A 144,179-nucleotide genomic window follows, 5' to 3' on the forward strand; every position below is an offset into this window, starting at 1 on the left:
TTTGTCCCCCAAAATGTTAAATAAAAACAATATGCACATGGAAAGGTAGAAATGACATGGAAAGGTAGAAATGATTTGTTTAAGACTAAACTAATAAATTATTCACATGAAATGATTTATCTGGTATCTCAGCAATATACTTACACAATTAAAATATATATGAACTAAAAATTAATTCTCTACATCTTAATTCTCTTAATTAATAAACTTAATTCTCTAAGCTAAAGGGTATTTTTATGTTTCAGACATTCAAGTTTTAAAACTTTCATTCTCGCTCCTCATGAATATTAGACAAAATCTCCGATAAGAACATGCAAATAAATTATTTAAAAACGACAGGATACAGTCCTTTTACAATTAATTTGTTTTTTCATCTAAATTTGTTCGACTTGTCCTTTCTTTGATACATGATACAGACATGATACATGATATTGACTGATGAAATGTTATTAAAAAGACTGCTTTCAGAACCAATGCAAAATGGATCAAATTCACATTACATATCTATGAAGGGAAAAAAGTGATTCCCCTCTATTCTCACAATTATTTTTTTAATAAAATATCATTTTATGACCAGTTTTTCACAAAAATTTATTTTACAACAGACATGCATACCTTTACCCAAACTAAACCATTTTAAAAAACTTGGATAAAATTATTTTTAAGCATTATTTTCCCCCATCTCCTGCAGTGAAAATTGCACTTCAACAATTTTATTGTATGAATCATGCTGACTTTTAAAAAAACACATGAAAGATGTTTAGGAACGAAGGAAGAAAATTACTTCATGTCTCCCTTTCACCAGGTGCATTATCCTCTGAAGAGAGTTTAATGCACTTGCATACTACTCCTCAAAGATTATCTTTGCCTCCTTACAAAATACTCATTTATAATTAAAATAATATATTTTTATTATTTAATATATAAAATTATATATTATTTAATATATAAAATAATATATATTTATTATTTAATATATTATTAATATTAAAACATATATTTTATTACAATTAAAAAGTATATGCAGAATGTTTCAAAGCATAATATGTTTTACAGCTAAACGTTAAGGTATGTAAGAATAAAAAATTATATTTTTCCTTAACACTTGGCTGTGAACTCTACAGATTTCACAGCTAAATGAAGTATTTCAGAATGAATGACAACAGAAAAGTTTTAAAAAATTCAACATGGCCTTATATTTTAAAGAAAAAATGAAAAAAGGGGGGTTCTTTACAGTTGTGCCTGTGCTTTGATTTATCCTGCATAAAAATTCATGGGTTTTAACAGAAAACAATTAATTATAGGTTGAAACACTATTATTAAAATCCTCTTAAAAATTTATTTTTTAGCCTAAGATGCTTTTTTTTTTTTTTTTTAAATACAAGACCTCAAATACTTCTTGAATGCTAAAAATTAGTCCAGCTATAATATAAAATGCAAAACTGTCATTTCTCATTTGAAATTTTCAGAGAAATGTAGCATTTAATGCTATGTAAATTTAAGTTTCACAAATATATAATTAAAACAAAAAATATCAAATATATTTCGTATGAAATATGAAATAGATGCAAAGTTTTTCTACATAAAAAGATGCTACGTAATTCTTAGGTAATACATGCATTTCCATAGTAACACATGGTACCACGGTTTGGTTTACATAATAACAGACAATTTTGCCAGCCTCCTTAATTTTTTTTCCAAAACATGTAAAATTTATTTCTGAAGCAATATTTTGTCATAATGATTTTTAGATATATAAAATAAAATGTTGAGGTAATAAATTGAATTTATATTAACAGTTACTGAATATTAGATATTAATGACAAATTTTCAAGACAGAAGCAATTCTATGAATAGGAAAAAAATAATCTATTGAGAAGAATGTTCCCACCCTTCCTGCTTTTTTTTAATAAAATTCTTGGAAATATGAAAAACACTTTATTTTGTTAAATAATGTTTACAGATTTAGAAAATAAAAACATATTAATAACTTCTGATTAATAATAGGAATTAACGTTTCTCAAAAGAGAAATTTATAATTACAAATCTTTTTTTTTCCACAAGAAATGCTTCTTCTTCTTTTTTTTTTTTTTTTTTTTTTTAATAACAGTAGGTATAGCAATAGTAGTAAGACTGTTTGTCTATACTGTTTGTCTATGAGTCTATACATTATAGTTTTGACAATATACTATGACTGTATAAACAGTAGGTATGACTGTTTAATGCAAGATATCTTGCATTAAATATATTGAACAACATAAAGCAATTAATAAAATTCAGAATAAATCTAATAATAGCTCTTCGAAAACTGACTGTAATTGTCAAAAACAATCAATTTTAAAATCTTAAAAAATACGTCTTCTGACATACTTTTTTTTTTTTTTTTTTTTGACACAAATAACAAAAAAATTCAGATATCAAATTCAAAAATGTCTTCTTTTAACAACTAATTAACATTAGATATTAATTGGAAAATTTCAAGGAGGAGGCAAAAAATATAAACGTAAGAAATATAAAGTATTGAAAAAATTTTTCTCCTTTTTCAAATTATTTGTAAAATAATGTTTCCAAATTAAATGACAAATTTCATCTTTACTTCCCTGATTTCTTAGTTTTCTAAATTAAAATAATTATATAAATAAAAGAACTATACATAATACCATATAATATAAATTTTAAAAAAGGGTAAAAGATTTAAAAAATAGAAAGTTATTTTAAATATGAATGTTCAGAGCATTAAATGTTTATCAACAGCAGAAAAATTTAATAAAAATTAATTTCAATATTTAAATTGAAAATTATACAAGATAAATAAATTTTAAAAAATTAATTATTTCTTTATTTAAATAAAATATATACAAAATTATTTGCCTTGTTTAACATATTCATATATTCATATTTCTTTTTTTAATTCATTTACACAAATTTTCTGTACATGTTTAAATACTACAGATCACTGGGGAGTGATGAATTTGTCACAAGCGTCAGTTATTTAACACAATACAAAAAGATAATAGATGCAAAAACTCATTGCCATCATGTATATGTATCAATAAGTATTAAACAAATACTATGGGAGCTCGAAATACATACAGTTTCTCCCACTTAAATACTACAGAATCTTGAAGTACAGTTTCTCCTGCTTAAGTAATGTTAGAAATACATTGTGAGTATTTCTGTCAGCAGGAGCAAGGAAACATACATTTGAACAATGCAGACTGCAAGTCCTGAGTTAAATAACAAATAAGTGTTCTCTTTCATAATAAGTGTCCTTGCCTTTCAGGTAGTTAACTTGGAAAGGAACTCCTACGAAAACACACAGTGAACTTACAAACATAGGCAAATCACAGCTACAGTGATACTTCGCAGACATTCAGAGTGTTCCGTATGGAGTCTGGGAGTAAAAAGTACCTGATTTGCTACCTCTGTTGGGGGGGGTAAGAAAAATTAATACAGATAGGCACTTCTTCCCTGTTTCCTCAGGAACTGTCCAGGCGAATCATTATTATGGAAATTGTCGACACCTTTACAGTTTTTTCTCGAAACAATTTGCAAGTGAACACAATTTTACAGTCTCTAAATTTTTGCACAGAAAGTCCTAAATCATGGAGGACCTTAAAACAAAAATTTTGGTCAAATTCCCTGTTTTCAAATTGTTTGACATGGCTCGATTTTCGGGAGTCGTTTCGTAAAGTCCAAAACTCTAGGCTTTCAGTTGAAGCTGGAATTTTCCCGGCTATGGCTGTGATGGAAAGGACATTTTGTAAAAGTCACCAAATTTGTCTGAGTTACATTTTATGCAGGTATTCTGCATTTCCTGGGAACTTGCAGGTATATGATAAGCAGTAAAGACATCCAGAATGGTTAGGGCATCCAGTTTGCATATGCCCAAAGTGCTGACACCTGAAACAGCTGCTGGTTTGTTGCTTCCCTGATCTGTATTTTGCTTCTGGTGGAGTCAGAGTTTTTATCCACTGATTAAGCCATATACGACAACCTTAAGTGGAAGTTGTTCTTTTGCACTGAAAGGCACTGACAGCCCGTTCTCTGCTGTGCCAGTCATGGAACATTCAGAATACATTCTCCTAAACATTTACGATTTTGTACAGTCTCACCTTCTTTGGGAACATATAAAGGTGACACTGCAGAGGAATGGCGGCATCGATATTATTTTTGCCGAAAAGATTTCTTTCCACATGACTTGAGGTCGCAGGCACATTACGGGAAGCAGACAACATTTCTTTTCCATGGGAGGTGGGACGCTGTATCCAATAAATCCATCTGCTCTAGGCAATAAAAGGAGTTCAGAGAAATGTTGAAAGCTCTCATGTTGGAATTGATGCAGTCAAGAAAGAATGCATGATGAAGGCAACGGATTTTACTGTGGTTAAGAAGTTCATTTTTGATTTCCAAAAGATCTCTTTTGGAAAGAGAAGCTTTAAAATCATATCACACAGTGTTGGCGCTCAATAACTCTCATCCAGTTTTTCAGACGATAATGAAATAGCAAATTCAGTCATAATTAGTAAACTGCTGGTTCTAACATCAGAAAAAAAAGTCAAAGAGAGATAAGAATTGGTGACTTAATTTTAATGCACCAGTAATATCTCTCATTTCTGGCTGAGCATAAATTTTTTTTTTTCTCCTTGCGGTCCAAACTTGTGTATCACAGCTCAGCTGATGAGTGTCTAATGCATATATGTGACGGCATGAGCAGTGTGCCCTATTCAGTGCCCCCCCCACCTACTGGAGATGCAGTAGTGAAGTAATGTTTTTCAAAAATGGTAGCAAATTTATTTAAAAATATGAATAACATTTCAAGTGCATAGAGGATCATTTAAAAGCAAAATGCTTAGATTTTATCATCAAAATATAACAGAAGATGAAACTACAGAATTAAGCAGAATTTAATGTGTCAAACAAATACACAGAAATATAACCTAACATGATGAAAGTTATAACAGATTATGCCAGAATGGGTCAACATAGCCAAGAACTGTGTATAAATTTATTCTAAATTACAAACTTTTATGGAAAGTTAGCATTTCTGATAAAATATTTTTAGTTGTAAGACACACACACACACACACACAAAAAAAAAAAAAAAAAAAAAAAAAAAAAAAAGATGGACATAATTATCTCAATAAAAAGTAAATTGGCTTTTTTATATAAATATAATACAAATTCATGTTAAAATTTCATTCAAAAATTGTATTTATGCATCTTCATAATACAATAATTTCGCTAATTATTTCAAACAATAAAATCTGTTATATTCACAAATTTTTTATAAAACAACAGATTTCCTTAAACTGTCATGTTTCAACTAAGTGCAGTCATGTTTTTATATTTTACAGAATTAGTACATACTGCACATAAAAATAAGAAAATAAGAAAAGTATACAATTTTATTAGTTTCCCTCCTCATAATAAAATGACATTTTTTTTCAACAAATACTGATATTATTAAATTGATTAAAATTTCTCCAGAAAAGATTTACACGTTTCTATATATTGTGCTACGCAAATTTTCTTCCTCTAATAACCTAATAACTGACTTTTCATGAACTACTTTGCATCTATTTAATAATTTTTTAAACATGAAGATTATTAAAACAAAAATATTCACTTAGAAATTATATGCATAAAGGAAAAGATTTTTACTAAAAAATTATTGTATAGATTTTTAATAGCCTTAACACAATAAACTTTTTCTTTAAAAAATTTTCTATGATGAATTGTATTTAAACATAGTATCAAAAATTATAATAGTGTGCTTTGACAACTGTTTTAATGCACACACAAATTTAAAATGCCTAAAATGTATAAATTACATAATTACAGTTTAAGCTTTACACAAAAGACATGCTAAAATTTAAAATTTAGATTAATTAAGGATAAAAGGATTACATTTATAAGTGACTGAATAGCATAAGAGGCTTTCAAATTAAAGTATTAGCTCAATACTCTGAGGTCAGCAAGACCATAGAGAAGGTAGTTTAATAATGTCATGAATAATATGAAATTTTTGTTCCACTTCATGTTTATAAAAGTGAAATAAACAGTTTGAAATAAAAATATATTATCAACCTTCATAAAATTTGTAATTTAATTCTCATAAAATTTGTAATAAATTCTCAGATAAATACTTTATTGGAGTAGAACTCAGACAGTCTTGCATATTATTACTATATTATTATATTAGTTCTTATGATATTAAAAAATATATAAGAATGCAATTTTACATGCATAATAAATTACTTAAACCAGACTTGAAAAATTTGACAGAAAGGTATTTTTTTATAAATTTTGTCAGTGTTTTAAAACAAAGATTTTGGAGAAGGCAAAGATTTCCTACACAAAATTAAAAGCGTTCTGTTGCAAAGAAACCAGAACTTAGTATTAGTTCTGGTGAATGGGGGGGGGGAGGGGAGTTTAAACATAATTTTGTCTGTTTTTTGAATGACAATAATTTTGTCCCAGTCTTTTAGATGGTTTAGTGAAGCATGTGAATCTGATATAAAATATTTTTTATGAAAAACAAGTTACACAATCATAATATTTTATTACAAAAAATAATAGTAGGACTGGAAGGGGATTAACTTTTTTCCCTCGTAGGTATGTGGTGTGAATATGATCTGATTTGCATAATATATTTAGGCACTGAATGAATAAATTCCTACTAGTGCCAGCCCTGGTCATAAGACATGTTGCATTACTGCATTCATTGCATTGGTTTTTAATGATTTGTTTATTTTCTTTACAACAACTATGTAATTCTGCAAAATTCAGAAATCATGCAAACATGTGCCACAGAAAGTGCCCTAAAATGCTTGGTATGGGGATGAAGTAACTTCTTTTAGATATTTCACTTGTCACACAGAGAAAGAAAACTCAAAATAATTTTCAAATTTTTTTTCTCTTACATTTATCCATTTGCCTTATAAAATAAAAATATTTAATTAAACTAAATTTTAAAATTTACAGTTCCATGTGCATATTATGAAGATTATTATTATTTTTTATATTTATACTGTATATATAAAATATGTAGAGCCAGATTAAGACTAAGCCTCATATACATTTACTTCTGTCCCCCCCCCCCATTTCTTTTCTCTTGGTTCATTTCACAGTAAAACTGGCATAAAATTTTTTTGTGGTGCATCCATTCCTCGAGTTTCTAATGACCTTTTGTTCCTAATGACCATTTCCTTGTTGCCCTAAAAACATGCTTATTTTGCTTATTTAATCCAGTTCTAACTGTTTGTATATATATCATATAATAATAGAGCTGTTACAGACCCATATACTTGTGTTAAAATATTTTGTTCTTGATGTGAAATGCCATTCGTGTTACAACACTGAGGATAATAATAAAATTTACATGTCTTTTTATTCTATGCTTGCCTACCTACTGAATTTAATTTTATATTATCATTTTTATTTTTCAAAATTGTATTTTAGAATGCCCCTCTCATTCTTTAACTTCATTTTTCTTTACTTTGAAATTCTTCTTTGAGACATATATACGAGGGCTATCCAGAAAGTAGATTACATTTTGGAATAAAAAAATAAACAAAGTATAGGAAACAAATTTTATTATATACAGATGAAAGCCACACTCAAATACTACTTTTCTACATAGTCACCATACAAATTAAGGCATTTATCGTAGCGATGTACGAGCTTGGAAATTCCTTCGTCGAAAAATTCGGCCGCCTGCGCCTTCAACCACTTCGTTACCTCTTCTTGCCTTCCATCTTGCACAAAACTTGTGGTAACCAAGCTTTTCGCTGATGATTTCGTGCAACAAACTTCGCGAAATTTGTGGAAAACTCAAAGAAAGTTCCGTTATTGTGAAATTTCGATTTTCACGGACTTTAGCATTGACTTTTTCGAGAAGTTCGGCGGTCACTATGCTGGGTCTCCCACTTCGATCTTCGTCGTGAACATTGGTTCGGCCATTTTGAAATCTTATGACCCACTGACGCACTCCACCTTCAGTGATAATGTTGTCCCCATACACTTCACGAAGCTGCCGATAGATTTCTATCGGTTTACAGTTTTTTGCAGTCAGAAACCTTATTACTGAGCGCACCTCGCAGCTCGCGGGATTTTCAATTAACGCAGACATTTCAAACCGTCACAGTATCTGAACGGAGCACAGCACGAACCTCTCACTAGCACGGCTAGATGCAGACTGAGCTGCGCAACGCTCTGACCCTAAGATGGCCGCGCTAGCCCCGCCCCTAGCGGACACAGACGGAAACGTAATCTACTTCCTGGATGGCCCTCGTAATTTCCTCCAATTTTAGTACAAAATTGAGAAAAAACAAAAGTACCTGGAAAATCTCAGTAACAATGGCGAGGTCCAGATTAAGTTAGAAATTAAACAATTCATTTCACAGCTGCATTTTCAGCAGCGAAATTTCTTTTAAGAGAAACTCATAATTCACTTCTTTAAATTAACAGCTGACCTTCTATGTATAACATCACGAATAAATAAATAAAATTAACTGTTATGTTTGCTTTAGTGAATAAGCTATTTTACTTTAGTGTATGTTTCTAGTTCCCAGCTTAGATGAAAATAATTTAAAGGACATTAAAGTTACTCATATCAGGTTCTAATTATTGTAATATTAAATCTGAGAAGTCTCATTTCACAAAAATTTCACAGAAAGCATAAAGGAAATAAATAAAATATAAAAACAAAGTCTATAATGGTAGCAGACATTTTTGCAAAATAATAATGTAGCTAAGCACAATGTTACTGCGATCATTACACTGCTCCTCTTTCTCATCACTCCATGAAAAATGGACTTGGTACATTCCATACATAGATTTTCACACACTGTTCTAAGATCTGGGATTCTAAGCCTCCTTGCATGCACATCACCTCCTAATATCACTAAACTCAGTTCAAAGTATGATACCGACTTCGAAATTCATCGTCTCGCTAAAAATTCTCATAATTTTTTAAATTTATCGTCTCACTAAAAATCCTCATACTTTTTGTGTATAACTCTACCACCACCATAAAATTTGATTAAAGGAATCACCTGCATAAAAACTTCAATTGCACCTGGGATCCTTATGCGAAAACCGAAAATCTAAAGTTGGTTTTTCCAGCTAACAACCCTATGAATCACGAATATAGGAACTTCATGACTGATGGGATTTCCTCCCCAAAGAATATCACAATTTACCTCTCCACCTGAAGACCTTATGCAGCTCATTAAGTTAGATAAATTAATTACTAATATATTTCCACATGTTTGCTTTAATTCCCACTTTTAATGACGAACTTGCAGTGAGAAATTAATTTTCTCATAGCATGGACCTGCTGACAAAATTCGTGTGACTTCAACCTTCCTGATTCGCCACTATAATGCTTCTGATTCATCAGCTGAACATATCAACATTGTTCTGGCCCCTTCTGCCCCATGATTATCTTCTTTCCGATCAGCAGATGAAGCCACATGTGCCACCTGCTTCGAGTTCTCACTGTTGTTTTCTATGTAGTGGATGGCTTTTGTGTTGTGGACGTTGATGGATAAAGTGTCCTCGCTTCCTACCTTATTTCTGTGATCTTTCCTGGGAAATTCTGTTAGCGAACTATCACTTTTGTCATGGCCTTTGGCGACTCTCTAAAGAGCTTGTAAGAGGTATTTTATAACAGTTGTGTGGCAGCATAAGAACTAGTTCCAAGTTTCAGTTGTACTGCTGATGTTAATGGAAATTGCTTTCCATTGGCATTACTTTCCATTAACTTGCATTACTTTCTGTTCATTACTTTCCAATTTGAATTTTACAAATTTCATTCCCCCACTTTTAGAGGATTTCAGAATGATTTTCCCTTTTATTTCAACTTAACTGACTTTTTTTCTTATTATATATATTAAATTTTTCGTATTTAAATTTCATTTGATCTGAATAGTCTCATTCTACAGTAGCTATTTATAGACTTTTATATGAAGATTCAAGCACTGTTTAATGTGTTAATATTCGCACTTTAATTTGTTTTGCTCCAATATAATGCACTTCAAAGAAGTTTACCTTATCCACATTTGCGCTGTGTACATTCATTATTCATTTTATATTCCTCACTTTCTAATTCCTTCATAAATTAATGCTTTCCTACCCTACTCACAACTTCCTCTGTATAAAAGTGCAAGAAATTGTATCCTTAGTGATAACTCAACAATATTTTTTAAAATATAGAATTTAATCATCATTCCTATTTTTATTAACTTTGAATACTTGTACATATATTTAGCTACTTATCCATTTTTAATCTTGTATTAATCCTTTTAGGTGCATTCTTATCAAAAATCAAAGATTATAAATACCTGAGTAAACTGGTTCACAAAATGCATGAATAAAATAATAATGCTTAATTAAGCATGAACAAAAGTAAGAAATTATCACCGATGGCAGTATATTGGTGAAGATCAGCTCAATTTTACTGTTGTTACAGTAAGCACCACACATGCTAATAGGTGTTTTACATGAAAATTGGGAATCCTTGGATGAAAAGGAGCCCACAGAAGAAGTTTCTCCACTATTCAACAGGAATGGACTGGGAGCTGCGTCATTAGTTCTGAGAAAAATTTTGGAAGTTAATGTGAAATCCAGACTGAGGAGAAAATTAATACAGACAATAATTCCACCCTCTAAAAATTTAGCTTTGCCATTTTTACCCAATAAAGGATGTAGTACTGAGGATTTTCTCCCCTTAATTCTACTCCAAATGCTGGTTATACATTCATTGATTTATCCTGAATCTTAGAGACCAGCCTGTCTGTCCTGTGTATGATTACGTGCAAAGTTTCAAAGATATCTTTAAATAACTAGACCAGATAATTCTCGTTCACATGCAGGGAATGGGGGGGGGAACACAAATCATGAACTTTATGACATGTATTTATTATAATAAAATGCATAAGAATGCATATAAAATAAGAATATCATATTTCATGAGTCATGAAACTGCAGTCACAGTGCATGCAGTTGCATATTTATATTTACTTTTTTTTTTGGCTAAAAAGCCCTGCAAAATGTTAAAGATATAAATGATTCATTTTTTACACATACAGTACACTCCCGGTTATCCGCGGAATTGGGTGGCGTGGACGTCACGGATAACAAAAATGGCGGATGATCCGCAAAAAGATAAACGGGTATAGCAAAAGAGCAAAAGGTCATTCCAAATTTGAAAAATCATTTTATGTACAATAAAAACGTAAAATAAACAGCAGGAAATGTTTAACTAACGCTTAATATTTTAGTATATCACTCAAAACCAACCTAAAATGCATTTTGTTAATGAAAATAGAAAAGTGCTTTGTATACTTACGAGAGGAGTCAAGGATACACAGAAAATTTAATACAAAGCATAACTGTAAAATTACATCTTTTTGAAGAAATCAGTCATTTGTGTTTGCTTCTTGCTTTGGAAGGGTTTCTCTTGATCCGAGATTGCATTTTTCGTAGCATAAGTTTCTCGGCCAACTTTGCGTCGTTCTGTTCTTCCAAATAGCTCAGCAGTCCATCGACTTGTTGCAAAGCCGCATCGTGATTCTTCCGCATCTGCACAGTGGGCTCTTCTTCGCCTTCACTTCGCTGTCCTTCATTATCGGTCTCTCTCCTTGCTTTCTTCACAATTTCGTCATCTGTCAAGCGTTCGAAGCCAGGTTCGTTGACTTCACACTCCAACCACTCATTAATGTTTTCAGCATCGAAGTTCTCACCACTTGGAACTCTTTTCATCATATCCGCAAGAGTTGGCGTGGGCATGTTTACATCCCATGAAGTCCAATTTCTCGAATTCCACGTCGCTGCTTAAAACGAGTCAACCAGCCAGAAGACGCATAAAAATTTCCTTTCAGGCCTAACACCTCAAAAAAGTTTTTGCCTTTACTTCAATGATAGGACCATTTACAGGAGTACCCTCTTTTCGAACATGAGCTAACCACTATGTCAATGCCGTGTCTAGCTCATCAAAGGCACAACTCTTCATAGTTTTTCGCGTTTTCACTGCGGAAGCACTGTCCGACATTGATACAAAGTTCACCAGATTGTCTTTTTGCTTTAGAATGTCACATACTGCTGTTTCTACGATTCCGTAATCCAATTCCATCTTTACGCTTGTAAAAAATAAATAAATAAATAAATAAAAACTTTGTGCAGCAAGCGAGTATAATTGGGAGTCAACTGTATAACACACCTTATTTCTTTCACATTCTGCTTATTGTTATTAATAAGTAAAATATTTTAAAGTTGAGCAATTTATTCAAAATATAATGGAAATGAAGCAACATAAGTTTTTGGACACTAAAAGATGTCATTTGCATTTAAGAAAACTCAAAAAAGAAAAACACAGCCAGAATTTCTCACAATGCCTTCAAACGTTATTCATTCTTTTATCATGATCAAATTCCCACGTTCCAATTTTGCTTTTATCAGTTTCAGCAATCACACCAGAAGCTCCAATCATATTCTCATACACATACTTTTCCACAAAAGCTCTTCCAATCCATGAAAAACATCACCAAGACATCTCAAAAGAAATTAAATCACAAATGTCCAGATCTTTGCTGAGCTCTTTCAATGGAACTCCACAAATTCTCAACCAACTTTATGTGAGCCCCAGAAATAGGGTCTTTAAATGCCACACTATGACTGACTGAAAGACAATTACATGCTTTTCAGCAATATCAGACAATTATAGCAACCTGCTTTATGTTCCTGTTCATAAATTCAAAGAAGGGGGGAGGAACATCACACTCCCTTTTACTGCCAACAAACATCCAGGCTCCATTCACTCATTTATCACACTGAAATTTCCACTTTTCATACTTGCTTTCATGAATTTCAACAATCACACCTGCACCTAAAATCATACTTTGATTTACACACAGTATGACTCCTACTTCTCTGCTAAAACTTCTCCACTGTGTGATATATTTTGCGATGCTTTTGCCTGAAAACAAATAAAATCACACGAGGTAAGTTCCATGCACGATCTGACTGACTGAAAGACAATTACATGCCTTCCAGCAATGCCAGACAATTACAGGAACCTGCCTTATGTTCCTCTTCATAACTTTAAAGAAGAGAGGAAAAAATCACCCTCCCTTTTAAGTGCCAACAAACATCCATTCACTCTTATCACTATGAAATTTCCACCGCTTTCAAACTTCCTTTCATGAATTTCAACAATCAAAACAGCACCTTCAATCACATTATTTTCACTCACATATATTTCTATTTTCACTTCTCTCCTAAATCTCTTGCACCTGTGTCACATATCGCCAAAGCTTCAATATGAAATTAAATCATGCTGCCCAGTTCTATGCAAAAAACTTTAATGAAGATCCACAAGCCTTCTGTGAATTTTGTGTGAACCCCAAGAACAGAACCTTACATATCACATTATCACACCTTACATGTGACACAGACAATGAATAATGTCTTCTTTCCTTGTAAGAATCTGAGACATTTACAGGACCTTGCCTTATATTTTTCTGTATAACTTGAAAAACAGTTTTCTTCAATTCTTTCCAGAACCTCAAAAAATATTTTTTTTTTTAAATTGTCAGACATTTACGGTTTACATCTTGTTATGGTTAAATTTTAGCTTTTTAAACTTGCTTTCGTCAGTCTTAAAAATCCCACTACAACCTCCAATCATGCTGTTTTTCATCATCACACACACATTCCTACGCATAACTCTTTGGAAAATGTCATCCAGTCTGTGACAAAATTTTCAAAGTAATCTACATCAAAACAAATTAAACCATCGATGACTTTTATACCCATGTATGGCATTACCAACTGCACTCTCTCCAAACCAGGCATATTTAATCATGGACATTCTAACATGATGCCCATTCATTTTGCTATAATGAAACTTCCCACAAGAACCATTATTCATTTCTTTTTTTTCCCTACTAAGTACATCTCATTCTTCTATACATAATATTAAGCTTTATTTGGAATGAAATACATTGCCGTACATGGCAATTAAATAAAGGTAACACACAAAACATTTTTAAATGCTTTTTGGGGCATAATGTAAAATCTTTTGGGGCATAATGTTTTTTTTTTTTTTTTTAATATATTTCCTTTCATTATGTTTTTTTTATTTTATTTTGTTATGAATGTTTTGTATTTTTATGCAAAACACGCATAAAAATTTTAATTTAATAAAGCATCTTTTTGTGCTCTTAAGGTCATATTGTTACTTTTTTTTATTCTTCCGACACCAGTTGTTGCTTTATTTTCTTCCTTCATGTTCGTACGTGGTTCATGAGGATTTGGAGTGAATAATGGAGACACTTTATTTGCCAATAATGTCAGGACAGCTCCAAAACACGTTTTACAGTCGTCGATGAACTACTATAAACACGATTATTCATCTTATGGTCATAAATTTTTAGATTATTTCATATTTTGAGTTTTATAATTCCTACATGTCATCATATCAGATTTAAAATGATGATGTAATATCGAGAAAAATCTCAAATCTAGAATGCCTGAAGTTATGACAAATGCAGGTCTTGAACTTTCTAATGTACCAGAACCTGTATGATGCTGCAGCAAAACAAATTCAAAATGGTATGCATTATGCAATATCTACAAATTCCTCAATATTTAACACATTCAGATTCAACAAAGATACTTTTGCTACCGAATGGTGGAGGCATAATAGTTTGGGTATCTTTTACTGCCTCCAAATTAAAAAACTTAAAATTTTCCTAACAAACACTATGGATATACAAAATACAAAGTTTCCTAAATCAATATACAACATATATGAACATACAAATATGAATAAGAATATGAAAATACAAAAGTTTCCTAATGACCTAAGACCTAAAAATAACTGCACATTAACTCAAATAAAAAAATTCTTCCAGGTTAAATATCCAAATAAAAGTTCTATGTGCTCATTTATAGAATTGCATATATAGAAGAACTGCACACATGTTGGCAAAATTTTTCCATATTCTGTGCACTTAAATGAGTTGCCCAACATGTAAAATGAGTTGCAAAACAGAATAACGAAAGAATATAACTCTTGAAAAGTAATTTTCAATGGGTACAAAAATTGAACCTCATGCCAGAGCATACATTAAAGTGCAATTTTAGCTAAAATATATTCAATTATAATTAGTCGTTTATTTGTACATTTTTCTTAAATGTAAAATGCAGCCTCCAATGCCCAAACATTTAAGTTATACCTTTAATAAATTAGACAACTTAAAAAATTCTTTTATTATTTATAACAATAAGCAGTATCTGACAGAAATAAGCAATATTATATGTGTTGAAAAATGAATCATTTATTTCTTTTAACATTTTCTAGGGCTGTGTAGCAACAAAAAAAAGTAAACCTAAATATTTAAAAACAAGCCACTGCATGAATTCACTCTGGTTGCAGTTTCATTAACAATGAAATACAATATTCTTATGAAACATTTTATTCTTATTAATACATACCATAAAGTTCATGATTTGTGTTTTCCCCCCTCCTGTATGTGAACGAGAATTATCTGTTCTAGTTATTGAAAGAGATCTTTGAAACATCACATAATCATACACAGGACAAACAGACAAATCTCTAAAATTCACGATAAATTAATGAATGTAACAAGCATTTGGAATAGAATTGGAAGGGGATCCTCAATACCAATATCTTTTATTGTATAAAAATAGCAAAAGATTAATTTTTAGAGGGCAGAATTATTGTCTGTATTTTCTCCTCAGTCTGGATTTCATAGGAACATCCAAAATTTTCCTCAATAATAATGCTAATGATTGCAGATTCTAGTCCATTCCTGTTGGATAGTGGAGAAATGTCTTCTGTGGGCCAAAAAGAATTCCAAACTTCCATGTAAAATACTTGTTAACATCTGTGGTGCTTACTGTAACAACAGTAAAACTGAGCTGAGCTTCACCAATTTATTGCCATCAGGTGATAATTTCTTACTTTTGTTCATGCTTAATTAAGCATTATTATTTTATTTTATTCATGCATTTCATGAACCAATTTACTCAGGTATTTATAATCTTTGATTTTTGATCAGAATGCACCTAAAAGGATTAAAAATGGATTAGTAGCTAAATATATGTACAAATGTTCAATGTTAATAAAAACCAAATGAATAAATTCTACATTTTGAAAACTATCGTTACCATTATGGTTGTCTATTTTCACAAATAGCATTTTTGTTCATAAAAAAATTTGCTTCATTTGGTGTACGGAAATCAATAATTAAGCAGAGTTCAATGCACTTTTCAGAATACAATCACTTGCAATTTTATAATAGGAAAATATTTTCCTTGATAAAAAATTAAAAAATAAGACATCTGTTGTTTACCAAATCACCAAGTTTACCAAATCTGCAATGCTTACACCAATACCGGTGTCAATGATGGCCAAGGTTCTATCCTCCTCGTTCGGAATGATTTTAACTCTCAGATCTTTACAGGTCCAGTTGGCTAGGATCTGTGAGACATTCACACCTGGTTTTGTCAAGTGCCTAAATAAAAAATTGATATCTTTAATTCAGATGCTAGTTTTTACATCACATTATATTTACTTATGTCATCCAAATGAACTAATTTTAAGCCATAAACTTGGTAGTTAAGATGTACTATATTACTCTAGCAGCAGTCATGCTAACAAAATTATTGAGGCCCTCGGTAAAACTGAAACAATCTATGACCAATAAAAATTTTTGCAACAAAATCAAAGGATGGTCACAAGGGTCCTCCATTATTTCTTGACTTTGTATAGTACCTCATTTAGTTTGCAATCTTAACATGTTACAACACGTTAAATATACAACAGAATTACTTACATTCAATGAGTTTGAAATCAGTTCTCGAAGAAAGATTTCTTTATTGGAATAGAAGGTGTTGATGATGATGCTCAATGAGTAGCCTATCTCAGCTTGGAATGCAAACGTTTCCGCATCATTGTCCTCCTCCTGCATACGAACTTTGTTCTTGTCTTGGCATCTAAAATAAAAATTCAAAATGCAATTTTCTGATCATGTATCAGTTATTAAATACTGATCAACATTCATCCTCTAATTTATAAACTTTGTTGTACTTTTATCAGTGTACATTTATCAGTGTATAGAAATAATTTTCTCGATATAATTGTTTTCACATTTATCTAAAAGCATTTGTTTGCTGATCATTAAAAATAAGTTAATACGTTTCAACTACAAGCAGTAAAAGAACAAAAACGAACATGACGTGAAAGAATTATTTTCATCAACTTCACATATTGTGTTAACAGAAAAAGAAAGCCAACGCTTTAAACTATGACAAATTTGGAATATTTGAAAAAATATTGCAAATTTATGTTCTTCAAACAGCCTCTGTTAGTAACATTAAGGGTAATATCAAACTTCCCACCAAACAACTGAATTCCTCAGTATCTTGAGATTTTGTACCTCAACTGATATTAACGCTCTTGCGTCATGCTTGTGTGCTCAATCGCTGTTGCATCATGCGTGTTTGCTGGTCACTCATAATCAGCTTGAGCTTTGAAAAGCTTCGCTCAGCAGACGCGACAGTTACTGGAAATGTCAAAGCTATAAGGAACGCAACAGACGTTTGGGAAAGAATTTAATGAACAGCAGATTTTTAAAAGCAGCAGTACTTTGTTAAACTAAACCTGTTAAGTTGCCCAATTCAGCACATAAATCATGAGCATCAACATCCGACCCAGTAATTTTATCTGTTAAGATAACGCTCAGAACATCACAGGTCAGTTTCGCTCATTCCCGTAATGCATCGGAAATTGAGCAAGAAACCAAACCTGTCATAATGGGATTCATATAGTCTGCAATCTGAGCTGTTGAAAACATTATTTCGCCCTCGTCCATCTCAAGTTCTGTAGCTAACTCTTTAGCTGCATCTTTGGCCAAATTAAAACCTGTTTCTTTGAAGGATTTTAGGAAGTTGATTGTGTTCTGAATACAATTCAAAGTAACATTAAATCACATAGCCTTACTTTGCTACATTTTGCTCACAATATTAACTTTCTCCAAGAGATCGTACCCTATTACTAACAATACCCAGAAAGGGTAGCGTTTAATTTGGTTTGCCAAACTGGCAGCCTTCACTGTTACCTTTGGGTAGTTTCTCTCAGAGACCTCAATTAATAATGCACCATAAAATCAATTCTATCTGAAACCTCACAGATTTAACAAAATCTCTTCGACATTCGCACCATGTTTCTGAGGTTGGCTTCACTGTAAACAATTTAACATATCGCTTGAGCAAATACCATAACTGAGTTGTTGCAGCAAACAGCAAAAAATCCAAAAAAAGGTCGATAGTAGTAGTCGAAGATTTCACCACATCTCCGAACATTAACCCGTGAGAACCGCATGGAAGGATTTAGCTCAAGTATGCGTTTTTGTGCCCCACTGTTCTGTCCTCTCGTATTGGATCCATTATCAAATCCTTGCCTTCTGCAGTTTTGTATTTTCTGCAGCAAATTTAGTTCATCAAGCTTTTTCAAGCATGCTTCTGTCGAACCTGTGCTACTACCTACTGCCAAAAAGCCTACAAATCACAATTTTTGTCACATAAACATTGGCAATTCATATTATCATAGTCATTTGCTCCTGATGGCTTGCATCAGGAATATAATCTACCATGATGGACACATATTTGATAGTGTGAGCATCTGCAATTATTTTCTTGAGAACCACTTTGCCCATCAGATGGAGGTGTTCATTTTGGATGTGATTCCCTAGATAATGGTCATGTATCTCAGTGTTTTTGATATGTTCTGTCAGCATTTTTGATAAGACAAATCCAGCAAAATTCCTTCCCTGGCCTTTACCTGCACAACTGTTTGTCTGTTTATCACAGATATACATACTTCCAGTTACAAAAATGTTTTAATTGACCCAAATACTTTTATTTTGGTATTTTTATATTTAAGAGATTATAAATTACAATATCTAACATTTCATACATTTCTTTGCATTACATTCACTTACATTTTCTTCCTCCCAAAAATTAAGTACAAAAAGTCCAAAGCTGCCCATATCATTATGAACGAAGTGCCACATATGAGACTGACCACTGATACCCACTGAATGAAATGCTGCTTCCAAAATTTTCTTAACTTTCCGAAACTATAAATATTTCATAGGAAAATCAACTAACAATAAGCGTATTCGTAACATTAATGACATTCCTACTAACAAGGGGACTCAGCCCCTGCCACTCTTCCAGCCCTACCACCTTCAATGGATTTAAATAAGCAATCTTGCTGATTTTTCCATCTGGCTGAGGATTTGTAGTGTAACGTTAATAGGAACAGAATTTTAAAAAATCATTCTTTGGAGAATTCCTAAAATACTTAGCTTTGGAATTTAGTTGCCTAGTAAGCCTAAGAATTGCCAAGACTGGGGCAGGTTCACACTATTGGAGAAAACCTTACATTACCAGCAGCTGAAGATATCGTTTTAACATTATTAAACGAAAAAGGAGCTAATGAACTTAATAATATCACGTTATCAAATGATCTAGTAAGTTGATGAATTCATGAAATGGCAAATTCATACCAAAGACACTTGTTCGGAAAATAAAACACAGCAAGTATTTTGCATTAAAGTTAGATGAAAATACTGATATAACGTACTCTATTCAATTATTAGTTTAAATAAGATAAATGAATTGCCGAAGAGTATTTATTTTAAGAATGTATTCATTACAGAGCAACTGTAAATGATATTTTCAAAATACAGTACAAAGTCTTTAATTCAGACATCCATAATCCAGAATGATCTTAATACTCAAAGCTGCAAACTTCCTGTGCATGCGTAAATGCATGTACAGAAATTATGCGTAAACGCATAATGCATTTACAAATGCACTTAATACATTTACGCATGCACGTTTAATGTATAACGGATGGTATAAGCTAGGCTAAAATTATCTAATTATCTATTTCAGGTAATGTTGCAGATTGTGTTATTCCTTAATCTTCAAATTGATCCAGCTTATTATTTTTTTGCAGACTGTTAGAGCAATTTTATAAAAGTAAGCTCGAACTTTCGATTATCTCAAAAAGAGTTTCCGATTCTGGAGCTGCCAAAGGATCTACAAAGTGAAAGCCTGTTTCGATGTCCATCAAACAAAAATTGGAATTGCTGCAAAACATGGATAAAGGCATATACTTTGTTTTCTCTAACCATTCCGAAATCTGTTCATCAATTTCACGCTGCTCTGCAGGGATGAAACGTCGCTGCGCACAATGAACTGGAAGTTGATCTGTCAGCACTATCCTCATCTTCAGGGCAGATTTTTTATTTTATTCGGCCTATAAGTTCTTACTAAATGTAGTATTTCATCTCTATGTACTTCGTCTTTGATTGATTTAAATCAAATTCCTTGTCAATATCAAGGAATATAAATTATAAATATCACGAATATATATAATATTATATTATCATTATAAATATCACAAATTGACATCAAATAGTTTTCTGGTTGCAATTTTCTAATTTTGACTATGCATAATGTATGCTTTACGCATGCGCGCATTGAAAGAAATGTGTAATAAAGTAAATATATATTAAACTTTTTTTTTGTAAATTTTGATACCCTTTAGATCATAATTGCTCTTTATTTCATAAATTACAGTTTCATATTTTTAATTTTACAATTTCTGCATGCCATCTTACCAGATTTAAACTGATGATCTATAATCCAGAAAAAACCCTAATTCGAAATCGCCGAAGTCCCGACGAGTCCAGATTAAAGACTTTGTACTATAATTTGTTGTAATTGTCCTATATATGTTTATGTGCTATAAAGATCCCTTTAAATAATTAGGTCAGGTGATGCTTCTTTACACGTGTGTGGAGGGGGGGGATATCAAATCATGTATTTTATATGGAATACATTAATGACAATAAATTATAATAAAAGTGCTATATTTAATTATTCATGAAACTGCATTCAGGAGGAATTCATTTAGTGTCTTACATTTGTTTCTGAATATTCATATTTACAAAATTTATTTGCAAAGCAGCCTTACAAAATGTTAAAAGAATCGAATTCATTTTTATACACACATGTTGCTGCTTATTTCTTTAAAAACCCTGTTTTAAGTAAAAAACAATTTCTTAAAATATATAATGGAAATTCTGTCATTTTAAGTTTTTGGACACAGGAACATGCCATTTATACTTATGAAAATGTACAAATAACAGACTAGTTAATCAAATGTGTTTTAGCTCAACATCCACCTCAGTTTATGCCAATAAATTCTAAAGAAGAAAAAAGTGTTGCAGCTTCTTTCAGTGCCTCTAAACGTAGATTCTATTCAATCTTTTATCATGATTAAATTTCCACTTTCTGATTGTGCTTCCACTAATTTCAACAGTTACACGAATAACTCTATAATCATATTATTTTTATGCATATACATTTCTACATACACTTATCTGCGAAAGTTTTTCCTACCCATGACATATTTCTCCTAGAAGCATTCCACATTCTCAACGGAGTAGTGAGAGTCCTAGAAATAGGCACACTATACGAAGTGTCACCTTAAATGACACACTATAAGAACACAATGTGCCTTCTAGCACAGGCAATTATAGGGCCCATCTTTAAATTTCACATCATAACTTCAATAAGGGTGTGGAAGTCATTCTCTCTTTCAGTGTCTCTAAATACCAAGCTCCATTCATCATTTGGAAATTTTTGCTTTCAACAATCACACCAACACCTAATGTCATATCTCACCTGCATTTCTACATATATTTCCCTGCAAAAATTTCTCAAATCTGTGACATATTTGTCAGACATGTTGGTCTTAAAAGAAATGAAATCACATAAAGCCTAGCCATGCATAGATCTCTCAATGGAACTCCCCAGATTCTCAACTGAATTTGTGTGAGCCATAGAAACAGAATCCTTAAATGTCACACTGTGACTCACTGGAAGACAATAACATGCTCTCCAGCAGTGTCAGACAATTATAGATTCTGCTTTATGTTCTTCTTCATAATTTCATCAGATGGAGAACAAAAATCACATGATGTTTCATTACCTCCAAACACCCAGACTCCATTCACTCTTTAATCATTCAGAAATTTTTGATTTACAAGCTTATTTCCATCAATTTCAACAACCACACCAGCATCTAATATCATATTTTCATTCACACACATTTCTATTTGTATTTATCTGCTAAAATATCTCAAATCTGTGAGAGATTTATCAGACATTTTGGTCTTAAATGAAATCACATGAAGCCTAGCCATGCATAGATCTTTCAATGGAACTCCCCAGATTCTCAACTGAATTTGTGTGAGCCATAGTGTTGTGAAATGAACTAAAGTAATAACTGGCGCGAGGCGCTGTTCGTGACGTACGTCAGCCTGCGTGCCGAGTGTTTCGAATGTTTTGCTTGTAGAAGGAACGAAAGCTGACCTCGGAAGAGAAAGACTGTTTTGATGAAAATAAAGAATGGCTTATTAAGAATTTTTTGTCTTTATTCATAACACACCCAGCCTCGGGTAGAGGAAGCCCGCAACTGAATGAACTGTTTTGAATATATTTGATTGATATATTTTTTGTGTTCTTCGCAACATAGTGGTACCCTCGGCAGGACCGGGTGCAATGAATTGGAATTTTCCGATTGAACTTTTGATTTTGAATATACTTTGAAGATGGATTTGATCGCTTTAAAGGCTCAAAGAAGAGGACTTAGAATAGCATTTTCTCAAACCTCAAGGAAAACCAAAAGTGAATTAACTAAGGAAGTAAAAGATTTAAAAATACTTTCGATTTTGAAGTGTCAACTTTGTGATAAATTCCAGAGACTTGACGTATGGCAGAGTGCTATTTCGCAGCAGATTTTGCACACTGAAGATGGAGAAAAATTATTTAGTGATGATTTTCAAGAAGCGGAGGATTACCAAGATAAGTTTCTAGAACAAAGTGCTCAAATAGGTGTGTATTTAATTATGGCAAAGCACACTAGGGCTATCTGCCTAAGAGGACGGATGCCTTCGTGGAGGACTTTCTAACTGGCTCGTATACACGTTACACATGGGGAAAACCACGAAAACACACATGCAGCCAGCCCGTTCGCGGGATTCGAACCTCGGACCGAACTACCAGTGTTCAGCGACTTTACCACTCGGCCGCTGGTTGGCCGTGCTCAAATAGATGCTGAAATACAAGCCCCCTCTTTTCCAAGTAAATTCAAATCTAGGAAATTTAAATTCTCTAAAATTGAGCTTAAGAAATTCAGTGGTGAAGCTAAAGATTACCTGACTTTTTGGAGTCAGTTCCAGAAAATCCACGACGACAAAAGTATCGCTGATGAAGATAAAATGCAGTATCTGTTGCAGGCCATGGAACCCAAATCAAAGGCAGGACGTCTAGTCCTTAGCTTCCCGGCAACGGCAGCTAATTATTCTAAAGCCATCAAACAACTAAGAGAGCACTTTAGACGCGAAGATTTACTTGTGCAAATCTATGTGAGAGACTTGTTAAGCCTAGTGATGAAGAACGCTGTAACCGGAAGAGCAAAAACTGATCTACCATCTCTCTATGATGAACCAGAAGAAAAATTACGAGCGTTGGAAAGTTTGGGGAGAACCCAAGAAAAATATGGGGATTTTTTGACCCCCTTAGTGGAAAGTTGCTTACCAGAAGAAGTATTGATGGCATGGGAAATAAGCAGAAATCACGATTACAATGAAACTAAAGGGACTCGATCCTTGCAACATTTAATGAATTTCTTAAAACACGAAGTTAAGGGGGAAGAGATGGTTCTACTTGCAAGAACTGGTTTCACTTACCAACAGAACAATCGGAAGAAAGACTTTAATCATGCACAGGTACAGCAAAATGAACCCGTAACAGCGTCAGCTCTAGTAAGTCTTGAGAATTCAGGTAGGAGTGTTCCGAACTGTAATTTTTGTGAAAACAAACATTTTAGTGAAAAATGTTACTCTGCAAAAAAAATGACATTAGCTGAAAAACAACAATTGTTATTGAAAAAAGGTGCTTGTTTCTCTTGTCTGAAAAGAGTGAGTCACATTAGTAAATTTTGTCTTTTGAACAAAGTTAAGTTGTTCTATTTGCAAAAGTTGTAATCATTTTGATGTAATGTGTAATCAAAAGTTAAAAAATAATGATCAGATACATGTTTCAAAAGAGAGTTCTCTTTCTAACTGTGGCGGAAGTTAAACTGTATTTTTGCAAGTGCTGTGTGTTCGAGTTCGGTGTCAAGGTCGTGAGAAAATTATTCGCTGCATAATTGATAGTGGAAGCCAAAGTAGCAACGTTAGTGAAAGTATGATAAGGAAAGTTTGCATGTAGTTTTGAAGCACTTTCTGAGAAAGATTTGCGGTTTTATTCCTAAGGTTAAAGTTGTTTTAGTCTAAGAAATAAATAACTAACTAAAAGCAGATCACATACTATATGATTACCGGAACCTTTACATTCTCGCAAGTATACTTCCAACCTAGCTTTCTGTCCCAATTTTGAGAGGGATCTGCAGGAATTAGTCCCTCTGAAACCCGCCATGTTTCTTATCGAGAACAGAAATTCCAATGTTGAAGATCTTCATGAATTAAATTCGTCAAGTCTTAATAAGAGATTAAAGTATAGAAGTAAATTGTTAAATGATCTGAGACAACGATTTAGAAAAGAATACCTTAGTCAACTGGTTCAAAAGCATAATGAAAAAGGATCTCGGGAACCTGCAGTAGGAGAAATAGTACTGATGGAGGATGATAACAGAAAATGTTTATTTTGGTCCTTAGCCCGAATTACAAAATTGATCCCTGGACGTGATGGAAAGATTTGTACGGTTAAACTTAAGACCCGGCATGGAACAGTTGTACGACCAATACAATGCATCTTTCCTCTGGAGATACAGGCCAATGATAGAAACATAATTCCTGATAAGAAACTGGGTGCAGAGGAATCTAATTCTAGTGCTGTATGTATGTTAAAAAGGGGAATTGCACCTGATAAAATGGTGATGCAACAATATTCCTCCTCTGGTTGTGAAAGCTCCAAAAAAAAAATCTTGATCTTTTAAATAATGTTTGTTATGAGCTTGAGACTCAACCTGAGTCTCAAAGGGGGGGAAGGATGTTGTGAAATGAACTGAAGTAATAAACTGGTGTGAGGCACTGCTGTTTGTGTCAGCCTGCGTGCTGAGTTTTTCGAATGTTTTGCTTGTAGACAGAACGAAAGCTGATCTCGGAAGAGTGAGAATGTTGTGATGAAAAAAAAGAATGGCTTATTAAGACTTTTTTGTCTTTATTCATAATGCACCCAGCCTCGGGTAGAGGCAGCCCGCAACTGAACAAACTGTTTTAAATATATTTGATTTATATTTTTTCTGTGTTCTTCGTTAACAGTAGCTCTAAATGGCACTTCAAACTAATTTGGTGTCCATCCTTGACAATCAAGTACATTCATGCAAGCTGAGAATTATCTATGTAATCTTTCCACAAGATAACACAGCCACAATCGAAGATATGATTTTTGCCATCCCATGTCTCCTAAAATGCTACTGGTATAGCTGCATTGGCTCTGGCCTTGAATACAGCATGTCATACAATCAGAATTGCTTTCAAATAGTCCCACTGCAAGAATACTACTTCCAGGTAAGTCCTCACACTAAGTGTGAAAACTTTTGAGATTACTACAAGTTCAATAACCGGATTCTCTAAAAGAAACACCAAATGTCATGTTGCACAAAATGTGAGCAATTTTCACACTGCCAAAGATATCTGGAGAATACATCACTCCAGAGACTTTATCAGACATTCAATATCTGAATCACTTCCACAGCATCTGCCATTCATGCTGCCAGAGGCATTTACTTTGGACATCACTGGGTGGTCTTAACTACATAAAATACAGTATTGAATCAAGTTATCATATATCTTTTCTCCATTTATATTTTGTGATTAAAATTAACTTTAAAAAATTTCTATCACAATAATTTGCAAATATTTTTAATGGGAAATATAATGACAAAAATCCAAGAAATGACTAACCATACACAGAATAATTAAAGAACATATATATAAATAATTCATTTCTCTTTTTCTTTAAATTCAGAAATTTCAAAAATTTAGAAAATTACTCATTTGAATGATGCGAATATTAATAGCATGTTTGATTAAAGGTAAATTAATATTTTTATTCTTTGAAAAGCAAAAACTGCTTTCATAAATAAATTTTACTTTTATAATTATAGAGCATCTTACCAAGAATTGTTACTTACTTTTTCTTTTCCTTCTCTAAATCTATTGAGAATGGCTATTCAACTAACCAAGATGCAGTCTTCCTGGTATGGCAAAATATAATAACCTGTCCTGTTGACACAGTACCATATATGTTACACAAAGCTTGAAATTTCTCTTCTTTATCTCTGCATACTATGCAATACTGATCTATAATATCCAAACTGTCTTCTTCCCTTTTCAGTTTAATTATAATAGGATCAGAAACAATCAATTCTGCAAATTGCATGACTCCTTCAGAATAAGTAGCTGAGAACAGCATCATCTGACAATCTTTCGGTAGCTGCTTATGGATGCGAATAGACTGGTCTTGATATCCTTGAGTCGAGATCATAACATCTGCTTCATCTAAAACAAATACTTTTATTTTCCTGAGATCAAAAAACTTATAGCGCAATGCCCAATCATAAACTTTATCAGGAGTTCCAATCATAAAATGAGGAGTAATTTTTTCTCCTCTTTGCAAAACCTCACCTCTAACATCAAAACAAAATTCAATGTTAGGACAAAATTTTGCCATTTGTTTTGCCACTTTTCCTGTCTGCATGGCTAACTCATATGTTGGGGATAAAATAAGCACGTGAGGATATTTCAAATTTGTGTCCACTCTGCTCAAATTTGCCAAAAGAAAAGCAGCAGTTTTAAGCGTACCACTCTGAGACTGAGCAATCATATTTTGTGGAGGATCTGCAATAAGAGTAGGAAGAGCAGTTTCTTGTATTTTTGAGGATGAATTAAATCCCATACCATACACACCTTGAAGAAGTTCAGGTCGCAGATTCAATTCTTCAAAAGATTTCACAGAATAAAGAGATGAATTAGGATTTCTCTGGATATCTATATCATGAGAAACTTCAATTAAATGAGATCTTATAGGTTTTCATCAGAGATATCTCAGCAGGATTTAATTCAGATTCATCATCTTTTCCATCATCGTCTTTTGATGCTTCATCAGGAATCTTTGGAGGAGGTATTGGAGGTGGCACAGGTGGTGGAATAGGATCGTCCAAATTGTCAACTAATTTCGAAATTCCTTTCCCTTGTATATCAGCAGAAAGACTCCAATCATCAACATCTGCCATGATAAAGCCTATCGAAAATGTAAATGTCAAAATTTAGATTTCTGTAAATTCTAACATATGCAAAGACAAAGACATACTTAGAAAAACTGAAATTGTAACAAATATAATGCATGTGTCCCAAATAATTAAAATGTATGAAGATCATAAAAAGCAGTTATTTTACTTATGTCACATTACTTTAAAGTGATAACTCTATTGCTGCAACAAAAAAAAAAATCTGATTATTATGCCTTTCATTATATGGTATTCAAGAGGCAGGTGGAGTCGTGTCCGCCTTTGAAAAAAATTGCAGAAAAGGCAGGGTGGGGAGAGGATGGGTCCTGGAAAATTCATCGAATAGCAGAGAAGAGAGACTATTCAAACTGATGAGAATGTTGATTTGAAAGGGGGAAGAATGTTATTGTTCTGAGATCTCGTTTAGGGTGAATAAGGCATGTAGGTCCGTTCAAGGGAAAGAATGTAAACAAAATAACATTCGCAAAAAGCAACTGAGTGGTCTTTTGTGTGGCAATAGCACCAGTCTATGCACAATGAAAAGGCCATCCTAACTATGTACAATGATCATCGTAGGAAATATTTTATTTTTAGTGCACCTAAACGCCGCATGGGTAGAAACGCCGCACCCGCTGAAAATTTAAGTTTTAAACACGTAAACGCCGCAGCGTTTCTTCCGGAAATTATGGTATTTATTTTTAGAGGGTGATCCTAAAATTTGCTGTCTTCTCACCTTTATTTTATTGCATGCTCAAATTTAAAAACAGTGTTTTAGTCTAAGAAATAAATAACTAACTAAAAGCAGTAGATCACACACTATATAATTACCGGAACCTGTACATTCTCGCAAGTATACTTCCAACCTGGCTTTCTGTCCCAATTTTGAGAGGGATCTGCAGGAATTAGTCCCTCTGAAACCCGCCATGTTTCTTATCGAGAACAGAAATTCCAATGTTGAAGATCTTCATGAATTAAATTCGTCAAGTCTTAATAAGAGATTAAAGTATAGAACTAAATTGTTAAATGATCTGAGACAACGATTTAGAAAAGAATACCTTAGTCAACTGGTTCAAAAGCATAATGAAAAAGGATTTCGGGAACCTGCAGTAGGAGAAATAGTACTGATGGAGGATGATAACAGAAAATGTTTATTTTGGTCCTTAGCCCGATTTACAGAATTGATCCCTGGACGTGATGGAAAGATTTGTAGGGTTAAACATAAGACCCGGCATGGAACAGTTGTACGACCAATACAATGCATCTTTCCTCTGGAGATACAGGCCAATGATAGAAACATAATTCCTGATAAGAAACTGGGTGCAGAGGAATCTAATTCTAGTGCTGGATATATGTTAAAAAGGGGAATTGCACCTGATAAAATGGTGATGCAACAATATTCCTCCTCTGGACGACTTGTGAAAGCTCCAAAAAAAAATCTTGATCTTTTAAATAATGTTTTAATGAGCTTGAGACTCAACCTGAGTCTCAAAGGGGGGAAGGATGTTGTGAAATGAACTGAAGTAATAACTGGCATGAGGCGCTGCTGTTTGTGTCAGCCTGCGTGCTGAGTTTTTCTAATGTTTTGCTTGTAGACAGAACGAAAGCTGATCTCGGAAGAGTGAGAATGTTGTGATGAAAAAAAAGAATGGCTTATTAAGACTTTTTTGTCTTTATTCATAATGCACCCAGCCTCGGGTAGAGGCAGCTGGCAACTGAACAAATTGTTTTGAATATATTTGATTTATATTTTTTCTGTGTTCTTCGTTAACAGTAGCCCTAAATGGCACTTTAAACTAATTTGGTGTCCATCCTTGACAATCAAGTACATTCATGCAAGCTGACAATTATCTATGTAATCTTTCCACAAGATAACACAGCCACAATCAAAGATATGATTTTTGCCATCCCATGTCTCCTAAAATGCTACTGGTATAGCTGCATTGGCTCTGGCCATGAATACAGGTTTCGCTTCCCAACAGAACCATCGGAATAAAGACTTTAAGAACGAACAGGTAAAGCAAAATGAACCCGTAACAGCGTCAGCTCTAGTAAGTCTTGAGAATTCAGGTAGGAGTGTTCCGAACTGTAATTTTTGTGAAAAGAAACATTTTAGTGAAAAATGTTACTCTGCAAAAAAAAAAATGACTTTAGCTGTAAAACAACAATTGTTATTGAAAAAAGGTGCTTGTTTCTCTTGTCTGAAAAGAGCGAGTCACATTAGTAAATTTTGTCCTTTGAAAGGTAAGTTAAGTTGTTCTATTTGCAAAAGTTGTAATCATTTTGATGTAATGTGTAATCAAAAGCTAAAAAATAACAATCAGATACATGTTTCAAAAGAGAGTTCTCTTTCTAACTGTGGCAGAAGCGAAACTGTATTTTTGCAAACGCTTTGCGTTCGGGTGAAAATAATTATATTTTGAAAACATTTTCAATGCATGTCAGGAGAATTCCTCTGAATGAGTTATGGGAACTTGAAAATATAGGAATATGCGCTCGAATGGAAACTGTTAACATGAAAGAAAGTTTTAATTTATCTGAATTTGAGAATAAAATGAAAATTCTTCCAGATGGAAGATATGAAGTTGAACTTCCTTGGAAATGTGATACGACACATTTAACCCATAATAAAGAATTATCCTGGAAAAGGTATCAAAAGATGATCTATAAACTCAAATGTAGTAAATTTTTCAATGATTATCAAAATGTGTTCAAGGAATGAGAAAGGTTGAATATTATTGAAAGTGTACCAGAAACTGAACTGAATAATGAATGTCATTATTTGCCGCATAAGCCTGTAATCAAATTAGGAAGTGAAACCACGAAAATTCGTCCTGTTTTTGACGCTTCTGCATCTGCGAAAGGAAAACTCTCTTTGAACGAATGTTTGTGTAAAGGAATAAATCTTATTGAATTAATACCTGATATTATAGATCTTTTAGAATGTATCTGATAGGTATTAGTGCCGATATTGAAAAAGCTTTTTTAATGTTATCTGTCGAATCTAAAGATAGAGATTTTCTCAGATTTTTTTTCCCATGCAATAAAGGGCAATGAATTTATAGGCATTGCAGAGTTGTGTTTGGAGTTTCTTCGATCCCCTACTTGATGAACACATCTATAATACATCTATTAGAAAACTGTCCACGTCAATATAGTGAAGTTGCTCAAAAATTGAAATCATCCTTTTATGTGGATAATTGTTTATCTAGTGTTTTTAGTATTGATGAACAGTATACGTTTATTGAACATTCCAAATTAATCATGTCAAATAGATGTTTTAACTTGCACGGTTTTGAAAGCAATGTGGCTGGTACAAATGTTGACAAACATTCAGGGGATACTTTCGTTTTACGGGTAATTTAGAATTTGGATAATGATACGCTGAGGTGCTGCACAGATACAGATACATTGACCTGTGATACAAAAATCACAAAGAGGTCAATTTTGGCAATTGTGCAGACAATTTTTGATCCAATTGGTTTATTAACGCCAACTACATTGCTTCTGAAACTGTTGTTGCAAAAATTGTGGAAAGTGAAAATTGCATGGGATGCTGAATTGTCTCCGAATGATGTAAATATATTTTTGAACTTGATGTTTTGAAAGATGTTACTTTGCCTCGATACTTGTTTATCAATGACACGTCTGAACTGCATGTATTTGTGGATGCTTGCAAGGGGGCGTATGCAGCGTGTATCTTTGTTCGATCAGTATTTAATTCTGAAGTAAAAATAAATCTCGTACGGGCGAAGTCTAGAGTATCGCCTTTGAAATGTTTAATCATTCCTCGCTTAGAATTAATGGCCTGTTGTATAGGTTCTAGACTTGCAAATTATATTATCAAGGCTCTCAGTTTGCCCGATTTAAAAGTTACCTTCTGGTCTGATTCAACCACTGCCCTTTGGTGGATAACAGAGCAAGGAAATTGGTCTGTTTTCGTTGAAAATCGGGTTAAAGAGATTCGAGAGTTGACACGAGGTCATTCATGGAGACATGTCCAAGGGAAACTGAATACTGCCAACTTGTTATCGCGCGGATGTTTTGCGAAGCAAATGCTTCGGTCTAGATGGTGGGAAGGCCCCTTGTGGTTGCGAGAAGGCCCTGAAAACTGGCCCACTGGTGAGATTATTTGTTTGCATGAAGAAGTAGAATTGGAGAGGAAAAAGATAAAAATAGTGAGAATTGATCTATCATAAGACGCACCCCCTTGGCATCGAATCAGTGTATCCACTTATGATAAAATGATTAGAATATTTGCATGGATATTTAGATTTGTAAATAATTGTAAAGATGGTTCTGAAAAGAATAGAAACATTGAACTTTCACAGTATGAAATTGAAAATTCTGAGAAAATTTTAATTAGGTTGGTTCATGCAGTAAAAGAATTGCTGAAATGTACTTTAGGTAAATCAGTGTTATCATATGAAGACCTTTATACTATTATTTGTGATTGTGAAACTATAATTAATTGTAGACCCTTAACTTATGTTTCTGAAGATCTGCAAGAATTAGTACCTCTGACACCCGCCATGTTTCTTATCGAGAACAGAAATTCCAATGTTGAAGATCTTGATGAATTAAATTCGTCAAGTCTTAATAAGAGATTAAAGTATAGAACTAAATTGTTAAATTATCTGAGACAACGATTTAGAAAAGAATACCTTAGTCAACTGGTTCAAAAGCATAATGAAAAACTGAAGTAATAACTGGCGCGAGGCGCTGTTGTTCGTGACGTCAGCCTGCGCGCTGAGTGTTTCGAATGGAATGCTTGTAGACGGTACGAAAGCTGATCTCGGAAGAGTGAGACAGTTTTGATGAAAATAAAGAATGGTTTATTAAGAATTTTTTGTCTTTATTTATAATGCACTGAGCCTTGGGTTAGAGGCAGTCCGCAACTGAACGAACTGTTTTGAATATATTTGATTTATATATTTTCTGTGTTCTTCGCAACAAGTGTCTTGAATTTAATGTTTCGAATTGAAAATAACCAAACTTATTAAAACAATTTTAGAAAGGTTATTTGTAACTTACCTCTCAGGAATTGGGGGAGGAATTAAAGTCGATGACATTTGACCTTTTGATTGCAAGGCTGAAATTTCCTCCACTGTGTCCTCGAATGTATTAGTGATTTTCAAGAATGGATTTTTACAATCTGTGCCACCCTTGAATGGATTCGTTTCACTCATTCTGAAAGGGTTAGTACCAGAAATTTCTTTCGAAACCACCTTAAGTGGAGTGGAATCAACCAGTGAATTTTCGAAGACAGGCATTGCATTGTTGAATACTTCCACTTTCGAAATATTGGAAGCGTCAGACTCACAGCGAACAAAAACCTCATAGCAGTTACAACTATTGCTATCCATGGATGGTACTTCCTTCACATTCCCATTGTTGGTAGGTGTTACAATCTCTTTTGAATTTTTGTCAAAAATATTTTTAATTGGGCACGTTCCCTCATTCTGTTCGAGCTCGGTTTCAGAACGCAGGTTCTGGAGCATCTTGGATTTCGATGCAAGTAGAATGCTTGTTACTGTTCGATTTAGAATTTTCACAACCTTTGATTTCTTAGCTACATTTATCTTTGGGCTCCGAGAGCCTTTTGGACTGGATTTAGTGATGGTAGGCGAAACGGACGAACGACTGCCAGTAAATATGCGCCTCGGAATGTGAGAGGGTTGATCAGCAGATCCAGGGTCGCTACGTGTTCGATGAGCTGGAAGGTGTTTACTCATTCTTGGAGGCACACTGGGGTGGGATAAGATTTTTTAGGGGTTGATGTAGGCGGTGACCCAATTTTACCTTTTGCTTTCACCAGCTTTTTGGAATTCTTCAATGTGCTGAATAATTTTGAGCTTGAAGGAACAGGTGGTGATAGAATAGTTCCAGAATTTATTTCATTACTAAAAGTTTCGGGTGTTGCATTTTTAGCTGCTGTATTTTTCTCCTGGCAGTCAGAGATTACACCATTTTTCAAATTATTTACATTATTTGTATCTAAATCTCCAGTTACTGAGTTTAAGTCCTTTTTAACTTCAGCTTCATTAGAAGTCTCATCTTCCTCTGCACTGTGAACGTCTTCACAACTACTGCTGTTAGTTATGACTACTATTGGCCCCCTCTGAGTGTCCTTTTCACTCTGCAACTCCTCACTGTCTTTTGGCTCCTCTGCATCTAACTCTTTCTCCAACCTAAAAACAAAAAGATTTAAGGGTGAAACATAATAAAAAATAAGCACAAGCAGCATACAAAAACTGGTGTATTATGTCGATTTTTTGTTTCACAACAAAATAAATAAAGCGTGTTGCTAATATGTTACTTAAAAGCTATAAAAACATAAAGAATAGTTATTTTTTAATTTTGTGGGTAGACGTAATAATATTAATTTGCTAACTTTGGTAAAACAAAAACTTTGTAACTAGTATTTTCCGAAGCAGGTCGTTTCGACGCAGGGGCAGTTGGATGCCATATTTTTTTTCGTATTTTTATTTATTTTTAGAATAAATATGAAGTAATAGAAATAAGTAATATGACTGATTGTTATTTATTGAATTAGCAATTGCTTGCAAGCATATTTGAAATAAATATATGTGTGAGAGTGTTCTAGATTTTTTTGTTTGTGTCCCAGATTAGTGAGAAGGCCATTTCACTTATTGTGTTAAACAGAAAATAAAGACAACACTTTAAACTATGACGAATTTGGAATTATTGTAAAAAATATTGCAAATTCATGTTAAAGACTTCAAACAGCCTCTGTTAATGCTGAAACTCTCACCGACAACCATGTGATTTGTGCATGCGTGCAGCAAAAACTAAATCAGAACTTTGAGAACTCGTGATGGACGTTTGAGTGAAACATGTAATCCTTATCTTTGTGTTATATATATATATATATTAGTTTAGTGCTGTTATTGTAAATTTAATATCTTATTATCTTAGAAGCCTCTCTCTTTCTGTGAATAGTGTATAGATGTACTTAAGAAAAATACTCACGGATATGCATTTGGAGAAGAAAGAAGATCGATTAAAAGGTAAGTTTTTTACCTTTTATTTTCTAAGAATTATACATTTTTTGGCGTCCCTGCCAGGATGAAAGTGAATTGTTGATATTTGTTGAATTATTGAATATATATTAAACAATAACGGAATTCATCGATACATTGAAAAGGAAACGCGGCCACATAAGAGCTGCCGTTACAAAATTAATTGGCCGAATTGAAACTGAATTATCAAAAACAGAAGTGAATGCAGAGGAACTAGAAATTTCTTTAGAACTCTTAAATGAAAAATCGAACGAGTTAAAACAAATAGATGCCGATATAGAAAAATTAAAGATAATAGCAGACATAAAGGATCTAGACCAGGAATTAAATGGTGTTGACGAATATCGTGAAAGAATAACTACATTTAAATACAAAGCTAACAAAAAATTAAAAGAAATTAATATAGAACAACAAAAATTTAGTGTGTTAAGAAGCACTGAACAGTTAAGTGAAAGAATAGAAAACATGAAAATCGAAAATCATAATGTGAAGCTTCCTAAACTTACGATTACAAAGTTTTATGGCGAGAGCTGCGAATGGCTGCTTGCATTTTGGAACACCTTTTTCATCAGCCATACACCAAAATAAAACGCTTGATGCTATAAGCAAATTCAATTATTTGAAATCCTTTTTGGGAGGTACTGCTTATAACACCATTGACGGTTTTGATTTAACCAAAGAAAATTACAAAACTTCAGTTAAACTCCTCACAAAAAGATTTAAAAATAAAGATGTACTGATAAACGCTCATATAGATAAATTACTGAAAATAAGACCTCTAAAGGATTCTAATGACATTCAAAATTTTCGTAAGTTATTCAATTACATACAAAAACATATTCGATGTCTTGAATCATTAAATATGACCTCAGAAACATATGGAGCTTTATTAACCCCTATTTTGCTTAAAACATTGCCTGCAGATTTGGTCGCTTCTGCAAGACCAAAGTTAAATGTTCCATATGCGGTAAAGCTCATTTGTCAATAATGTGTAACTCTCACGTAAATAATTCTACAGACATTATTGAGGATAAAAATAATAAAAAAAAAACTGTGTTCTGACAAAGAAATCTTGCATGCAGTTAGTAAATTTGCAAACTTTAGTAGTAAAACTTCGTGGGGCCATGGAATCGAAAAATATGTGAGAATTTTAACAGATAGTGGTTCCCAGCGATCCTACATTTTGAAGTATGCAGTTAGTATAATGAACTTTAAAACAAGTGGTAAAGAAGAATTAATCCATGGTTTGTTCGGAGGAACTGAAAAGAAAGAAATACATAGTAAATATTTAATTAGATTGAGTAGTCTTAAAGATGATTATCACTGTAATTTTCAGGTTTTGGATCAGGATAAAATATGTACTGACATTCCTCAAATTCGTAGAGATACATATCTTACTGAACTGCGAAAACATGGAATTTATTTAACTGACATGCAGAATAAATCTGTGGATTTGATGTATGAAAAATCACCTTTAGAAATTCATGTTCCTTTAGGTGCAGATGTGGCAGGAAAGCTTCTAACAGGGAAGGTTAGACAACTAAAATGTGGGTTATCATGCGTACACACTAGATTAGGATGGACAATGATGGGGAAAACTGAAAAGCATGAGTTATCTGATAGAACGAAAACTGTATTGTCACTTCATGTTAATGATGCTAAAATTTTGGATTTATGGTGTCTTGACTCATTAGGAATAACGGATCCTGCTACAACCCACACAAGAAAGGAAATTAATGAAATCGCTAAAACATATTTTCATCAGTCATTAAAGAGAGATAGTGAGGGTAGATATCAGGTCTCACTTCCTTGGTTAGAAGGGCATGAGGTTTTACCTGACAACAGATTATTAGCAGAGAAAAGGTTAAAATCCTGCGTCAAAAATCTTCAGTCAAAAAACTGTCTGAAAGAGTATGAATATATTTTTAATGAATGGGCTGAAGAAGGTATTATAGAATCTGTTGAAGATAAGAAAACCGAAAATTGTCATTACCTACAACATAGGGCTGTAATTAAGGAAAGTTCAACCACAAAGATTAGACCTGTGTTCGATGTCTCAACGAAGGAAAGGAATTGTGTGTCCTTAAATGACTGTTTAGAAAAGGGCCCAAATTATATGGAATTAATACCGAGTATTTTAAACAGATTTCGCCTAGACAAATACGGGGTTATGTCAGATATACATAAGGCCTTTTTGCAAATAGGTGTCTGTCCTCGAGATAGAGACTTTCTTAGATTTCTCTGGTGGGAAGAAGGAGATTCCGAGAAATTGAAAATATATTGACATAAGCACGTTGTGTTTGGCATTAATACCAGTCCTTTTTTTTTCTCGCCGCCACACTGAATTATCATCTCGAGAATGTTCCTGAACATCAACAAGAGGTAGCTAAGAAATTAAGTGAATCAATGTACGTCGACAATTGTGTGGCCAGCGTTGATACTATTGAAGAACAAAACACTTTCATTAATGTGTCGAAGGAAATTATGTCGACTGCTAAATTTGATTTAAGGGGATGGTGTTACAATGAACCTAGCGGTGAAACTTTAAAAGGAAATCCTTGCAATGAAGACTCCGATAAAACCGTATCAGTTCTGGGGTTGAAATGGAATTTATCAAATGACACTTTGTCCTGTGCATTTAAAAATAGTTCTGCGAAACAGCCTGTCAGCAAAAGGAATATATTGTCAATAGTACACAGGATTTTTGACCCGATTGGGTTTACAGCTCCTGTTACTCTGTTTCCTAAGCTTATGCTTCAAGAATGCTGGAAACAGAAGATTTCATTGGGTAACAATTTACCTAAAAGCATTTCTGACAAATTCGAAAGTTGGAAAAATAAATTGCACAATTTGGAAAAAATAGCTGTACCCAGAAGAATTTTTGCTGACTTCGAAAGAATTTCTGGTTTATCTTTACACGTGTTTTGGGACGCGAGTAAACCTGCTTATGCCACATGCATATTTATGCGAAGCTGTAATGAAAATTCCGTTACATGTCAGCTCATCTCCGCTCGATCCAGAGTGGCACCTATCAAGCTGATTTCCATACCTCGACTAGAGCTCTCAGCTTGTATGATTGGTGCTAGACTGGCACTTCATGTTAAGGAAGATTTGAGACTAGAAAGCTTGCCTATTTATTATTGGAGTGATTCTATAGATGCATTATTTTGGATAAAAAAGAATGAAAACTGGGCCTTTTTCGTTCACAACAGAGTGAAAGAAATCCATACTCTAAGTAATCCAAATGACTGGAATTATATTCCTAGAACGCTAAATCCAGTGGACCTCCCTTCCCGAGGATGCAGTCCGGAAACCTTATTCAAATCGAAATGGTGGGAGGGTCCCGATTGGTTGAGAAATGATCCACAAGAATGGCCTACCTCTGAAATTGTACCGAATTTTGACATTATAAATGCTGAAAGAAAAAAGACAATAATTTCTGCAGTTAATTTGAATGCTATGACTGAAGTTAATTTTGATAAGATTTCTTCGTACAATACCATTCTAAAGATAATATCTTGGATCTTCCATTTTGTTAAAAATGTCAGACTAAGTCCTAATGAAAGAACTTTTGTAACAATTATAGCAGAAGAAATTAAAAGAGCCGAATTAACTCTTTTGAGATTAGTGCAGAGTGAATCATTTTCTGGATTAGATGACAAAAGATTATGTGTGCTTCAACCAATGATTGATTCTAACGGAATCCTTAGGGTTAAAACCAGAATTCTGAGAAGAGATAATACAGAAAATTTTTGATTTCCTATTATTCTTCCTTCAGATCATCCTATTGTAGTAAAATTAATTAGAGCTAAACATGAAATGAACAATCTTGCAGGAGTACAATTTTTAATATCCGCTTTACGAGAACAATATTGGATTTTGAAAGCACGAAAGACTGTCAAGAAAGTCATAAGAAGCAGTGTTGTATGTCAGAGGTTCGATACTAGTTCTTCAAAAACACCCAGTGCTCCTCTCCCTGAAGACCGAGTAAGAGAAGCAGCAGTCTTTGAGATTGTAGGTGTTGACTTGGCTGGACCTTTGATATTGAAGGGAAATCAAAAATCATGGATAGTGATTTTTACCTGTCCTGTTTTTCGCGCAGTACACTTGAAATCGATTTTCTTGCTATCAACTGAAAGTTTTCTGCAAGCGCTGAAACGTTTCATTGCTAGACATGGAAGACCCCACACCATCTATTCCGACAACAGAACAAATTTCAAAGAAAGTGATACATTATTCAAAAGCTTAAATTGGGAAAAAATCTTAGAACAAGCTAGTATCCACAGGATCACATGGAAATTTCTTCCGCCATCAGCTCCCTGGTGGGGAGGATGGTGAGAGCGATTAATAGGAGTCCTGAAAAGAATACTTCGCAAAGTTTTAGGATGATCATCTCTGAATTATGAAGAAATGATAACAATTTTGTGTGACTGTGAAGCAATAATGAATAATCATCCATTGACGTATGTCTTGGAAGATGTTGAAGATTTATCTCCGATCATACCTTCCATGTTTCTCCGTGAGATTCGACAAATTAGAGTTCCTGATCTAGATAATATAGATGCGAAATCTTTAAACAAAAGGCTTATTTATCAACAAAAACTTTTAAAAGATATACGTAAAAGATTTCGAATCGAATATCTCGGACAGTTAAAAATTATGAACATATAAAAGCTTCACAACCTCTGAAAATAGGAGATCTTGTTTTAGTGTCCGATGATAATAAGAAGCGAACAGACTGGTTATTGGTGAAAGTAACCGAGATGGACATGTGCATTTAGTTAAGGTCAAGACTAAGCTTGGAGAAAATTTGCGACCAACCAAGTGTTGTATCCTTTGGAGATAACATCATCAAATGAAAAGTCTAGATTTAGAAATGTGGCAAGCAGCTCTTCTGATGAACCAGAGACTTACTGCGAACCTGATATTCGTAATGACTTGCCTCAAGATCTGAAGTGCGAAAAGATTCCATCGAGGACTACAAGAAGTGGTCGAATGGTAAAGCCTGTTCAAAGGTTGCAGTTTTAAATTTGATTTTTCAGCAAATTTAAAGGTGGAAGTATATTGAAACTCTCACCGACAACCACGTGATTTGCGCATGCGCGCAGCAAAAACTAAATCAGAACTTTTTAGTTGAACTTGATGATGAACATTTGAGTGAATTCGTGATGGACATTTGAGTGAAACATGTAATCCTTATCTTTGTGTTATACATATTTTTTAGTTTAGTGCTGTTATTGTAAATTAAATATCTTATTTAGAAGCCTATCTCTTTCTGTGAGTAGTGTACAGATGTACTTAAGAAAAATACTCCCGGATATGCCTTTGGAGAAGAAAGAAGATCGATTACAAGGTAAGTCTTTTTACCTTTTATTTTCTAAGAGTTAGTAACATTAAGAGTAATATCGAATATCCTACCAAACAACTGTATGAACATCCTGCAGTGCTGCACAAGAAGTGCAGTATATCAGTTCCACTGCACCGAGATTTTATTGAACCCACTATAAGACTGCATACTACAGCAGTTTGTCCAGTATTTATTCTTATGGATAGCTATGAATGTCCGCATAAACCAAAATTTCTGAACAAGTGCCTCAAACATAAAAACACTGCTTACAGGAAATGGTCATTCAATTCACCTAACTTGAATCCATGTTAAAAATCTTTACAATGTGTTAGATGCACTGCTTTTATTAACAGTTTCCTCTAACTATGCTCAAAAAGCTTAAAAATTGAACCATTAGAAAAAAATGGCAGTTATTGCCTTATGACAGCTCCACATAGAATACCATTTCAAAACTTAAATGAAGGTCAGAAGTGACATCCTTCATTACGATTAGTTTTACTTCTTTACATTCTTTATAGTTTTTTTTACCTACATAACATGATATACAAATAGAAATAAATAGTCACAAATATACCTAATTATTCACTGTTTATTACCATTTAGCAATAATGAAAAAATTGCATAAAATAAAATGCATAAATTAAATGAAGCTTACATGAGAATGAGGTTCTTTTAAAACCTAGTCCCAGGGCCCTGACGTTTTGCTTGGAACCTTGTCACAGGGCCCTGGGACTTTGACATCGACCTCGTCCAGGGTCGGCGCTGTAATAAAATTTTTTAATTAGAAACAAAATCTTTTAACATGAAGTTCAAGCAAAAAGTTGCATTCAGTAACATTAAAAAATTTAACACTAGCACACTAAAAACATGTATATAAGCATAAAGAACAATGTATGAATTGATTTAATGCCACAAAATTTTGGTAATATGCAATAAATAAGACTCGGGAAGGTTTTTTTTAAATGCAGGACAGCTTTCCAATTATCCAGAGTGCCAATCCTTTCCATGGCACGTAAAATTAAAATTAGATGGCAATTCATTGACAAGCTGTAATTTTTCCCACTATTTAATGACACTTTATTTTAACATGCAAATTATTATTGCCTTATAATGTAACAGCTTAGCCTAACGTACTCATATATTATCCCTTCAAACATAACACAGTTGCCAAGCAGCATAATTTAACACCAAGTACAGATAAGAATGACGTTATAATATCTGTGCTTTCATTTGATGTAAGCATAATTTTCGATGAGCCCCCTTTTGTTTTACAAAATTAGCTCTAGAAATCCATTAGTGACTGCATTCTATTTCTTAAACAGACGGTTGACAAAATGTTAACAGATTGGGACAGTTGCTTGCAGGAATACTAAACAAAGCTTTCAGTAAAATCAGAAGGCCCAACAAAATAGTAGAAATCGATGAAAGCCTTTTTACAAAGTACGTCAAATACTATCGCAGCAGTGATTATTTGGAGAATTATGCAGCGGGACTTACATATGTTTTATTATAAGAGTTGCCAGGGCTCTTCTCGGGTGTTATGGGGCCCTAGGCAAAACATGGAAAAGCCCCCCTCCCTGAGACTGTGAAAATTGACTGAAAGGCATGCTTTCCAGAAGAGCAAAATTCATTGGCATGCGTAACATATGCAGTTCGTCGGAAAATTAGTCTGGACATTTCCTGACCTTTCGTGGACACCGCGGGAAGACATAAATGGGGATTTTATCTGTATATATATCTTACATAATATTATATGAATATGCCAGAAGAATCTACTCTATTGTGTACTGATGACGCAAGTAACTGAGTATTACCTAATATAGCATTATAGGCTAGTATGCAATTAATTCAAACCTTAATGTAAAAACACTTTGTATCAGGGCTTAATTTCTAAAATTAGATGTGCCGGAGCCCTATGCAAGGCCATCAGGAAAGAGGAACAAAAGTAAATAAATAAATATAAAGGCCCTTAAAAATCATTAATAATTAAAAAATTAAAGTTAATTATTACCAGATTAATTAATTATTAAATAAGTATTAATAATTTTTAATTAATATTAACAATAAGTATTCCTATTGTTATTTAATTAATAATTATTGTTCAATTAATTAATGATTAATTTTTATTATTCATTAAAATAATAAAAGAGTAAAGTAATTAAATGATTAGAATTAAATAAAATGTAAAAGCTAAATTAAAATTAATAACCGATTTTTAATATTCTTTTGCTAAAAATAAAATTTTCGAGATCAGATTTCTACTGAAATTGTTCTTTATCTGCATACAAGAAGTGCCGGACCCTTATTATTTAGGGTTCCAGTGCACTCCGTCTAGAATTATGATTTATTCCCAAAACTAAGAAGTACAGGAGGCAGGCTCTGGCACAATTTAAGTGCTGCCTTGTATATGTGCATGTAAATGTATAATAATTATTTTATCCGTATATCTACATCATGTTACAGGACTCAGGAAACTGAGTATCACCTAATTTATTATGTACATGTAAGCACTGGAGCCCGATATGCAATTCAAACCTTAATGGGAAAACACCCTGTGTAATTTTATTCTTGCAAAATTTTTTATTAAGTCTGTATAATCAAGATTGTCGATGATTTTGTGCTCGATTGATATTAACGCTCTTGCGTCATGCTTGTTTGCTAGTCACTTGATAGTCAGCTTGAGCTTTGAAAAGCAGCGTTCAGCAGACGTGACAGTTACTGGAAATGTCAAAGTGACAAGCAATGCAACAGAGACGTTTGGGAAAGAATCTAGCAAAATGTTCTCGTATATGAACTGCAGACTTTTAAAAGCACCAGTACTTTGTTGCACTAAACCTGGTAAGTTGCCCAATTCAGCACATATATCATGAGCATCAACATTCGACCCAGTAATTTCATCTGTTAAGATATCGCTGAAAACATCATAACACTTCATCAGGTCAGTTTCGCTCATTCGCTGAATTATGGTTGGCATGTTTAGCATATTTAGCCGATATTTTGGGAAAGTTACATGAATAAAATTTAGGATAGCAAGGACAATGAGTTAATTTATTTACCAATAAATGCACTGATAAAAAACTCGAGCTAATAATTTAAGAAATATATAATAATATTTTAAACATTTTACCATATTTTAGAAAATTTTCTAATCGAAAATAATTTGAAATAAAAGAATTAATGTCTGACATTAAAAGTAATTGTTTTTCATTGATAAATAATCTCAACATGTATTTTCCCAAGGATTATGAAAAAGAAAATTTTGCTCAAATGTACCTGAAATTTTATCTTGTTTGGATAAAGAACAATTGAGAGAAATTTTCTGTGGTCAAACTCTAACTGAAGATTTCAAAAATAGCACATTTGTTAACTTTTGGCTGAACTGAAAAAAAGAATTTAAAGGCATTTTCAAATATAGCTATTAAATTTATACCGCCTATTTATTATGCACAACCTATTTGTGTGAACAAAGATTTTCTTCCATGTTAAATTTGAAAAATAGATACAGAATAAAATCATAAGTGGATCCTAATTTACGGTTAAAAACTAAGTAAAATAAGACCAGGCATAAAGAGATTCAAATATTTTAAGCACAGCCAAATTTCAGACTAAATTTTAAAATTAAAGCTATTAGAGGAAATTTTGATAATTAAAATCATAACCAATTTTTAATCTAATATTTCTTATGTGTGCATATGAAATACATACAGCCAATAGGTTGTGAAAATGGCAAAATATATTTTTTAATATTTCTATTGAGAAACTGAAAAATAATCATTGTAAAATGTAGTGGTGGTACATAAGTTTTTCAGTTTTTGTTTAGATGGTACACGTTAGTGAAAAGGTTGAGAACCACTGAATAAACACAAACAGATGATCGATTTTAAATAATAAACTTTCAATCACAACAATTACTCATCATAACTACTCCTTAAATCAACACCGAAGATATTTGAGTCGGAGAATAAATCAGACCAAGCGCGGCAGCGATGGAGCATTAAGTGTTTCTCACGCATCTTGAAAATATCCGTTAAAGCTAGAAATTTGGGCATGCAGTTGGCGAGTAACAAAAACAAGTTCCTTCAGTATCTCCACACTTCAAACAAACGACACTTAACTTTTGGAAAATTACAGCTAGATACTGATGTCTACTAAAACCACTGAAACTAAATAACTACGTACGATAAATCAATAAAACAGGCGGTTTGCGCCGAGGCGGAAGACGCCGACGCCGACTGGAACTCACAGACTCCTGCAAAAGAAACAAACATATTTAGAAGCTTTTAATAGTTTAGTGCACATATTCTAAATATTTCTTACATTCGAATCAGGTAGGGAAAATCTTGAGATAACTGTACACCAGTTTTTAGGAGGTACGGACATTAAGTAGAATTAATCTAAATTATAAAAAACTATGAGTTGTTGGATGTGAATTTCTAAGCTTCTTCAAACAAATCTGTGTATGTTGGATTTTGAAAGGGGAATGAAAACTGGAGTCTGATGAATGGGACATTACTTTGATACTGTTTTCGATACTCATTCTGTATTACTACACCACTCAAATTAAGCATGAAGCATTCAAATAGGAAACACACCTGGAATTCTGCATGCTTTAAATTGAACTATATTGTGTTAAAGAGGTACCAGATATATATCCATGAGATCAGTGCAGAAAAAAAGACCTATAGATTTTTTTATAAGCAGTAAATAATCAAGAAAAATATCCTTCGTGTCTTTCATGTTTAATTTTTCTACTCTTTAAATATTACAGCTGTAGAGGATGAGAAAGGGAGTTCCGCGAACAACTCATTATGTCAGTCATCACTTAAAGTCTGAGATGGGGCATAAACTCTGTTAGAACATGGAACAAAGTTAAATCATTTTCCAAGCTGCTGACAGCTAGCTTCACAACAGTGTAAGATATTTTCTTGACCTGAGATATTTTCTTGACTTGATGTAAGTCCTATGGACTGACATTTTTATGCATCTTTAGAAGAAATTATGAGGCTATTATTTTATTTTTCTTTACTGCTACATTTTGCTATAGTATGAAGAACTTACCCATGAACGTCTCAAAATTATCTTCTATAAAAAGAAATGATTCATTGCAATAACCATAAAAAGTGTTACTTTATTTTTACATTATTTAAACATTTACACATATAATGCTCCCCGAAAGGGCATTAACTTCAACTGGTAAATTAAAACTAAAAACAGATGTCTAATAAAAGCTCCTACACTAAGCTGACTACTGATAAAAAAAGTTAATAACCAAGTTAAATAAAATTTTAAGTAAAACTTCAGTTGAATTATGAATTTGAATGAAAGATACTTAATCATTCTCTTTATAATATGTATGAAGATTCACAAAACTTACTTTAGGTGCGCAAGGTGGTGCAGGTGGAGGAGATGCAGGAGGAGATGGTGCAGGAAGAGGTGATGATGATGGAGGAGGAGGTGGAGGTGGGACAGTTGATGCCACATTCTGTAAAAGCAAAACAAGCATACTTAGAAACGTTCAATACTTAGTACACATATTCCAAGTATTTCTTAAAATTTACAATCGGATGTCAAACATCTTGAAAAAGCAATATGAGAGTTTTTATGAAATATTGAAATCAAGTGAAAACTAATATAAATTATCAAACAGTTCCGTTTTGCCGGATGTGAATTTTCGAGCTTTCACAGACCTTCTTTTTTTTTTTTTACAACTGCAGCTACATCTTGCTGGTGCTGTTTTCCATTCCACACAGGAGGTCAAAATGAAGTTGATATGTTTTTGGACTCCAGTCATCAAGTTTCTGGGCCAAACGTTTTGAAAAACTACCAAAACAATGGCATAAAATAATGGTGGTGGTTACTACCTGCACTAAAGACACTGCTTTCATGTTTTTTTAATGGAATTAAGAACTTTTTTTGATGGAAAACTTTCTTTAAGATCAGGCACATTTCAACAATACAATTCCATGACAATACTGTAAGAAATGAAATTCTGAAATATTGTACGAAACACAGATTATATGACATTTGAAACATTTACTAGATAATTGAGAAAATATAATTGCTATTGCAACACTGAAATAAGAGCAAGAAAACAATACTTAAAAAAACTGCAGCAATCATTTAAAAAAGTACCAGACATTTCCAAATATAAGCCGACCTGCATACAATCCAGACTTTGTTGCAAAAATTCAGTCAAAATTGAAGACACATATGTGCAAATTTTAAATCTTTCAGATGCATTCCTTATTAAAAATAATCTGATGTGAACACAATGACTCTCTTGTATGGAGTATTTATACACACTTTTAATGCATTTCAATTTATACTTAATTCCTCAAATTTGAGATATATTTTCATTCATTTAATTCAGTTCTCACTCCCTGACAAGAGAAAAATATGTAAAAACTCAAAATTCCTTCATTAAAAATTGAAAATATGATAAAACATAAATTTCATTTGTCTTACCCGAAATGGCATCCCTGTCCCACAAGCTCTCATCATCGACCTCGTGACTGGGCGGTGCTGAAACAAAAATTTTTAATTAGAAATACAATCTTTGGAAATTCAAGCAAAAAGTTTCATTCATAAACAATAAAAAATTTGGCAGCATACAATAAATAAAACTGGGCATAGTTTGTCAGCTCTTTGGTTACCCAGGTAACCAACCCTTTCCAAGGCATTGAGAATTAAAATTAGACGGCAATTCATTCACAAGCTGGCAATAGTTTTCACTATTTACTAATATTTTATTAACTTTTTTCTATTATTAGCAAGCAGATTATTATATCTTAACTAAGTAAGCTTTTGTTTGTGGGAAAGAAGCATAAAAACATAAAGGGGGGGGGAACTTGATCAAAGCCATAGATTTCATAACCCTCCAATGTCACAGTATTTGCTTATAAAGGATAATTTTAAGTTTTAATGTTTTGGCAACAATGATATTTTTTCTTAGATTGTAAAAGATTGAGTTAAAAAATGTGTCTGGCATCTAGAGGGATTATTATGATTTTGATAAACGGTGTAAGGCTTGTTTTGATTAACCTCATAAAGTGTTCTCTTTATGTATTAGTATAATGTGTTTTTTTATGAGAAGTACATAATTCTTAGAAAATATAATCTACATGCCAACTCCACACCAACACGACAACAATAGAAAACGTAACTATTTTATGACAGTTATAGCATACATATAGAATTATAAATATCAGGTTTTTAAGAAAAGTTTCCCGCAGTTGCAAATATCATCTGTGCCATCAGTTTGCATTGGCATATTTAATCATATTTTGTCGTACAATTTTTCGCATTTGAATGAAAGAGACTTGCTTTAGTATACTGTGTTGTGAAATACGTAAAAAAATATCGTTATCATTAAATACAAGGAGCCTAAAATGCTACCGGATTAGAACCATCATTTACGTTCAATTCTGTTGAAAAAATAACTTACTTGAGGCACTGGGGTCAAAGACTCCACCCTCTTCCTCTTCTTCCTGTTGCCCTATAAAAGTAACAAATATATTTAGACACAACTATTAGAATACTTAATGCACATATTACAAGTATTTCTTACATTTATAATTACATATCAAAACCTTGAGATTACAGCATGTCATTTATGTTTATGCTGCTATATTAAGATTATATTTGAAAGTAAATGAAATTTTAAAATTTTATTAAATTTACTTTCTCTCAAATTTTAGAAAACCATTTTGATGTCATAATGGTAACTGCCTACAAATCATAAAATCACACATTTGTATTGCCATTTCAAAAACTGAGTTTCTTTTACTAAAAGAATGGCATGCAAAATACATCTCTGAATCACAAAACTAAATAAAACAAATGAATTCATAATTTTAAATAAATTACGGTAAACTATTAGAATACATAAAAGCAACATTTTGAAAACTCCCACCACATAGAATTATGCAGTTTTTAATTGCAGTTAAAAACATGATTCCATAATCTTCGAGATAAGCATGTTCAAGGTATGATGGAAATTCTAAAGATTTAGTTTTGTATAGTCAACATTATTTTTCAAAATATGCTGTGCCCAATATATAGAAACTTTTACAATGTAATAAATATTGTGGAGAAATAATTACTTCTTAAGGATCTGCATATATTTGCAGAACCTTACTACATATTAACATACTGTAGAAATGCACTTATTTTGGATAAAATGAGATGCTGTAGGGATTCTATAGAAAAAATTTATCATTTAGCATTTTAGACTCAAACGCACAGATTTGTAGAAATCCCTATTAATGATGTTTCAGGTTTATAAACAACATTTACAGTTACAACTCTACTTTTGTGGTCACCCAGAGAGATATTTATATAAAAAATGGAATAGTATTGAAGATTAATGCAGTTTTAGTATTAAAAATTCCAATTCACATTGGTGTGTTTAATATACTTTGTCAAACAATTTTGGGGATTAAGAGTGTGTTGTGAAATAAGTAAAAAAATGTCGTTATCATTAAATGCAAGGAGTCTAAAATGCTACCAGATTAGAATCACCATTTACTTCCAATTCTGCTGCAAAAAATAACTTACTTGAGGCATTGGGACAGGAGACTCTGCCCTCTTCCGCTTCTTCCTATTGCCCTATAAAAGTAGGAAATATATTTAGAAACAACTAACAGAATAGTTACTGCACATATTACAAACATTTCTAACATTTGCAATCACATATCAAAACCTAGAGACATTTAATCATTCTTTTTTAAATATATATAAAAATACACAAAACTTACTTCAGGAAGGCAAGGAGGTGAAGGAGGTGGTGCAAAAGTTGAGGATGCCACACACTATTAAAGTAAAAAATATATACAACATAATTCAATCATTTTTAAAGCAAAAAATGTACAATTTACAAACATATAAGAGTAAAGAAACTGAGATCACTGAGCCGGGTAACAGAGTGGATATATATATAAATATATTTATATACATTTGTTGCGGCCGATTGCAACCAAAATACGAGATGCACATCTACATGTTATAGCAGTCCTATATACAAAATTTCAATGTTCTGAGGCTACTCGTTTTTGAGTTATGCAAGATACGTACGTACGTACAGAAGCAACAAAAAATTCTCTTCAGAATTCATTTTAAAGCAGTTTTATAATTTTTTTTGAGGAAAAGAGTGTTTTATTCTGTCCTTACATACAGATATCACGGAAATACATTGTTAAATTGCATTTGAAAGAGGTCAAAATGGGATATTTTCATTGAAATATGTTGCCTGAAAATTTTCGTGATTACAATACTTCCTTTTTACTTCGTACAGGGAAGTAAAAACCTTGAGATAACTGTATGACAGCCACGGGCAACTGGGTGCCTGCGAATCATTTAACATGTGCCACCTCTTTGCGATCACAATAAATATGTTTTAGTTTTTAATAAAATTCTACATGAAAGTTTTCTTATTTTTAATGAAATAGAAATTGCACAGATACCGGCACAAAGCGAAATGTGACCGATCTCTTTTTCTATGTGCATATATCCAAATCCTTCTAAACTTTTCAAGTTGCAATGTCTAAAATCCTAAAGAAATATTACCATTGCCAATTCTGTAACAGCAAAAAGGCAGAAATATTTTGAAAAAAAAAAATCAGAGGGAAAAAGTATAAAATCAATTTTATAGAGAAAACTGGACTACATGGGTTCTAAAGCGGAAAGCATTTATTGTCTTGTTAATTTTTCAGATTCAAAATATTGCATAATAAGTTGCTATAATCAAAAGTATTGTCACTTTATATTATAGCAAAAAAATACAAATGTTTCATTTTAATGTTATTTTTTAAATACAATTTCAATATATTAGCATTATTTCAATGAAATTCATCAATGATATATTTTTTTAAAAATATCATCGAAAAATTACCAAATTTCCGAATTAAAAGTTTTCTACAGAAAATAATCTTAAAATCGACAAAATGTTCATAAGTCGCCAAACTTGGAACCGTTCAATTAAGAATTCACATTCCCAAACACAACAATAATAACAATAGGAACAAATTATAATCCATAAACCCATTCACCCATTTAAAAGATAACTATATATCTCAGTGAAAGGCCAAAATATTTATTCAAAGTACTATTTCACATTCAAAATGGCAGTCCTGCAAACCGACAAATTTCAGATGATTAAAATTAAAGACCTCTTGCCAAATTTGGTTGAAATTAAGAACTTTTAAGGACTCTTAAGGACCGTACAAACCCTGGAGAAACATTCATGTGCACATATGCAAAATAATATATTTCCCTCCTAACTTTATTAAGAACGTTTTTTTAATGGGAAACTCATTACAACCAGACACAATTCAGCAATTCCATGACAATACTAGAAGAAATGAAATTATGAAATATTGTATGAAATACAGATTATATGATATATGAAATAGTTACTAGGCAAAAATAAATGACAACAGAAAGTAGAATTGCTATTGCAACAGTGAAATGAGAGCAAGAAAACAATACTTAAAGCAACAGCAGCAACCATTTAACAGACTACCAAACATTTCCAAATACACTGGTTATCATAAATAAGGAAAAATTTTAAAAATCACGATTACTGAAAAAGTTACATGTAGAATTTAATGAAACTTACTCACAATATACAACACATAGTAAGGTATCAAATAACATAAAAAGAAATTATCAGACAAATATGGTAGTATAGAAATTAGTACATGTATAAAATGAACAAATCGAAGATGTCAGTTTGCTATGCCTTCAATATGGAATATGATCGCCTCTAGAAGCAATACAGCAATGTGTGATGGCTTTCAATTATGCAGTCTATCAGTTCCATAGGAAGCGAGAGCCATTGCTCTTGCAAAGCAGTTGCAAGTGCGACAAGGGTCTGAGGGGGCAGATTGCGAGCAGCTGGACGTCTCCCTAAGCACCTCAAATGTGCTCGATAGGATTCAAGCCCGGGGATTGAGCTGGCCACTCCATGCGCATAATTGTTTCCTGTTGAAGATAATCATCTATGATGTGAGCCCTGTGTGGTCTTGCGTTGTCGTCCTGCAACAGGAAAGCTTCACCTATTGCCCCAGAATATGGGCGCACATAAACATCAAGGATGTCATCTCTATAATTCTGAGCATTCACAGTTCCCCTTGTAAAGATATGGCAGTCTGTGCGTCCACCCAAAGAGATGCCACCCTAAACATACACACTGCCCCTTCCGTATGCATCACTTTCACGGATGTTTGACAGATAACGGGTTCTAGGTTCTCTCTCCATATCAAATAACGCCTACTATCCCTTTCTAGACTAAACCTGGACTCATCCGTAAAGACAACCGCCCTCTATTGATCAAGCTTCCAGTGGACATGTTGTAGTGACCACTGAAAACGGTCCCTCCTATGGCAAGACGTGAGCGGCACGCAAATGGTTGTTCGCCTCGCATACAGACCACCTTCATGAAGCCTTCTACGCACAGTTGACGTTGACACCAACCTTCCGGTGTCTGGCACATAATGTCAAATATCGGTCATCAGCGCTCATCGTAGCAGTTGGCCATCCTTGGCTGAACCTCCTAGATGCCGAATCTGTGGTTTGAAATTGCCTCCAAAGTCTACGAACCACAGAAGGACACACATTTAACCATCTGGCCACTTCTGTTTGACTTTGTCCTGCCTCTAGTCTCCCAATGGCTCTCCATTGCAGTTCTGCAGGCAGACGATGGCTGGAGGTCATTGTTACGAATTGGCTATCTCAGATTTCTGATGTCACTATCACAGTGAAATATGTGGGCTTGCTCTCAAACATGGACTTTTATGCTCCTTGCAGATGACGTATTCCGAAAGCAGCGCCACTAATTTGCACATCGCAGTTTTACTCAGCTACTCTTAGTTGGCAACATATTCAAATTTTACACGGTTTGGCTTATTTTTGTGGGAGTTATCGCTATTTTTCTGATTTTTCCTTAATTTATGATAACCAGTTTATAAGCCAACCTGCAGACAGGCCAAGATTTTTTGTAAAAACACAATCAAAACTGAAGACACATATGTGCAAATTGCATCATAAATCAAGTTACATGACAAATCAAGCAAAATTCCTTCCCTGGCCTTTACCTGCACAACTGTTTGTCTGTTTACCACTGATATACATACTTCCAGTTACAAAAATATTTTGACCCAAATATTCATCTTTTGGCCTTTTTAAATATAAAACATTATAAATTACAAAATATAGCATTCTATACATTTCTTTGCCTTTTCTATTTAAGGAAAATCCTCATAAAAAATTCTGATGTGGACACCACATGACTTTCTTGTATAGCATATTACAGTATACAAATTTTTTGCTACATTTCATTTAAACTTAATTCCTTCAATTTGAGATATATTACTCATTCAATTCAATTCTCATTTCGCGGCAATACAAAATTACATAAAAACTTGAAATATCTCCATTAAAATTGAAAAATATGAAACAAATTAAATTACATAAAATTAAATTTAATTAAATTTGTCTTAAAATTAATGATGTCCTCGTCCCAAGGACCTGACTTTGTGCCCTGGTCACTGGGACCTCATCACTGCCCAGATGACTCGCTGTAACAAAGTTTTTAAATACAAAATAAAATCTTTTAAGTTATCTGAAATGGAACTATATATTACCAGATTAAAACAATTATTTAATTCTAGTTCTGTTGCAAACAATATATATGAAGATGTACAAAACTTACTTCGGAAGGGAATGATGGCAGTGGTGTAGCGAGGGGGGGACAAGGGGGTGTATGATGCTCCGGGCGCTCCTCACACAGGGATGCCAAATGGTCCCCAAACAAAAACCTCATCACATCACTTTGTTCGGGGGGATGCCAAAAAGGTATTTCGCTTGATTCTCCACCGAATGATGGACCACGATACGAGGAGGTGGATGGTGTGGAGTAAATCCTGCTATTCTTTTTCTTGCCCTATAAAAGTAACAAATATATTTAGAAACAACTATTAGAGTAGTTAGTGCACATATTACAAATATTTCTCACATTTACAATCACATATAAAAAGCTTGAGATTACAGCATGTCATTTATGTTTATGCTGCTATGTTAAGATTCTATTCGAAAGTAAATGAAATTAAAAAATTTTATTAAATTTAATTTCTCTTAAAGTTTAGAAAAGCATTTTGATGTCATAATGGTAACTGCCTACAAATCATAAAATCGCACATTTGTATTGCCATTTCAAAAACTGAGTTTCTTTTACTAAAAGAATGGTATGCAAAACACATCTCTGAATTACAAAACTAAATAAAACAAATGAATTCAAAATTTTAAATAAATATTGGTAAACTATTAGAATCTATAAAAGCAACATTTTGAAATCACCCACCACATAGAATTCTGCAGTTTTTAATTGTGAGTTAAAAACACAATTGCATAATCTTTGAGATAAGTATGTTGAAGGTATGATGGAAATTGTTAAGATTTAGTTTCGTATAGCCAACATTATTTTTCAAAATATGTTGTGAAATACAATATACGTAAACTTTTACAATGGAAATATAAACAGAATAAATATTGTGGAAAAATAATTACTTCTTAAGGATCTGCATATATTTGCAGAACCTTACTACATATTAACATACTGTAGAAATGCACTTATTTTGGATAAAATGAGATGCTGTATGGATTCTAAAGAAAAAAATTTAGCATCTAGCAGTTTAGACTCAAAACACACAAATTTGTAGAAATCCCCATTAATGATGCTTCAGGTTTCTAAACAACATGTACAGTTAAACTCTACTTTTGTGGTCACACAGAGAGATATTTATACAAAAAATGGAATAGTATTGAAGATTAATGCAGTTTTAGTGTCAAAAATTCAAATTCACATTGGTGTGTTTAATATATTTTGTCAAACAATTTTGGGCATTAAGAGTGTGTTGTGAAATATGTAAAAAAAAATATCGTTCTCATTAAATAAAAGGTGTCTAAAATGCTACCAGATTAGAACCACCATTTACTTCCAATTCTGCTGCAAAAAATAACTTACTTGAGGCATTGGGACAGGAGACTCTGTCCTCTTCCGCTTCTTCCTATTGCCCTATAAAAGTAGGAAATATATTTAGAAACAACTAACAGAATAAATAGTGCACATATTAAAAACTTTTATTACATTTACAATCACATATCTAAACCTAGAGATTCCTGCATGCAAGTTTTATGAGTGTATTGACCTGACGTAAAACTAACATAAAGTATGAAAAAATTATGAGTTGCTGGAAGTGAATTTTTCGAGTTCAAAAGTTTCGTGTGCATTTACATTGAGCCATGTATGTCAGATTTTGTTATACTACCCTATATTATGCAGAACTTAAGACCCCAAAATAATGAATTAAATAGAATCGACTAATGATTTATTACTTTTGAAATTTATCTGCTAAAATTTCAGATTCCACACACAAATGATACTCTATGTGTCATTTACATCAATGTTGTTATATTGAGATTCTATTTAAAAGTAAATTAAATTTATTTCAAAATTTTTATTAAATATATTTTCTCTCAATTTCTGAACAAAGTATTTTGATACTTTTTTAATTCAATTTTGTGCTTAATCTTTCTTGTCTTTAGTTATTACAGCTGTAGAGGATGAGAAAGTCAGTTCCACTATGTCCATAAAAGGAATGATTCCTTGCAAAAACCATAAAAAAAAGTTACTGTACTTTACATTATTTCAACATTAAACTAATAAAATAATACTTCCAATAAACGAGACTTAACTTCAGATGGGAAATTAAAACAAAGCACAGATGTCTACTAAAAGCTCGTACGCTAAGCTGACTACTGATAAAAAATCTCTACTGATAAGTTATATCAAATCTTAAGAACTTTAGTTAAATTATGAATTAAAAACATTCAAAATCTTAATTGACAGATACTTAATCGTACTTCTTATAATATATATGAAGATGAACAAAACTTACCTTAGGTGGGCAAGGCGGTGTAATTGGAGGTGGAGAAGGTGGTTGGAAAAGGGATGCCTCTCGCTGTAAAAGTAACAAATATATTGAGAAACTTTCAATAGTTAGTGCACATATTACAAACATTTCTTACAATTACACTTGGATGGCGAAAATATTGAGAAAACAGTACGCCAATTTTTATACGATATTCACAAAACGAATATAAATTACGAAAACATTCTATGTTGCTGGATGTGAATTTTTGAGTTTTTTAAACAGCTTTGTGTGCATTTGTCCTGAGCTATGTCCGTTGGATTTTGAAAGGAAAATGAGAAATGGAGTCTGATGAATGACACATTGCTTTTGATACTATTTTGTCATTCTGTGTTTACTGACGTCACAAAATATCTGCATTAAGAATTTAAATAGCATTACACATCTGGAATTCTGCATGCATTCTGCATTCTAAAAACATTGTGCTAAATAATATGCGGAATCAAATTAAGAGATATCAGACATGCATCTATGAGCTCAGTGCAGCAATAATAAGTGTCAATAAGGTATTACAATAAAAGACCTACAAAGATCTTTTTATTAACACTAAGTAATCTGGAAAGATACCCTTCACGTCTTTCCTGAAGACTTCCTTTCTGTCTTTTCAGAAAGGCAGTTCCACGAACGACTCATTGTGTCAGTCAGTGTTAATAATTAAAGTATCAGATGTGGCATAGACTCCATTCCTGAAGATGTGTAATTAGCATTATTTACACATCTTCAGGGAAAAGTTCTCAGGCAACTACGTAATGTTCCCTTACCACTGCATTGTTCTATTGTGCTACATTATGAAGAACTTATGCACACAAAAGACCTCAGAATTATGAATTAAATAGAATTGAATTGATACATTTATTGCTTCTGAAATTTATCCCCTTAAACGCTTAGATTCCATTTAAAAAAAAAAAAAAAAAAACTATATGTTAGTTATATGTGTGTGTTCCTATACTGAGATCCTATTAAAAAAAAACGAAATATCTTTCAAACTTTTTATTATTAAATTCATTTTCTTTTAATTTTCAAAAAACATTTTGATGTCAGGATGGTGACTGTCCACAGATCATAAAAACCACACATGTGTACTCTCATTTCTCAAAAACGATTTTCTTTTTCTAAAAGAATTGAATGAAAAAATACATCTAAATCACAAAACTAAATAAAACAAATGAATTCATAATTTTAAATAAATATCAGTAATCTATAAAAGCAACATTTTGAAAACTCCCACCCGTAGAACTCTCCAGTTTTAAATTCATTTTTTTTTTTTTCATAAATGTTAGTTAAACTGTCAGATATTTCAAGAGGAAGGTTTTGAAATCTCTTACACTGAACATACAATAAAGAAAATCTAACTGCAATCCAAACATCACTGCAAAATCTTAAAAATAACTGCATGATGGACATTCTGAAGATCTATTTTTCTGCAGTCAACATTATTTCGCAAAATGTGTTAAGTATCTTATGTGAAATATAGCTAAATATATAGATATTTTTACAATCTAAGAAACACGTATGCACATGTGCAAAGTAAATGTGGAAAAATACCTTAAAGTAGGGATACAAAACCTTTTTTAGCAGAAGTTGCCACTAACAGAAACAACTTGGTTGTTTCTGTTAGTGGCCAAAAGCTTATGCAAAACATTTTTTGGAGGGAGGGGCGGTTCAATGCAATAAGTCGTTTAATTTGCAATTCAGACATGTAATCAGATTAAAATTGATTTGGAGACCATTATGTGTGTATGTAAGCTAAGAGGGATGGGTTTTCCCTTGCATGTACTACTGGTCCCAAAACACCCAGTTCAGCTTTTGTGTATGAGAATTTAATACTTGTATACAAATATTTTAATAAAAATGTGTACAAGTTAGCCATAGTTAAATACATTAGTGTGATGGTTGAGACTGAATTTTATGAACAATTTTTGATATATTTGGTTAAAGTTAGTTGTTGATATTCATAACACAGATTGCAAGTGTTGATCTGTCACTTTATTTCTTAATTTTGACTTTTTTTAGATTCATAAGAGAAAATATTTGTTCACAAATATATGTGCTACCAAACATGGTAGCAAATCTGCTTGCATTATTTTTTAAGTGCAAAAATTCGGCAGGTGGAGTTCTATAAAAGTCCAGAATATCTAAACCATGGAATCTGGATTTGCATAAGTCAGAAGTTTGTAAATCGATAAGTTCTCATTGAACATCTTCTGGACCTTTTTCGACTACAATGGATCCCTGACCAGTTTAAATTTAACCTCATGCAACTCAAAGTCTGTAAATCGCTTTTCAAAAGAAATAAGCAGCCTCTTTATTTGATCTGAATAAGCCAGTTCTTTATCTAAAAAATTTTCTTTGAGTTTCTTCAAGTAAAAAAAAAATTGACAAAATTTTGACAGCCAAGCGTTGCGTTGAGAACAGCTGGAGTTTTAGTTTGAAAGCAGATACTGCATTGGCCAGGTGATTGATGAATTGTTTTTTTTTTTTTTTTTTTTTTTTTTTCCCATCATTTTTTTTGTTTAAGTCATTCAGAATAGCTCTCACATCAACTAAAAATGCTAAGTCACACTTAAGAGATGGTTCCTTTAGCATCCTAGTTTGCTTGCCATTTTCATCAAGGAATGGTACAGTCAAAAGTCATTAATTCGGACACCTATAATCCAGAATGATCTATAGTCCGGACCTCAATGCTACAAACTTTCTGCGCATGCGTCGCGTTAATCCTTACGGCTGCGAATATGCGTGTGCGCATGCGCATAATACATTTACGCATGCGCGTTTAATGTATAATGGACGGTATAAGCTAAGTTAAGCTAAAATTATATAATTCAGTTAATGCTGCAGATTGCGCTGTTCCTTAATCTTCGAATTCGATCCGGTTTATTATTTTTTGCAGAATGTTAGAGCAGTTTTATAAAAGTAAGCTTGAACTTTCGATTATGTCAAATAGAATTTCCGATACATATTTACTAATATGTAAAGGATCTACAAAGCGAAAGTGTGTTTCGAAGTCCATTAAACAAAAAGTGGAATTGCTGCAAAAAATGGATAAAGGCATAACCTTCGTTTCTCTAACCATTCCGAAATCTGTTTATCAATTTCACGCTGCTCTGGGCAGGGGGGGAAGGGGGACGCCACTGCGCGCAATGAATTGAAAGTTGATCTGTCAGCAGTATCCTTATCTTCATGGCAGATGTTTTTATTTTATTTGGCTTATAATTCCTTACTAAATGTAGTATTTCATCTCGATGTACTCCGTCTTTGATATGATTTAAATCCAATTCCTCGTCATTATAATTCGCTTCCGATAGTGAAGAAAGTGACACAGAGGTTATTGAAAACAAAAAAATTTCGAATTGACAAATTAGTCGGTATTCTCGACACAGCAATTATAGGACTTGAACAGTGGAACTTTGTAACTGAACAAGAAATTATGTCCATTTACAGAATTAAAGAGAAAGTATTATCACATAAAACGAAGCAACTTAAACAACTTACATTGAAAGAAATGTTTAATAAAGTAAACAAATAAATATTAAGCTTTTTTTTTTTGTAAATTTTGATACCCTTTAGATCATAATTGTTCTTTATTTCATAAATTACAGTTTCATGTTTTTAATTTTATAATTTCTGCATGCCATCTTACCAGATATAAACTGATGATCTATAATCCGGAAAAATCGATAATCCGGAATGGCCAAAGTCCCGACGAGTCCGGATTAATGACTTTTGACTGTATTATTTCATCAATCAAATCAGCAAGCCTTTTCAAAGCTTCTCTACGGCTCAACCATCGTACTTCAGAGTAATATATGAGATCACTATGTGATGCCTCTGTGTGTTCTAGGATTTCCTTAAATTGACTGTGGTTTAAAAAGCATGTGAGGGAATAAAATTGATTATATCGCTCACTACTTTCATTAGCCGGTCAAATCCTAGTTCTTTCGCACACAGCTGTTCTTGGTGTATGATACAATGATACCCAAGCAAATGTTTTCCTCTATCATCCCCTCACAGCAGACTCCCCTAAGTTTATTCCCTAAGATATTGTTATATTGAGCTTCTATTCAAAAGTAAACAAAATTTATTTCAAAATTTTTATTATTTTTTCTCAAATTTTAAAAAAGCATTTTCACATCATAATGGTAACTAGCCACCGATCATAAAACCACACATCTGTATTGTCATTTCCCAAAACTGAGCTTCTTTTTCTAAAAGAATGGCATGGAAAATATGTTTCTAAATGACAAAAGAAAATAAAACAAGAATAAAATTCAATATTTTACCTATATTTATTTAAACTCATAATTTTTAATAAATATCGGTAAAATATTAAAGTCTACAATAACACAAGAAATGAAATTATGAGATATAGAGTATTCGATGTATGAAATATTTACTAGACGAAAATACATGACAACAGAAAATAGAATTGTTATTATTGCAACACTGGAAAAAGTGCAAGAATACAATACTTAAAGGAACAGCAGCAATCATTTAACAGAGTACCAAAATTTCCAAATATAAGCCAACTTGCACATAAGATTTTGGTGTAAAAATTCAATCAAAACTGAACACACATATGTGCAAAATCCATATGATAAATCTAGCAAAATTTCTTGACTTGCACAACTGTTTGTCTGTTTATCACAGATATATATACTTCCACTTAAAAAGTGTTTTAAATAACCCAAATATTCCTGTTGTGTCATTTTTAAATGTAAAAGATTATATATTTAAAAATGTAAAATTTTTTTCGCATATTTCTATTTAGGAAAATTATGCATTCCTTATAAAAAAAGAAATAAGAGGAAATTTCTAGGCTATTATTTTATATTATTTTACTGCTACATTTTGCTAAACTATGCAACACTATAAAGAACTCATCCACACACACCTCAAAATTACCTTCTATTAAAAAGAAATGATTCCTTGCAATAACCATAAAGAACATTATATTATTTAAACATTAACATAACAAAATAATGCTTCCAATAAACGAGACTTATCTTCAGCTTGGAAATTATAACTAAGCACTGATGTCTACTAAAAGCTCTTACACTAAGCTGACTACTGATAAAAAAGCTAAGTCAAATCTTGAGGAAAACATTAGTTAAATTATAAATTAAAAACATCAATCAGATTCTGAATTGATGGATATTTAATTGTTCTCCTTATAACATATATATCTGACGATGCAGAAAACTTACTTCGGACCATAGAGCAGGAGGTAGAAGATTCAGAGGCCATGCTATAACCTGCAAAAGTAACAAATATATTTAGAAATTTTCAACAGTTATTGCACATATTAAAAATGTTTTTTACATTTACAATCGGATGTCAAAAATCTTGAGAAAGCAGTATGCCAATTTTTATGAGATACTGACATTAAGTTAAAAACTAATATAAATTATGAAAAGTTCTGCATTGCTGGATGTGAATTTTTGAGCTTTTTTAAACAGCTTTGTGTGCATTTGTCCTGAGCTATGTCCATCGGACTTTGAAAGGAGAATGAAAACAGGAGTCTGATGAATGGGATGTACTTTTGATACAGTTTTTTTGTTCTAGATTTTCCTGACCTCACAATAGCTTCATTAAGCATTCAAACAGCATTACACATTTGGAATTCTGCGTGCAGAATCAAATTATGCAGAATCAAAAGGCATCAGATATGTATCTATGAGATCAGTTCAGCAATAACTAATGTCAAATAAGATATTACAACAGAATACCTACAAACATCTTTCTATTAATACTAAATAATAAAAAAATACCCTTCATATCTTTCGTGAAGTCTTTTGAGAAAGGCAGTTCCACATACGACTCATTGTGTCAGTTATTACAAACTAATAATTAAAGTATTTAGGTGTAGCATAGACTCCATTGGGATTGACTTATTTACACATCTTTAGGGCTAAGTTCTTAGACTACTAATTTATGTCCCCTTACCTCTATTTTATGTTCCCTTACCACTGCATTATATTATACTATGCTATATTATGAAGAACTTATCCACACAAAAGACCTCAGAATTGTTAATTAAATGGAACTGACTATGATACATTTGATTCTGAAATATATCCCCTGAAAGTTCAGATTCCATGCAAAAAAAATGATAATCTATATGTTGTTGATATGCATGTGTCTATACTGAGATCTTATGCAAAAATAAATGAAATATTTTTCAAAATTTTTAAATATTAAATTTCTTTTCTTTTAATTTTTAAAAAGCATTTTGATGTTCATAAGATCATAAGGTAACATATCTGACATTTCTGAAAGAATGGAATGAAGAACATGTATCGAAATCCCAAAACTAAAACAATTCAATTAATTTTTTTAATAACTGTTAGTAAACCATTAGATTCTATAAAAGGGAAGTTTTAAAATCTCTTACCACACAGAACTTACAATAAAGAATATCTAACTGCAATTCAAACATCATTTTATAATCTTAAAGATAACTGCATTGCATGATGGAAATTCTGAACATCTAATTTTCTGTTGTCAACATTATTTTGCAAGAGCATCTTAAGCTCAATATACAGAAATTTTTACAATTTAAGAAACACATATGCACATATGTAAAATAAATGTGAAAAAATACTTTGAAGGATCCACATACAGTAGACTCCCGATTATTCGCGGGCAGATTATCCGTGCCTGTAGCACAAAGTTTCTTTTTTTTTTACAAGCCTAAAGCAAAGAAAATAAAAATGTTCACAAAACTGAACGAAACGTTAAATTTGCTAACATCGTGCTTATTTATGGCAAAAATATCCCAGGCCTTCTCAGAACCTTAACCTCGGCCTTCTCGGAACCTTCCCTCTCTGATGAGTCAATTATTTCTTACTCACCCTTGCAGTTGCCCGCTCCACCATCCTCTCTCGTCTTAATCTTACTGACACGTCCACTTCCTGCCACTCGCCATTGTTAGTTTAAGCCTGATAGTGTTTGCGAACCGGTCGGAGTTAATTTCTTATCTTTTACTGTGTTCAGTAATTGTGCTTTTTGGTGTTTTGCTTTTCGTTCCCGATTTAAAATGTCAGGAAATCGAAAGAAGGTTGTGTTGACAATTGCGCAAAAACTAGAATTAATTTCCAAAGTAGCAAACAGCGCTACAAAGCAGCAGATGGAATTGGATTACAGAATATCGGAAACAACAGTGTGTGACATTTTAAGGCAAAAAGACAAACTGGTGAACTTTGCATCAATGTCGAACAGTGCTTCTGCAATGAAAATGCAAAAAACTACATTTGATGAGCTAGACACGGCATTGACAGAGTGGTTAGCTAAAGTTCGAAAAGAGGGTACTCCTGCAAAAGGTCCTATCATTGTGGTGAAGGCAAAAACTTTTTTTGAGTTGTTAGGCCTGAAACGAAATTTTGATGCGTTTTCTGGCTGATTGACTCGTTTTAAGCAGTGACATGGAATTCGAGGGGAGAAACTTAGTGGTGACCAACAAGCAGCCGACGATTTCCACCATGAATTTGAAGAATTTGTTTTAAAAGAAGAGCAATCTTTTGAACAAACTTACAATGCTGATGAATCGGAACTTTAATGGAAATGTCTTCCCACTCGCACTTTAGCATTTGAAAGTGAAAGTAAAGTGGCGGGTCATAAAAGCAGCAAAAAAAGGATCACTATCATGTCTTGCAGTAACACTACCGGTGGACATAAACTTAGACTTGTTTGTCATTGGAAAGTTAAAAAAAAAAAAAAAAAAAAAAACTGAGATCTTTCAAAGGCCCAAGGATAGAAAATTTGCCCGTTGATTACTTTAACCAAAAATAAGGATGGATGAACCGAAACATTTTTCAAGAATGGTTCGAAAAAATCTTTGTTCTTCAAGTGCGTAAACATCTTAAATCGTAAAACCTGCCTGAAAAAGCTGTGCTATTAATCGACAACGCATCTTCTCACCCAGCAACAAGCGTGCTAAAGTCTTCTGATGGACAAATTTTTGCAAATTTTCTCCCCCAAAACATTATTGCGCTAATCCAAACTATGGACCAAGGAGTCATTGCAACAATGAAGAGAACATATGGAACCAAGCTGCTAATGAGCAAAATTGAAGAAGGTTATAATCTGAAAGAGTTTTGGAAACACTACACAATCTTGGACAACATCTACGATATTGCATCTGCATGGGACTGTGAAACTGTCAACTCCCATAAAATCAAAGAGAAAACTCATGCCTAATGTTGAAGCCAACAACAACGTAACCCCTTTGAGTTGTGAAGAAGAGAATGAAGATGTAGACACGCCCACGTCAACTCTTGCCGATATGGTGAAAACAGTTCCAGGTGGTGAGAACGTCGATGCTTAAAACATTAACGAGTGGTTGGAGTGTGACGTCAACAAACCTGGCTTCGAAGGCTTGACAGATGACGAAATTGTGCAGAAAGCAAGGGGAGAGACTGAGAGTGAAGGACAGCAAAGTGAAGGCAAAGAAGAGCCCAATGTGCAGAAGTGAAAGACTCACAAAGGGGCTTTGCAACAAGTCGATGGAATGCTGAGCTATTTTAAAGAACAAGACGATGTGAAATTATCTGAGAAACTTATGCTATGAAAAATGCAATCTCGGATCAAGAGAAAATGCTTCCAAAGCAAGAAACGAACACAAATAACTGTTACAGTTATGCTTTTGTAATTACATAATACATTACAGTATTAAAACAGTACATATGTATTAATTTTTCTGCATATCCTTGACACCTCTCGTAAGTATACAAAGCACTTTTCTGTTTTCATTAACAAATTGCATTTTAGGTTAATTTTGAGTGATATACTAAAATATTAAGCGTTAGTTAAACATTTACTGCTGTTTATTTTACATTTTATTGCACATAAAACAATTTTTCAAAGTTGGAATGACTGTTTTCTCTTTTGCTATTCCCATTTTTAGCTTTTTTCGTATTATCCGCGATTTTTATTATCCGCGGCGGCCGCGCCACCCGATTCCGCGGATAATCGGGAGTGTACTGTATATTGTACAGCATTATTACCATACCACTGAAAATCACTATTTTGGATAAAATAAGACATTCTATGGATTCTATAAAACAAAGGTACCATATAGTATTTTAGCCTCAAACTATCTGCAGCTAGGTAGAAATCCCCATTAAGGATGCTTCAGGTTTATAAACAACATTTACAGTTACGACACTAATTTTATGTTCACCAAGAGACAGATTTTTATAAAAATGAAATAGCGTTGAAGATTAATGTACTTTGCCAGTACTAAAAATTCCAATTGATATACACATGGTGATATATAACTGTGCGTACAACCAGCATCTGACCACAAGTGCTTGAGAATTGACATTAAAGCAAAATATATGCTGCTAAAGCCTTAAAATCATGAGAAACGTAAGCTAAATTTTCTTTAAAATTTGAAAAGAGAAACTACTTAGGTAGGATTATGGTATTCAAGAACTACTAATATTCCTGTTTTATAAAAATAGAAACTTTTTTTAGTCTAAGTTTCCATACTAAAATGAATAATAAATCTACTAAGGATTTCTTAAATACAATACTTGTAAAAAGTACCAAGTTTTTCCTTGCTAAAAATACAGCTGCAGCAATTAAAATATACTTTTAATGTTTAAAATAAGTCAAAACTCATGAATTTTTTAGATATATATGCTTTAGAAAAATATTAATTGAAAAATTACCTCATCCTCCTCTTCTGGCTCTCTTTCCTGATGATAAGGTCCCTTTCCTTTAAATAAAAAAAAAATCAATCTTTCCTGTATGTATGACGCGTGTTTAACAAAAATGCATATTCAACAAAAAATTAACATTAACATGGAATCTAACAAAGAAATAGATTCTTGGGAAAGGCACTTCATTTAAAAAATTAATTAATTAATTAAAACCAAAATTATAAACAATTCAAAACAGAAATTTATTTTAAATTGTCAATACTTTATCTGTACCATCAGCTTTTCTGTATGATTAACAAAATATGATCAACAAAAACACATATTAAAATGCATTCAAGATGCCAGATAGAAAACAATACACTAAATATTGAGTTAAAAAAGAAGAAAATGACACTATATTAAACATTAAATTACCGCATATGCCAAAAAAAAAAAAAATACTATTAATTACCTGCATCCAGCAGGGCATCTGCTTCCCTCATCAGGAAATAATCAAAGTCTTTCTTAAATGCAAAAACCTTTTCCAACACCTGAAAAGGATAAAATTCCAATTAGAATGCTGTATAAATTACTCTGACATTCAACAAAAAACTTCAGTAACTTTGAAAGCATTTTATTGCACTTCATATAATCTCTACCACAGATGCACAGTATTACTCAATGCAAATAGAGCTTATGGGTAACAAAAACTGGAAACTTATACAGTACAGATGCTAGCCAACAGAAAAAAGAACGTTTCAAAATATATTTTATTTCAAAGCAGTTTACTAAAGTGTTGTTTACTGAAATGCTTTGAAATAAAATTCATTACTCTGGATAATGAAAAAAGCAGGCACAGAAAGCTGTTTAAAATGCAAATACAATGTTAACAATGAACACACATTTTTAATGTGATATGAAAGTCTCCTAATAGGAGTGTTTCTTTTAAACCTATATACATGCACCATTTATTGTATACACAGCAGATTTTTCCATCCAATTCAGATCAGAGTCCCGAGTCAAAAGGATTTTGCATTAAAACATCGTATGATGAGCAACAGTAAGATGGAAAGCCACACATCAACAGATATTAGCATCCAACATTTGAGTGAGCTAAGAAGCAACCACCTAATTTGGTACCAAGAGATTTTGGTCAATGTCTTTCACAAGTTACCACTTCAAAGAATGACCTTATTTGCTAATAATGGTCCCCATTGAAAAGGTGACACAATGTCACGCAACTGCAAAAAAAGCTTCCAGTGTCCATTCTTTGTGTAAGCTTTTTGTCACAAAGAATTTACGAATGTATTTTCAGGGGTAGGGCAGGCTTGAAGAAACTGGCTTTAAGAACTCTGAAATCGGACAAAATGTTAAACCAAGCTTTTTACCTCGATGAATCCAGATTTGGTCACAGACAGCTAATTCATGAGTTCTGATCTGGACAAAATGTGACACTCAATAAAATTTAATGCGACACAATCTCCAAAAAACTCATTTTGCTGAAAATAAGGGGTTTGTTTCACCATATATGGATGTACTGACTTCTACATCATTCAGAATCTGTCTCCTGATGGCTCAAATGCACAGAGAAGAAATTCATGGTAATGCTTTGTACTGCTGTCACTGGCGATTCCATCCTTTTTATACATCAAAATGGCCTAGTTAATGAACTTGAACACATGAGGAGAAACAGAGCATATGGAATGGTGTTCAGATTTGAATCCAGTAGAACATGATCGGGATACATTGTAAATAGACTTTTAACTTTAGCTACTGTACATTCAATAGGGAAACCTGGGGGAAATCTCGCATAACCTTATCTATCATGTAATCAGTTTAGTTCCCCACAGACTCAAAATATCTACAATGAAGGAATTTTGTCAGACTTTTAATAAAGTCTGACAAAATTCCTTAACTCTTTGAAATCCAGACCCTTTGCTAACCTGTATCCTCAAAATACCGGACCGCCGATATAGTTTTCCAGTTTGACAGCAATTTCCTTCCCTCCCTGTTCATTAATGCAGAAAATAAGTGTGAAGATTTCCAATGACATCCTTTGTACTTTCTAACAAAGATTCAATTAGCCTTTGACCCCGTTCTTTATAAAACTATTCTGAAGGTCAGACCAACAAGCCTTTCTGCCTTTGTTATGATCACGACTGAGATTTTGTTTATTTCCGTTATTTTTATAGAAAGGAATAAATTGATTAAAAATAAATATAATTCTTAAATTTTTAAACTGCTCTTTTATTGCTGTTTAAAGCTTAAAAGCACACTGTACCACAAAAGAATCAACAACGAAATGTCACGACCACCTTAAAGATAAGAAACCTCTTAGAACAAGCTGTCTGCAGTAAACTAATAAAATGCAATTGGGGAAACTGCACCTGCTACTGCATACCTTAGGAGGAGGGAAGAAAACAAGATTACAATCTCGGCCGTTTTCGGGCGGTTCTTGTTGTTTCAATGTAAGGCCGTGTGAGGCGGATTGGATGTGAAGGAGTTAATGCATATCTCTTTTTTCTCTGAAAGAGTGTAAAAATGAATTTTTTATAATAGTTGTGTTTCCTATAATTTATCCTTTCTTAAATTTTTATTAAGTTCTCACATTCATAAATATATTTAATAGTGTACCACATATTTATCAGCAGCTATCTGTTTATTTAAATTGCCTATCCCCTTATCAATTGAGCAGAGTACTTACTCAATATATAAAGCACTTCCTTTACATTGACGCCAGTTTTATTAAATAAATACTGAACAAGAAAGACAGAATTGAAAGGTTCAGATTTTAACAACTACTCAAAAGGGATCATTTAAAATTTAATACAGTTTATCAGTTGAGACTGTCGCCAGTGCTCAGCTGGAATAACAAAACATTTCATAGGAAAATAGATGAATACTCATTTAGACTAACATGAGAAATATGTATTTTCTGTAGATTTATAAAATGAAAAAAATAAGTTATATAATTCTATAAAAATATTTAACATTTTAATCTGATTCATTTAAATGAAAATTCATTAATTAAATGTACTTTTATTTAAATCATTTACATTAAAAAATCAAAGAAACAATATTCTTAATAATTGCATCAACTGCTTTACAGTTCAGTTCATTAATTCATAACAATATAATAAATAATGTGGCCTGTTCTGAGCTTTTAGTGTGGCAGTCAAGTGTTGAATCTTAAATACAATAAAACGTCTCATTTTGATAATCTTTTAAAACGAAGTATATTAACAAAAAGAAATGTTTTCCAATGCAGTTGTCTCAAACTGATAGCCTGCCATCTGCACATATCCCCTTGAAGGAGTTTCACATGGCTCAGGAATATATTCCCAGCAATTTAATAAACATTATTATGACAAGACTTTGAAGAGAAAGTTCAAGGTTTCAATGATTCATAGTCCACTTTTACATTATTTTGCTTACCCTTCAAAACAAATATGAGAATCACTCAAAAATATTCATAAACAAAGTAAATTTTTTCAAAGATTTCAAGCTACAGATCTGACTAAATTTTATTCATACTTAACCAAAAATTAAAAATATCCTCAATTGTGAATTACAGTCAAAAGTCGTTAATTCGGACACCCATAATCCGTAATGATCTATAATCCGGACCTCAAAGCTAAAAACTTTCTGCGCATGTGCCGCGTTGACACATGCACATAGGCGTTTACGCGTGCGCGTAAGACCTTTTACGACTGTGCATATGCGTGTGTGCAAGCACAGAATACGTTTTCGCGTGCGCGTTTTATGTATAACGGACGGTATAAGCTAAAATTATCTAATTATCTATTTCAGTTAATGTTGATGATTGCGTTGTTCCTTAATTTTCGAACTGGATCTGGCTTATCATTTTTTGCAGACTGTAAGAGCAATACTATAAAAGTAAACTTGAACTTTCAATTATGTGAAATAGAATTTCCGATTCTGGAGCTCCCAAAGGATCGTACAAAACGAAAGTATGTTTCGATGTCCATCAAACAAAAAGTGGAATGGCTGCAAAAAATGGATAAAGACATGAAGAATGTGACAGAGAGGTTAATGAAAACGAAAAAATTTCGATTGACAAGTTAGTCAGTATTCTCGGCACAGCAATTACGGGACTTGAACAGTGGAACTTTGTAACTGAAAAAGAAATTATGTCTGTTTATAGTATTAAAGAGAAAGTATTATCACATTAAACGAAGCAACTTAAACAACTTACATTGAAAGAAATGTTTAATAAAGTAAACAAATAAATATTAAGCTTTTTTTTTTTGTAAATTTTGATACCCTTTAGATCATAATTGTTTTTTATTTCATAAATTATGGTTTAATATTTTTTATTTTAGAATTTCTGCATGCCATCTTACGAGATTTAAACTGATGATCTATAATCCAGAAAAATCGATAATCCGGAATCGCCGAAGTCCCAACGAGTCCGGATTAACGACTTTTGACTGTATCAGTTGTTGCAGCTCAAATCAGTAGCCAAAAATAAAGAAATTCACTAACTGATGTATAGATATATGTATTTTTCTGTAAATGCTAAAGCAAGGCTGAATAAATAAATAAATAAATAAAAAAGAGGAATAAGTTGTCATTATTTGTACTCAAGTTTTGGAAACTTGGAAATATTTTGTAAGCTGTCTATTTTTACCATAAGTTAGTCATTAATTCAACATAATTAGAATTATTTGGAATAAGCCGGTTTCATGCATCAGGCCCACATTCAATTCATATTTGAAACCACTGCTTTCAGATGATAACGTCCACAGGAAATTAAATGGATAATGTCTTTAATATGTTTATCATAATTATATACACACCTTCATCATATCCTCCTTTTCTCTTGGAAGCCCTGAAAAAAAATTAAGCTATTATCTAAAAGTTAAAGACAGATATGTACTGATTTCGAGTACAAAATAGGCTTATTTTCTTACTGAAAAATATCTGTATACAAATATAACGGCCATGGTTTTAAATATCAATGGCAAAAGCAACATGATTGGCGACACATAATATTCGAAATTGCAGAAACAACACTTAAAAATTTACAAGTTACTCGTTTACACCCAAGTTAAACACTGTTTTAAAATGCTAAGGTTAGTTGTTTAAATGAATGACATCTACTGCTTTAGAGATACCGTTTTCAATATGATTTGTTAATTTATATGAAAGAGAAAACGAAAATAATAATTTTTCAGGGACTATCTGAAGAATAAATTATTAATATTGCTGTGACTTATAAACCAATTACAAACATTTTAAATTTAGGGGTGGGGGAGGATGGATGGATGGATGTATGGATGTATGGATATTCTGGCACAGAACCTTAAAGGTTATACTTGCTGAACTACATGTCAGGCACTTGAAACACAACTGATAAATAAAACAAGACATATATACAAATAGACAGACAAATTTCTACATACTTCGCTGTCTGGACCTTAATATCAGAGAAACAAAATTTTTCTATCAGTGTTTCTGTTCTATTATATTAAGAAATCTGTTCTATTATATTAAGTGTTTCTGTTCTATTAATTAGTATATTAAGAGGTCGTGCAGAAAATAAACGTTTGGGACAATCATCAAGCCTACAGACCTGGAGGGGGTGATCATACTGCGACATAATATTGAAATAAAAGAAAGAGACGATTGAAATAAGGACACAATTGCACATGCCGTAGTTGAAGCGCCGGTTCATAATAGTCAACATATAGGCTCTGCACAGAAGACGTTCTGAAACTTCCCAAACTAATCTTCAGAGCCTAATGATGTACGGGATCAAGTTTCACTAATACAGAAGGCCATGCACATCCATACACAATTGAGCCATAGTCTAATCTGGCGTGTACAAGTGATCTGTAAATACGAAGAGCTACGTTCCGCTCCCCAGGAGGTGTTTCACCAGTACTTTTAGTAGATTTACTATTTTGAAGTACTTCTTCCTTAAATATAACACATGAGGAAGAAATGTAAACTTACGATCAAACACCACTCTTAAAATTTTTACTTCAGAGACAACTGGGATCAACGAACCCTGAAGGTAAAACTCAGGCTCAGGATGAAGATTTTGTTTTTTACAAATGTGCATGCACACAGTCTTATCTTTTGAAAATATAAAGCCCTCACCCTCTGACCACTTATGAATCCTATCCAGAGCAATCTGCAGCTGTCTATCCACGTATCTCGTATCAGCACCTTAACAACTTATCTGCAAGTCATCAACATATAGGGAACCTGATATGGATGAAGAAAGTTCCTTTAGAACAGAGTTTATACCAAGAACGCAGCCTTGAGGTACACACCCTCTTCTTGACAAAACACATCTGATACCACTGAGCCAAATCTTACTTGAAAAAACATAGCTTTCAAGAAATTCCTTATAAGAACTGACAGGTTGCCATGCAAGCCACTGTTGTAGAGATCACGTAATTTGCCATATCTCCATGCCTTGTCATATGCTTTTTGAATATAAATAAATACTGACACTAAATGGTTTCTTTTGACAAAGGTTTTATGGATTGAAGTTTCCAAAAGGATCATATTATCCATAGTTGTTTTACCTTTACGAAATTAAAAAATATGGTGAGATTACTCTGTATTTTTCTAAATAATGGACTAAGCGGCGGTTTACCATTCTTTGAAATAATTTGCAAACGCAACTTGTAAGAGTGATTGGTCGGTAGTTGGAGGGATTTTTCGAGTTATTCCCTGGTTTAGCTATGGGGATGAGAACAGCTCTCTGCTCTGCACTGGGAAAGGCAGAGTCTACACTTGATTGGAAAGGGTGAGAAGGGCAACCAATGACTTATAGGATAGATGATTCAGCATATAACTGTATCATACTATCTGGACCCGGCCTTGATCTGTGTGTCTGCATCAGTTCCCTACTTAACTCAAACACGGAAAATTCCCTATTGTACAGCTCACAGATCGGAGAGTTGAATTGAATGAGAGCATTTCACAGCATCACTTAACAGAAAGAAATGTAGGCGGCTAGTTGCTGCCACTAGAAATGGCAGCAAAATTCTCACCAATTGCATTTGCAATTTCTTCCATTGTGCTGATCACTCGGCCATCTTTCTCCAGAAAGGAAAGTGATCTTTTAGAAAATTATGCGGCTAGCTACTCTACTAGCTACAGCTAGTTACTTGTTTACTAGCTGTAGAAGATGTTATTCCAGGCACATAGGACACCCACGAATCCCTCTGGCTTACCTCACTCTTAATTGCTCTGGGTGACTTTTGCTCGAGCTTTTTGAAGGTAATAAGGATTGACAAAGTGGGGTGTTTATGAAAAACTTGTTAAGCTTTTCTCTGTTATGTCAGTGTATCTTGACATTCACGGTTCCAGTATGGTTTAGTGTACTTAGGAAGTTTTGTTGATGATTTTGGAACAGAGCCCATAGCTTGAATAATGCCATCCATGACTGTTTTCACAGCTTCAGTATATTCACATGCTGAATATCAATACTAAACTTTGTCAGTTAACTATTGATATTCAGCATGTGAATGGTGAAGAAAATTGACCAGTTGATGCTCTTTCTCACATTGAAATGGTTACTGATGTCATTCCTTCCCAGTTACGAGTTACTTCCTCCAAGTTTTTTCGCTGCCTCCTAATCCTCAGCGACCCAGCCTTCACCATCCAGCTTCTCTGAGATCTTCTCACCATTTTCACCACACCTATGCGACACCTATGCTGACATCTCTATGCTTTTTCCCAAAGCCTCTCAGGGATTAAAGCTATTTCTTTCTGCTCTTCTACTGATATTCTGCTGTTCTATGATTCACTTGCTATATTTTCATTTCAAGTCATGCCCCTCGCAGTCTCGCTCAGGTTACTGGGAAGTACCGCTTTCATATGGCAGAACCCCAGTATAACCACAGTATCTAAGTATCCTGTTAACTATTAGTCTATTTTGCTAGCATTGGTAGGTTCCAGCATTGATTTAATTTTCATTCAAAGCTAAACTTCCTGCTAACTGATTGCCAAGAAGCCACAGAGTTTTAAAACATGTCATGCTTTTTGGTCAAAGCTTTTTCAATAAAAAAGTTTGCTTAAATCTTCTTCACACTCAGTTCTTATTCTATAAATGATACATTAACTTGCTTGTCTCTAGCACAAATAATTCCTCAGATGAAAAATATAATGCAAAATTCTAAGAATTCATAGGTGACAGGGTTCAATGCATCTAAAGCAGCATGATTTTACTAAAGCTTTTACTAACATTACAAGATTAACAAAAGCCAATCAGATAATAATACACTAACCAGAGTTAAAAAAGAAGAAAATAACAATAAATATATATAAAAGATTCAATTCCAGCATAAGCTGAAAAAAAATCGCTTAATTACCTTCTCTTAATACTCTTCCGAGAAGTGACTGGCATGTGTTGCAGAGTTTGAGTATCTGAAAAGGAGAAAATCAGAATTAAACTGCTGCATAGTTTTTTTTCATTTAAATAAAAACTTCAGTAAATTTGGAAGCATTGCATATATTTCATACACATTATTATACTATATATATGCAATATATTGCATATATTGCACTTCATATAATCTCTTATACACATATTCTTTACTTAGAATAGTTTACACCAGTTTGCTTTTAAAAAAACTTCACTTGTCTTTGTGTTTGCTTACTAGAAGAAATCCAAAAACAAGTTTTGCTTACAACTGGGCTTCTGCACAGCATCACACAATGCAAGTAGAACCTACGGGCCAAAAAAGTGGAAAATTATATACTGGAGATGCTGGTCAACAGAAGAGAAGTTTTCAAAACATATTTTATTTCACCAGTTTACTAAAGCATTGTTTACTAAACTGCCTTGAAATAAAATTCATTGCTCTGGGTAATGAAAAGGCAGACATAGAAAGCTGTTTCAAATGCAAATTAACAATGAAGAGACTTTTTTAATGTGATTTGAAAGTCTCCTAAAATGAGTATTTCTTTTAAACCTGTATACATGTACCATTTATTGTAGTGACAGCAGATTTTTCCATCCACTTCAGATCAGAGCCCCAGGTCAAGAGGATTTTGCATTAAAGCATCGTATGATGAGCCACAGCAAGATCGAAAGCCAGACATTAATAGATATTAGCATTCGAGTGAGCTAAAAAGCAACCACCTAATTTGGTACCAAGAGATTTTGGTGAATATTTTTTACTGCAAGTTAACACTTCAAAGAATGATCTTATTTGCTAATAATGGTCCCACTGAAGAGTTGACAAAATGTCATGCAACTGCAAAAAAGGCTTCCAATGGCTATTACAAGAAACTTACACAAAGAATATACAAAGGTGTGGGCTAGTCCTATGCATTTCTATCTTCAGAGCAGTTTAAAGCTTGAAGAAACTGCACTTAAGAACTTTGATCGGACAAATGCACATCCAAGCTTTCATCCCCAACGAATCCGAATCTGGCTCAGAGACGTCTAATTGATGACTTCTGATCTGGAGAGAATGTGACACTCAATAAAATACAGTGTAATACAATCCAATAAGGGCCTCCTTTTGCTGAAAACAGCCTGCCTGTTTCAGCGCATATGGATGTACTGACCTGTGCATCATTCAGAATGGATCCACTGATGGTTAAAATTCACAGAGACTAAATTCTTAAAATCTTAGTAATGGCATGTTACAACTGACACTGGTGAATTCCCTCTTTTCATGCATCAAAATGGTCAGGTTCATGAATGTGATATATGAGGAGGAAATAACAGAGGATATGGAATTGTGCTCAGATTTGAATCCAATTGAGCATGATCAGGAATACATTGTTGTCTTCAACTTCCAGTCAGGAAACCTGGTAAGAATCCCCCAAAAACTTCATCCATCATGTAATCAATCAGTTTTTCACAGATGGGAAGCCTAGTATCTCACAGATTCAAGATGGCTACACTCTGAAGTCTGATAATATTCATTAATGCATATTTTTTTTTTCTCAAAGATCTTTTTGCTACAGCAGTTTCCTAAATATTACTGTGGCATATGTCATAAAGGTGCAGACAATCGATCACTGTACTCTTATATGGGTAAAAAGTGAATTTTTTTATAACATCAGATGTGTTTCCTATAAATTTATCCTTTCTTATATTTTTATTTAGTTTTCATTTCATAAATATATTTAGTAATATGCAGCATATTTATCAGCAGCTATCTGTGTATTAAATTGCCTGCTCTCTTATCAATTGAGCAGAGTACATACTCAGTATACAAAGCATTTTCTTTATAGCGATATCAGTTTGATTAAATAAATAAAACACAACAAGAAAGAAAAGAAGGAAAAAAATTGAGAAGGCATCAAATTTTAACAGTTTCTCAAAAGGGATCATACTAAATTTAATACGGTTTACCAGTTAAGACTGTCAACAGACGTAGCCCAGGTGGAATAGCAAAACATTTCATAGGAAATTAGATGAATATTCGTTTAGACTGATATGAGAAATATTATGTATTTTCTGTAGATGTAAAAAATGAAAACGTTTGCTATATAATTCTATAAAAATAGTTAGTGATTTAATCTCATTGATTTAAATAAAAATTCATGAATTAAATAATGCATTTTTGCTTAAATCAATTGCATTACAAATTCTTTTAAATAATATTCTTACAAACTACATCTACTACTTTCATATAGTTTATTTCATTAATTCATAACAATATAAAAACTAATGTGGCCTGTCCTGAACTTTTAGTGTGGCGGTAAAGTGTTGAATCTTAACCCCTTTGCGCCGACTGTCACGTATACGTGCCAGCAACGAACACACTTATCTACTGGCCGACACGCAGGCATGCCAGAGCATTGTTGCGTTTTCTACCGAATGTCACGTATTTGTGCCAGTACCTTGGAACGTTTTTCAAACTATAATTTCTGCCACAAGATGGCACTGTATGCCCATATGGTTTCAGATACATGTACATTAGACATTCTACTCGAAATGAGAGAAGCATGATTCACATACTCGTGTTTTTGATTATATAAACAAACGGGGAACTAAATGTTTCCGAATGGCGTGATTTATGACGTCTCTTTAAATCGCACTTTATTCGCACGTGGTAGTTGTTTATTGTAAGTAGAAGTTTTATATGCGCTAAAGCATTGAGTATTTCGGTTTACAGTTCAGTTTTTAGAAAATAATTAGATCTTATTAGACGTGAATTCTTTCTGTTTTTACCGTTTCAATGTCGAAGCGTCGAAAATGTTTAACAGAGCATGAAATAGCAGAAATGATGCAAAATATTTCAGATATCGATTCTGAAATTCTGATATTGATTCTGAAAGATTAACTGAAAGACATTTTCCAAAACTTTGTTCAGAAGAGACTGATAAGAAAATGAGACGATGGTGCTTCGTTTATTCACATTCCCGGAAAAATCCTCCAAAACGGCAAATGAGTTATTACGAGTTCAAGGAATGTAATGCAGGACTGTATGTAGATCCCTGTTTTAAAATTTTTCATATGAAAAGAGAATTTTAAGTAATATATTTAGTTTTCAGATGTATAATGTTAAAAGTCATAAAATGGTGAGTAATTAAAATAAAATGTGTAAAATATGCATATAAACAAGAAATAAGGTAATTAAAGTATATATATAAAAATATCTATAAAGCATAAGCCGTTTAAATACTCTATAGAGCATTATTAAACAATGCGTTGATACTTCGGAAATTTCATGGATTTAGGCTTAGTAGCAAAAAAGCCCCCGGCCCTGGAGAGACGCTCGCGGAAGACACTGCCGGCCTCCGCGATAAGTGCGCGTTTTCGCTACCCGGCTCAAAGGGGTTAAATACAATAAAACGTTTCAGTTTGATAATCTTTTAAAACGAAGTATATTAACAAACAAAAAAGTTTTTTCCAAGGCAATTGTTACAAACTGGCGGCCTGCCGGCTGCACATGTTCCCTTGAAGCAGTGTCACATGGCTCAAGAATATTTCCCAGTGATTTAATAAGCATTATTATGACACGACTTTGGAGAGAAAGTTCAAAATTTTAATGATTCACAGTCCAATTTTACATTATTTTCCTTATCATTAAAAATAAACATGAGAGTTGCCCAAATAATTTCAGAAACAGAATTAATTCATTTAATATAATTCATATAAAGATATATATTTAATTTGTATAAATTTTTTCAAACATTTCAAGCTACAGATATGACTAAATTTTATTCATACTTATCAAAAAAAAAATAAAATATCTTCAGTTGTGAATTTTTCCAATAAGAAAAAATACTTTATTTGAGTGTACATTTACAAGTGAACATTTTTTTCTGCACAGTTCAAATTTATACGAAAAGAACTAGATTGACTGATGGTTATCAGGCAGTGCAGCTCAAATCTGTAACCAGAAATACTTTGAAATAAATTGAAAACTATTTATTTTTAGCTTAAGTAAGTAAGTTAGTCATTGATTCAACATGCTAGAATTATTTGCAACAAGTTGCTTTCAAATGTTGCATTTGGCCAAATTCAATTTATGTTTGAGACCACTCCTCTTCAATAACATTTACAGAAATTTTTACAGAAGAATTTACAGAAAATTAAATGGATACTGTCTTAGAAGAAAAGTTTCATTATATTTATACAAACCTTCTGAAAGGCACGCCTTCTGTATTCTCCATCCCCTGAAAAAAAAAAAAAAAATCAAGGTATTATCTGAAATTTAAAGAAACCTGTGTACTGATTATGAGTAAAAAAAAAGGCTTAACTCTCTCTATAAAAATTTAATGGCCATGGTTTTGAATTTCAATGACAAGAGCAATTGGTGACATATAAAATTCAAAACTGCAGAAACAACAGTAAATACTGAAAATGCTAAGGTTTTTTATTTAAAGGTGCTGCAGCTGTAGAGAAATAGTTGTCAATAGGATTTGTTAATTTATATAAAAGAGGAAACGAAAGTTATAATTTTTTGGAGACTAACTGAAGAATAAATTATTAATATTACTGTGACTTAATAACCAATTACAAACATTTTAAATTTAGGGTTGGGAGAGTAAGAGAAACAAAGAAGCCCCATATAGTGAAAAACCAGATAATAGCCGTTTTCTGTGTTAGAAATGTACACCTTACATTATGTAAAATTCTTAGAAACTGAAACATAATTTTGATAGGGAATTCTAACCTCTTGTTGCAACTCAACTCTTGCTGAGATCCGATGGCTGAGTGACGTCATCTCGAACTATGAACTCTCGCTAGAGATCACGAGAACTCGGGACTGAGAAGTCGCCGCTGCGTCGTGCGAACATTTAAACCTTTTCATTATGTAAATATTCAGTAACCGTTTGCGTCTTCATTAAATATGTTTGTGTTACAAAAGTTTATCATTTATGGATTATCCCTTTCAAGATTTTGCAGGTATTCACAGAGAAGAAATCATCCAGTGGCCCTGGCCGAACCCATTGGAACAAGGTAAGCAGTTTTGTTTTACCTTGATTAATTAGTTAGAAGATAAGGATATAAAATAATAATACTTCTAAAGCACTAGTTCCCAATGTATGTTCCATGTGTTCTCCAGAAAAATAATGCTCGGCTGTTCCTTGGAACCATCGTACGAAAAATTTTTCACTCTCAGTCCTTCCAGAATTTCTGAAATCTGCTTGAAGCTTCTCAAAACTCACATAAATATAGTTTTGCTGTGTGTTTTACTGCTTCCAAGGTTTTAAACTAATACTGTGTGTTCTTGTGAATGGTATAAATTTAGTGTATTCACCACTATTTTTTAAAAGAAATTACTTACTTTCCCTTATTGTAGCTGATGGAGTATAAAATCAGATGGTGTACAAGATAATAAGAATGTCTGGGAAGAACAACAGGAGAACATTTTTATTAATATTAATTTCAATTAATTTTAATTCATTTTAACACACTGTACACAATATAGAGTGGAAGCATTTGATGGAATATCAAGGCTTCTGTAAAGCAGTATCTAGTTTCAAAAGTATAATTGAAGGCAAAATTCAAGTGAAAAGTTTGAACACCAAATAGCCTCCCAAATGTTTAATTCTTCATACCAATAATAGTTTAATTGCTCATGCCATAGAATGAAGAAGGCCTGATACAAGGTTCTGTTTTATAAACATATACTTCAAGGGAGTGCTTGAAAAAAAAAAAAAAAAAAACACCTAAAAGTAGAGAGCCATTTTGAAAGGCAGGCATTCTCCACGGTTGCTTTCAAATGTTGCATTTGAACGAGGAAAGCATAGAGGAAAGCATGGATGTCATCCATCTGGATATTTTGAATTTCCCATGTAAAATAACAAGTCAGCAAGACTGTAGTGGAGATACTGAACATCATACATAAAAGGCCATCATTTTCATAATTTATAGTCAGCAAAACATATAGACATAAATGATTCACTAGGCATTCTCAAAACATAAATGATAAATGGAATGCAAAACAGAAGATTTGGAAGGTAAAAAAGCTGTACTTCAACGTAGTCATTATGTCCTGATTTCTCCATCTAAAGCATGGTCAACAACAATCTTATCTCTGGTGGACTGCAAAGAATCTCTCTTACCATCTGTTTTGTATGTTCACTGTTCAGATTAGTCATTCTAAACACTATGTACATATCTACAAATTGGTGTTTAATAACCACTAGAAACCAAGCTGTTAATTTGAAATTCCCCAAACAATTGACAGTTCATGCTGCATCAGATGACAAGATACCCCAAGATATTGTGCCCAAAATTAGTTTTACCAAGTTTACATATATTTAGCTATTTACTTATGAATATGATTCTTTATTTGAAGATGTTTTAAAACAGCTTTTGGATACAAATACTCGTAGTATTACACATTTAATAAAACATAAACATTCTCCAGCAGCGGCTAAGGTTAGAGCTTAGCGCCTCACAAAACTGGCTGCTCCAAAAGCAGATTTTGCTTATTTAGTATGAAAAGGAATTTGTAGTCCTTCTAAAAGCTGATGGAGTATCCCTCTGCACATGGTAAAAAAATCAGGTGGATTTTTGTGACCTCGCGGCAACTACTGTAAATGAAATTAACCATTCCAGGTAATTATCCAATGAGGCATCAATATGATTTTACATATACTTTTAACAATAAGGCTATTTTTTCAACATTATACCTCAAAAAGTGCATCACCAGGTACCAATGACTAAAGAGGACATACCAGAAACGGCATTGGTTACCCCTATTGGATTATTTGAGTTTAACTGCATAACATTTTCCTTACGAAATGCTGCGCAAACTTCACAAAGACTACTAGATCAAATTCTGTACGATTTAAATTACTGTTTACTATATATGGAAAGGATGTTTTGATTCCTTCATCATCTCTCAATGAATATCCTTTATATCAAAGAAGTTTTTAAGAGGGGAAAAAATCATAAGTTGACTGTCAACCTTCCTAAATGCAGGACGTGTAAAATTCTTTGGTGACATAATTGACAAAAATAGAATCATTCTTTTTGAAGTTATCCAAGATTTCCTGAAAACAAAAACTATTTTTGAACTCTGACATTTTTTGGGAATTCTTAATTTCTATAAGAAGTTTTTAAATCATTCTGGTGAAGTTAAACTTCCTTTAAATGGTACACTGGGAAGTTGTAAGAAAAATAACAAAATAAACTTACATTAGTCAAAAGACACTGAAACAATTTTGAGTCTTGTAAACAGATTATGACTTTTCGCAATATTTAACACTATTAAATACTTCAGATATCTGTTTGAAGAAATGAACTTTATTGTGTTTACAGAACATAAGGCACTCATAAAAAGTATAACAATTTTCCCCCTTGCCAAATTAATAACACTTAATTTCATAGGTCAGTTCACTACTGATAAGTATTACATGTGAATGGTGCAGAAAATAGTCCAGTCAATGCTCTTTCTCACAACAAATGGTTACTTCTGTCATTCCTGTTAACTATGAATCTATTTTGGAAGCATTGGTTCAATGCAAGCATCAATTTTGCAAGCATTCATCCAGTATTGAATGAATTTAAATTCAAAGGTAAACTTTCTGCTAACTGATTGCCAAGAAGCCATAAAGCATTTTAAAACATGAACAGAATCATGCTTTTTATTCACCTAAAGCTTTATCAATAAAACAGATCACTTTATTCTTCTTGGAACTCAGTTCTCATTCTATGTTCTTCAGAAAAAGGATATAATGCAAAATTCTACGAGTTCATATCCAAGAAGGTTTGTCTGAAGCAGCCTAATTTTACTGAAACTTTTATTACCATTACAAGATTAACTAAAGCCAACTGGAAAATAATGCTAACGACTGAGTTAAGAAAGAAAAATAATAATAAATATGCATAAAAGATACAATTCCAGCATATGCTAAAAAATGTTACTCTGAATTACCTGTTTCAATGAGGGCCTCTAACTGATCCTCCCATTCGTCAAGCATGATTAACTTCATGCTCATTTCCTTGTGCTGAAAAGAATAAAATCAGAATTAAAGTACTGTATAAATTATTTTTACATTTAAATGAAAACTTCAGTAAATTTCAAAGCATTAATTTCATATAAGCCCTAACACATATATTCTTTGCTTTCTAAGTTTACACCACTCTACTGTTACAAGAGACCTGCACTTGTATTTGTGTTTGCTTACCAAAAGAAATACTAAAAAGGACTTATACTCTATATATGTAGGTTGTAGAGACATTAAGTATTTTTTGGAAGCAGGCAAGAGGAAAAATGAGCAAATGCCTTCGCCAGGAATTGAACCACGGACCTCTGGAACAACAGCCCAGCGTGCAGAGCCACTACACCACGAAGGCACGCTAGGAAAGTGGGAGAAATACCTTAGAAGATATGCTCTATACATAGAGAGTATATATAGGTATACTCTATAGAAAAAGGGTATATTCTATATAAAAGGGAGAATATGCTATAAAAAAGGGTATACTCTATATAAAGGTATACCCGTTTTTATACAGAATACAACAGAGACCATATATATAGGTGTACTCTATATAAAAAGGGGTGCACTGTATATAAAAGGGGGTTTTACTCTATATAAAAAAGGGGCAACTCTCTCTATATAAAGGAGTACATATGTGTATATATATATATATACTCTGTAGGGGGCTGTATATGTATACTCTTACACAGGGGTTATGTACAGCTTTACACAATGCAAGTAGAGCCTGTGGGCCACAAAAACTGGAAACTTATATGATAAAGATATTGGTCAACAGAAAAGAATTTTTCAAAATATATATATATATATATATTTTTTTTTTTCAAACTAGTTCACTAAAGTGTTGTTTACTGAACTGCTTTGAAATGAAATTCATTACTCTTGATAATGAAAAAAGCAAGCACAGAAAGCTGTTTAAAATGCAAATTAACCACTTCCCAGTTTCGCCCGAATGCTATTCGGGTACTTGGAAATGGCACTTTGTTTATTTTCCCGAGCACCTCTAGTCTAATACACTGATTTGCCTGAATTTTTTGCTTGTTTAGTGTATAATGTTTCTAACAGATGGCGCTAGTAATACAGTAAAGTTAGAATTGCAAAACAACTGGTTTCAAGGTTAGGTTTTACTGAATTCTTTTACGTAAGTAAAGGCGCAAAATTTCTTTTCACTAGCTCGGTGTTCCGGCTACTGCGAATACTATTTCTTTTAAATTTGGAGCTAAAATAAAAGAAGAAATGAATGATAATGAGCAGCTTATAACTGAAGATAACTCTGGTATTGACTCAGATAGTGAATCTGAAATTTCACTAAATGATTCTGGAATTAATGACAGTTTGTTGACTGACTTCTCTAGTAACGAAGAAACGGAAAGTATAATTTAGCGCAAATTCGGAACATTTGTGAACTTGATATTAATAATTCTTCTTTGGAATCTAAGAGATATGTAATAACAATAAAACATTTTAAATTCTGATATCTATTTTTGTAAAGTGTTCTTTCCAGTTCCCTTGTTCAAAAAAAGCCAACTTTAAGGGAAAATGTGCTTTTTACGATGAAAATAAAAATTAGCGTAAATCAATAAATTCAACACTTAAAATAGTTCTGACTGCTGATTTGGGTTTATATAATGAATTTCTTCATAAAAATGTTTATCAAAAATATGCTTATTTTTTGTCATAATATGACAGAGAAAAGAAACTTATGTGGTTAACAATGAATATACTTTTTTAATGTGACCTGAATGTCTAAAATGAGTGTTTCTTTTAAATCTGTATACTTGCACCTTTATTGTAGTAACAGCAGATTTTTGCATCCACTTCAGATCAGAATCCTGAGTCAAAACGTTTTTGTGTTAAAACAACATGCGATGAGCCACACCAAGATGGGAAGTCAGTCGTCAACAGATCCTAGCATCCAACCCAGTGAGCTAAGAGGTAACCACCTAACCCGGTTCCAAGAGGTAGGAAGCATTTATAGACATATTGGTCAATGTCTTTCACAAGTTTCCACTTCAAAGAATGACCCTTATTTGCTAATAATGGTCGCACTGAAGAGGTGACAAAATGCCACCCAGCTGCAAAGCAAGCTTCCACTGGCTATTACAAGTAGCTTACACAAAGAATTTACAAAGGTCTTTCCATGTGTGGGCTAGATATATGCATTTCTGTCTTCAGAGCAGTTTAAAGCTTGAAGGAACTGGTCTTAAGAACTATGAGATTTGACAATTGCACAGCCAAGCTTTCTTCAACAAGAAAACCAGATTTGGTCCAAAGATGGCTAATCGATGACTTCTGATCTGGACAGAACACTCAATAAAATTTAGGGCAGCACAGTCTAAAAAGGAATTAAAATGGATCCTCTGATAGTTCAAATGTACAGAGAAGAAATTCTTAAAATCTTGGTAAAGCCTTGTACTGCTGCCACTGGTGATTCCACCCTTTTTTACACAACAAAATGGCCAAGTTCATGAACTTGAACACATGGGGAGAAAATGACAGAGCATATGGAATGGTGCTCAGATTTGAATCCAGTAGAACATAATCAGGATACGTTGTTGATAGACTTTTAACTTTAGCTATTGTACATTCAGTAGGGAAACCTGGTGAAAATCTCCCATAACCTCATGTAATCAATTGAGTTTCCCACAGAGTCAAGATATTTACAATCTTTATTAAAAGTCTGACAAAATTCCTTAATGCATCTCTTTTTCTCTGAAAGACACGTGTAAAAATGAATTTTTTATAATAGTTGTGTTTCCTATAAATTTATCTTTTCATACATTTTTATTAAGTTCTCACATTCAAAAATATATTTAATAGTGTACGCCATATTTATTAGCAGCTAAGTGTTTTTTTTTTTTTTTTTTTTTTTTTTTTTTTTTTTTTTCTCAGCAGAGTACATACTCAATATAGAGAGCATTTTCTTTATATGGACTTTAGTTTTATTAAATAATGAAACTCTGAACGAGACAGGAAAGAAAAAAAGAATTGAAAGCGCTCAGATTTTAACAATTGCTCAAAAGGGATCTTTTTTAATTTAATATGGTTTATCAGTTGAGACTGTTGACAGACATAGTCCAGGTGGAAAAGCAAAACATTTCATATGAAATTAGATGAATATTCATTTAGTCTGGCATGAGAAACATTACGCATTTTCTGACCATTTAAAAGTGAAAAAATGTGTTATGTAATTCTATAAAAATATTTAATGTTTTCATATGATCAATTTAAATAAAAATTCATGACTTAAATCAATATTTAATTAAATCAATTATATTAAAAAATTAAAGAAATAATATTCTTAGATGACAACATCTACAGAAAATGAAATAGATAATGTCTTGGAAAAAATTCATTATAATTATACAAACCTCTTGCAAGGAGGGCTGATGCACTCCGCACTCTATAAAAAAAAAAAAGAATCAAGATATTAATTTCAATTTAAAAAAAAGATATGTACTAATTTTGAGTTAAAAAAAAAGGAAAATTTTTCCAACAAAAAATATTTCTACACAAAAATAGCAGCCACGATTTTAAATATCAATGCAGGGTTGCTACTCAAACAGGAGAATGAAATTCCCTGACTTTCTCAGGTTTTCCAGGTGTGTTTTAAGAAAATTCCAATCTATCCACGTAATACACGTTGGCTGTGCTAAGAGGTAAACTAATTATGGTATTACTTGAGAACACAAAAATTTGCCAATTACATATGACTTATATAAATATAATCCCAAAAGCATTACTATTTGAACTATAATAGGAATTGTTTTCTCCACTGAAGATTGAGATTAGAATCTGCCCAATCTTAATCCAGAAAAATGTCTTTTTTGCACATTTTGCAGCTCAATGAAAGAAATATATTTAATGATATTTTTAAATAAATTCAGATATTTTATATTTATTCAGCAGCATACATTTGCAAAAAATATGTGTATTAAATTTCGTAATGGCATGTCATCCATACTGCTAGAATTAATTTCAGGATTTTGCCAGAGAAAATTTCCTGAAACTTGAAAGTATTATTTACTAATAATAAATAAATTTAGAGGGAAGAAGCAGCATTAAATGATACAAATAACTTAAAAATAAAGATAATTACTTAAAAATTGAATTAGAATAATCAACAATATTTTAGCGAATATAGTTATATTTAATGGTTAGCCTAGATGACTGATTACTATTTTTTTTATTTTACTGCAAAATGACAACTAAGGCATTTATTTAAAAAAAAAAGTTTAAAAGATTTTGTGGTAAAATCCTATTATACAGTGTTAAGGCCTTGGCACGATTTTGAAATTTGTCGCCAACAATAAAATGACCCATTTCCTGCTCATCATATCGCCATATCCCATGTGTACCGGACATGGAGGTTAGAATAGAATACATGGAGGTTATTGTAACCAAAGAACGTCTATGTAAAGATGGAAAAGTTCCACAGACGTAATGCTATTACACCACTAGAAAGTGGAGGGAAAACTCGCCAAGGGGTTTGGCGACGGAACCTGGCAGCCAGAATTTCCCTCTCCATGATATGTGCAGGAAATTGAGGAAAACGAGTTAAGAAGAAACATTCTTTGACAAAACATTTCTTCTTTGATTTTTCTCAATAACTTAAACACGGATTTTTGTAGTTCCCCTCCTCTCAAAATAACTAACCCATTAAATAATTTACTTGCTCAAAAAAAAAAAAAAAATCTTTTGCTTTAAAGTTTAAAGAAATTCATTTTATGAAATCTTGATAACGTGACCTTTGAATTTCGACAACGGCTTCGAGCTTTGGCGAGATATTTCGTGCATGCGTAGCTGTTTTCCTCTACGTTGGAACAGAGCCACTCCTGTTGCAGAGAAGTTTTCCTTCTTAACAATGCATGTTCTTTTATTCTAATTTTCCTGGTACAGTATATTAGGATTAAACTGATTTTGTTTTATACGAGAATAAGTATTTTGTTTAGTTCAACATGCACTGCACATGTGCATGCAATTCTTGAGGTTACTGGAAACTAAAGTTGCTGAAAACTTGCTTTGCCTTTCTAAAAGACAACCTAATTGGAGCTGCAAAAATCGGCTCTATGCCAGCTGCCCAAATGACACTCCGCGATACACAATTAGCCAAGAAAGTGATCGCTTCCATTGCCGGTGCAAAACTCGCTTTTTGGGGGGGCGGGTGTCGCCGTATGAAATTCCGTGTCTCTTCTAGATTTTGACTAAAATATTTAAATTCCCTGACTTTTCCCTGAATTTTTTGGTCAATTTTCGAATTCCCTGACTTTTTCCAGTTTTCCAGGTAGCATGGCAACCCTGTCAATGGCAAAAGAAATTGGCGACATAGAAAATTCAAAATTGCAGAAACAACAGTAAACACTGTTTTAACATATTAAGACACTAAATACATACAAATTCAATTCTGGTATATGCCAAAAAAAATTTCTACTCTTGATTACCTATTGTGAGGGCACTTTCTAATGTCTTCTCGGTCTCACTGCAGAGATCCAGGAGTTTGCAGATGTCTCCTGTCTGAACAGGACAAAATCAGAATTAAGAGTCAGTATAAATAATGTTTACATTTAAATAAAAACTTCAGTAACTTTGAAAGCAGTTTATCGCACTTCATATAATCTCTAACATAGATATTCTTCACTTTATAATTGTTTACACCACTACACTTTTACGAAAAAATTGCACTTGTATTTGTGTTTGCTTACCGAAAGAAATTCTAAAAAGAGTTTACCAGGGCTTCTGTACAGCATTAGACAATGCAAGTAGAGCCTACAGACCACAAAAACTGGAAACTTATACAGTACAGATGCTGGTCAACAGAATATTTCAGAAAAGAATATTTTGAAATAAATTTTATTTCAAGCCAGTTCACTTAAGTCTTGTTCATTGAACTGTTTTGAAAGAAAATTCATTATTCCGAATAATAAAAAGACAGGCATAGACAGTTGTTCAATAGGGAAATTAACAAAAAAGAATTTTTTAATGTGACATGAGTACACATGCACTATTTGTTGTAGGAAAAGCAGATTTTTGCATCTATCTGAATTCAGAATGCTCAGTCAAAAAAGTATTTTGCATTAAAACATCGTATGATGAGTCACACTAAGATGGAAAGCCAGTCATCAACATATCTTAGCAACTAACATTCAAGTAAACTAAGAGGTAACTGCCAAATTTAGTTCCAAGAGATACTAGTGAATGTCTTTCACAAATTACCGCTTCAAAGAATAACTTTATTTGCTAATAATAGTCAATCTAAACAGGTGTCAAAATGTCTCACAGCTGAGAAGAAATCTTCCAATGGATGCAAGCTTTGATTGGACAAATGCACAGCCAAGCTTTCTTTCCCAAGGAATCCAGATTTGGGCCATCCAAAACGGCTATTCCATGACTTCAGATCTGGAGAGAATGTGACACTCAATAAAATATAGTGCAACACAATCTAAAAAAGAACTCGTTTTGCTGAAAGTAGCATGTTCATTTCAGCGTATATGGATGTACTAAAGTGCCAAAGTAATGGTTGCTATGCTGATAGTCCATGCTTGCAAACGTCAACACACCATATGAACAGATACTAGGCATGCTGCAAACATGCCCACTTCTTGTGTAATGGACCGTAATGTGGTTGTACGGATTTGCAGGATTGACCTCACACTATGTCTGTCCTCTCGCGCACTACTCTCCCATGATTATTTTTCATTATGACTATATTTCATTATGGAGGGCGTCAAGATCCTGCATGCCGTTCAATATGACCCTCAACAACCCACTGATTCTGTATTTGCATGACAATGGTTGGATGTCAACCAGGGTGATACCATTGAACAATAATCCACACTCTAGATAGGCAACAATCCTACCTCTACCGAATTACGACACTTGCTGGTAAGCATTTCTTCTTATTTTTCGAGACATAAAATGATATTCTGAGCTAACTCCGATCTTAATACATCATACAGACTGGATTTCCTGATAGTTCAAATGTAAGATTAAGATTTTAAGAAATGCAAGAATCAGATTTTAAGAAGAATTTTTTTTAAATCTTGGCGATGTCTTGTATTGTTGCCACTGGTTATTGCATCCTTTGTGTTCATCAAAATTGCCAGTTTGTGAACTTGAACAGTCAGGAAACCTGACAAAAATCTAACATAGCCTGATCCATCATGTAATCAATTTAGTGTCTCACATAAGATATCTACAACCTTTATTAAAAGTGTGATAAAATTTCTTAATGTACACCTCTTTTTTCTCTGAAGATATGAGTAAAAATAATTTTTTATAATATCAGGTGTGTATCCTATAAAATCATTCTTTCTTACATTTTTATTTAGTTCCCACTCTCATAAATATAAACTCCTGGCCACTAAAACTGCAGCACCTTAAGGAAAGCAAATACAAAAAAGATAATTTAGTGTACATATGCGGTATGGCATTAAGACAAAATGATTAAATTTGTAGGCATTTTGGGGGTTTACAGGATAAGCAAAAACAGTCGCTATCCGGTTAGGCATGGCGTCAAACTGAGCCTGGGTGAGAGAAGTGGGCAACTCATTAACATCAACCATATTAAGAGGGGTGGTGGGCCAGTCTCTCAGCAACCCATGACCAGGTTTTCAATGAATGACAGATTTGCAGACCAGGGCAGCAATTGAATATGCTGTGTATCAAGGTATGTCAGAACACTACATGCAACTTGAGATCTGGCATTATCTTGTTGGAAGATGGCATTTGGCAGGCATCAAAGATCCTGCACAACTACTGGACATAAGATGTCAGAAATGTACTGATCTTTGTTCAAATTACCGTCAATCAAAACTAGAGATGTGCATGTCATGTACCAAATCGCTACCCAAACTATCACAACAGGTGCAGGGACCCTATGTCAATATCGAATGCAAGCAGGTGACGTGCTGTTTCCCAGGAACCTCCAGATATGTTTATGGCCATCAGAATACTGCATGCTGAATCTAGACTCATCAGAAAAGATGACATTGTGCCACTCCTGTATCCAACTTCATCATTCGTCACATCAGAGTTGCCATCTCTCTCTATCCTGCATTGTCAAGAGAAGCCAAAGTAATGGTTGCTATGCTGATAGTCCATGCAACTGCAAACGTCAACACACCATATGAACAGATACTAGGCATGCTGCAAACATGCCCACTTCTTGCGTAATGGTTCGTAATGTGGTTGTACGGATTTGCAGAATTGACCTCACACTATGTCTATCCTCTCGCGCACTACCCTCCCATGATTATTTTTCATTATGGAGGGCGCCGAGATCCTGCATGCCGTTCAGTATGACCCTCAACAACCCACTGATTCTGTATTCGCATGACAATAGTTGGATGTCAACCAGGGTGATACCATTGAACAATAATCCACACTCTAGATAGGCAACGATTCTGCCTCTACCGAATTACGACACTTGCTGGTAAGCATTTCTTCTTATTATTCGAGACATAAAATGATATTCTGAGCTAACTCTGATCTTAAAAAGCACTTTCCGAATGAGAAATACAATACACAACTTTTCTTTTATGCAGTGCTTCAGATGTCGTTTCTCCCTCCTGCATTGTCTAAATATGCTGAAATACTAATCATTTGCATATCCCAATCTCTTCTTCCTTTCATATGATTTTGATGTTCGTCATATTATACCTTTCTGGTGTTGCAATTTTAATGGCCAGCAGTGTATTAGTGTGGAGTGTATTTATCAGCAACTGTCTATTCATTTAAATTGCCTGTCCTTTTATAAGTTGAGAAGAGTACAAACTCAATACACAGTGCATTTTCTTTATAGTACATCAGTTTTATTAAATAATGAAACATTGAATGAGATAGAAAAGAAAAATAATATTGAAAAGGTTTAAATTTAACAGTTCCTCAAAAGGGTTCTTCTTAAATTTAATACAGTTTATCAGTTGAGACTGTTGACAGACACAGCCCGGGTGGAATAGCAAAACATTTTATAGGAAATTAGATGACTATTCATTGAGGCATATTATGTATTTTCAGTAGATTTAAAATGTGAAAAATACGTTATATAATTCTATAAAAAGTATTTAATACTTTAATCTGATTGATTTAAATAAAAATTCATGATTTAATTAAATATTTATTTCAATCAATTATACTAAAAAAATTAAGAAATAATATTCTCACAACCTGAATCTATTGCTTTTACATAGTTAATTCATAACAATATAATAAATAATGTGTCGTGTACAGAACTTTAAGTGTCATAGAAGTAGCAATCAAAATGTTGAATCTTAAATACAATAAATCATCTCATTTTTATTATCTTTGAAAAGGAAGTATATTAACAAGAAAGAAAACCTTTTCTAAGGCAGTCGTCTTAAACTGGTAGCCTGCAGGCTGCAAGTAACCCCCTTAAGCAATTTTGCATAGCTTATGAATATATACCCATCAACTGAATTAGCATTATTATGACAAGATTTTGAAGTAAAAGTTTAAGACTTTAATGATTCGGAGTCCGGTTTTACATCATTTTGCTTATGATTCAAAACGAGTATAAGAACTGCCCAAAAAATTCACAAACAGAACTAATTTATTTAATATAAATCATATAAATATATATTCTTAATTCATATAAATTTTTTCAAACATTTCAAGCTATAGATATGACTAAGTTTTATTCATACTTCTAAAAAAAGTAAAATATCCTCATATCTGAATTTTTGCAATAAGAACCAATCACTTTGTTTGAGTACATATTTAGATGTGAAAATTTTTTCTGTGCAGTTGATAATTAATATGAAAAGAATGAGATTGACTGATGTTTATCAGGTGGTGCAGCTGAAATCTCTAGTCGGAAATAAAGAAATTCACTCATTAATGAACAAATACTGTCAAAAGTCATTAATCCGGACTCGTCGGGACTTCGGCGATTCCGAATTATCGATTTTTCCGGATTATAGATCATCAGTTTAAATCTCGTAAGATGGCATGCAAAAATTCTAAAATTAAAAATATGAAACCTTAATTTATGAAATAAAGAACAATTATAATCTAAAGGTTATCAAAATTTACAAAAAAAAAAAAAAAAAAAAGCTTAATATTTATTTGTTTACTTTATTAAACATTTCTTTCAATGTATGTTGTTTTAAATTGCTTCGTTTTATGTGATAATACTTTCTTTTTAATTCTATACTTGTTCAGTTACAAAGTTCCGCTGTTCAAGTCCAGTTAATTGTTGTGCCGAGAATACCGAATAACTTGTCAATCAAAATTTTTTCGTTTTCACTAACCTCTCTGTCAGATTCTTCATGTCTTTATCCATTTTTTGCAGCAATTCCACTTTTTGTTTGATGGACATCGAAACATACTTTCGTTTTGTACGATCCTTTGGGAGCTCCAGAATCGAAAATTCTTTTTGACATAATCGAAAGTTCAAGCTTACTTTTATAAAATTGCTCTTACAGTCTGCAAAAAATAATAAGCCGGATCCAATTCGAAGATTAAGGAACAACGCAATCATCAACATTAACTGAAATAGATAATTAGATAATTTTAGATTATACCGTCCGTTATACATAAAACGCGCACGCGAAAACGTATTCTGCACTTGCGCACACGCATATGCGCAGTGGTAAAAGGTCCTATGCGCGCGTGTCGTCAACGAGGCGCATGCACAGAAAATTTTTAGCTTTGAGGTCCGGATTATAGATCATTCCGGATTATGGGTGTCCAAATTAACGACTTTTGACTGTATATGGATATTTTTTATATACATCAAAGGAAAACTTAATAAGTATAAGAAAGAGAATAAGTTGTCGTTATTTGCTCTCACATTTTGTCACCCTGGAAATATTTTGTAAAATGCTTATTTTTAGCTGAAGTAAGTTAGTCAGTAATTCAACTTAATTAGATGGTTTGGTTGGTTTACGTGATAATGGCAATTAGTGGAGGACTTTCTAAGGGAAACCGGTTTGTATACATATTACACCTGGGGAAAACCACGAAAATGCCCATGCTGCCAACCTGTATGTGGCTTTCGAACCTCCAACTGAACTACCACTGTTCAGCAACTTGGCCGCAGGTGTGCTGAACATATTTAGAATTATTTGGAATAAGCTTTTTTTTAGATCGGGCATTAGGCCCACATTCAATTTATGTTTGAGACCACTGCCCTTAGATAACAAAATGCACAGAAAACAAATTGATAATATAGATAAGTTTAATTATAATTACACAAACCTCATCCGTCATCATTTCCTCCTGGATTTCTACAAAAGAAAAGAATTAATATATTATCTGAAATTTAAAAAAAAAAGATATATGTACTGAGATATGTACTGGAAGGCCATGGATTTTAAATATCAATGGGAAGAGTAATTCGTCACATACAAAATTCAAAGTTTATATACATATATATATATATATATATATAAAACAGTAAACACTTTGATTATGGTAAGGGTTTTTGTTTAAAGGAATGACGACTGCTGCTTTAAAGAATTAGTTATCAATATGATTTGTTATTTCAAAGTGGACAGATAAATGAGAAAATGACAGTTATATTCTTGGAGACTAACTGAAGAATATATTATCAATATTACTGTGACTTAAAAACCAATTACAAACATGATACATTTTTTTTTGGGGGGGAGGAGAAGAGTTGGATAAACAAAGAAGGCCTTGTATTGTGAAAAGGCACACAATAGTCATTCTCTATATTAGAATATACACCATACAGTGTGTAAAATTCCAATAAAGAGAAACATAATTTAAATATCATATTCTAACTTCTAAATCAGCAGTTCCCAATCTATGTTCCACATTTACTTCCCAGTGACTCTTCAAGACCAACAATTTTAGCATGCACAAATGCTGCAGGAATGCACAAGTGTAAACTTTTCGTAATCGGGGGAAATACACAGCATCGAGAATTTAGAGGAGTAAAGATTTTCCCCCATTATATATTGTGCAAATAAAAGAGCATGGATGACACAAGCATTAATAAATGACTGGTTTGAAAATCATTTTGCACCCAATGCTCGTAAATATTTGAATTCGGTTGGTTTGCCTGATGACACAAAAATTCTCCTGATTGTAGACAACAGTTTATCTCATACTTTACTTAAAGTTTAGTACAAGATAATGTATTGTTACGAAGTGTCCAGGCACGGTATGATAGCTTCCCAACAAGGCAGGTATAGGGTTGCCACATTTGTCGAACAAATTGGCGATATGCCACAGATGGATGGAGAAGCTTCTGGAGCGAATTCTTACTGGTTTAGCCCAGAATGTTCTCCAACACAAGCCAAAAGCTGTATGAGCCCTGCTGGTACGTGGAGACTCAGTTGGTCCATGCAGAGTTAGCATCTCGTCTAGCGAGCTGACAGTCAGTGAGCTCGCGAGTGTCTTAAAGTCCAGAGCCCTAAATGAAGGGGCTCTGCCACTTCTTTTCTGTAAGAGAAGCCCCAATTTCAACAGAAAAATTTTATTTTAAAAATAATTATGCCTTAAAAAACTATTCTAACTTCTGAATGCAAGCCTGTCTTTCCCTTGGACACAGCTTCAGGGTTCATACACATTTCTGCACATGGAAATTAAGTACTTTTAAGGACCATTAATGAAAAAAATTAACGACCTATCAGGCAATAGGAGCTAAAAAATAGGAGCTAGGATGCATTCTTATTAACATAATTTTAAAACAAATTTGAGAATGAAATCCACATTATAAAGTTTACCAAATAGCATTAAATATTTTACACGTATAATTGTTGGACATATTTGAAAGAAGACTGGGGACATTTCATTTACATTTTATTAACGGCTTTATGCTGATTTTTTCTTTTATGTCTCATTTTGCCATGTACTTACTCAGTCTAGAGGTTTAGTAAATAGCAGGTAAATTTTATGTCAAATGGCATAGGTTAAAATTAGAAATAAAATCATAATCAGCATGATTTGTAACAGAAGATTAGCTGCTGCTTGCCAGGAGAGAAACCTGTTAATCAGAAAAAACCTGAAAGCCTGTTGTAGGCACGGCTGGCAAGTTTTGAAAGTTAAGTTGTGCTTCGTCTGTCTGAAGCATATATGTCTGAAGCATACAATGAGAGCTTAGCAAGTGCTTTATTATGAAATTGCAAAATATAAAATCAGCTTGATGTTTAAATAAAATTAATAGTTTCAGATAACTCAAACTTTCATGATGACAGTGCGTAGCACGAGTGTTCCACACCAAACAAGACTGAGTACTCTTTTATCAAATTCTCAAAACAGAAATATGCTAACCTGCTTCTTCTTCAAACAGCTCTTCTTCGAGCATGTCTTCATCCCACGCGACTTCCTCCGGCGCGCGTTCTTCCTGCGCACCTTCCTCCGATGCGTCTTTCCCCTGTGCACCTTCCTCCTGTGCGACCATTTCCACCTCTCTGGTGTCCTGCACCAGAGGTGGCACGCAGGTCTCTATAAATGAAAAAATTAACCATCATTAATTATAATAGCAAAAATTTGAAACTAAATGTGGCATGGATATATACCTGTAATTAAAACAAGATAATTACAAATTTCTTGATATAAAAGCAAGTTTTTTTTAACTGTGTGCACTAATAATAATGCATTATTTCCCAAAAATATTTCTCAGACTATAAAGATCTAATTGGAAAATAAGCCCCAGCATTATTTTCTTTGATTCTCAAACTAAAAGCCAGGGCTCAATGAAATTTTAAAGCTACTCCATGAAAGGAAAGTTAAAGGTGAAAGAAAGCTGATAGGCAAATATGCATTGACCACACATCAGCATAATTAAGATCCTATTAATTACCAAAAATTATTGATAAAATTCATAATTCTTTCTTGATAGAAAGCTATATTGTGTAGTAAGAAAGAAATCATAAAATAAGAGGAAAAATATATGAAAATTATTTAATATATTTTACAAACCAATTACCGTATTTGATGGCATATAAGACGCACCCTTATTTAGACAGCCACACACAAGGAAAAAATGTTTCAATAGTGTGATTTCTTTTAGTTCTCACATTTCGTAAAAGCCAAATAAACAATTATTGAATGCAATTACCTTCACGTATAAGACACAGGTAACTTTTTCGAGACCAAATTTAGGAAAAAAACAGCATCTTATATGCCGTCAAATACGGTATATTATTTTAGATTAAATATTTTAAAAAATTGCATCAGTAGGTTAGACCACAGCCATCACATTAAGTAACATGGAACTTGTGTTGAAGATGTGTGGTAAGAATCTGTGCTTCTTGAAACATGTTTATAAAATTAAAAATAACAGCAGCACAAAGAATGATAAAAACATAAATCTAATAACAATCTTTTTTAAAAAAAACTTCTGTTCCCTCTAACAGGGTTCGTACACATTTCCTTACATGAAAATTAAGGAATTTTAAGGACCATCAAAGAAAAAATTAAGGACCTATCAGCAAACAAAAAAACGAATAGAATAAAGCAATTATCCATACAACCGACTTCATGCTTGTAATTTCACTTTAAGAAACTAACAGAAGTGTGTACTATGCACTATTATTAAATTCAATTTAATACTTAGCATAAAACAATTTTGAAAATTAAACTAACTCCCTACAAGTTATGAAGCAGATAACATTAAATTAGGAACATAATTTCTTGAAAAACATGTATAAGTGTATTTTACACTAATAACAGTCACTATTTTAGAGATTTACATGATTATTATTTAACTTATTTGATATTTATTTAAACACAGTCAACTACTATTATAATCAAAATGTAAGAATATTTTGCAGATTAAAATAACTGATTTGTAAACATATAATTTATTTCCTTGGTTTTTTGAAAGATACTAGAATAATAAACTATACAATAAAAGATACAAAACATTTGTGCTTTTTTTAAATCTGAAATCTTTTCAGCTATTTTAACATCTAATTTATTTATGTCTATTTCCTTTTCTTTAACTATTCTTCTAAGTTCATTTGCTTTGATAAACAAATCAATGTTCCTGCTGGTCTCAGCTTCATCTGCTAAAGCATCTACTTCTTCATAAATATCTTTAATGTCCCTTTGAAGAAATTTTTTCTTCTGCTTCATATAATCAATTTCTTCCTCAATAATATTTTTTTTCCTCTTTGAATTTTCAGATTTAGTTAAAGATTTTTGTTCTTCTAAATACTGAACTTCTAAATAACAAACTCCACTTCTTGCAGAAGCTGCTGCTGATCTCATTTCTTTATTAATTTCGATATTAAGAACACCTCCAGAAAATTTTATGTAATCAAATACTGTGCGTTGAAAAATGTATGATGAGTCATTTAAATTCATTGCTTTATTTAAAGAGAACCCCTTTCCACAGAGGCCTGTTCATGTGACAAGATAAGAATACTTGTCACAGTGAATACTTGAATAGTGAAAGTATACATTTCAGTTTGGCGCTAAATAAAATATCTCATTATTGAAGAAATAATTATTTTAGCATAAATTTGTATGATTAGTAACTTGACTCCATAGCTGCGTATCTGCTTGGCATAATCTCAAACCGAAAAATTTGTTAATTTTACACCAACTAATATTTTATATCCTTGATGCCAAAATCATTATTCATTGTATTTTGCTTTCATCACCGCATGTTTATCAACAGATGAACAACTTGAGTGATGACTCATGCAGCGACGCCAAATAACAGAGTATTATCCGATTACAGATTTCAGTTTAATGCCCTAAAATGTTGACAAGGGGAGATTTAGCAGAAATTTCTTTCCTTATGCTAAAAATAGATTTTGTTATTGATACTCATAGGACAAACGATTATATTTAGTGCTATTTGAATTAAGAATAACTAATTTGTTATTCACATAAAGCCACAACCAGCGCCAGATCTGGCATGGCCGCAACAGGCAGCAGAATTTAGCGAAGTTAAACAGACGTTTTTCATTGCGATGACAATGCCCAATCATCAATCAATTAACGGAGGGCGAAATCTGTAGTATGGTTCTAAATCCAGAAAATACAGCTACCGATAGTGAAGATAGTAACAGAGAGGTTACTGAACGAGAAAAAATTTTGATTGACAAGTTATTCAGAATTCTCGACACAGCAATTACAGGACTTGAACAATGGAACTTAATAACTGAACAAGAAATTATATGTCTATAGTATTAGTCTAAAGTATTAGCAGAGAAAATAAATCAAACAACTCACATTGAAAGAAATGTTTAATAAAGTAAACATATAAATATTAAGCTCTTTTCTTTTGTAAATTTTGATACCCTTTAAATCATAAATGCTTCATTATTTCATAAATCACAATTTCATACTTTCAATTTTATAATTTCTATGTGCCATCTTAGTAAATTTACAATGATCTAATATCCAGAAAAATCTGAAATCTGGGATCGCCGAAGTCCCGACGAGTTCAGATCTCGGACTTTGTACTGTACATATATATATAATACGGAATGTATATTTTCAGTTAAACTTCTACCCAATAACTTTAGTAATTCATGAAAGTTAATTTTGCGTCTAGTTAATTCAGGAAAATTAGTTTTAATTAGTTTAAAAAGTAGTAGCTTTAAAAGTAGTAGCTTTAAAAATATTAAAAAAATTTAATTAGTTAGCTATTTTCAACTAATAATTGTATTGCCATTAGCAAAAATAATGCATTACTATCAACAGCATAGGATTAAACCAAATACTTAATTGTCTATTGAAGCTTTAAAACGTATTTCCGAACTTCACTTTTTCTCGGCTAGCGTTACCGAATTTGCCCTTGGCGACCTAAAATCGAAATGGAGCCAACAGATTTCCCGTGAAATCGATAACAGACCCTCTGTAGAAATAAACTCATAATCCCGATATCCCATACATATAGTATGTGCAAAAGAGAATAAACTCCGTAGAAGGTGATAAAAAATTAATTTATGGCTTAATTGAAACAAACACAGAAATTAAGCTAAGTAAAACCGTGTAAAAACAAATTGCAATGATGAAACGAAACTTAATTTTCATGTGAATTTTCAGCGCTGACTCTCCCATTCTAGAAATTTCAATTTGTTTCAGACAAAGACCAGATTTAAGGATTGCCATCCATCAATATCCAGTCTTTGTAATCAGCTTGATGAAGCCACAGTTTATTGAAAATGCACTTTCCAGGCAACTCGTTCCTATTGGCGTCAGAAGGGTTGTGGCTTAGTGAATAGCGTATCAGACACCGATACTTTCGTTTGGGTAGCTTATTGTTTTTTTTTTTTTTTTTTTTTTTTTTTTTTTTTTTTTTTTTTAGCGTTTGCAATGCAAATCTGCCAACAGATTGGTTAAGAGCCGTGCAATTTTAATTCCATATTCATGAGAAATCGTAATTCACACTTAGAATGGCAATCATTAGAAATGATAAGAAATATCAAATGAGCAAAATTAAGGACTGTTTATTCATTTTGGCCAAAATTAAGGACTTTTAAGGACCAAAAATCATTTTTGAAAAAATTAAGGACTTTTAAGGACAGTACAAACCCTGTCTAATTATCTTAGATATTTACATGCAGTTATTTGTATTATGAATATGTTGTATGCTGTATATTATGTAAAATGTAAGGAGTTCAATGAAGATCTTTCTTTTAGAAAGGGTTGAGGCAAGAAATGGGTTGGCATTACTTGCTACAAGCCCAAGGGCAAAAGCTCTTGTGCCCATGACCAACTTTATACTTTGCCAATTTCAACATTTCTATAGCCCACAAACCTATCACCTTCGCTTTTCAACAACATTAAAACAAAGCCTCTCCCAGACAAGCAAGACAATCTAGTTATATTGCTCAATTTTCAACAAATATTTGCTTTGTCAATGCAGAAGGAAGTGTTGTTGCAGATACTCTTTCCAGAATTAATACCGTCTCCAACTGATTACGCAACTATTGCAGAATTTTAAGATGATGAAGAGTTAACAAGTTTAAGAAACAACTGGAGGCTGAGAATGGTTAAGATTTCCATTCAGGCACTGCACTGACAAAATGATTTACTGTGATGTCTCTACCAACAGTAACCACCCATACATCCCCTCAAACTTTCGCAGACAAATATTTTCTTCTATTCCTACCCTATCTCATACAGGGATTAGAAGCACAAGAAAATTAATCATGAAAAGATTCATGTGGCCAAATTTCAATAAAGATTGTCAGTTATGGTGTAAGGAATGCATGGAATGCCAATGATCTAAGGTTCAAAGACATACAAAGTTGGCTGTTATGGACTTGAACATTCCACCTGAATGTTTTCAACACGTTCACATTGGTTTTGTTGGATCCTTACCTTCATGTCAAGGTTTCATACATTTACTAACGATGATTGATAGTTTTTCAAGATCGGTTGAAGCTCTTCCTATGGCAGATCAATTAGTGGAAACAAATTGCAAAGGGGATGATCTCAACCTGGATTTCTTGTTTTGGAATACCACAGCATATTACTTCTCATCAAGGATGTCAGTTCGGAAGTCAACTCTTCTCATCTTTGAGCAAATACTTCAGTTTTCAAAAATCCAAAACAGCCGCACACCATCCACAATCGTATGGATTAATTGGGCGACAACTCAAGATTGTATGGACTAATTGGGCTTGAAAATGTCATTTACAACAAAGCACAATCTTGGGTAGACACTTTACCCTTGGTTCTTCTGGGATTACACTCTGCACTGAAAGAAGATACAGGATACTCTTCAGCAGAGCTTCTTTGTTCAAGTCCTCTCTGTTTACTCGAAGAATTCGTCACCACGATCCCTAATGTCACACACTCAGAGTTAGTGCAAAGTATTATCCATAACATGAAATAGTACAAAGTATAATCTGTAACATGAAATCTTCTCCAAAGACTACCCATGGATATACAAGCGTATTCATCTCAAAATGCATTTTGAATTGCTACATTTTCGTCTACAATAATACGGTCACTTCATCTTTGCATCCAGTCTATCTTTGGCCTTATGTTGTCAAACACCGAGCAGTGACGTAGCGAGCCTAACTGGTGCTCGGGGCAAAATATCTTTTTGGCACCCCCCGAAAAAATCACAGTTAAAACATAGCTAGCATTTGATAATGAAATAGTAAGGAGTATATGAAGTGCTACACTTCGGTTTGGAAAAACATTTTCTTCATAGATCTGAAGTGGAGTTTTACGTTCAGTTTCTTTTCTACTGCGGAATAACACCTTGCAGACATTCGCTGCTCAAAAGAATTACGGGACATTGCGAGTTTGGTATTAAATAACCATGTAATCGACAACCTTTTTAACAAAAGCGAAATAGAAGAGATTATAAAAGAAAATTATAATGTTTACAAAGTTGGGAATATGCAAATTTAGTCTGTAACGTCGGAAACTATGCATTTTAGATAAGGAGCGACCTGTAGCATTCCTTTTTAGTAGGAGACTAAAAACAATCAGCATGTATTGAATGCTTTGAAGCAGTGAATATACGATCTCTCAGCAAGATGACTTAGTTGAATCAGTAACCAGGAAGACCATCAGTTGTTTCCAGAATAGTCAAACGCAATCCATTGCAGCGGAAGCCTTACAAGTTTCCCAAAATGTCATTTCCAGATTATGGAATCGGTTTTTGGAAACTGGATATGTTTGAGAAATTCGGGACAAGGTCGTGTTATTGTTTTAAAATAAAAAAAACGCGAGTTATACGTGCATTTCGTTTGAAAAAAAGAAAAATATATCTCTTAAAGAAATAAAGTGGTCAGAAAGAATGTTTTGTATGTGGAAATATTTGGTTGATGCACTGCAAACATTTTACTACACATTTTATCAGACAAATCAAGAAAATAAGTAATTAATTATATTGCAATAATTATTAATTTTAAATATATTTTCCAGAAATTGATTGAAATAAAAACTGAAATTTTCTGGAAAATCTTTTGGAGACCATTTGGCACCCCTCTGCAAGCAGCGCCCGGGGCGTCATACACCCCCTTGCCCCCCTTCGCTATGCCACTGACACCACTAAAGTATTTTGGCATTGAAATTAATGGAACGTTTAAAAGAATTTCAGTTGATATGCTGAAAAACCATGTTTTACCATAAAAGACAATGATGAGCAGCCTCTTAAAACCCACAGACAGATGGATTATCCAGATCCGCCCACACAGTGCAAACCTCCGTGTCAATCACAACCATACCACAAGCAGTGGAAGGACCATCAGGTTTTCACCCCATTTAAAGGATTATGTCTTCTAATCATTTTCACTGGGAAGGAAATGTGTAGTGTCCTCTATGTTTCCTCTTCTTATCTTTAATGTCTGTACATTTTAATTTTCATAAGATGACAACATAAGATTGTTTCCCAGTAACAACTGGTAGATTATGTGATTTGATTTGATGAAAAAATAAACGACTTGCGTTCTTTTTCTGAAGTCATCGAATTTTATCCATTTAAAAGAGTTAAAAGTTTATTACAGGTAATCTATCTTTGCAATGAAGTCCTAAAACAAGAAGGCTAAAATCGACACATGATACCTGTTCCATACTTGTAACTTTATCGTTTGGCTGAAGGAGCACTTTCCTGTTGCATTTTTGTTATTGTGCGTTTATTATGTTAATAATCCATTAGATGCAAAACCTGGCAAATGGAAATAATAATAAGTTTAGTCTGTGGTAATTGGTAACTGATATATTCCACTACATGAAGAATGCTTCCTCACAAAATGTGCTCACTGTAATAACTGTTTCTATTATCACTAAGAACAAATAATCAAAAGATATCGTTAATAAATGCATCTTATTTCTTACTATGCTAAACTACACATGCTATCTATATATAGTGCCTTAAGCCACATTAGGCTCCAGAGCTGCAGAAAGTCAGGTCCAAGGTTTCACTGAATATAATGAACACTGCTGAGCTAAAATATCTCTGGAATATCACCTCTTCCCTTCAATGAGATAATCCAACACCAGTGGCCTCACCATGCAAGAATTATAGCATTCGCCGACGATGTGGCATTTGTGATCAATGGAACAACAAGAGACTCTCTACATGATAATTGCAACAACATGCTTTCTATCTTCAATAGTCTCTGTAAACGGATCCAATTACAAATTTCTCAAAATCTCAAGCTCTCATAATTCCTAAACCTGGCCACAATAAAACAGGAACCCCAATTATCAACACTGACATCCACAAAATCAAATATGTTCGCACCATAAAATATCTCGTACTCAACACCGACCACAAGTTCACATAGATTTCACACCTTTGAGAAAAGTGTACAACCACTGCAAAAATTGGAAAGTCTCTCAAACCCATAGAAGGATACCAGTGGGGGCTCAACCATCACATAATGAAGCTACTCCTTAAAACCATAATTAACAAGATAGTCAATTACATGGCAGCCATATGGGCAGACTCCATGACTTCAAGAAAACAAAGATTATTAAACTCCATCTAACGCCCTTTCCTATTAAATATTACAAGAGCTTTTCAAACAACATCCCTCAACACACCAAGTCCTGGCGGGAGTGACACCACTCACAATAGAAGCAGAAATAGAAGCCACCATAACTACCATACTACAAGTGAAAAAAACCAGCAACCCTCCAAGACAAGGTTTTCTATCCTGATCAATATGAATAACAAGCTAAAGAAATACCACACTCACCCAGCCAAGACTCTCGAAAACTTAAGATGTAAACTGATTCAGCCACCTTCAAGACACCAATCTCGATGGCTCAAAAATCGACAACAAAGTTGGCTGCAGCACCACCATAAGAACAATGGACACTACTTTGAATGGCAAAGCCACCTAAGAGCTGACAATAGTGTATATCAGGCAGAACTCAATTCAGTATCAACCATCTCCTATAAGAACAAACCAATAATATCCACATAGTGACAGACAGTCGATCATCAATATATGCGATTAAAAATTCAAGCACCACCTCAGGAGTTGCAGAAGAAATAAAAGATACCATCACCTCCAGTAACAAAATCTTTATAATCACCTGGACAAGAGGGCACAGCAATTGTGAAGGCAACGAGAGAGCCGATTTCCTCGCCAAAGCAAGCCACAATGGAACAGCTTGGAGATGAAATAAACATGCTACGGCCACAATCGGCCCTAAAATAGAAATTAAAACATCATGCTTAACAGAATGGAAACTATAATGGTCACAAGGAATAACAGGCAGATGTACACACAACCTTCTACGACAGATAGACGAGAATGGTACCATATCCAATTTTTTTACCTGTCACAGTATTATCTCCGGCCACAGCCCCTTCTCCACATATTTTAGCGAAAGAAATCCCTCTACATCAGATGTGTCTGTATGTGGGAAGAGGGGTGATCCAAATCATTACCTTCTACAATGCCCACTAACATCAACTCAACATGTACAACACCCCAATCAATCAGGAGTAGAATTCCAAAGGTTCAATTAAACATCGACATTCCTATAACATTAAAGCACTAATTGACAAGCTACATCAACAGGGTCTAGAGCTGTGCCAGCCCCCCCCCCAAAAAAATCAAACAAGATGCACAACATTACTTAATGTGGCTCAATGCCCCAGTTTCTCAAGTTTCCACGGACCCATTGCTTCGCAAACGATGCAAAGCAATGGATAATATCAATAATATCAAAAATCAGTAATCCACTGCTTCATGTGACATAGTACTCAGAATCCCACTGATACCATGTTCCACCAATTCAAAGAATAGTGTCCCGGCCAATGTTTCAGTGATTATCATGATTATGAACTCAAAGTATTACTAATGGTGACTAACTGTTCAGCACCACTCAGTGATTCGGTGTTTAAGTGATTCAGTGAATACAAACTCAGTTTCATCAACGGTGACATTCATCAATGCATTATTTCCACAGCACTTCTCCATATAAGGAGTGCCTTCAATAATAATAAAAGCACAAAAATAGTACAGCTATGGAAGGTTTAATAAATAGGCTTATTTTAAATCTTAATTTAATTGTGCTTATATGGTCAAAGGGCACAATACGTCATCTCAATCTTCTTCCGTTTTTTACAGTTCTATGAATTGGCATGTAAAGTAATGTACAACTGGACATATAAAAACGAAGTGCATAGTTTCAGAATTATCCCCATTACATGATTTTAACATAATTGAAAGGACTCTTACAAAATGATACAATTTGAATATTTTTGTTGATTACCTGGTTCTTTCATTAATTTTGCATTCTGAATGTAGGTTATTGTATTTAAATGCTGTAAACCTTTAACTGTTTAACATATCTATTTTATTTATTCCCTTTTTACAAACAATACACTCAAAAATTAATATACATTGCTTTTGAAGATATCATTTACAATTTTTATTTTTGTCTTTTTAATTATCATATCACAAATATGCTAACCTGCTTCCTGTGCACATTCCTCTTCCTCTCGCTCCCTGGCGAGCTGTCGGAGCTTTATCATGATATTGCTCCCTATAAATGAAAATTTATTCATCACCATTAACAACAAAAATTTTAACTAAATGTGTCATGAATATATAGTTGTAATTAAAACAAGATAATTACAAACTTCTTAATGTAAAAGCAGCAGTTATTTTGGGGGGAGGCGTTAGCCCAGAAGGGCTATTAATTTCATTTTGGCATTTTGTGTTGAAAACTGTTGAAAAAATGTTGGTTTACTTTTCAAACTGCTGCCACCAAATATTAAAGACTTATACTATATTAAAAAAATTATGAAGAATCTGCATAAATGGATGCATGTTTCTCGCATTGTGATAAAACGACGGTAACTAGAGCTATCAAATTTCGAATAACGGACGTTTCCATCTGTATATGGGCATTTGGAAGGCCAAATTTGGAATTTTTTTAATTATCCATTTCATATTTTGTAAATTGTACATGCTTAAAATGTAGGTAAATTGTTAATGCTATTTAGCCCAAAAAGGGTTATTAGTCTCGAAATGAGATTTTGTGGCGATTCACTACAAATGACGTATCGTGCTTCATATTGTTGCTACCAAATATTTTCACCCTGTCTCATTATTAAATACTGAAGAGTCTACATGTATGTATGCATATTCCTTGCATTGCCAAAAATATCGACAGTATTTACAGCCATCAAATTTTGAATAACCTAGTCCTCCACCCAAACATGTACACCTGGAAGTCGGAATTTAGAATTTATTCAACTGTTTTTATTTCATATTTTATAAACGTTTAATGAATTTTTAATTAACTATGTCAACAATTTGAATACGAACAGTGGAAACGCTGTTCAAATTAAAGCATTTTTATTTTTATCTGCAGACTGTTGTCATTCGAAAAGTGGAGGACCTTTATCTTTCAATTTTAACTTCGGTTCAACGAACTCGGTTCAACTCGATTCAACGAAACTCGGTTCAACGAAAGCAACGTGTTGCTTCTGCCTCAAATAGAATACTTTTATCTTCCACTTGCTAGCATATTGCCATTCATTTAAGTCTAAGATACTTTCAAATTTCATCTAGACATTTATTGAGTAATAAAAAAGCAATTTAAAAGCAATAAACACGGTTACGAATACATTTTTCTACTTTTTATGATACTGATTTATAACAACATGCATTAAAATCATGAAATGTCTAATTAGAAATATTCATTAGAAGAAAATTAGAATTTTTATTATACATTTCTAACAAATTTTTGATTAAAAAAACTCAGGGATTTCAAAGCAAGTAATGGCAACACTGTATGGCAAAAAAAAATTATCTCCAGCATGTGAGACTGCATATCGGTAATTCTAAAGATATGCTCATTTTAAAATTATTTTGGGATATTGCTGTTGAACTCAGTTTTATGATTTAAGTGCAAAGAACATGATATTTAATAAATAAAGGTAACCCACAAAACATTAAAAAAAATGCCTCTTTGGGCATAATGTAAAATCTGAGTGTACACTAATAATGCTTTATTAGTGTACACTCAGATTTTACACTCAGATAATGCTTCATTCACCCAAAATATTTCTCGAAAATAAGCCCCAGCATTATTTTACACGATTCTCAAACTAAAAGCCAGGGCTTGATGAAATTTTAAAGGCAGTCAATGGAAGGAAAGTCAGAGCTGGCTCCGGTGCTTCTTAGTCTTGGGAATAAATCCTAATTCTAACCAGAGCGCACCGAAGCTGAGCTCTAAATAAGAAGGCTTTGGCGCTTCTTTAATGTAACAGAACAGCAATTTCAGTAGAAATTTGATCTTGAAAATTTTGTTTTCAGAAATAAAATTATATTAAAAATTGATTCTAACTTCTGAATGCATAATTCTCTTTCCTTGGGAAATGAGCCCTTGGATGGAGGTCAAGATTTTTAAGGAAAGAAACATAACTGAATGGATGCCTGCATCACTATTTCGCTACCGACTTATCGCTAAAGCATAATTTCATCTCGTTGGTTGTTCAAATGTAATTTTCTATAATGAATGATGCATTTTCTTTGAAAATATTCTTGGTAAAGTGCAGAATCGCTCACTTATTTGTTTGCCGCTTTTTACAAGGTAAAAACAATTGAATTTTTGTCAATTTTCTTTTACTGAAAATAGGTCGATGTGTACATAGATAAAGTCAAGGGTGTGCGCAGTGCCATTTTTGTGCAATTCTAGGATTTTTTTTTAAAGTGAAAATGGGTCGATGTGTACATGGATACCGAATATGTGCAATTCTTAAAAACGCGTCAAGCAGTGTGGTGATTCTGCATTTTACCCAAAATTCTATTGCAGAGTTTTTGTCATGGGCAATTCCCAAATTGTTAATCCATAGTATATCAAAAAAAGGATTTAAAATCAAAAAAGGATTTAAAAATTAATCTAGTATTTCAATGGCATGTTAAGAAATATAGAACTATATAAACTTACGCAATCTGAAATCAGCGCATACGCTAGATTTGGCGCGCTGTTTAATGGGCGCATTTGCTAGATTTGGTGCTTTTGCGCGTACATTTTCGCTGCAATTTTTTTACGGCCCTCGAAACCGAATAGTACCGTTTATTTTTTCAGATTCAAGATACTATATAAGTGGCCAAAATGGAATTTATAATATGGCAGCGAAAAATAAAAATGCTTTACTTTAATGTTATTTCTTAAAAATAATTACAATACATTAATATTTATCAATGTTACAATGTTCTAAAAAAAACATCGAAAATTTCTCAGATCTCGGAATTAAAAATTTTCTATAGAAACTGATCTCAAAATTGCCAAAATGTTGATAAGTCGCCAAATTTAGAACCGTTTAATAAAAGAATTCACATCCCCAAAAGCGAAATTAACAACGTTTAACAGCTCTTTATTAAACGAATTTCGAAATGCTTATGTTTCATTTCTTGCTTAGAAACTCGAGTATCCTATTATTCATATTAGAAATAGAAACAAATTATAACCCACGAACCCATTCAAAAGATAATCATATATGTCAGCGAATTGCCAAAAATATTCCTCCAAAATGCTAGTTCACACTCAAAATGTCAGTCGTAAAACCAGACAGAAATTTCAGATGATTAAAATTAAGGACCTTCTGCCGAGTTTGGCCAAAATTAAGGACTTTTAAAAACCAAAAATCAATTCCAAAAAATCTAAGGACTTTTAAGGACTCTTAAGGACCATATGAACTCTATATTATTATGAACCTGTATGCATGCAACAAAATGTAGAAAATATTATATAATAAAGTATTAATTTTACCTGGGAAATGCCTCGACAGGGAGCATATCTGTGCCATGGGGTATTCCGAGGGGTCCAGGGTGCGAATCACCCTTCCTCGGATCCTCGCTTCCGGCTGCTTAAAGGATGCCAGTGGGCATAATGATGCACGGGGAAGCGTGCACAGTCCTTTCGAAGACCTAAGTAACAGAATATAGGTTATTATTTGTTTAAAAAGAAGAATTTATAAAGAATACTGCTCAGGTATTATGAAAACTACAATATAAATTATAACATTATTATATACTATTTTCTTACATAAATATTCAATGGATCAAGAAAAACAGTTATTAGCATCAATAATTTGAAAAACTTTAGAAATTAGAGATGAGTTTATTAGCCCAAATGGACCAATAGTCTTGAAACGCAATTTTGTGTTGCTTCACCTTAACGTGTTGTGTATGCTCATTCGGAAAAATATAAGATATTTATGTTTTAAAGTTAATCTCTGTTACTGATGAACAAGCTAAGATATTTAATAGCAACAGATGCAGTTCTTATTTTTTTTTTTTTTTTTTTTTTTTTTTTTTTTACTTTTGAATCTGATTCAGTTAAATAAAAATTCCTGATATAAAAAATTAAGAACATTTAATTCACACAGAATAATTTATAATACATATTTTTTTACTTTTCAGATATACCTAATGTTCCCATATTAGTTTAAATGTATATTCATCTAGCTACCAGCACAGACATTCACCTAGAATGCTTCCGATGCCGAAGATTCGGTGACACTCAAAATTCCAGGGTTCGTACACATTTCCTTACATGAAAATTAAGGAGTTTTAAGGACTTTTAAGGACCATCAAAGAAAAAATTAAGAACCTATCAGCAAACAAAAAAAATGAATAGAATAAAGCAATTATCCATACAACCGACTTCATGCTTGTAATTTCACTTCACAGAACTAACAGAAACTAACTGTAACTTTCACAGAAACTAACAGAAGTGTGCATTATGCACTATTATTAAATTCAATTTAATACTTACCATAAAACAATTTTGAAAATTAAACTAACTCCCTACAAGTTACGAAGTAGATAACATTAAATTAGGGACATAATTTCTTGAAAAACATGTATAAGTGTATTTTACACTAATAACAGTCACTATTTTAGAGATTTACATGATTATTATTTGATATTTATTTAAACACAGTCAACTACTATTATAATCACAATGTAAGAATATTTTGCAGATTAAAATAACTGATTTGTAAACATACAATTTATTTCTTTGGTTTTTTGAAAGATACAATAAAAGATGCAAAACATTTGTGCTTTTTTTAAATCTGAAATCTTTTCAGCTATTTTAACATCTAATTTATTCATGTCTATTTCCTTTTCTTTAACTATTCTTCTAAGTTCATTTGCTTTGATAAACAAATCAATGTTCCTGCTGGTCTCAGCTTCATCTGCTAAAGCATCTACTTCTTCATAAATATCTTTAATGTCCCTTTGAAGAAATTTTTTCTTCTGCTTCATATAATCAATTTCTTCCTCAATAATATTTTTTTCCTCTTTGAATTTTTGGATTTAGTTAAAGATTTTTGTTCTTCTAAATACTGAACTTCTAAATAACGAACTCCACTTCTTGCAGAAGCTGCTGCTGATCTCATTTCTTTATTAATTTAGATATTAAGAACACCTCCAGAAAATTTTATGTAATCAAATACTGTGTGTTGAAAAATGTATGATGAGTCACTTAAATTTTCAATTTCAATTGCTTTATTTACAGAGAAGCCCCTTTCCACAGAGGCCTGTTCATGTGACAAGATAAGAATACTTGTCACAGTGAATACTTGAATAGTGAAAATATACATTTTTTACTATATATATATATATATATATATATATTATATATAATTTATTTCCTAAACAATATTGATTAATTGATTATATTATCTCCTAAGTTTCATTAAAGTAGAATTATTTTAAAAGAGTGAATACATACTGCTAAGTTATATTTTGAAAGATGTATATATATTATATACAGTACAAAGTCCGAGATCTGGACATCCAATATCTGGAATGATCTAAAATCCAGACCTCAAAGCCACCACCAACCAATTTTTTAGGGCTTTTTTGAAGGGAAGGGGTATGCTTTATGCACACGCGCATTAGATTTTTTTCCTCATCATAAAAAAACATGTCGGAAATCCCGATTCTTAATCTCAGTTTGGCGCTAAATAAAATATCTCATTATTGAAGAAATAATTATTTTAGCATAAATTTGTGTGATTAGTAACTTGACTCTATAGCTGCGTATCTGCTTAACATAATCTCATACCGAAACATTTGTTAATTTTACACCAACTAATATTTTATATCCTTGATGCCGAAATCGCGAATCATTATTTATTGTATTTTGCTTTCATCACCGCATGTTTATCAACGGATGACAACTTGAGTGATGAATCAAGCAGAGACGCCAAATATCAGAGTATTATCCGATTACAGATTTAATTTTAATGCCCTAAAATGTTGACAAGGGGAGATTTAGCAGAAATTTCTTTCCTTATGTTAAAATAGATTTTGTTATTGATACTCATAGGACAAACGATTATATTTAGTGCTATTTGAATTAAGAATAACTAATTTGTTATTCACATAAAGCCACAACCAGCGCCAGATCTGGCATGGCCGCAACAGGCAGCAGAATTTAGCGAAGTTAAACAGACGTTTTTCATTGCGATGACAATGCCCAATCATCAATCAATTAACGGAGGGCCAAATCTGTAGTATGGTTCTAAATCCAGAAAATACAGCTACCGATAGTGAAGATAGTAACAGAGAGGTTACTGAACGAGAAAAAATTTTGATTGACAAGTTATTCAGAATTCTCGACATAGCAATTACAGGACTTGAACAATGGAACTTAATAACTGAACAAGAAATTATATGTCTATAGTATTAGTCTAAAGTATTAGCAGAGAAAACAAATCAAACAACTCACATTGAAAGAAATGTTTAATAAAGTAAACATATAAACATTAAGCTCTTTTCTTTTGTAAATTTTGATACCCTTTAAATCATAAATGCTTCATTATTTCATAAATCACGATTTCATATTTTCAATTTTTAATTTCTACGTGCAATCTTAGTAGATTTAAAATGATCTAATATCCGGAAAAATCTCAAATCTGGGATCACCGAACTCCCGACGAGTCCAGGCCTCGGACTTTGTACTGTATAAATATATATATATATATATAATACGGAATGTATATTTTCAGTTAAACTTCTACCCAATAACTTTAGTAATTCATGAAAGTTAATTTTGCGTCTAGTTAATTCAGGAAAATTAGTTTCAATCGGTTGTTTTCAGCTTTAAATATATTAAAAAATTTTTAATTAGTTAGTTATTTTCAACTAATAATTGTATCGCCATTAGCAAAAATTATGCATTACTATCAACAACATAGGTTTAACCAAATACTTAATTGTCTATTGAAGCTTCAAAACGTATTTCCGAACTTCACTTTTTCTCGGCTAGCGTTACCGAATTTGCCCTTGGCGACCTAAAATCGAAATGGAGCCAACAGATTTCCCGCGAAATCGATAACAGACCCTCTGCAGAAATAAACTCATAATCCCAATATCCCATACATATAGTATGTGCAAAAGAGAATAAACTCTGCAGAAGGTGATAAAAAATTAATTTATGGCTTAATTGAAACAAACACAGAAATTAAGCTAAGCAAAACCGTGTAGAAACAAATTGAAATGATAAAACAAAACTTAATTTTCATGTGAATTTTCAGCGCTGACTCTCCCATTCTAGAAATTTCAATTTGTTTCAAACAAAGACCACATTTAAGGATTGCCATACATCAATATCCAGTTTTTGTAGTCAGCTTGATGAAGCCACCGTTTATTGAAAATGCACTTTCCAGGCATATCGTTCCTATTGGAATGTGGGATAAGGGATGTGGCCTTCCAGGTTGGGATTGCTCTAATTTTGGCAAATATTTTCAGAATCCCCCTCCCCTTTTTTTTTTTCTCGAGCACCTTCATCATCACTTTTGCCTCTTAAAGAACTTTCGGCTTCATGCTTTCGTCACAATCTCCCTAAATTACTGGATAACACCTGTTTCGAAACATTGGGTGAATAGGCAATCAGACACCGATACTTTCGTTCAGTTAGCTAATTTTTTTTTTTTTTTTTTTTTTTTATCGTTTGCAATGCAAATCCGCCTACAGATTGGTTAAGATTGGTTAATTCCATATTTATGAGAAATCGTAATTCACACTTAGAATGGCAATCATTAGAAATGATAAGAAATGTCAAATGAGCAAAATTAAGGACTGTTTATTCATTTTAGCCAAAATTAAGGACTTTTAAGGACCAAAAACCATTTTTGAAAAAATTTAGGACTTTTAAGGACCGTACGAACCCTGGATTCATGTTACAACCTCGAATGCTGCCTAAAATATGGGGAAAATCACTTGAAAATGTACCATAACTAAAGAAAACCAACCTTTACTTTTTTGCGTTGGCTACATCAAAGGCATTTGACTATGTTAAGATAGACAATTCCAGTCTTCTCTCGTTTACGAAAGCCTTTGTAAATATCACCTACATGGAGTAACTAGTGTGCCATGCAGTTGTTGAGAGCGAAAGCCAAACTTCCAGAATAATCGCATTTTGATCACAGATGAATTCATTCATGCGTTTAAGAGAATTTAAAAAAAAAAAAAAGAAGAAGAAGAAGAAGCTGTAATTGAGCTAGCCTGTAATAGAGGGGTACATTTAAATTTTGTCCTGGTTTGGGAATGGGGACAACTGTTGCAATTTTCCAACAATCAGGAAAGTAGCTTTTCCTAAGCATAAAATTAATAAGAAAAATAATCTAAACTATAAGCATTATGGCAAAGTTTATGATCAGGCAATTCAAAATAGAATCTAAGCCTGGGCTTTTTTGCGCTTCAGTTTTTCAATAAATTCTAGAACCACCATGGGATCAGTAGGCCTTACGTCAGGCGCATGAATTTGAGTTAAAAATTTTTCAACACCTGCATGTATGTTTCTCTGTATAATCAGACAATTACACTAGGCATATCTGAGGGGGAAACTAGAGTAGTAGTCAGAGCCTAGGCCTATAGTAAGGCTGGCAGCTAAGCTTCAGCTTTTTCACTGTCTGTAAATGCCATCTGTGCATTATTGACCATTTCAAGGCATGGATGGGTCGATATTGTTTGCATAATTGGGTGGCAGTGCGCCTAACCGATCTGCATTCAATTGTTAGGCTATCAATGTTTCGACTCTGCCTATTTTAACATTTGGGTTTCAGTTCTTATCTGTTTCTGTATTCTGAAAAATTGGACATGGATACTGGGATCACATGACCTTTGCCAAAGTTTTCACAAGAAATCCCACAACTTCCTTGAGTACAGACTCCAAATTTTGCATGCACCTGTCAAAGTACGAATTGCTAAAAATGTTGATGGGGGCAGTATGTTCCAAAATAAATCTAAAACCATCCCAATTAGTTCACACTTCCTCCAGTAATTTTGATTATCGATTTTTAACATCTAAGGTTATCAAACCAGAGTAGTAATCAGAGCCTAGGCCTTGTACAACTTTTTAATTTCATGCTGAAAATATATATTACAGAAAGCAGCCAGATGAAGAACTGCAGTAGTAAGTGAGAAAGAAAGGAGCTATGATCTGTATATGGTTACTCTAACACCTGATCTATGGATCTGTACATGGTTTCGTATCGACAAGTATGATATTTTCCATAATTCATATGCGTTCTTGATGATCATTTTTCTCACTGTATAATTTAGAAAGTTGATTAAAAAGTGGAAAATACTGTTATGAATGACATCAGTACCAAAATATTTTTAAAATACAGTAATGCATCTAGAGTACAGCTCCCGCCTCGGTTCAGTCCGAACTCGACATACTCTCGAGACTCTCCATGCTACAACTCGTGATACACTCAACGTTAAGCACTAGAATACAGCTCCCGACTCGGTTCAGTCGTTCTCGGAGGTCAACACACTCTTAAGATAAAACTCGATGATGCACTAACTTGCGATACACTAAAAGACTCTCTCTACACACTCGACAATCAACTCAATACTAGACTGAAGATCAACTTGATAGACTCGAGATATTACTGCTACTCCACGTACAGGCAGGGCCTGCATTCGAGAACATTCTGGGTCAAACCAGTAACAAATGGATCTAAAATGGTTCTCCATCCATCTACAGCATACTGCCAATTTTGTTGCCAGATGTCACCAAATGGGCGATTTCTCGCCAAATCTAGCAATTCTAAACCTGCTTTGTGGAGAAGCTATCTTATTGCAGCTGGACCCTTTGGAACAGTACTTTTAAGTCAATTTTTTAAAAGCTATCTTATTGCAGCTGGACCCATTGGAACAGTACTTTTAAATCAATTTTTTAAAAGTGTTCTGTTTTCAGGTTTTTAGAATAATTACGTAATATCCTGACCTTTTCTCTTTTGCAGAATTTCCCCATCTAAAAAAAAAAAAAATTAAATTCTTTATCAAGCAGATTACAAATACTGGAAAAAAAGGTGGACTTGCTGAAAACTCCTCACTGTGCAACTGAAGCTCAACCAAAAAATTCAGAATTAAATATATTCCCATTAAAAACTGAATTAGAACTTCAAATTTTTGAGGAAATGTTTCTTGACAACACAGCTTCTGTGATATTGTAAAATAATAATTTTTTACATTAATCTTAATAGTTTCATCATTTTATATCATTTTATAAAGTAATTTCTTTTACATTTTTACTTAAACCAAAATTTTATAATTCAGTATTATCTTATTTTCTTTATATAAAAACTAACTGCATAAAATGCAGTAAAATATAAATATGAAATTTAAAGCAATGAAAACGTTATGATTTTATAAATAAATAAGTTTATAGATAATATAAACTTATATTAAATGTTACATTTGCATTTTATTTTGAGGAAAGTTAGATTTCTTGCATGTTTCTTAAGTGTTCTGTGAAGTTGAAATAATTTTCTTAAATAATTATTTTTAGATCAATAAATTAAATTATATTAATGGTAAAGGAGACTACCAAATCGTAACGAATATTTTGAAGTGATGTCGGACATACTAACTGAAGAGTACAGTTGGGTATACAGTAATGCATCTCCTTTTTTAGTACTTTTATTGATAAATTATTAGTACAAGTTTGTAGTTTGGTCTTTGAATCTTAACATTATTTTAATTATCAGACTAGCTGTTTAAAAACAGTCATGCATGTATTAAAAAATTCAAAAATTACCAATCATGTCAGGATATAATATATTTTCTTGAACATTAAACTGCATTATTTTTATACAAATTTGATGCTCTCAAAATCTATTATTAAGGCTACCTTAATTTTCCAGTAAAAAAATAATAAAATAATATAATCCTACATTTCGAAACTATGAAAATTATATTTCATTTATTTATTGAATAAATTGTTGCAAAATATCTGAAATTCGTAGAATTTTATAAAATAATGTAACCATAGCTGTTAACTAATTTTACATCAAATATTTCGATAATTATACATGAGCAAATAAATAATGCTAGAGCATTTAGATGTTTAATCTAATATTAAACGGTTATTTAATTCATCCTTATTGCTTATGAGAGATAACGGAAATTTAAAATTTTCTTTTAATTATGAAAAAGGCATAGAAAAGTTAAAGTTGGCTATGGAGTTTTCAGATATCGATAGTGCAGAATCTGGTGCCGAAACAACGAAAAGAAAACACCAGCGACTTCAATTCTACGATTCTTGAATGAGTAAAAAAAGTAAACAAGTAAAAAAGTACTACAGTAAAAAAGCTAGCGAGCTGTGCTTGCCATTGCCACCAGAGTGCACACAAGGAAAATATTTTCAACCAGAATTTTCTGCATCTGTTTCAGGCAGTCCTCACTGGAGCTCTGGGGACTATAATACTCGAAAAGCACGCTCATCAGAAGGACCCAATAAAGGTTTCATACTGTTGCATTCCTGTACAGGTTCATGCAATTTGGAGTGATTAATGACAACATTTGATGAAGTAACAAAGTATTTACCAGTATTACTCAGCGTGGGTAACAAAGTATTTACCAGTATTACTCAGGACAGCTCCAAAAACATGTTTACAGCCATCGAAAAACTGTGACAAGCACGCTGAAAATATCAGCAACACAGCCTTCAGGCTATAATAGTGAAGACAGCTTCACGGCAAAGCACTAGAGTACAGCTCCCGACTCGGTTCAGTCTTCTCCGAACTCGAAGTACTCTCGAGACTCTCCATGCTACAATTCGTGATACACTCGATGATAAGCACAAGAATACAGCTCTCGACACGGTTCAGTCATTCTCGGCTCAACACACTCTTAAGATAAAATTCGATGATGCACTAACTCGCGATACACTAAAAGACTCTCTCTACACACTCGACAATCAACTCAATACTAGACTGAAGATCAACTCAATAGACTCGAGATACTACTGCTACTCTGCGTACAGGCAGGGCCTGCATTCCAGAACATTCTCAGTCAAACCAGTAAGAACTCCATCTAAATGGTTCTCCATCCGTCTACGGCATATTGCCAATTTTGTTGCCAGATGTCACCAAATGGGCGATTTCTTGCCAAATCTAGTAATCCTAAACCTGCTTTGTGGAGAAGCTATCTTATTGCAGCTGGACTTTTGGAACAATACTTTTAAGTCAATTTTTTAAAAGTGTTCTGTTTTCAGGTTTTTAGAATAATAATGTAATACCCTGACCTTTTCTCTTTTGCAGAATTTCAACATCTAATCTTAAAAAAAAAATTAAATTCTTTATCAAGCAGATTACAAATACTGGAAGAAAAAGGTGGACTTGCTGAAAACTCCTCACTGTGCAACTGAAGCTCAACCAAAAAATTCAGAATATATTCCCATTAAAAACTGAATTAGAACTTCAAATTTTAGAGGAAAAGTTTCTCGAACAACATATGTCTGTGGTCTTGTAAAATAATAATTTTTTACATTAATCTTAACAGTTTCATTATTTTATAAAGTAATTTCTTTTACATTTTTACTTAAATCAAAATTTTATAATTCAGTATTACCTTATTTTCTTTATATAAAACTAACTGCATAAAATGCAATAAAATATAAATATGGAATTTAAAGCAATGAAAACGTTATGATTTTATAAATAAGTTTCCGTTACATTTGCATTTTATTTTGAGGAAAGTTAGATTTCTTGAGTGTTCTGTGAAGTTGAAATAATTTTCTTAAATGATAGAATAAGATATCCTGTTGGTTATGCATTTAAATATTAAAGTGAATTTTTATTTTTAGATCAATAAATTAAAATATATTAATGGTAAATGAGACTATTAAATTGTAATGAATATTTTGAAGTGACGTCAGTCATACTAACTGAAGAGTACAGTTGGGTAGGTGCCAAAAAAAGAAGGCATTTAAATTTAAATCCTTGAAGTTATTATAAGTTATTTTATGTAAGTCAACATTTAAAAATATCGGGTCAGTTCATAAATTTGTGTGCATTAGGAGCATACATGGAATTCACTATGACGCATTTATTAAAACAATACAGTTCTGAACCTGTTGAAACTTGTCATCGTTTGACTAACATATTATTTAGTACATCACCAACTTTCGCAAATATCGAACATATTTTAATACCCATAGAAGATGAATATAGATAATCAGTACAAACGTGCTGTTATTTTTATTTTTATTTTCATGCGGTGAATCTGCTAGGTTTGCAGTGATAAAAATTAATAGTGTGCATGGTGAACACATTTATTACTGTAAGGACTGCCCAGAAATGGTTTAAAAATTTTTAAGTTCGAAAAAGCAGCATTGATGATGAACCCGGTTCAGGACGTTTTGAACTGTTAGAACCAAATCAAATGATTCATTCAGAAGTTTATAGTGAACAACTTTGCCGTCTAAACTCAGAATTGATCAAAAAACGCCCATGATGGGTGAATATCAAGAAAGTGTTGTTTCATCATGATAATGCTAGACCGCATACAGCTCGAACAAAGCTGCAAAAAATGGGTGAATTTAATTGGGAGCTTTTCCCACATCCTGCTTACTCCCCAGATATTGCCCCGAGCGATTTTCACTTATTTCGTGCCTTACAAAATTTTTTACTGGGAAAAAAATTAAACTCTAAACAGGATGTATACAATGAACTTTCAAGTTTTTTTTGCATCAAAACCAGAGTCTTTCTACAGCAATGGCATAAAAAAGCTGCCTGTAAGATGGCGAGACATTGTAGATAATGGAGAAAATATATAATTGATTAAAATGTTAAATTGTTTTTTTATATTATTTAAAAATTTACCAAAAAAAATGTGCACGAATTTATGGACTGACCCAATATATTTTTATGTACCTCATCATTTACAAAATATCTTGATAATTTACGTTCAATTAATTTCACAATATGAAATCTGGGTTTTCATCCACAGAGAAAACGTTGGCGCTTCGGGAAAGAACCTGTTGGTGCCGTTGCATTTTTACTCGCCAAGCTCGCGGTTCATTGACGATGAGCCGAGCCGTAAACGTGATTTTTAGTGCATGTAAAGATTTTTAGTGAATTCCAGTTAGCAGACAAAACAATATATTAAACATATGGTAGTAAAAATTCACAGATAATAAGCATGTAGATGTAAAACTCTCCAGTTGAACGTGATATACAAAAATAAATTTGTATTAAATTCAAGTTAGCACAGAAAAGAATAGATTAAGCATAAGACAATATATAAGCATTTATAACGGAAATAAAAATTCATTTAAAAAATATAAATTAATAATAATATACTGAAATTAACCGGTTAAACGTGATATACGGAAAAAAGAATTGTCTTAAATTCCAGTTAACACAGAAAGCAATATATTCCTTACAACAGCAGTAGTTTGCCAATTTTGATGACCATGGTGATGCATCAAACTATTCTGTCATCTTAGATAACCAATAATATTTTTTATTTCAATTTAACCATCTATTTATTTCACACCTGCCATCCTCTGAAAGGTTATTGTTAGAAAAGCATTAACAATATATTATCTTGTTAAAATTTTACACCATAAAAATTGATTTATTCTCATACTTTTAGATGACAATAACCAATAATGAAAATAAAAGCATTACTTAATTATTTAAAATGCACATGCACATTTTTGCGGTCTACGAAAACAAATTATTTTAGAAGTTGGAAACCTCATGGTTCTTAGAGCTGTTAATAATTAAGAACACAACGTGAACAGCCGTGTTACAAATTAGCATTCACCCCTCCTTTCATCCCGAACCAAGAACCTCATCTATCTAAGAAAATATTTCTACCTACTCGTTGTTAAAAAATTCAGAAAAAATAATAAATAAGAGAAGAATAATATAAACCTGCAAATGCGAACAACGACAGTGATAATTCAACAAAATGAACGCAAGAGGAATGGTTGCAAACTTCGAACAAGCGAATAGGATAAATCCGCTGAGTTACCAGGTTTGAACAATTATCGACAAAGTTGCCGATGTTTACATTTACCAGGTTCTCTGCGGAAGTGCTTCTTGAAATCTGCCAAATTAAGCTACACCCAGCACCCATAGCTCTCAGTCTTCGAGTCAAATTTTAATTATTTGAAAAATCGAATAAAATAAGACCAGTGTTCCGGTGAAGAGTGCTATTAATACTAGCTACTAGATGCATATGTGACTCTCCCAGAAGAAATAAATCTAGAAGAAATATTAGCATCTGGGAAGCTCTCCCATGCTTAAATGCATGAAGGAAGGGGAATATATTTAGGGTCTGAACCTGTTAAGTCAAGAAAACTTTAAATGAATTAGAAGACAAAATAAAATAGCAGTTTTATCTGATCACAAATCTTTTTTTTTCTCAAAATTATGTTTAATCCTAATTTGTTCTGTTATTTAATTTTTATGATGCATTGTTACTAAGTTTGTTATCTCTCCATTTGTCAGTAATTGGGCTGAATTAAACTGACAAGCTGAGACAAGCTGACCATTTAATAATGAGGGCATATGCTTATATGCTCCTCAGGGCCCATGGTCAAGAAAACAGATTTCAGGGCACTGCAGACCTTGGCCCATTAGGGCTGTTTGCACCACCGAGTTTAGTTTTAGTTTATTACGGTATTTGCTGGCGTATAAGATGCACCCTCTTTTTTATGCACATTTTTGAAGGATAAAATTTTATTACTGATCATTATAATGAATTTATAGTATTTTAAATTTAAATACAATGTAATACTTTATACCCGCAAATCCATCTGGAAAAGTGCTTTTAATTTTCTTCATCAAACCCTAAACACTCATCACCAGAGCTAAATGAAGAGTCACCTGAAACCTCTCCTAAATCAGCATTCGAGTCCTCATACAACAAATTGTCCTCTGTACCATCCAGTGTATTACTAATGCCACACTTCTTACATGATTTAACCTCTGCCTCTGTTTTCACAGCATCCCATGATGCTTTGACCCATTCACAAACTTTTGAAATCCTAGGCCTCCTTCTTCCTGATGGTGTAACCTCAAAATTTGAAGACTGCATCCAGCTTGCATGCTATGTTATAGCAAATTTGATGTTGTTTTTGAGCCATAATGTGCCAACAAATTTAAGAAAACCAAATGGTAGAAATTGTTGCCCAAAGTTGCAAAAACACTAAAGTTTAAACAAACCCAGCTGTGATCATAGATGAAAGCACATGTGCATTTACAAAACTCTACGTAATTGTAATATTCCCATACTCCACAAGGAAACAAGAAAAAACTCGCATAACTCCAGAAAAGAGGAAATTAATGTAATAAAAAATTGAGTATCGACGTACAAGACGCATCTCGTTCTTCGGACCTATTTTCAAAGAAAAAAGTGTATCGTATACACTGGAAAATGCACTAATTAAAACTTTCTTACATTTATTGGAAAAATATACTAATTTTATATGCTTAATTTCATTCACATAACTATGCTGACTGTAATTATTGGCTATACTACTTAATATTTGAATGAAGAAATGTAAGTTTTATTTGCACAAAAACTATGAGCATATGTTTTATAGCAATATGATGTACACAAAAATGATACACACAAACTATGAGCATATGGTTTTATAGCAATTTATATGAGCAAAGTTTTACATAAAAATGTAAATAAATCATAAATGTGTCAGTAATATAATTTCAATACAATGAGATATAACAATAATCACTCAGAAAATCTGACATGATCATATCTGTCTGAAATGACTGTGTGTAAAACTGCTATTGTGACATTATACTGATTACTAATGTAACGTTGTGTGACACCCATACAGATCTTTAAAGCAGCAATTCTCAACAGGTGGTGCACAAGAGAAAAATAGGTGGTATGCAAAGAAACTAAGTTAAAAAATTCTGTGAAGAAAAAAAGAACAATTGATAGAAAATTCCTATGATTGAACTTCAACCGAAGATTTCAAAAATAACAACTTTTGGCTGAACCAAAAAAAGACTTTAAAGGCATTTCAAATAAAGCTATTAAATTTTTATTGCCTTTTTGCACAACCTATTTGTGTGAACAAGAATTTTCTTCCGTGTTTTATTAGAAAAATAAATACAGAACAAAATTAAAAGTGGATCACACTTAAAGCTAAGTGAAATAAGGCCAGACATAAAGAAATTGATCTCTCTTAAACTGGCCCAAATTTTACCCTAAATTTTAGAATTTAAGTATTATAACCTAAATTTTCATAATTAAAATGGTAACCAATTTTTAATCTAATATTTTTATGTGTGCATATTTAATACAAATAGCCAATAGCTTGTGCAAATGTCAAAATGAATATTTTTTTAAATACAGTCAAATACCGAAAATCTGCTGACCTGAAATCTGCGCTGCCTCTCAAAATATAAACATTCAATTTATAGGTTTCGGAAACTGCAGCATGGAGCACGAAATATTGAAAAAAAAAAAAAAAAAAAAATACTTAACGTTTAATGACATCATAATTACCAAATAAATTAGTCATAATGGAAATTCCAAATTATTGACATCATGATAAAAGTTTTTTTTCTGTCCAATCCAAACAATTCTTTGTCCAATCTGCATCGAGGTAAAAAAAGCAGACGATTAACTCAACTCTTCTTTCAAGTTCACGCTTCATGTTGTTGTACTTTCTGAGCTTTGTTATGTCCCGAGATTGTTTAGTGATGTCGTTTTTTTTTTTTTTTTTTTTTTTTTATTCAGATATTTTGTGGATAAATTATGAATATTTTAAATTTCAGCACTTTTTAATACAATGACAGATAACAAATACACTTGGGATTTACTGCTTGCAACTCTGAAAAACGTAAACACGTTGCATTGACAGTAATGAAAAAAGTGGAAATTCTGCTAAAGATGGAGGCAGGTGCTACTGCTCGGTTTATAGCAGAATCGTATGGAATTGCCACATGCACTGTGTATGATATACGGAATAATAAAGAAAAGCTGTTGAAATTTTACAGCAATAGTGATTCTAACACCGGAATCCAAAAATCGGAAATCTTTACGAGGCGAAATCAGCAAACCTCGATGCTGTCTTGTACGAGTGGTTCCGGCAGCGGCCCGAGTGATGGGGTACCAATTTCAGGACTACTCCTGAGAGAAATGGGGAAGCAGATTTATGCTGATTTAAAAATAGAGGAGCTTAATGTAAATGAATAATATAATATAATCAATTTATGTATGTAATAATAATTTAATGTATATAATAATTTAATTAAATACATCTAATATACCTTATTTATTTTGCACTTTTAGCCTGAATATTATGATTTATCTTTTCTGTCGCAAAATCCTAAAATCCGCACAACCTCTGGTCCCAAGCTTTGCGAATTTCTGGACTTCTACTGTATTTCTTCTATTCAGAAATGAATAATAATTATTGTAAAATGTACTGGTGGTACTAAAGTTTTTCAATTTTTGTTTAGATGGTATGTGTTAGCCAAAAGATTGAGTACCGCTGCTTTAAAGAAATTAAATTTATGTCACTTTGTTATGTTACATTCATGTCACTGTGACGTTATAAAAGTCGCAGTGTGACATAACAACAGTATCGCAGCATGACTTTATTACCATATTCAAAGAGAAAGAAACAACAACAAAGAAAGAAGCCAAGGGAAAAAAATTCATATCTTACCTCTCGGTCTCCACATCCAACGGGCGTTTTTGCCCACGCCCTTCTGGGCGCTCTCCATTCCTGTAATAAACAAAAGTACATACAATTTTATTACCAAGACCATAACAAACCACAGTGACAGTACATGCATAAAAGCACCAAATCTGGCACACACATCCATTTAAGTCATAAATTGACAAGCACATAAATTTAGATACTTCTAAATGCAAGTGAATTATGACTGCACATAAATTTAGATAGCTCTAAATTTTAATTTACCACTGAAATACGGGTTTAATTTTTTAATAGCACATTGGATCTATCTATTTAGAAATTGCCTAAAGATGAAAAATTTGCAATAAAATTTTTACAAAGAAAAGCCATTCATAATAGAAAATTAGGTTTAAACTATAGTCCAAGAACCACGAGATGAAACTATTTCGTCTTTAACCTTTTAGGACCTATGGATTATTCCGTATTGAAAGATGGCTTTCCATATCATTACATGCAAAATACTCGTCAGATTTTGATAGATACGAAATCTTTTTGAATAATTTTTTTTTTTTTTCCATTACATTTTTCTTCTCAAAATCACTGGGAACGGAATATTCCCCCTATCTCCTGATGCGCTCAACAGGTAGTGGGAAATAGCAATCGTTGGAGAAAGATGTTACAATGTGAGGTTCATAAACAAAAACTTCGTATCCAGCCACACTATCTACTGATCTCAGGGCGATTTTCGTGCCGAAACCGAAATTGTCGCAAAAATTTTTGTGTATGCAAAAGATTTGTGAAACAAAATTTCTTCTACAAAAGAAAATGCAATTTCCACTGAACCCATGAATTACTTTTAAAGAAATTAATATCACTTAATTTACAAATAATTTCTTTTAGCATGGAATAAATACCTAAACAGGTATCTTACAATTATGTGAAATAACATAATCTTCAAGTATCATCAGAGCTAGACCCAGTCCCATAGGCGGTCGATATTAGCTCCTGAATTTCATTTATTCTGACTTTTATTTTGCATGTGTTTCCTTCGGGATTCTCATACAATGTCCTATTTTAGGACACCATCCTGTGATGACAATGATTTTAGTGATGCTGGTTCCGAGCAGTCAACTTTTTCGTTACCCAGCACATCACGAAGAGGATTTATGAAGAACCCTGCATCTTACCAAGCAGTTAAACCAACGAAAACTAAAAAGAAGAAATTAGATAATACTCCAGTTTCTCAGGAAGAATTGCATACGATGATTCGGAAATTATATCCAAATACCACTCCACTTTCTCAGGAAGAAATACTGAAGTTAAAACAGGAAAATGTGGAATTGCCGTTTTTAATTGAAATGATTACTAAACATGGAATTGATGAAATCTGAAGTGTAATGACAAAACAGGATGACACTCCTAAAGAAATGCAGACCACCACATCTCCAAGCATAGAAGACGGAAAGAAAAGAACTTGTATCAAAGAAACTCAAAAAACAGAAGTATCGAAGAAACTCAAAAACCAGAAACAATCAACAGCGAATGGAAAACTCCTAAAAAGGTAGCAAAAATAGTAGATGAGCCGAAACCTATGAATATTGAACAGATTAATAGATTTCAAATCCTGCAGCAGCAGCCAGATGAAGGAAATAACACGAATTACAAAGAATCACAACCACCCATTGTCTTCCCTCATGATGAGATTGATTGGCTCGAAATGGATGAATTTCTCAAAAAGGAATGCAAGAAAGAATGAATCAGTAGTAAAAGCAAAAAACATCTATGTCTATATGTCAACGATGACTGACTACAAAAATATATGCAGAAGTCTTTTACAACAAAAAGCACTCTTATCAACCACATAATGAAAAACTGCTAAGAGTTATTTTGAAAGGGCTCCCAGCTTCAGTGAAGGCACAAGCAATTCTGGAAAATTTAGAAAGCAGAAAATACCCAATACTAAAAGTGAAACAGTTTACAAAAGGACACAAGGATAATATAGAAAAACTACCGATTTTTCTACTTGAACTTAATAAGAATGAACAAGGACAGCTAATTCACAATTTAAGCAACGTCTTCAGTTTTTCAGTTACCATCGAAAAATTTACGCTAAGGAAAAGACCGGTACATTGCTACCGCTGTCAAGAGTGGGGACTCTCACAAATGTATTGTAATAAACCAGAGAGGTGCTGCAAATGTGGTGAGAATCAGAAAAGTAACACCTGCCAACTTAAAAAAGAAGAAAAGCCGAAATGCATTTTTTGCAATTTAGATCATGTTTCGAGTTATTGTAGATGCATTGAATATTGCAAGAAATTCGAGAAGAAAACACAAAAGCCCCAGCCAGCAGCTCCTAAAAATGATAAAGAAAACTTCTCTGAGATGCTAAAAACAGCAGACATCCCAGAAAAGTTAAGCATGCCAAAATTTCCTACAGTCAGAAGCTTTAAAGGAAAATCAAACCACCTAATGATATCAGTGAAGCAGTCACCTGGCTAAATAATGACAAGATATCTAACTTCTTAAAGATGATAATAGCACAAATTGGAAGAATTCAAGCAGCGAAAAACACCAGCAGATAAGCTCAAAGCGGGATTCCGAGCAGAAATGATCATGATGAACTTTGCCGACGAAAATTAGACAACTTCAGACTTCTCCAATAGATGTCAGCAGATGAGACCTTCACTAAGCCTAAATCTCCTTTTCTGGCCAGCTTCTGTGACCACCGATAGATGGAGCCACAATATCATCGCAGCTAAGCCTAACATTGAATTTTGCGCCCACTTACGAGATGACCAACAGATGGCAGCACGTAAGCATTTAGCACGTAAGCACGAGATGAACTTTTTTATTTCTCTTTACAAGCACTTAGGAAGTGCTTTTTTCTTTCCAAATAGAAGTGAAATGCTTCTGAAGGCATTTTTTCTTTTCATGCAAATATAATTCTGTTTTACTAAAATTAAGGATTATGAAATTTATTTTTATATAAATAACTCTGCAAAAAGAAATCTTCAGGTGTCTTTATTCCCCTTATTTTTCTATTATTATCATCATAAAAAATAATAGCATTTACCTTAAAGATAATTAGATTATTTAAAAAATACAATCTGTAAGCATTTTCTTTAACATGATATAAGATCCATTTGTTTTAAATACTTTTCTAAAATGTTTTATAAAAAATAAGAAAATAATGTAAGCACAAAAAAACTGGTTGAAAAGTTATGTAAATTTCAGTACCCCCAAAATAAATAAATAAAAAATGAAAACAATTTCAGTTTTTATAGGATAAATATTAGGTCCAAATGGGCAAATTTTTCATTTATAGACACATACATGCTTCGAAAGCATTTGGGCTAATGCTACTTTGGACTAAAGTATTTAAAAGCTACATATCTTTTGAATTTAGGACAGACTGTCTTGCACACTTAAAATAAAAATGTTTTATTAATTACACTACTTGCTTTAAAACTATGTTTCTTAATCAAAAATTCGTTAAATTTTTATAAAACATAAAATAATACACTTATAAAAAGAGCCTGAGGCAATTTATTACAATTAGTTAAATTGTTTAATTTCCTTAATGAGTGTGATCTTTTAATTTCTATTTAACTACTTTTGTTAAACTTCAATTTACAATATAAAATTAGTTAAATTTTTACAAAATATAAAATAATTACACTGATCGCTTTAAAACAATGATTTTTAATAAAAAATTTGTTACATTTTTTTAAAATATAAAATAGACAATAAAAATATGATAAATGCCAAATTCAGGCTTTCAAGTGCCCATGTTTGGGTGGAGGAATATATTATCCAAAAGTTAATGACTATAAGCAACACTGTTTTTCCACAATGCGAAAACATACATACGTTCATGCAAATTCTCATTTTGTTTTTTTAACCCCTTAACTGCCGCGGGCGTATATATACGCCTTGCTCAGCCGATGCGTTAACTGCCCCAGATGCGCAGCCGATGCGTTAACTTTGCGAATAATTTTAGGTGTAGCAGCGCAAAGCAAATGATAGCAGTTTGGAAGGACGTATATATATGCCTGGGGCAGTTAACGCATCGGCTGAGCAAGGCGTATATATACGCCCGCGGCAGTTAAGGGGTTAAATATGATACAGGGCTATAATATTTGGTGGCAACAATTTCAAAAGTGACTCGGACATTTAAAGTGATTTGACACAAAATGCCGTTTTGAAACTAATAGCCCTTCTGGGCCCCCATTTAGGCTTTCCCATTTGGGCTTTAGAAATAAATTATAAAATTAAAAACATTAAAATAAAAGCTGAAAGATTTTAAATTTTATATTACACCCAAAGGGAATTCTTTTAATGTTTTGTGTGTTACCTTTATTTCTTTAATACCCTGTTCTTCGCACTTAAACCATGTAATATTCAAGTAAACAGTAATATAAAAAAAACATTTAAAAATGCCTATCTTCAAAATTTCCGATAGCCTCGCTAGAGATAAAGAGATTTTTTTTTTCCATACAGCATTACCATTGCTCCCTTTGAAATCATTGAGTTTGTTAAATCAAAAAACAGTTTACAAAAAGCATTATTTATAGATATGTAAAAATAATCAAAGATGATGAAGCAAATACGAGGTGTGACACACAAAAAAATGCAACTAGGTGTGTAGCTTGAAAAAAAGTGGAGTTGGCAACAACTATTTTGGTGAAGTCATCCCACACACCTCCTCTATCCATGTGGCCAGTATCGACTTAACCAACCATGCCAGTAGGGAGTACTGCATCATTGAGTGAACATTTGCAACTGCATTCTGCTGTAAAAAAATGTCTAATGTAAAAAACCAAACAGTGAATCAAAATCATGTTTCTTGTGAAACTTAAGAAATCAGCCACAGAAACATTTTAAATGTTAACAGACACGAAACTTTGTCTCGCGCACGTGTGTTTGAATGGCATAAGTCGTTTTCAAAGGGAAGAGACAAGGCATGCATGTCAAAATCAAAATTCATGGCAATGTTAACTGTCTTCTTTGATATTAATGGAACTGTAATGATTCAGTGGGTTCCAAGTGGTCAGACTGTTAATCAACACTACAACACTGAAGCACTAAAAAGACTTTGTCGAAAAATTAAAGAAAAAAGGCCACGGTTGTGGAATGATGAATGGTTGTTGCAACAGGACAATGCACCGGCTCACATGGCCCTATCAAGCAGTTTCTGATTAGCAAAACATTACTGTGATGGGGCATCCTCCTTATTCACCTGACATGGTATCATGCGACAGTTTTTTTAATTTAATTTTAAGTTAAATCTTGCTTAAAGGGAAGCCATTTTACCTCAGTTAATTTTTTTTTTTTTTGAAAATTTTTACTTATTTGGGGGGGGGGGGGAGCTAAGAGCAAATAAACAGGTGCTCTTAGAAATTCCTGCATTGAAAAATTATAAGAGCATTAATGAAAAAAGACATTGGATTTTGACAGATTCTTATGGTTTTATTAATCTCTATAGCTTTAATTCTTTCTCTTTCTATATACAGTCAAAAGTCGTTAATCCGGACTCGTCGGGACTTCGGCGATTCCGGATTATCGATTTTTCCGGATTATAGATCATCAGTTTAAATCTCGTAAGATGGCATGCAGAAATTCTAAAATTAAAAATATGAAACGTAATTTATGAAATAAAGAACAATTATGATCTAAAGGGTATCAAAATTTGCAAAAAGAAAAAGCTTAATATTTATTTGTTTACTTTATTAAACATTTCTTTCAATGTAAGTTGTTTAAGTTTTGCTTCGTTTCATATGATAATACTTTCTCTTTAATTCTATTAAACAGACATAATTTCTTGTTCAGTTACAAAGTTCCGCTATTCAAGTCCTATAACTGCTGTGTCTAGAACACCGATTAATTTGCCAATCGAAATTTTTTCGTTTTCAATAACCTCTGTCACTTTCTTCGCTATCGAAAGCGAATTTTAATGACGAGGAACTTGTTTTAAATCATATCAAAGACGGAGCATATCGAGATGAAATACAACATTTGGTAAGGAATTATAAGCCAAATAAAATAAAAACATCTGCGCTGAAGATAAGGATAGTGTTGACAGATCAACTTCCAATTCATTACGCGTCCGCCGCGGCGATCCCCCCACCGAGCAGCGTGAAATTGATAAACAGATTTCGGATTTCAAAACATACTTTCGCTTTAGATCCTTTACATATTAACAAATATATATCGGAAATTCTATTTGATATAATCGAAAGTTTAAGCTTACTTTTATAAAACTGCTCTTACAGTCTGCAAAAAATAATAAGCCGGATCCAATTCGAAAATTAAGAACCACGCAATCATCAACATTAACTGAAATAGATAATTAGATAATTTTAGCTTATACGTCCATTATACATAAAACGCGCACGCGAAAACGTATTCTGCACTTGCGCACACTCATATGCGCAGTCGTAAAAGGTCTTACGCGCACGCGTCAACGCGGCGCATGCGCAGAAAGTTTTTAGTTTTGAGGTCCGGATTATAGATCATTCCGAATTATGGGTGTCCGAATTAACGACTTTTGACTGTATATAGAAAGAATTAAACAGAGACTCTAGTCTAATGCTCATGATGCTTACTTATTTTTTTAATTTTATTTAATTTGACTATGGCAAAGCACTCGAAGGCCACCTGCCTAAGGTTAGGGATTTCTTCGTGGAGAAATTTCTGAGGGAAACTGTCTTGTATACACGTTGCACGTGGAGGAAACAAAGAAAACGCCTACGCAGTGAGCTCGTTTGCCAAAACTTGAATTTTCAGTGTACAGAGACTTTATTGCTCGTTCACGGATGGGCCAACGCTCTTGATGCGTTTTGTTGAATATAAGTTTTGTATGTGCAGTCGGAAAATTGAAAATATTTTTTGTCAAAATATTATAGTTAAATAGAGGCAATTTTCTATCAGCATTACTTTCAGTGTAATTACCTAATGCAGAAACATAAAAGTTTTATAAATATTTATAATTTGGTTTTCGATATAATGAATTAAGATTACCCAGTATTCTATACATTCTTAAATTTCATTTTTCAGTATAATAATATGCAGTTATTTTTAAAGGGTGTAAATGGTTAAAGTTTTGAAATATGAAAAGAAAAAAATATGTTTGCGCTCAAAAAAATGCAAATGCTAACAAATTTTAAAATAAAATTGTGCAGAATTGATCATGATTAAATTCATCTTCTTTCAGTTAAGTTTTTCTCAAAAATATTTATGTGTTCAAGAATATACATGCTCAAAGTGTGAATATTAGAAATTATATAAAGCATACACGGAAGTAAAAGTAAGCTTTGGAACAGAAATTCAACTAATTTCAACGAATATCCCGGATAATATGATCACAATCTATCTGAATATTTATAAGAAAGTGTTGGCTACAGGTTTGCTTCCTATAGGCTCATATTTATTTATTATTACGTACATGTGTGATTGCTATTTTTTTATACAGAGAATGTTTTCCCCATCTAGGGTTTACAACAAAAAAATTAAAGATTTTAATTTCCGTAAAACAAAATACAAAACAGATATTCATTCTAAGGCAAAACAGATGTGTAAAACCTTTTTATTCACCAAAATGCACAATATATTTCTACTTCAACTAAAAGGAACAAAATTAAGTTTTGTTCATGTGGCTGGCTGGTTCAGTTAGAAATAAATATATAAACTTTTTTTCCTTCTTTCCTCTAAGATACTAAAATTCAACAAGATACTTTTTTTTTTTTTTACAAAACAAAAAGCATAATTTATTCATTTTCAATAAAAAATAGTTTATACTATTTGGATATTACAGAACATAGGAGAGATACTTATTGCAAACATACCAGGGCTGCCATCGTGAAGGGCTTTTTAATGAAAACTGACTTTGCACAAAACACCTATGATGCAGTCATCCCATTCACTTGTGTTCGAACTTAAATCAAACTATCGGCAAGTGTTTTATCATTCGGCTATTAGCAAGGTTCTACTAGACGAAACCAATTCAAAAATTTTGTTCGCATACAGTACTAAACTCTACACTCACAATAAGAGAATTCTAGTCTTACTATATTTCTTGTGCTCTGTAGTTAGCTAATTTTAATGCAATTAGCAGGTAATATCGATATTGGAAAAATTTAAGTGTAAACTGCACTTTCGAATTTTCTTTCGCATCGCTCTAAATTTTACAGCATGAGCCAAGTTATACGAACAGATAATAGTTATACATGTGGAGGGCGTACTGATTTTCCTGGATAGCAAATAAAAGGTCTTTTTCTCATCAAAGGTGCCACCATATATAATACATAGAATGACAATGCACATTGCCTTTCATTCTTATCGTCCCTTCCCTAATTTTCAACATATATCCTGTTCTTTATTCTAGTCGTTTTACATTACCGTTTCTTTTCAACATGCACCCTATTTGAAAATACTTGATCTGTTTTTAGAAATAGAGCTAAACTTTCCTCAGTATCGTAAGAGAAAGATGTTCAACTGAATGTAAGAACACATTTTGTAGGAAAATCTTCTGCAAAATGCTTCAATTTTATAATAAATATGTGAGTAATATATACAAAATTTAAAAACGGATTTTATACATATATATTTACAAATTCATTTTTCATAGTTTTTTTTTTTTAACCCCAAAGGGGCGCTAGGACAGATGGGCTACTAGTCTCAAAACGGCATTTTATAGCGTTTCACTATAAACGAATCAACTTTTAAATTGTTGCCACCAAATATTATCATCCTGTATTATATTTAAAAAAATTAAATTATTAATAATCTTCGAATCTGGAAGTTCAAATTTGTTTTATTATCTCTTTCATATTTTGTAAATCTTTGACGAATTTTTGATTAGGAAACTCAACAGTTTCAAAGCGAGCAGTGGTAACACTGTAATGAATAAAATATTTTTATCTCCAGCGTGCGAGACTATTTATCGGAAATTCTAAAGATATGCTGTTTTGAAATATTTTATGATATTGCTATTGAATTGGAATTTATGTGCTTTAATTGCGAAGAACATATAAAGTACAGTCAAAAGTCTTTAATCTGGACTCGTCGGGACTTCGGCTATTCTGGATTATCGATTTTTCCGGATTATAGATCATCAGTTTAAATCTGGTAAGATGGCATGCAGAAATTATAAAATTAAAAATATGAAACCATAATTTATAAAATAATGAGCAATTATGATCTAAAGGGTATCAAAATTTGCAAAAAAAGAAGCTTAATATTTATTTGTTTACTTCATTAAACATTTCTTTCAACGCATGCATGCGTACCTTACGCATAGACGAAATTAGAAAATTGCAACCAGAAAACTATTTGATTTGTATTCCTGATATTTATAATGACGAGGAATTTGATTTAAATCATATCAAAGAGGGAGTACATCGAGATTAAATACTACATTTAGTAAGGAATTATAAGATGAATAAAATAAAAACATCTGCCCTGAAGATAAGGATAGTGGTAACAGATCAACTTCCAGTTCATGGCACGCCACCGCCACATCCCCCCCCCACGCAGAGCAGTGTGAAATTGATAAACAGATTTTGGAATGGTTAGATAAACAAAGGATATACCTTTATCCATTTTTTGTAGCAATTCGTTTTTTTGTTTGATGGACATTGAATCATACTTTCGTTTTCTAGATCCTTTGGGAGCTCCAGCATCGGAAATTCTATTTGACATAATCGAAAGTTCAAACTTACTTTTATAAAATTGCTCTTACAGTCTGCAAAAAAATAATAAGCCGGATCCAATTCTAAGATTAAGGAACAACGCAATCATCAGCATTAACTGAAATACATAATTATATAATTTTAGCTTATACCGTCCGTTATACATTAAACGCGCATGCGAAAACGTATTCTGCGCTTGCGCAGATGCATATGCGCAGTCGTAAATGTCTTGCGCGCACGCGTAAAACGCCTATGAGCATGCGTCAACGCAGCGCATGCGCAGAAAGATTTTAGCTTTGAGGTCCGGATTATGGGTGTCCGAATTAACGACTTTTGAATGTATTTAATAAAGGTAACACACAAAGCGTCAAAAAAGTCCGTTTGGGCGTAATATAAAATCTGAAAGCTTCTGAATTTTATTTTAATGTTTTTAATTTTAAAATTCCTTTTTAACCAAATGAGTTTTAATTCCAAATGAGTGTTAGTACAGAAGGGCTATTAGTTTCGAAACGGCATTTTGCGTCGAATCACTTTTCAAACTGTTGCCACCAAATATTATCGCTCTGTATTTATTAAAAGAAACTAAATAATGAGAACGTATGAATGTTTTTCGCATTGCAGAAAAACAACTTTACCTAGAGTCATCACATTTTGGATCACACAGACCTCCACCCGAACAAGGACACTTGGAAGCACGAATTTAGAATCTGAAATATGTTTTTATTGTTTATTTCATATTCTGTAAAACTTTAATGGATTTTTGATTAAAAAACTCAACAGTTTCAAAGCGAGCAATGGCAACACTAAGGAATAAAACATTTTTGTCCACGACCTGCGAGCCTGTGTCTAAATATTTTTAACCCAAAGTGGTGTTAACCCAAATGCTCTCGAAACATGTATGTGTCTGTAAATGAAACAAATTGCCCGTTTGGACCTAATATAAAATCTGTTTTCATTTTTTATTTATTTTTGGGGGTATTAAACCCAGTTTTACATAACTTTTCAACCAAATATTTTGCGCTAGCATTATTTTCTTATTTTTTATAAAACATCTTAGAAAAGTATTTAAAATAAGTGGATCTTATATCAAATTAAAGAAAGTGCGTAACTGTCATAAGAAAAACTGAAGCAAGGAGGATAAAAAGTTTCACAGGTTGTATTTTTCCACTAATCTAATTAGCTTATTATAAGATAAAGACTTATAATTTTTTTGCGATGATAATAATAATAAAATAATGGGAATAAAGATGCCTGCAGATTTCTCTATGTAGAGTAATATATTTATATTAAAATTAATTTAATAATCCTTAATTTTAATAAAATTAATTTAATAATCCTTAATTTTAATAAAACAGAATTATATTTGCATATTTCATAAAAAGCATGTGCATATTTGTATCCTACAAAATAATTTGTTAAAATTCTACAGGGTATTTGAATGGGCTCCAGACACACTTATTTCATAAAATAACAAGCAACTATTTATATTATATACAGTCAAAAGTCATTAATTCGGACACCCATAATCCGGAATGATCTATAATCCGGACCTCAAAGCTAAAAACTTTCTGCGCATGTGCCGCGTTGCCACATGAGCATAGGCGTTTACGCACGCGCATAAGACCTCTTACGACTGCGCATTTGCATGTGCGCAAGCGCAGAATACGTTTTCGCGTGCACGTTTTATCTATAACAGATGGTATAATCTAAAATTATCTAATTATCTATTTCAGTTAATGTTGATGATTACGTTGTTCCTTAATTTTCGAATTGGATCCGGCTTATTATTTTTTGCAGACTGTAAGAGCAATACTATAAAAGTAAACTTGAACTTTCGATTACGTCAAATAGAATTTCCGATTCTGGAGCTCCCAAAGGATCGTACAAAACGAAAGTATGTTTTGATGTCCATCAAACAAAAAGTGGAATTGCTGCAAAAAATGGATAAGACATGAAGAACGTGACAGAAAGGTTAGTGAAAACGAAAAAATTTCGATTGACTAGTTAGTCGATATTCTCGGCACAGCAATTAACGGGACTTGAACAGCGGAACTTTGTAACTGAACAAAAAATTATGTCTGTTTATAGAATTAAAGAGAAAGTATTATCACATGAAACGAAGCAAAACTTAAACAACTTACATTGAAAGAAATGTTTATTTAAGTACCTTACCAAATGTAGTATTTCATCTCGATATGCTCTGAATTTTGATATGATTTAAAACAAGTTCCTCCTCATTATAATTCGCTTCCGATAGCGAAGAAAAGTGTCAGAGGTTATTGAAAACGAAAAAATTCCGAAGTCGGTGTTCTTGACACAGCAATTATAGGACTTGAACAGCGGAACTTTGTAACTGAACAAGAAATTATGTCTGCTTAATAGAATTAAAGAGAAAGTATTATCACATGAAACGAAGCAAAACTTAAACAACTTACATTGAAAGAAATGTTTATTTAAGTAAACAAATAAATATTAAGCTTTTTCTTTTTGCAAATTTTGATACCCTTTAGATCATAACTGTTCTTTATTTCATAAATTAGGGTTTCATATTTTTAATTTTAGAATTTCTGCATGCCATCTTACGAGATTTAAACTGATGATCTATAATCCGTAAAAATCGATAATCCGGAATCGCCGAAGTCCCGACGAGTCCGGATTAATGACTTTTGACTGTACAACAATGCCTTTAATACGTCATATATATATATATATATATATATTCTCCTCTTTCGAGCTTTTATAAAAAGAGAGTTATATAAACCGTTTAGTAGGAATGAAACTTTTTACAGCTCTCAGCTGATATTATGATGATGCATTACAGTCAAAAGTCGTTAATTCGGACACCCATAATCCGGAATGATCTATAATCCGGACCTCAAAGCTAAAAACTTTCTGCGCATGGGCCGCGTTGGCACATGCGCACAGGCGTTTTACGCGTGCGCGTAAGACTTTGACTACTGCACATATGCGTGTGCGCAAGTGCAGAATACGTTTTCGCCTGCGCGTTTAATGTATAACGGACGGTGTAAGCTAAAATTATCTAATTATCTATTTCAGATAATGTTAATGATTGCGTTGTTCCTTAATCTTCGAATTGGATCCCGCTTATTATTTTTTGCAGACTGTAAGAGCAATTTTATAAAAGTAAACTTGAACTTTCGATTATGTCAAATAGAATTTCCGATGCTGGAACTTCCAAAGGATCTACAAAACGAAAGTATGTTTCAATGTCCAACAAACAAAAAGTGGAATTGCTGCAAAAAATGGATAAAGACATGAAGAATGTGACAGAGAGGTTAGTGAAAACAAAAAAATTTCGATTGACAAATTAGTCGGTATTCTCGACACAGCAATTATAGGGCTTGAACAGCGGAACTTTGTAACTAAACAAGAAACCATGTCTATTTAATAGAATTAAATAGAAAGTATTATCACGTGAAATAAGGCAACTTAAACAACTTACATTGAAATAAATGTTTAATAAAGTAAACAAATAAATATTAAGCTCTTTTTTTTTTTTTTTTTTTTTGTAAATTTTTATACCCTTGAGATCATAATTGTTCTTTATTTCATAAATTGCGGTTTCATATTTTTAATTTTAGAATTTCTGCATGCCATCTTACGAGATTTAAACTGATGATCTATAATCCGGAAAAATCGATAATCCGGAAACGCCGAAGTCCCGACGAGTCCGGATTAATGACTTTTGACTGTATAATGTTGTGCTGCCATTATTTACTTTCTTATACAACTGAATGAATTTTAAAATATTTAGTCATCTTCTTGAATTTATTTCATAGCTCTAAAATTATTTTCGATTATATTTTGGCAAAATAAATAGTTTGTTTTGAGAAGGAAAATTTATATCTCAAATGATTTTATCATTTCTCTTTTAGAATAATGGCTGTTTATCCGGGAACATCTTAAAATGAGTACACGCGGTTATGATTTTAATGTAAGAAATTAAATGAATAAGATTAGGCTTTCAATTATGGACTATTCCGTTTTTGAATGCATGAGAGACGTGTGAAATAAGTGCTTGCAAAGCGATTGTGCGATAAAATGCCACTGAATGTGTTGTTCCTTACCTTGCTAAAGAAAATTTAGAGAAATAAGACTGTTCTTAGCACTTATAAAAGATGCTGAAACGATCTAAAATTGCATTTAAAAACTTAAAAATGCAACTTCTGTGTAGTTAGTGCTTGAAAGTAATATTTGAAATCTCTTCTGAAAAATTTTGGTTAAAAATATATATCAGTTAATTTGCATCAGACGAGTATGGATTTCTTATTCTAATAGCACACCGAAAAACATATTATTCAATGACATATTTATTTCTTTTGCAGAACGAAAAGAAATTTTCTTCATACACTTGTAATAAAATGAGTCAAAAACTGTTGTTTGCGGAAGCCTACTTTATTTTTATTTATCTATTTATTCTAAATTAGAAACCATGGTTCTGCCCAGAATATTGTAATGTACACATGCTTCAAAAAAATTGCACGAAACAATTTTTTCACTGTTCTGTTTCACTGAAAAAAATTGTTTAGTCCTGGAATCTTTTTGAAGCATGTGTACATTACAACTATCATGAATCTACTACCAAAATGCACTTTAATTAACGATAATTGCATATTAATTTAGTGAATAGTATGTCTTTTTGCTACTCTATAAAGGAATATTGAAATAAAATATGAAAATATATTAAAACACAAAGTAAATGGTAACAAATGACCCAGATATAAAAGAATTTTGTTTTTTTATAATACTTATTTCATCAATTCTTTTTTATGGTTAATCTTTGAATTATGGTAACTTGGCGATTTTTTGGCAAAAATTTGGTGACCAACCCTGCTACAGCAACCTGCTAGTTTTTGTTTGATGACATTTTGTTTTCATGAAGTAAAGGCATGTTTTTTTTTTTTTACTCAATATTTTTTCCCAACAATCTGCTAGCCGGATTACGCTTACGCTAGAACTTTTATAGAGCAAAAGTGCTTAATCATGACGAAGATTAGGTGTGAAATTGGGAGAAAGTGCAGAATCGCAAACTGCTTGCCGCGTTTTTAAGAATTGCACATACACGGTATCCATGTACACGTCGACCTATTTTCACTTAAAAAAACATCCTAGAATTGCAAAAAAATGGCATTGCGCACACTCTTGACTTTATCCATGTACACTGCTAAAGTCCTAGCTAGTAACCTTTATCGTCTTATCAAAATGTTGCCAAACTACCTGTTACCATATTCCAAAAATTAGCCCTTTTTTATTTCTCCCCAAATTGATTTCTTTCTCAATGTACTTTTGCTCCGAAAGTTAATACCAAATCGTACGTTGGGTATTATTGACAGTGACAAGAATAATATTACCACATTTGTATTAATTACGGGAATATGAGCCAGTTCCGCTTAGAAAGTCCTCAGTTGAAGCTTTACTGCTCTTAGGCACAGAGCCAAGAGTATTAATTACGAGATTAACATCACTGGAAATGTAAATCACAAGAGTAAGCATTGATTGTTATTCAAACATTCAAGAGAACTTAATTCAAAACAGCTAAAGAAAGCTAATCCGCGAATTCGCTACAGTCAACAAGAGCAGTTTACTAAACAAACTAACTAAAATCACACGAACTGAGAGGTTTTCCTCCTTTTATAAGATTTTAAATCGCGTGCGAGAATTTTTTGGAACTTCTCGGAATCAAAAAGAGATATTTATTTATTAAATGTTAAATGCACTTGCTCTTGTATTTTTAATTTTTCGGCTTAGCTTTAATTTAATATTTGTCACGTGCTGCACTGCACAGGGTATAAAACAATTTAATTCATAATTCAACTAACATTAGCTATTTAAATACCAAATCTGTAACAATATTATGATAATTATCTCAAAAGAGGATACGTCCACCAACAGCCAAGCAGTAAAATTGCTGAACACTGGTATTTCGGTTCGAATCCCAGATAATGGGCTGGCTGCATGGATGTTTTCATGATTTTTCCATTGTGTAACATGTATATAGAAGTCATTTTCTCTTAGACAGTTCTGCATGAAGACATCCCTCTTTTGGAAAATAGCCTTCGAACACTTTTTCAAGTAAACCAAACCAAAGAGAAATATTTCAAACGAAGCATAGATATTAAATTTTAAATAGTTCTATTTTGTTCTTAGGCTGTGAAATTATTTGAGTGGACATGAAGGAAGGACGCCATAAAAACTGCACATAAAATGTAAATAAGATATGAAAACTGATTTCAAGAAATACATGCATATATTGGTCTTTTTAGTAAAACCACAATCATAAGTATTAACTAATGAATTTTTAAATAAATGGTAATCAGTACCTAATTTAACATAGCTCATCAGTCCTTAGTCATAAATAACGTCCACTAGCGGCAGAGGAGTAACATCACTGAACACTAGTAGTTTGATCTGGAATTGAGTTTTCCCACTTGTAACATGAATACGAGCAAGTTTTCTTTAAAAAGTCTTCCAAGAAGGCATCTCTTCCCATACAGAGACAACCCTCCTTTGTTTTAATTAACCTTAGCTGTAAATAACAAATTGTTTTATCATCCAAAGTCCTCCATGAAAGTTAAAGTTGTCTATCTTTATCTGAGCATCTAATTGTGTCATTTCAAATCTTGATATAGACAAATAATCGGAAATTCTTATTTCCTTTTTCGAAATTTTTTGCATCCAGAATTTTGTGTCCCAACCGTGTCGGAATTTAGAAATAAACACATCTTCATAACAGTAAAGTATTCATAATCAAATATCGTTCAGACCTTTTTTTTCGATAACACATTCAGTAAAATGGAAGTATTTTGCTTAGGGTAAAAAATGCATCATACGATTTCATGTACTTTCAGTACTTTATTTTATCAACACCAAAAAGCAATTTAATCAAATACGATATCATTTGCGAATGATTTTCATATCATGCCAAAGAAGGTTCTCAATTAGTTTGTTTTAGATGAGAAATCAGAAGAGTAAAACAAATTTTTCTTTAAGGAAACGCACCTTGTCTTCATTTGTGAACTGTTATAATAATTTTAAAAAATGCAGTATTTTTATCAATGCGCACAGCTAAACCAAAAATTATATAAAATTTCTCTGTTTCTACAGTCATTGTAAGATACCTATTTAAGTATTTATTCTATGGTAAAAGAAATTATTTGTAAATTAGGTGTTGCTGAATTCTTTAAAAGTTATTCATGCGTTCCGTGCAAATTAAATTTACTTTTGCAGAAGAAATTTTGTTTCGTAAATTTTTCACATACAGAAAGTTTTGCGTTGAAGGCTTTCCAGTATTTTCCAGTTTCGGCACAAAAATCGCCCTTAGGTCGGCAGATGGTACAGCTGGATTTGATGTTTTTATTTATGATTCTCCCATTGTAACGTCTTCCTCTAAGGATCCCTGTTTCCCCACTACCAATTAATCGTGACAGGAGGTCGGAGGGGACGACAGTACAGAATATTTCGTCGTCAACGATTTTGAGGCTGAAAATGTAAGGCAGAAAAAATCGTTTGAAATGCTTTCGGATTCATCAAAAGCTGGCAAAATAATTCGTGTCCGACGATTTGGAAAGCCATCTTTCAATACGGAACAATCCGTCTGTAACGCTGAGAGGGTTAAACCTACTAAGATGGCATGTAGAAATTATAAAATAAAAAATACGAAATTGTAGCTGAGGTATGGGTTTTTCATAGTTTTCACCAAGTATAATGTGAATACGATCCAGTTTCTACTAGAAAATCCTCCACTAAAGTACCCCAACTTAGGCAGACAAACCTGAGATGCTTTTACCATAATCAAATAGCCTAAACCAGGGATTCTCAAACTTTTCAAATTGTGTACTACATAAATATGAAGAAACAAAAATATATGTACCACCATAAAAGCATTGCCATTAAAAATCAATACATCCTAAATGGTGTGTATGTAATCAAAGAATAAAACCCTTTAAATTTATGTTATTTATTTATATTTGTAAGTGAAACTTTTACATTACAATAAAATATAAATAAGTATACTACGAGTGTATATAATATATAACAATAGTAGTAAATAGTGAGTAATAACGCATCTATCAAGCAAATAATATAGTTGTACAAAACAAAGAAGACACCTGAGTCACAAGGCCATTATTGACAAGACACAAAAAAATATGTAATTTCTGCCTTTTTGACATTTTAGATATCACAAGATTTAAAAAAATGTAACCAGTTTTCTTGGAAAAGTCATCATTTCAACATTAAAGCTAGAGCTGCCAAAGTCAAAAACTTGAAAAATATACGTTTCTGAATAATAAAGATTAAAACAAAACGTTAAAAGGGGGCAATTTTATATTCATTTAATTTTTTTCTATAAAAATTGTAGCACTAAAAATATTATATTGCACCACAGTTTGAGAACCAGTGGCCTAACCTAAACTTATACAGTCATATCTGTATCGATAATTGATTTTATGGTTTTTTAAAGACTTTCATGAAAAATTTTATTCCATTATGATTCTGCACTTCCCCGATAAGACAATACAGACAAAGAAAAAAGGAAAACGTTTCGAGGAATTCTTTTTATAATAAAAACGTTCATCTTACTTGCTTTGTAGTGGCCCAGTTATTGCATGAGAAATAATTATTTTTTATTTCATACATTTGTTCATGTGTTTAAATTTTATAAAATTAACTTTAATATTTTTTTAATATTCATATTTATATTTCTTTTATGCTGATTGGCAATAAGTAGTTCATATTTATATTTAAATTTCTTTATGCCGAATGGCAACTAGTTCTGATTCATGATTGCTAGGTTTTGGTTTCCAAACGTTGGTATTCTAGTAGCGTCGCATTTCGGTAGCTGGAAAATAAAAAGCAATAAACTTAGCTATTTGTTTATAATTCATGCTGTTAATCATAATTTAGTTTTGAACATTAGTAGCCAAGGCCACAGCTTTGCAAGCGACGCTGTCATTTCGTCTGTTACGTATTTAAAATTTTAACATTGTTCCATATCAAGTTCTTTACGATCTTTTATCCAACTAAATTTGGACTAAAACATTTCAACTATATCTCTAATAGGCCTTTATTGTATGCGAACCTTATTATTTAAGAACTTTATTAGAGTTTAATTTGAATTCGCTAGATTTGGCACGCTATTTTAAATGGGCGCGTTTGCTGTTTGTTCAAACTGTTAAATCCATAGCGCTATCAAAAAAAGGAATTAAAAAATTAAACCAGTATTTCAATGGTGACTTACAACTTACGCAATTTGAAATCAACCAAAGCCGCCTACAACTTATGCAATTTGAAATCAACCAAAGCCGCCTTCAGGGGGCTTTGAATCAGCGGGTTTACGAGATTTGGCGCGCTGTTAAATGAGCGTGTTTGCTAGATTTAGCGCTTTTGCGCATGCATTTTCCCTTAAATTTTCTTACGTTCCCCGGAAATTCGAAAATATGCACCCGGGAAAACCAGCAACGATGAAAAAAACAGAATAAAACTAAATAAATAGTATAACAATATTAATAAGTATATAGATAAAAATTCCCTTACCTGGAGCTCTTCCTAGGTGCGCTCATGTTGAATAATTCAAACTTTTATGATATATATGTACAAATTTACGAAAATAGAAAACACGTATAGATGAAAAGTTAATATAATATAAATACAGATAAAGTTAAATATAATATAAAAAGTTAAATATAATATAAAAAGTAAGTTAAATATAATATAAAAAGTTAAATATAATATAAAAAGTAAGTTAAATATAATATAAAAAGTAAGTTAAATATAATATAAAAAGTTAAATATAATATAAAAAGTAAGTTAAATATAATATAAAAAGTTAAGTAAAGCAAAAAATTTTAAAGATAAGATAAATATAACGGTAGATAATCAGATAAATTTGAGTCGCCTTAGTCGTGATAAATCTTGAACTAAGAATGAGCGGTAGTTCTTTCTGCGTTTCCAAAGTCACTCGCAAATATCCAATAAATTTTCTGATTGGCTGGAAAAGATGAAAATTCATCCTTTCCAGCCAATCAGAAATTTAGTTAAGAATAGCAGTAAATTTTATTGGATGGACTTGTCTTTTGTTAGCATTTTTCGAACAATTTGAATTAATGCAGGTGTTTTTTCGGTTTCTAAAATAAACACCTGCGTTTTCGAATAACTAACAGATACTTTTATAAACAGAACAAACTGGGGCTGAAAACTATTCGCACCTGCTCTATGTTCTCAGGATCGACTAAATAACTTTTTTTTATTTATTTACTCAATAGATGGCGCGAGGAGCTCTCGTATCTGCTGTTTTCTCGCCACGCATTTCTTGTTTTAGCCATAAAAAGTTCGTAATTTTTGTGTGACGCTAAGCACTTATTTTTTATATTACCGCCAATGCCCTTACAAACTACCCCAAATGTAGGTAATAGCTCCATGTAGCTGTATGCCTAAGTACCTGTTCCAGTAACAGTAAGCCTAAGTTCAAGATTTTATTTGTTTATTATAAACTTATTTTATCAGATACCTTTTTAACATATAAGCGTTCTGCCTGTTCGCTAAATACATTTCGCCAGTTCGAACACTCGTTTAGTTCAATTATTTACCAACGAATTTACATTAAGGTTTATATTGGGGCTAAAGCCCACACGTTTGTTTTCACGTAGATTTTCAGATAAGTAACGCAAAAGTGTTTATTCTTTATTACATTCTTTATTATGACTTAGATAGAACCAAGTAAACTGAACTTCAGTTTTAGGCAAAGGAAATGATTTAATTAGCTATTCGGGAGGGGAATGTGTGATTGTAACGAATATATAATAAATGATGTGAAAAAAATACTGCAAGCGCACTTTAATGTGATCACGTTTGTCCATAACTATTTTGCTATCGTAATAATCATGATTGGTATCATGATAACACTATAAACGCTGAGAAAAAATTGCCCTTCAAAACAGAAATGGAATTTAACTAATTTAATATAAATATGATCAGTAATATATCTTGCATAAAATTCTAAACACGAAAAGACTGTTCGCATTTACGAAGGGTTCATACGTTTCTGAAAATTATTTGACTTCTTTTATGGAAATGAACAATTTCAGTAGATATTTGATCTCGAAAATTTTATTTTAGCAATAAAATTATATTAAAATTTACTTATTAGATTTATTAAAATTTGAGATAAATTTTAAAAAAAGACAAAAAAGAAAATCTGTAAAGTTTCAGATTTTAAATTACATGCGAAGGGGCGTATTTTTAACATTTTATGTGTTACCTTTAATTATTTATTATCATGTTCTTTGCACTTAAATCATAAAATTCAGTTCAAGATGAATACCGCAAAATAATTTTAAATTGAGCATATCTTTAGTATTTCCGATACGCAGTCTCGCGCGCTGGAGATAAAAATGTTTTTTCTGTACAATGTTGCCATGGCTCGCTTTGAAATCGTAGAGTTTGTTAATCAAAAATTCGTTAAAGTTTTACAAAATGATAACGAAACAAATTTCAAATTTGGCCTTTCAGATGCCCATATTCGCAGTAGGATTACGTCATTCAAAATTGTATGGCTCTAGGTACCGTTGTTTTATCACAATGCGAAAAACATACATACATTTATACAGATTCTTAATTATTTAACTTCTTCAAATATAATACAGGGCAATAATATTAGGTAGCAACAGTTTGAAAAGGGAAACGGGCATTCAGAGTGATTCGACGCAAAATCGCAAAACAAAAACAATAGTCCCTCAGGGGAAAGCCTCCTTTGGACTAATAATCTAATATATAATATATTTATTAGATTAAATTATATTTAAAATCA

General features: G+C 32.7%; 1 protein-coding gene, 1 long non-coding RNA gene, 1 other non-coding gene and 1 pseudogene across 4 annotated transcripts; 1 reads left to right on the top strand and 3 right to left on the bottom strand.

Moving 5' to 3' along the window:
• Window positions 1-16,151: 16,151 nt before the first annotated feature.
• On the bottom strand, window positions 16,152-32,575 carry LOC146997063 (ATP-dependent RNA helicase DDX19A pseudogene; annotated as a pseudogene). The gene is made up of 4 exons (XR_015041094.1): window positions 32,441-32,575; window positions 26,315-27,423; window positions 16,869-17,028; window positions 16,152-16,547 (listed from the first exon to the last, which is right to left on the bottom strand). The product of XR_015041094.1 is annotated as an ATP-dependent RNA helicase DDX19A pseudogene (transcript).
• An 886-nt stretch (window positions 32,576-33,461) lies between these two features.
• Window positions 33,462-108,029, bottom strand: LOC146997064 (uncharacterized). The gene is made up of 24 exons (XM_085816508.1): window positions 107,493-108,029; window positions 104,181-104,252; window positions 94,092-94,265; window positions 92,049-92,077; window positions 86,273-86,345; window positions 84,203-84,234; window positions 80,768-80,840; window positions 77,017-77,051; window positions 72,779-72,833; window positions 69,245-69,276; window positions 64,897-64,975; window positions 64,455-64,501; window positions 59,988-60,035; window positions 54,751-54,813; window positions 53,817-53,867; window positions 52,506-52,736; window positions 48,553-48,606; window positions 48,353-48,403; window positions 47,241-47,291; window positions 46,262-46,318; window positions 45,171-45,278; window positions 43,992-44,045; window positions 40,452-40,558; window positions 33,462-33,597 (listed from the first exon to the last, which is right to left on the bottom strand). Exons 1-23 carry the CDS (start codon window positions 107,527-107,529, stop codon window positions 40,469-40,471), a joined length of 1,596 nt encoding a protein of 531 aa, XP_085672634.1. The 5' UTR covers window positions 107,530-108,029; the 3' UTR covers window positions 33,462-33,597; window positions 40,452-40,468.
• Window positions 77,660-83,055, top strand: LOC146997065 (uncharacterized). Its single transcript, XR_015041095.1, has 2 exons — window positions 77,660-77,838; window positions 82,655-83,055. It is a non-coding gene; the product is annotated as an uncharacterized LOC146997065 (long non-coding RNA).
• Window positions 81,116-81,189, bottom strand: TRNAN-GUU (transfer RNA asparagine (anticodon GUU)). Its single transcript has one exon. It is a non-coding gene; the product is annotated as a tRNA-Asn (tRNA).
• Window positions 108,030-144,179: the final 36,150 nt, after the last annotated feature.

The sequence above is a fragment of the Stegodyphus dumicola genome, chromosome 5 (assembly GCF_044657685.1).
Source record: "Stegodyphus dumicola isolate Sdum_Otavi_A_Nest chromosome 5, ASM4465768v1".
NCBI lineage: Eukaryota > Metazoa > Arthropoda > Arachnida > Araneae > Eresidae > Stegodyphus > Stegodyphus dumicola.

What these genes read in the sequence shown, in the direction of transcription:
- LOC146997064 (XM_085816508.1), bottom strand. Translation starts at nt 107,529, where the DNA reads ATGGCACAGATATGCTCCCTGTCGAGGCATTTCCCAG. An exon ending in GAAGGCGTGCCTTTCAGAAG is followed by an intron (nt 72,834 to 77,016) that starts GTTTGTATAAAT and finishes TCTCCTTTTCAG; the next exon opens with ATACTCAAACTCTGCAACAC. An exon ending in TGCCATCATTCCCTTCCGAA is followed by an intron (nt 48,607 to 52,505) that starts GTAAGTTTTGTA and finishes TTACTTTAATAG; the next exon opens with TGTGTGGCATCCTCAACTTT.